Source organism: Quercus lobata, chromosome 4 (assembly GCF_001633185.2).
Source record: "Quercus lobata isolate SW786 chromosome 4, ValleyOak3.0 Primary Assembly, whole genome shotgun sequence".
In the NCBI taxonomy this organism is placed as follows: Eukaryota; Viridiplantae; Streptophyta; class Magnoliopsida; order Fagales; family Fagaceae; genus Quercus; species Quercus lobata.
In genome coordinates this window covers 43,694,136-43,838,314 of record NC_044907.1, presented here as the reverse complement: position 1 = coordinate 43,838,314, position 144,179 = coordinate 43,694,136, and the positions used below count along the sequence as shown (strand labels likewise).

General features: G+C 35.2%; 6 protein-coding genes, 1 long non-coding RNA gene and 3 pseudogenes across 22 annotated transcripts; 4 read left to right on the top strand and 6 right to left on the bottom strand.

The window, feature by feature from the left end:
* Window positions 1-13,273: 13,273 nt before the first annotated feature.
* LOC115985267 lies at window positions 13,274-29,735 on the bottom strand (annotated as a pseudogene).
* A 24,897-nt stretch (window positions 29,736-54,632) lies between these two features.
* Window positions 54,633-55,698, bottom strand: LOC115985266 (annotated as a pseudogene).
* Window positions 55,699-61,726: 6,028 nt separating this feature from the next.
* Window positions 61,727-62,261, top strand: LOC115983705. Its single transcript, XR_004090164.1, has 3 exons — window positions 61,727-61,758; window positions 61,841-61,947; window positions 62,113-62,261. It is a non-coding gene; the product is annotated as an uncharacterized LOC115983705 (long non-coding RNA).
* A 3,673-nt stretch (window positions 62,262-65,934) lies between these two features.
* Window positions 65,935-67,155, top strand: LOC115985265. Its single transcript, XM_031108229.1, has one exon. It carries the CDS (start codon window positions 65,935-65,937, stop codon window positions 67,153-67,155), a length of 1,221 nt encoding a protein of 406 aa, XP_030964089.1.
* Window positions 67,156-68,866: 1,711 nt separating this feature from the next.
* LOC115984163 lies at window positions 68,867-69,502 on the bottom strand. The gene is made up of 2 exons (XM_031107088.1): window positions 69,131-69,502; window positions 68,867-68,957 (listed from the first exon to the last, which is right to left on the bottom strand). Exons 1-2 carry the CDS (start codon window positions 69,500-69,502, stop codon window positions 68,883-68,885), a joined length of 447 nt encoding a protein of 148 aa, XP_030962948.1. The 3' UTR covers window positions 68,867-68,882.
* Window positions 69,503-75,001: 5,499 nt separating this feature from the next.
* Window positions 75,002-75,967, top strand: LOC115985264 (zinc finger MYM-type protein 1-like). Its single transcript, XM_031108227.1, has 2 exons — window positions 75,002-75,257; window positions 75,339-75,967. Exons 1-2 carry the CDS (start codon window positions 75,002-75,004, stop codon window positions 75,965-75,967), a joined length of 885 nt encoding a protein of 294 aa, XP_030964087.1.
* A 66-nt stretch (window positions 75,968-76,033) lies between these two features.
* On the top strand, window positions 76,034-77,337 carry LOC115985263. The gene is made up of 3 exons (XM_031108226.1): window positions 76,034-76,040; window positions 76,118-76,659; window positions 76,810-77,337. The coding sequence occupies exons 1-3, from the start codon at window positions 76,034-76,036 to the stop codon at window positions 77,335-77,337; spliced, it is 1,077 nt and encodes a 358-aa protein (XP_030964086.1).
* A 1,286-nt stretch (window positions 77,338-78,623) lies between these two features.
* LOC115986409 lies at window positions 78,624-95,960 on the bottom strand. Of its 16 annotated transcripts, none has more exons than XR_004090724.1 (15): window positions 95,284-95,960; window positions 94,436-94,556; window positions 93,816-93,908; window positions 92,117-92,337; window positions 90,976-91,048; window positions 90,597-90,683; window positions 87,338-87,472; window positions 86,695-86,761; window positions 83,915-86,250; window positions 83,579-83,774; window positions 83,394-83,496; window positions 83,116-83,299; window positions 82,095-82,227; window positions 79,205-79,449; window positions 78,624-79,094 (listed from the first exon to the last, which is right to left on the bottom strand). XR_004090724.1 is itself a non-coding variant. In XM_031109400.1 (12 exons), exons 8-12 carry the CDS (start codon window positions 83,674-83,676, stop codon window positions 78,816-78,818), a joined length of 858 nt encoding a protein of 285 aa, XP_030965260.1. In that variant the 5' UTR covers window positions 83,677-83,774; window positions 83,915-83,999; window positions 86,695-86,761; window positions 90,976-91,048; window positions 92,117-92,337; window positions 93,816-93,908; window positions 94,436-94,556; window positions 95,284-95,960; the 3' UTR covers window positions 78,624-78,815. The 16 variants fall into 16 exon arrangements, 2 of the variants coding, with proteins under 2 accessions (XP_030965260.1, XP_030965261.1); XR_004090727.1 differs by having other exon boundaries at window positions 83,915-83,999; XR_004090725.1 differs by lacking the exon at window positions 87,338-87,472 and having other exon boundaries at window positions 83,915-83,999; window positions 84,148-86,250.
* A 2,927-nt stretch (window positions 95,961-98,887) lies between these two features.
* On the bottom strand, window positions 98,888-106,287 carry LOC115984058 (60S ribosomal protein L7-2-like). The gene is made up of 6 exons (XM_031106937.1): window positions 106,264-106,287; window positions 105,995-106,092; window positions 105,848-105,905; window positions 99,669-99,748; window positions 99,466-99,568; window positions 98,888-99,382 (listed from the first exon to the last, which is right to left on the bottom strand). Exons 1-6 carry the CDS (start codon window positions 106,285-106,287, stop codon window positions 99,167-99,169), a joined length of 579 nt encoding a protein of 192 aa, XP_030962797.1. The 3' UTR covers window positions 98,888-99,166.
* Window positions 106,288-141,584: 35,297 nt separating this feature from the next.
* LOC115984228 lies at window positions 141,585-143,593 on the bottom strand (annotated as a pseudogene).
* Between the last annotated feature and the right edge of the window lie 586 nt (window positions 143,594-144,179).

Here is a 144,179-nt window from a genome sequence, read left to right as displayed (position 1 = left end):
ATAGGATTAATTAAGTCATTAAAGGAAGTACTATTGATTCAAAGTTAAGTGGGTAACGTAGAAAGTAATTTTTATTACAAACCCAAAGTTGGATTTGATGTTATAATAAACGAGAGAGAGAGAGAGTTAATGTAATTGGTTGGTGTGTATATATGGTTGAGGTTCTGTTTGAATATTTTTGTTTAAGATAAAGGTTTTATTGTTTGATAAGTTGGTAATAACCAATAACAACAGTTGTTTTGGTTGGTTTAGACCTCTAGTTGGTTGTGGTGTGTACTAACTTCCAGGTGTAACTAACACCAGTAAGAATGAAAGTTTGTGTTTAACGTTTTTTTTTTTTTTTTTTTTTTTTTTTTTTTTTTTTCCCTGAAAACGTTAAACTTTCGTTCTTGATACACATTTACCGGACTCATACTGGATAACTATACTAAATTAAAAATGTTTGAGCATGTGCATTTTAGAGAGAGATCTAGAGATACCTATATGTAACTTACTTTTGGGGAGTGCGCATATTGCTGCCAAAGCATCCCAAACAATTTTGGCAGAAGTAATACTCTCAAGCTGGTCATCTAACCGAGCCTGAAACCAAAAACTTGAATACTTGATCAGTCCTAAAGCCATGTCATTCTTTTCTGCTTTGGGAGGGTCATCGGTTCCTTCCACAATGTCCCAGAGCTGTCGATCAGTCAATATGGCTTTCACTTTAAGACTCCAATCCAAATAATTGTTCCCGTCATCCGCAAGAAATTCAAAAGCAACTGCAATTGCAAATACAATTATTCGATACATAAATTTTGAAGAAAACTTATTATCTTATTAAATCCTAATGAGAATATACATGTACGAAAATATCAATACTGTTTTATGTGTAACATTAAATCTTACCTATTTAGTTATTCCTTTGATCATTAGCTATAGTTAATTTAAGGTGTTACGTTAAAAATGTTTGAACATGTGCATTTTAGAGAGGGATGTAGAGATACCTATGTAACTTACTTTTGAGGAGTGCGCATATTGCTGCCAAAGTATCCCAAGCTATTTTGGCCGAACTAATCTTCTCAATCGCGTAACGAAACTCATTATGGCACTCACGCCTGATCACTTTTAGAGCCACGTCATTCTTTTTGGACCAAGCCTCAAAAGCAGCATCATCATTTTCTGGGTTGGGAGGTTCACCGGTTCCTTCCACAATGTCCCAGAGCTGTCTATGCTCCAATAATTCTTCTTTCACTACACGACTCCATTCGTTATATTTGTCCACGTCATCAAGATGTATCACTTTTAAATCTGTGAATGCATCCACTTGTTGTGAGGAGCAAATATATACAACATTGATAAAAGGAAGATTCGTTATGTATCAATGATTGTTGCTTTATTGACTTCCCTAAGCTACTTGCTTACTACTAACTAATGTAATGTTTAATTATTTTGATATATATTTTTAAATTTTTCCTGACAAAAAAAAATATTTTCTGGAAAATAAAAAGAGAATATTCTAGTATATGAATCCTAATATACTAATGGCCAAAAGACGGGAAAAAATAAAAAAAGCATTTTAATTAAACGATAATAAAGAAAGTCACTTAAAGAAAACACTATTGACTAAAATATGACTTCATTTTTATTCTCTTTTGTTTTTTTCATTAATCTTGAGTATATCTTTTTTCTTTTTTAGAAGATTTTCCCAGAGTAAATCAAGAACACAACACAAAATTCAATTTATTTAATAGAATCTCTAGCAACCTATAAAGTAGTGCGTACTTATCCACTTTAATGGCTATGGCATTAGAGAGACTGATTTTAGGGGATAGTCTTAATTTTACTAAAAAGGTCTTAGAATAATACTACAGCCACAAACTATTTTACTATATTTTTATAAAATATTGATGTGAGATATTAATATTCTGACCCTAATGAGTTGGTTTAATAATTCTTTAAAGTCTTGTAATATCCATGAGATCCTGAGTTTGAAATCTCTTGCTAATATTTTAAGGTCATCTTAAGAGATTCCTCCCTAAAATAATATGATGTTTGTTTGAAAAAAGAATAGAAATATTAGATATCATATCCAATCCTAAGTTAGAGTTCATAATTCATTATCTTAGTCAAGGATCATTATCCCAAGACCTATATTAATGAAAACAAAAGTATCATAATTGTACTAGTAATAATACTATGCAATGATACAAGTAAACTAACTTTGGCCTAACTTTGGCTTAAATCTCTCTCCCAAATTCTAACATGGTGTTAAGAGTATTTATAGTCTTCTTTGGCCTCTACTTTTTTTTTTTGCACCTTATAAATTATAATTTTCAAATCTTCTGGGCACTATTAATTTTGAGTCACAAATCAAAATACTTGAAAAGATTAGTAGTACATCTACAGAACATCAATATCACTACTATCAAAATCTAGAAACAACTCCCTCATGTGCCTTTTAGAGGTATATGCAACCCGTGAAATCAATTGCCGAATAATCATTGGAAATGCTGTCCACAACCGATGTCATCATTGTAGCTACTAGTACTGTTATTATCCAGCCATTAGCAACACTCTCATCTGTTGATCCATCAATTTGGCATTGGCACTACCATTATCTGACCATTGCAACTATTCTGCGACCATATTCCGTCATCGACCATCACTCACTATTGCAGTCAACATCTTTTACACAATTTCAATTCCACTTCAAGCATTGTTATACATATCCAATTCGGTCTAAAATGATCGGTATTAGGTTTGAGGATGGGTGTCTGACATATCAAACCCAATCTAATTCAATACCCAAATCAATTATCTTAGTTTAGATTTATCGTACTAGGACCTGTTTGTATATGTTACCCTAGATTATCTCTAGATTATTGGGATTGATACATGTACTATATAGATATAACCAGTATGTTTTCTCTACGTGACAAGTAGTGTGAACAAAGTGATAATAATTCAACTTATACTACGTTCCATTACTGCTAATTTAAGTAGCCTTAAGGTTGATCTAGGGTTTAATTTACTAAGTACTTTAGAGAATTAGGAATTCATGTTGTGTGTTACTTATAGTAAGGGAGAGAAAGAGAGCTATTTGGATGCGAATGAAACTTGGGTCTTGTAAAAGTACTTTTGTGACACTTTTTAATCTTTTTATTTTCCTAGCAATGACAGCCATGGAGACATAAGTTTAAAGCCGAAAGACTAGTAACGTAAATCTTTGTATTTCCTATGCTATTGTTTCTTTTTGTTTTCTATTTTTATTTTGCATAAACTTACTATTATTGACTACACACACAACAAATAGTTATCAAAACTTAACAATCATAGCTTTGGCTTTCTCAACAAATAAAAACAGATAATTTTGACCAAAAAAGAATCCATCAGAAATTTCATGATTTTCTTAATACATGTAAAATATAAATTCCATCCCATGCGTTTGGTATACAAATGAACAAATTTAAAAAAAAAAAAAAAAAATACAAATGAACAAGTTCATAAAGAATTTTATAGAGTTTTCATACATGTGATACAATCTGGGGCTCTTTCATGTGAGTGGGTGTTAAAAGCACAACACTAAACAACGTTAAACAAGAGACAAAGAAACGATGCCGTATCATCAGACAAGAAAAAAAGAAAAATTCACAAAGCGATGTTGTATGGAGAAAAATGGAAATTAACCTTAAAATTCAAACATTATAATTAGTAGTTTAAGTTTTCAAATTATATTTTTTACTAGCATCTCAAGTCTAAGAGACTCGATTTAAGGTCTATAAATCGAGTTTTTGGGACTTGATTTTCATGGGTTATTCACGTTTGATGTGACACTTTTTCCACATGGCATCTACCTGGAAATCGAGTCGCTAAGACTCGATTTACATCAAAAAAGAAAACAAAAAAAACCACAACGACAATAGCAAAAGAAAACCACAACGACAACAGCAACATCAATTCTTGAAAATATGTGTTCATTAGAGAAGGGCGACTGAGGTTATGCGGCGAACGGGGTCACGCGGCGACTTGGGTCGCGCTGCGACCGGAGTTGCGCGGCGACCTCGGTCGCAGTGCGACTGGAGTCGCGCAGCGACCTGGTTCGCGCTGTGACTTGGGTCACGAGCGACCTGAGTTGCGCTCGGCCTAGGTCGCGTTGTGACCTAGGTTGCACTAGACCTGGGTCACACTGCGACCTGGGTCACACGGCGACCTTGGTTTGGCGTGACCTGGGTCGGCAAGCTTGCATCTCCATTTCATTGGAGAGACATACCAACATAATGACTTTTGGGGATGTTGCATATTGCTTTCAAAGTTTCCCAAGCAATTTTGGCGGAATCAATCAGACTAATCACATGACATATCCGTTGCGGGCATGAAATTAGGATCACGTGTAAAGCCATGGCATTCTTCCTGCTCCAAGCCTTGAAAACAGCTTCATCATCTTGATTAGGACATTCGTCGATTGCTTCAACAATGTCCCAAAGATCTTGAGCAATCAAATAGGTTTTCACTTGGACACTCCAACCCAAATAATTGTCTACTTTAAGAACTTCGCTTATAGCTCCACTTGAGGATGTCCTTGTTTCCATCTTTAATCTGTCAATGTACCTACATGGTGTTAGGATCGGAGTACACTTTGGCAATCAAATCCGGTTAGAATATAGTCCAATCAGGTACAGGTTTAGAATCGGGGTAGCTAAAATTGTTGTCTGTTTCTTTTAAACATTTATAGTCTTTTATGGATCGGATCAATTCAAGATGTTATGTCATAAATTTAGTCCAAATGGTTCCAAAAATAATGTGAACACATGTTATATATAAAACATTAAAATAAAAAATAATGAAAATTAAATATCTCATAAGCATAACTAAATACATAAACTTTAAGGATAGAATATAACCTACTGGGATAAAGAGAAAATAAATAAATGAATAAATAATTGGAAGAATAAAAACTACAATAAATTTATATATATATATATATATATTTATATATAAAGGCTACTCAATATTAGTAATAAATCTAAAATTAAAAATATTTATATTAGAGAATTGCACATCAAACTATTTGTCAGTTTAGCACCCCCTCTATCTAATTAGTCCTCTCTCACTATTCCCCCTCCCCCCTCCCAAAAAAGAAAAAGAAAAAAGAAAAAAAACCATCCAAACTGACCATAAACATGTATTTACACTGCTAAATAACTCAATAAATCGTTATTCTTTTTTCTTTAGGCAGATTTAAGAGGGTGAAGATACTCGCCCAGGTTTAAAGAAATAACCGAAGTCTAATTATTAAGCCAGAGGTAAGACCATTTGGTGGGTTTGAGGTGGGGCTTGGATTAGGATTTATAGACTGGTAAAAAAAAAATAAATAAATAAAAAAGCAAGAATATAAATAAAAGGGTAAATTGCAAATTACACCCTTAAAGTTTTAGGTATTTGGATTTTACACCTAGAGTATCAGAATTTGGATTTTACTCCCTGAAATTTGGAGTTTTTTGGATTTTATATCATAATGTTTCAGAATTTGGATTTTACTCCCTGAAATTTGGAGTTTTTTGGATTTTATATCATAATGTTTCAGAATTTGGATTTTACTATTTAAATTTTAAGGGAGTTTAGATTTTACATCCCTAAAGTTTGAGGGTGTTTAAATTTAACACCTTAAAGTTTTAGAATTTTGAGATGTAAAATCCAAACACTGTTAAACTTTAGAGGGTAAAATCCAAATTCTGAAATTTTATAGTGCAAAATCTAAACACCCCTAAACTTTAGAGGTGTAATTTGCAATTTACATCATTAGTTTCTGTCAACTTCCTGATGTAGAACAAACTGCCATTGGCTTCTTTGACTCTTAAGTGCGCTTGAAATTGCGCAAGGCAAAAAAACACTAGTAGAAATCATTTGGATGATGGAGTCGGAATCACATGAAATTTGACAGGTTGAAGGAAAAAGGTCTTCTAAGCAATAGTCGTTGCTTTGTCACGAGGTACTCCATGATTTTGTTGAATTCCTCTGTTTAGCCCCTGAAAACTATGATTTCGCTGTTTTTAATAATTTTTGTTTCCTTAAAATCTTTTTTCTCAAAACTTAGAATAGAGTCTCATTTATTTTGGGACGACTCTTAAAATCAGTAGTTTATGATTTTGCATTTAACTCAATTTTATCATATTTGGTAAAATTCAGTATTTTGCCACTTGATCTCGTAATTAGTGCGAATTAGAGTTTTAGACATTTCCTAATCGTCCTAGGGTTTTACTTTCTAAGTATTTATATGTTTTGTGGCCTCCAAAGGCAAATCAGATTATTATCAATAAATACAGATGTTTTGTCAATTTCCTTCTCTGGTGAATTCTAGTTTATCATCTTCTGAACTCAAGGAACCTCTCGTAGATTTGAGGTTTAGTACCGGAAATTAACAGTTTAGTTTCTATCCATTAAAGAGAGTATTATGTGTGCTTTCTTCAGGCTTCTACTACATCACTTTCATAAGCTACATTTTTCTTTTTCTTTTTTTGGTTGCTGAGCGAGTTCCCTAAGCTACTTGCATGCTACTAACTATCGTTAATCATTTGGTACTCCTTTGAAAATGGGACATCCAAAGTATTGAGATTTAGATAGATGGCCTTATGGGTAAAGCAAGAAGAAAAATGTCGCTCGTTTAAAATGTACGAGTTTTTGGAAAGTGGTGTTTCTCCACGCAATGGTGTTTCTTCCCGGAGTTCTTTCCGATGCTTTTTAGTTGGCTATCAGTTAGGTTTTTTGTTTTGAGAAAAAAGTTAGCTTAGATATTTTAAGTTGTATTTCCTGATTGTATTAAATTCAAAAAAAGGAAGAAGAAATATAAAGTCAGCATTTTATTTTTTGGTTCTTTATTTATTTATTATTTTTTAAAACGCTATCACGTAACAACTCAAAAAATGCATCTACGCATTATATACAAAAGCTCGTAGTAATACGTCAGCACGGCTGAGCTGAGTTCCTGCTGCAAGAGGATTAGATTGATTCTGTCCGGAAATATTTACTGGCCGACCAAAAGATAAAATAGGAAAACTTATATATGGCTGAACTACCGAGGTAAACAATCCCATGACTCTCTTTTCTCTTTTTGGGACAAATTATATTTTAAAACTACACAATTTAGAAGTGGTTTCAAATTAAATCTTATACTTTTACTAGCTTCGAATTTTATCCTACATTTTAATTTAAGTCATTGAGACCTATTTAGAGCATTTGTAACAGTGAAGGTATAATGCTAAACTTTAGCTCCACAAATATTAAAATGATACTCCAGCAGTGGAGCTAAATCTATTTTTTTTTTTAGTTTTACTGCTACAGTGCACATCTATAGATAGATGTGCACTGTTCATGAGAGCAAAAAAAAAAAAAAAATATATATATATATATTATTTTATTCGGTCAGAACTTAAAATAATAAAAAGCCTCTCTCTCTCTCTCTCTCTCAGAGTCACTCCGTCACCGACCCAACATCACCGGCCTCAGTCACTCCGTCACCGGCCCAACGTCATCGACTTCAGTCAAGCCTTTGCCGACACACGATCCACGTCTCCAATCCACCGGCCCACGCCTCCCAAGCCTTCGATCCACCGCTGCCACCCATCTCTCTATTCTCTTTGTTGTGATTGAGTTTTTTTTTTTTTTAATGGGTTTGGTGGCTGTGGTGGTAGTGGTGGTTAATTTTGGCTATGGTAGTGGTGGTGGATGATTTTGGCTTTGACAGTGGGTTTTGTGGATTTTGGCTATGAGTTTTGTGGTTTATGGTTGTGGTTGTGGCAGTGGCAGTGGGTTGTGGTTGTGGTTGTGGTTTTGTTTTTGTTTTTTTTTTTTTCTCTATGTTATGTTGTGGTTGCCAAAATAGAGTGGTGGTGGTGGTGGTGGTTGTGGGTGTGGTTTGTGGGTGTGGTTGATGGTAGAGGTGGTTGTGGTTGGTGTTGTGGGTGTTTTTTGGGTAATGGGATATATTATTTTATTGTAGAGGATATATTATTTTATTATGATGTTTATATTATTTTATTGTGTTGAAAGCTAAAATAGATCCACTGTTGCAGCATGTGTATAGGTAAAATAAATAAAGTAACTTTTGGTGGAGTTAAAAAGCTAAATTTTTAGCTCCACTACTGTGGATGCTCTTACAATTAGATTTTACATTTTCTAATTTTGCGCTAAGTACTCTTTAATTTAAAATTACTTCTAGCTTAATGAAAGGTATTTATTGACTATTTAAAATTACTTCTAACCTATTTAAAATTATGGTGTAAATACATTTTTTGTCCCTATAGTTTGGTCATATTTTCTTTCTAGTCCCCACTTTTTTATTTCCCTGCATATAGTTCCTAAAATTGAAAGAGTTATTTGTCTTGCTTCAAACTGTTATCTCACTAGCGGAAATAGAGTGAGTTTAATTTAGCTTTTTGAAGCTGGACTTTTTGAAAAATGGAGTTTTCAGAAAGTGCGGTATGAAATTGGGCCTTTTTAAAAAGTTGAGTGTTTAATAAAAACTGTTAAAAAGTGCTTTTTGAAAAAACTGAGTGTTTGGCTAGCGTTTATAAAAGTGTTAGTTTGAGTGGTAAATTACCAAAAAAAAACAAAAAAACAAAATGTGTGTGTATATATATATATATAATTACTTCATATTAATAATAAATGACTCTCTTAATAAAAGATTTTGTAAAAAAATATTTGGCTTTAACATTTCTCTTTTTAAAAAATGTTATGTCTACGATATTTTCACAATATTATGAACTGTCATTAGTCAAATATATTTTATTCTTTTAATATCTTTATTGGCACCTTACCCCACACCTAACCCATTTCCCTTTTCTTTTTCTTATTTTTTTTTCTCCTTCTGTTTTTCCTCAGCCAAGAGCCAACCCTGCACCTTTTGTAACGCCCCAGTTCAATTCAAGAGTTAAAAAAAAAAGAAAAAAAAAAGAAAAAGAAAAAAAGATATTTTAAGGAGCCACACGTGTGACCCCACTTACCCCACCCCTCTCAACCACACATCTCACAAGAATCCTCACTCTCTTGTCCGGCCACGCATTTGCTTCTTTTCTTTTTCTTTTTTTTTTTCATAAGCTATCACTCTCTCATCTCCTTCCATGGCTATAGCACCACCTCCACCATCATTTTCCGGCAAGGATCACAGGAAAACTCCATAGAAAAAAAGATAAGGCTCACTCATCTTTAAAGGAGTTTATTTCAAATGGAAAAGATTCACCTATTATTTTCTGTGTTTGTCATTTCACCAAAAAACTCCTCTCTATCACTTAGAGTTTTAAGTAAAAGTGAAGGGTAATTTGGTAACTAAACCAATAACCCAATGGTAGGATTTCTCAATGCGCACAGGCTCCATTAAGAAATCGCGCATTCTCTTTGCATGAGCTACGGAAAAAGTTGCTTCTTAGCTTCCACCATAGCCATATATTACATTTAGGGTCTGTACGACATAGAACTTATTTTGCTGAAACTTAAAACTGAAAACTGAAAATACTGTAGCAAAATAATTTTTAAATGTGTGAATAGTGCTGTGGGACCCATTTTTAATGAAAAAGTTGATAAAAAGTGTAATTTGTGGGTCCATGAACAGTGCATATGTGCACTGTTCACTGCAGAAAGTTAACAATTGCGATTACTGTTCATTGAACAGTAACCGCAATACTCCAAATGAAAACGCGTGAAAAAAAAAAAAAAGAAAAGAAGGAAACGCAACGCAAACGCAAAAAACTGAATCCAAACCCAGCCTTATAGTTTCAAAAAGTGCTTTTTGGAGTGAAAAAACTGAAACAAACAGGCATATAGAATATTTGGTAGATAAAGTGCACTGTTAACCCACAGAGTGACTATGTGGTCATTCAAATAATAATAAAAATTTTCACGTATCTAACTTAAAAAATTAATCTATCAATTTTAACTAAATAAAAAAAAAACATAAATAAAAACAAAAAATTGTTAGAATTTAAATCTAGGTTCATTTTGATTAAAAACAAACAATAATGCAAACCCAGATTCAAACGTAGACACAAGTATATAAGATCACAAACACAAGAACACAAACCTAAAAAATCCAAAATCAAAACTCAAATCCAAATCAAGACATAGACACAAACATAATACAATATTCACTTCGTTCAAAATGTTCATAATTTTCCCTCATTTTCTCAGTAGCTGAATAGGAAAGAACAGAAATAAACAAAACTAGAGCTACTGGTTTTACACCAAAAACAAAAAAGCACGAGGAGAGAGATATGAGATTTATTTATTTTCGTTATGTGTTTATATGGAAAGAAAGTAAAAAAAAAAAAAGAAACAAATACAAATACACACACCAACAAAGAGAGAAGCAGATCTAGGAGGCGCATGGAGTTGGCGCCGTAACCGGTAGAAAGCACGTGAAAGTGCGTGAAGCAGATGTAGGAGGTCGGATTTCTGGGTTTTTCTTGTGGGATGCTGATTGCTGAGGACAAGGCCTGTGGAGTCGGTTTCAACAAATGAAGGCTTGAAAGGTACAAATCTAAGAAGGATAGACACGACTTCCTGGGTATCTAAGATTGATCTACCACAATAGTCCTGTCGTTTATTTCTTACGCTGATACTCTGGGCCATGAAAGGCCAATATTTGAGCCCTTTTTTATTTCAACTAACAGAATATAAGCCCAATTTATTATAACGGTTTTGCATTTGAAAGCTTCATAGTAGTTTTTTATTTTTTTGGGGTGTAAATGCACTTTTAATCCTTACGTTTTGACCCGATTTTTATTTTGGTTCCTACATTTTATTTTTACCACTTTTAGTCCCTAAACCAATTAACGCGTTCCATTTTGGCCTTTTCCGTTAGTCAACCAACGGAAATTGTTGAAATGGCTGTCGGAAGAATTAAAATATTATAAAAATGCCAAATCACTCCTGACACATCAGTATATAAATTTAAAAAATTAATTTATTAATTTTAACTGAATAATAAAAATAAAAACAGAATTAAAAACTAAAATTCACATGAATTAAGATTGTTCTTCATGTTCTTCAGATTGTTCTTCATTTTACAACTTGTTCTTCATATTCTTCCAAAATCAAACCCAGCAACCAAGAACTCAAACCCCTCACAAGAACACAAACCCAGTAACCTAAGAACTCAAACCTAGATCACTAGGACATAAATGAAAACAAGAAGAAAAAATCCAAATTCAACACCTTAGAGATCATCAAACCCAGCACCATCAGATCTACCACAAATCAAGATCATCAAATTCTTCATGTTCTTCCCCAAATTCTAACACAATCAACACCAAATTCTCAGCAAATCAAACCCAGATTAAACCCAGATCAAGAAACCAATCACTACAAACCCAGATCAACACAATCAAACCCAGATCCCACCACCAATGACCGACACAATCAAGCCACCACCACCACCCCGCCGATCAAAAACATTTCTTTATAACATGAACTTCAGCTCAAAAACCCACAAAAATTCTAGAACATGACCACCACTGCCACTGAAAAAGTCACCAAACCCACCGATCAGTTAACAAACCCACGCCAAGACGGTGGTCGAGATCGGCAAGCTCCATTGTGGCCAAGACCGAGACGAAGGCCGAGACCGGCAAGCTCCATTGTGGCCGAGATGGTGGCTGAGACGGAGGCTGAGATCGAGTTCCATTCTCTCTAAACCATCGCCGGCCCCCTTCCTTTAGATCTGCTCCAAATCGCCGGCCTCATCTCATTCTCTCCCTCTCTCTCTAAATCTAAGACTTACAAAGGCCAAATCCAAAAAGAGACACACGAAAAGAGCTGGGGGAGTCTAGACATCGCCATCGAGGCCACCTGAAGCCGTTGCCGTGGTCGCCAAGGCTGCCTGGAGCCACCGCCGTCGCCTGAGTTCACAAGAGCTGATGGGTTCGTGGGGATTGGGTTTGGTCTATCTGGGTTCACAGGTGCAATCGGTGGAAGTTTCGGTCTGGGTTCACCACTGCAATTGGAGCTAGGGAAGGATTGGCTGTGTGGTGTTCAAATCCAATAAATTAGTTTAGTTTATGTGAAGTTTGGGTTCATGTGAAGTTTTGTTTAGTTTCGGTCTGGGTTCACAGGTCTTGATGAGCTTCTGGGTTCATGTGAAGTTTAGTTTTTAATTATGTTTTTAATTTTATTATTTAGTTAAAATTAATAAATTAATATTTTAAATTTATATGCTGATGTGTCAGGAGTGATGTGGAATTTTTATAATATTTTAATTCTTCGGACAGCCACCTCAGCAATTTCCGTCGGTTGACTGACGGAGATGACCAAAATGGAACTCGTTAATTGGTTTAGAAACTAAAAGTGGTAAAAAAAAAATGTAAGGACCAAAATAGAAATCGAGTCAAAACGTAGGGACTAAAAGTGTATTTATACCTATAATTAATAAAGTAATTTTTTGAGATGGTAAAATATGATAGGATAACATTTTCAAATAAAAATGCTCTAACAAAGGGTTAGTTACAGCTTACGGAAAAGAGGATTTTGAATCACTTGTACACGTGACTTACTCCTATGACATCAGCTCCATTTTTGTCTTCTAGTGTAACTAGTAACTACTCCAACCGTTGACTGGTTCCTCAAGTTAGTAAGAAATGAGTCCAACATTTGGTTACTTCTTTTTTCTCTCTTGGTGGGCTGGATTGCCTTGGCATTTCTTGGGCTTCATGCTTGAGCGTGGCCCTCTAACCCAATTAGTTTGAATGACCCCAATGGCTTTTTGAGTGAATTTTTTAATTCCGGTAGTCCATTTTGTGTAGACAAGGGTTCTCAGGCTTTGATGGAAAAAATGTTATATTTAGGCTTCATGCTTGATCCGTGTAGTGAAGAACTCTGGGCTTTGAACCCACTTCGTGAGGCAAGAGAGGGCTTGTAAACCCGTTTTGTATAGTATCGGCTTTTGATGTCGTTTTGTGTATTGTTGAGTTGTGTTTAGGAATGTGAAGATTTTTGCACATTTATGGTCCAATTCATGTGGCTCTAAGTCTTCATTCGACTTTAAAAATATTGTAAACATAACATTATTCCTTTATTTTTGCTTTATTTCTGTTCTTTGGCTATGATATTGTGTGACATAAGAAAATGCTGAACATGAAAAAATATCTTATGGATAATGAGGTCTAGAAGAGCAATGTTTATGCATCACAAGCTGAAAGTTCGTAAGTTATCTTCCCAAACAAAAGGAAAAAAAAATCATTTCTGTCCATATGCCAATTATTTAAGATACGCTAATACATCATACATCACAATGAAAAACTTATGACTAAGAGTCGATATTTCTGTCAAAGATTCCAAATTCATAAGTTGAGTTGAACATGTCAATAAGAAGGTGAAATTGAGTCGATGTAAATAGAGCGACTAGAACACTAGCAGGGCAAATGACAGAAATGACCATCCATGATTTTCCATGTAGAATAATGAAAAGACAAGCACAGATAGTTATCATCATAGTTGCTATGGAGAAGAGATAAGGGTAGAAAGGCCAATAATCATCTTTCTAGGTAAGGATTCAAGAAAATCTTCTTCTGCATAACTTGATGTGAGGATGCCAAGAAACATCAATACTGAAGTTGAGGAAGAAAGGAGAGATAGTGCATCACATATTATGAAGAGCGTAAACACCTTGCTGTTTAAGATCATTGGCAAGCCTGTATTTGAATCGTCACCACCAGCAACGGTAATTGCTGCTGCAAATATAATGGTAATAATTAGAGCACCAACCACTGTACAAGAAGTCGCTATCTTCTTCATCCATTTTTCTCCCTTATCAACCAACTCTTTGTGGGTCTCCGTGAACAGTTCTCGAGGTGTTCGACCATCTTTTTTTTTAGATTCTATTAAAAAAGGATGGACAACGCTCTCCACCTCCTATGTTTATTAAGCAAATTCTCATGAACAAATATGGAATGATTGAGATAAAATATTATATTAGAAACGGGAAATCTAGAGGATCTAAATCTTATTAGAAACACCTTGTAATTTAGCGTTTTTTCCCTCTCATCTATATATATATATATAAAATCAAAACTTTTGAAGCTTTCACAATTTTCCACGTCAGCACAATATTTAAAAAAAAAAAAAAAAAAACATAATTTAACTTTTCTAAAACCCGATCACTGTCTCTCTCCTCCTGATAAACCCTTTCTTTTTCTTTGCCACTGTTCAAACTTTAGAGAGCTTCAATGGCTAAACAAAAAATATGTTTATAAAAAAGCCAACTATGTTGACTTAAATAACTTCCAGAAACAACGAAACTCATTCATCGCTGTCAGTATGTCACCACTGAGATAGTCCACTATATCCAAAATTACGCGAAATCCAAGGCGGGGCAATTCACAAAGGGACTAAGTGTATGAAAAAAAATTCCCATGGCTTTGGTTGGTTGCTCTCTGGATGGGTTCATGATTAGAGAGTCAAAGAGTCTGGCAGGACCAGGACGCATAAGGTTTCTTTTTTAACATTAAAAAACAATACTGCCCCTCTTCTTCGTTACGCATGTGATATGTTCTACATACATATAATTCTGTCTCTTAAAATTTTTATATGTATAGTTAACTTAATGCTCTACAAATTGATCCAAATTCCAAAGGAAATGTTGAATAACAATCAGGACAATTAGAAATTTGAGAATCTGGGTTGCTTAATTATATGATTTTGTAATTACTTTTTTTTCTTCGATGATTTCTCTTTGTGCCATGCTTTGTGTTTCTTAACAAATTCTATAAACCCTCAAATTCATTCACCAAAAAATTACTTCCAAAATCAAACAACACGAAAACAAGTTGAGGCAAATCAAAATATAACCGATCAACTATCTTTGGATGTATTCAATTTTATTCTCATTAATGAGATCTTTGAGTTCTTTTATAAAATAAAATTATAAATAAACAAAGATTTCCAGCTCAGTGATAATGTCCAAGTCATAAATTTTGCTTTTAGAAGTCACAGAACATTCTGTTTGCATTTCTTATATACGTTGTTGGTTTTGATTTTTGCTTGAGTACTTCATATGCCACCCATCTAATGTTGAAATTTGAAATTGATCATTTTGCTTTATTCTTGCCAACTTGGGATCATTGTTTGTTCAATTACAATATACTTAGTTTGTCTTTGGTGTAATATTTGAGTGGATTCATGTTACAAAATAACTTTTTCATTCCTGTTTTAGAACATGCACATCATGTGTTTGACAAAATATCTCACTCTTGCATCTTTTTAAATTAACTTCATGGTTTGTGCGAAATCTTGGTAAGTTTGTTTGTTTTATTTATTTATTTATTTTTTACACCTCTTGGTTTGAGATCATCTATATAGCATATTCTACAACTTATCTATGATTAAAGTATGAATCTTTGATACTGCAATTGTGTGGCCACTAGCGAGAAGAAACAATTACGTTAAGCCAATTTTGAAAACTTGACATTTTGGCTAGGTGCCACCAACTTAGTGTTTTTCATGACCCATTAAAAACCAAGGGATTAAAATATCAAACTGATATGCAACACCAATAAAAATATTTTAAAATTATATTTCTTTAGATCTTGACATGGAAAATGATATATTCAATATTAAAAAATATATATATATATATATATATAAAATATTTTTTAAAATTTATTTTCAATAGTTTTCCCGTGCATCGCACGGGTTAGCGACTAGTTATAAAGAAGTGAGATCAATGATTCAATTTATTCTCAGTGAAAGATTTGTAGTCTTGAATATTCTCATTTCTAAAAATAAAAATAAAAATTTATTATTGCTTGTAATATCTATAGGGAAAAACTATAAGATGCCACTCCATTATGATTTAATTCAATTTAGATTAGTTTTACTAAAAAAAAAAATTATATTGTATTGCCAATTCTTACTATGATAGTCACTTTATAAATATAAGTCTTTTATTTATTAAATTTTGATAAGGGCTGGGTTCCAAGTCTATAGATGGAAAAATATTTTATATCAAATAATACTACATTATCTATATCAAATTTAATAAATAAAAGACATGTGTGCAAAAATCACTACCCACTAACATATGTCATTCATTTGTTAGTGAGGTAATTATTTTTTACAGACATGTTTCTCACTTATTGGATTTTGATACAATATCATTTGATATCAAATAATTTTTCGTATAAGAGAGAGTTTTACACCTATATACACTTAGATTATATGTACACTTAGATTTGGTTATAATAAATTTTTTTAATTTCAGATTAAAACAAAAAATTATTATCCCCTCCCAAGGAAAAAAAAAAAAAAAAACAAGTATATTGTGTATAGCTGAGAGATTAGATCAAAATAATGCAGACTGAGTGATTTTACCTTATACCATTGTAGTTCTCTTTGCATCTGTAGAGCTGCACCTGGAACGGTACGTAGTCCAGAGGAAGAATCTAAAATCGCTGCCACACGCAATAGTTATTGTTCTTGCTATCTGCTGAAGGCAATATTGCGTTCTTTATATGACATCGGTATATGAGGCAAAATATTTTATGCTGACGATGTTGAAGAGCCCACATAAATGTGTTTCTTGATGTTTCCTTTGTTTTGCTCCACACAAGTTCAATTTTTGTGCTCAGTACAGCAATAACAAACTCAATTAACCCTTTCTGGATAGCTTTGAGTACAGCATCAAGAACACGAGCATCTGACAATTGTTAATCACTTAAACCCGGTAGCTCATTGCACACTCGGCTTAGAAGTTGAGCCGATTGGTAATGAAGCAACTTCAATTCATTAATTTGTTTGATCCCTATGTCAATGATTAAAACAAAATTTTCTAAATCTACTAGATTAGGAAAATAAATACTAAATAACAAAAAAGAAAGAGCATGCAAAAAGTTGAACACAATCAATTACTAAGATTTGAAATTACTAATTGAGTAAATGTAGCGTACCCAATATTATAAGGAGTTTCGAAACAAGCAGACAAGCTGCAAAGAGGGGGAAAAATCAGTTCATTTAAAAACAATAGAGAGCTGTACTTTATTTATTCTGCTTAATTAATTCAAAAAACAAATTTAACCTCAAAAATTAAATAATTTGATGCGGTAGCTTTATTCTCAAATGTAATATCAATAGTTTCCACTTACAAGTGTAAAAATAGCCATACCACTGAGACGTGTGGTCTAGTGGTTTTGGGTGATGCACAAGATGTGTTGAGTGTGAGGTCTAAGGTTCGAGTTCGAATATGTACTCACTTGGGTTACCTCCCTCAGTGGCTCAAGATTCACTAGTGTCCCTCGTGAAATTAGGAAGCTATGGCTCACCATGGTCCTTTTGCACCCTAGTAGAGCCTCAGACCTAGTGAGTATGTTCCTACTATAATCACGCCTAGGTAGAATTACCATGTTGGTTGCCCCCCACCCATTTTTTGTTCATATAAAAAAAAAAGTGTAAAAATAGCCATGCAGTTTAAGTGTTAGAGAATTGAGAAAACATTGGTACTTTTTTTTTTTTTGGTTGGTTTTATTTTATTTTATATTTCGTAATGTATGTTATTGTATGTCAATATTTGTATAACTCATAAATACATATTTCATTACAGTACATATTATAGCATACCATACATGTTAAGGTAAGAGAGTCTAGATAAAAACGTACCTAATCCAATATTTCTTACTTGATAATTTTCTCCATTTTTTGAGTTTCCAATACTTATGGGAATTTCATTGGTGGCATGAGTTGATGGAATGCAAATACCTTGCAGTATAATTGGTGAGTGAATTATACAGTTAGGTATTTATATAATGATAGAAAAAGTTAAAGACTTTAAACTTTTTAGCGACAAATTCTAATATTGTTACAGTCTTTTAAAAGTTCATATTTTTTAAATCACTACCATAATATTATAATAATGTCAAGAGTTTTGCAACTCAACTGACACATCTTCTTGATTTTGCAATTATTAAATTATAATATATAAAAAAAAAAACCCATAGTATCATAAGATTTATGTTTTTAATTAAACTAGACTATGGCGATTCAAAATTACAAGTTTTGATTAAATTTATCTTTGATATTCTCTAAGCAAACTCTGTCTAAATATTACCTATAATCTCTTCTACAATACTGTCTAATTTGTTTCTTTTTATTATTATTAATACTTAGTAATTAAAATATATTTATTAATACATAAATATTTCTTTGTTAACTTTTAAAGTAAACAATTAATTGAGATAATCTATAACATCAATGGTGGAGCAAGGGATGGGCAAAATTTATATAACATGTGGTACTCTAACATGCGTGTGGGTACGTGCGTATGTTAGTGTTGTACATAGACATTTGTGTGTGTGTGTGTGTGTGTGTGGAGAGAGAGAGAGAGAGAGAGAGAGAGAGAGAGAGAGAGAGAGAGAGAGAGAGAGAGAGAGAGAGAGAGAGAGAGAGAGTATTTAGGTGTTGTTTTTTAAGTTTCTCTCTTAAGATTCTGCTATGTGAATTTTTTCTCATGGATGCAAGTGTATTTTTTAAGTAGCCACATGACAGAGTTTTAAGAGGGGAACTTAAGGAACAACACGTAACTTATTGTACATAAGTTTTGTTCACATATATATATATATATATATATATATTGATTGATGCTTTAATGAAGAAAGCCACAAAATAAAATTGCATATTAATTATATTTTGTTTATATATGAAGGTATTTGTTTTTTATTTTTTCGTTTTGGCATAAATAGGCTGTTTTTATTTATTTATTTTTTTTCAAAGTAAAAAATTTCAACTTATGAGACATACCTACATGACATAATATCTTCATTAGTGGTTGAATTTTTGAATGTACAAATAAAAAAATAATTTTTCTTCCAAATTTCGTAATATTCAGAATGTCATTATTAGTGGTTGAATTTTTGAATGTCCAAATAAAAATTATTTTTTTTTCCAAATTTCACAAAATTGGAAGAAGATGATAAAAAATTAAAAACTTTTTATTTTATATTATAGATCTAGGACAGAAATAGAAAGCAGACTTGTCACTCGATGGCGAAGTTAAAAATTAATTCTAGGGGCAAGTCAAATATATACAAAAAATTTAAATCCAAAAAATCTTTCTCTCTCTCTCTCTCATATATATATATATATATATATATATGTATGTGTGTGTGTGAGAAAGTATATCTGTATTTATATCAAGTTAGTCTTTACATTGGTCCAAAAAATACTAATTATTTTTCATCTAGTCTATTTGTAAGTTGTGACCTATGAACTTTCTTTTAATCATATTAATCAGAACAAATGTTTCTTTAATCATGGTTTTTGAGTGGAGTTGTGGTATGCCTTTGTGTTAGAACCCCTTTCCCTCTCCTTGTGTGTGTGTGTGTGTTTGCTTCTCAAAAAAAAAAAAAAAAAAAAAGAACAAATGTTCTCTATACATTTTAGAACAAGATTTTTTTTGGTTAAAGAAATTTTAGATTATAAGAGTAATATTAAGAAAAAATAATGCATTAGTAGTTGACCCATACTTGTCTATTTTAGGAACATCCACACCTTAAGTTGGGAATTGAGTTTGGGCCTGAAGCGAGGTTTGGACTTTGGACTAGGATCAGTGTGGGTTATGGGATTCCGATTAGATCAGGCTACTGGACTTTTCTTGAAAATTGGGTGGGCTTTAAACAATGGGTCTCACTTTCTGGGGTGGGCTTTAAACAATGGGCCTCACTTTCGGGGGTCGGGTTTAGGCTTTCAGCCTTCAGTCCAAACCCAAATTCGCTTTTAAGCTTCCTTTTCTCGCCCGTCTCGCTTTCGCTATGTCTAGTAGGTATTGCTGTGAAGTTAGCTGCTTGTGCTTGTGGGTGTTGGAGTGGTTCTTCCATGGTATTCTTGTGTGCATGGGGGTTGCTGGGTTGTTCTGGGATGCTATCTGCTGGTGTGGTGTTCAAGTTAAAGGCGAGGTAAGGGTGTCATCACTGTGATGTGGGTTTCGAATATGATTTACTGTTAAGTATGTGTGTAAGGACGAATGTGGCCTTCTCAGAGTGCGTGGGGACTAAACTTTTTAGAGTTGGTTTTTTAGTTAATTTGTGAGAGTGCTGCTATCTAGCATGTGATGGTTCGATGGCTTTGCGCTATGTCTATGATGTTGAGTGAATGATTGTATGACTGGGAGCTTTGATCCGTGCGCAGAGGCGAAAAAGAAGAAAGTTTGACTACTGGCTAGTGATGAATCAGACACTGAAAAAGACTTGGCACTTAAAAGCTAAAGCATATTTGAAGCCTTGTTGCAATTTTGGCTGTCAGTTTTCGATGATAATGTGAATTCTCTGAATAGACCATGGTCTACGCTCATACATTCTCATCTTCTTTGTCTCATGTTTTAAACCAAACGATAACGGGTTTTAATCAAACTCACTGACTTTTCTCAATGCCTAACGGATTACAAAGCCTTGGGCGACATCTGGTTTCTACTATAGCATTTTCCTAATAGAAACTTCCTTGCCTTTACCACTTTGACTTGCTTACATGGCTATTGGCTAACCATGACAAATGACGGCACCACTGGGTTAGCTTGGCCAGCCATTCTGACATGACCCCATAATTTAAGGTAATGAATATATATATATTGGATGAATTGAGGTAATGGATCTCGTCAAATGGAGATGTTGATATCGTACGCACCATTTAATGTTCTTATCGTGTATCAAAGTAAAATTATTGCATATTCTGGAAGTACTACTATAAATGCATATTTTTCTCATTTACATGAATTATAGGTCTCACTATAAATTTAATTAATTGAACCCACAATTATGTGATAGAGAAGAATATGCATTTATGACACTCCAAAAATATTCTATATATAATTACCTTGTATCAAATAAAATTTATTTATTTATTTTTAAATCTCACTTGAACACAAATTTTGTTGTCAAGCAAAAAGATATTATTAAATCATTTAATAGTATGATTCAAATATCACCCTTGCCCATTATATCCAAAAGTTCATCATCAACTAGAAGAATTTTTATTCTCAAAAAAAAAAAAAAAAAAACCTAGAAGAATTTATCTAAAATCACCATTGACACTATGAATTCTCGACGTATAGTAAAAGGTGACTAATCATACCTAAAAATTCCATGGTTGAGGACAACTCCTAAATTGTGAATAAAATTATTTTATTCCTAAAATATTTTAGTGCTCAAGTTAGTCCTTTTGTTCCTTTTCCATTATATTGCTTACTTACCAAATTCGATCATGAAATCATCTCTCTCTCAATCTAAGAGAGAGAAAGGCATATTAGCCCACATGTGTATTTTTTGCATATAAAAAAAAATGGCATATTGTCCGTCCATTATAAAGAAATCGGAATAGGAGGACTAACTTGGTATATTTGACCTTTATCAATGCCGAACCCCCTATCCACTACGGTTGCAGTAATGGAAGCGTTGGCTTTCCGCAGGGCAGTTCAATTTGCAAAAGAAATCGGTCAGAGAGAGGTGGTTTTCAAAGGAGATTCTGCTGTGGTCACCCAAGCCATCACCCAAGGAAGTTCAAACTCTCGAGTATGGCGACATTATCAACAACATCAAGATGTTAGCTGCTAATTTTAATTTTATTCAGTTTTGTCATGTAAAACGCAACTAAAATGCAACTATAATGTAGTTGCTGGTGCACTAGCCAAAAAAGCTAAAGACTGTTCGAGGTTAACTGTTTGGTTAGAAGATGTGCCAGAGGATATCTCTCATCTTCTTTTGTTTGATGTTCCAAGTAATGCTAGTTTTCGTCGAGCCATTTTGGGTAATTCTAGTGCCACACCCAATCCCACAACTTTGTGCACAACTTTCACATGTGACAAGCCACCTAATCACCTTGGGCCCACCAACATACCACAACACTTAAAGCTTTAGTTATTTCAAATTTTCAATTATAAATTCCACCGTAACTTTACTTCTTTTCTTCATCTTCCTCCCAAAACCCATATGTGAAAAAGCTTGAGCCCCAAAACAAATTGCAGCAGCCGGAGTACTGGAACTACGGTGGTGTGAAAATGGAAAACTCACTCCAGAAAACACCATCCCATGCCAGAAAATAAAAACCCAACCTTGAGAAACATTACCTCTCCGTCGAAAAACCAAAACCCATTGCTCCTTCAATCCGCGAAAAGCATCGTTCGTCTCAGATTTGTAGTTGCTAGAGTATTGGCATGATGGCTTGTAAACGGAAATCCCATGCCAGAAAACACCATTCCAAATCAGAAAATGAAAACCCATCCTTGTAAAACATAAATTCATTGCTGAAAACAAAAACCCATTTGTTGGTTTTTAGACCCCTTAAAAACAATTGATTTAACCTAGGTAATTAGCCAAGTTGTTACTTAGTCCAATTTAACAAGTCTAGTTTATCACAATAACAAAGATCAAATCATGCAAAGCAGCGGAAAATAAATAACACAAGATATAATCACCTAGGAAATCAAACAGGTAAAAACCTGGGGAGGATTTGACCTAGTTATCCTCAAGGTAATTTTGAATCCACTATCTTGAAAGAATCGAAGTTCATACAATAAGACTTACAAGCCCTCACACTCAACTTCTTATTGCTACCAATCAGTAGAACTTACTGACACGACTACGTGCAAGCTCCAAATCCACGGACTCCTTCTTTCTTGGATTCACCACCAGATACAAGCACACCCACTTGTGTTTTCTTTAAGCTTTAATGGCAGCAACTGAGTTGATCATTAAGGTGTAGATAAATCTTCTCCTTGAAAACCCTAAGTTTGTGTAAAGGAAAGCTCCTCTAGATCTCACAAGAGATTTACACAAACCGCAATATGAGCAACCCTAAAACATGTTTAGGGTTTGCCTTTTATACTTAAGACAAATTAGAAACCCTAAAAACTTTTTAAAATAACTAGGGCTGAGTTGGAAAATCTGCAGAAAAAACATTCTGCTCGAGCTTCGATCGATCGAGCCTAAGTTTTGATCGATCGAGCCAAGCCGAAATGCATTAATCTTTTCTGCATTAAGCTTGATTCCAACTTTACATAAATGCATAACTTTGAGCAAGACTAAAATACTTCTAAACACATTGTTTTGATCATGGTTTACCAACAATACAAATTAGAGTTCTAAATGCATACAATCCTAAGTCTTTAGAACATAACAAACTCCCCATTTGGTAATCCGTGATAAAACACAACTAGAAGCTCAAAGTTTACAAAATAAAAGTCCTTTACAAAAATAATGCTCATAAAAACAAATTCAATCCTAACTACTATCCATCAGTTGCAAGTGTAGACAGCAGCTCAATTGAATCAACCTATATATTTCCTAAAACACTAAACAAAATGCATAATCGCATGTGTGGAAACAATACAAGGAAACAAGTAAACAAATTTAATTATTGATTTCAAAACAACACACAATAAAGACATATATCAATGAATAACTCATAAATATAAATCAATAAATAGTTTGAAACAAGAAACAATATAAGGTAACAAAAAAAATACTCCCCCTAACATGAATATCCCATCATTAACATGGCAAGAGCTAAAAAAATAAGATACAATGTGAAGTACCTAGATACAATCTAAACTCCACAAACTCCCACCAAAGAAAATACTCTCCCCCTGAAAACAAAACCTCTACAAAGTACTCCCTCTTTTTGTGATGGAATGCCAAAGGGCAAACAAAATCCATCATCAAAAGGGAGGTGGTCAAAACTGCGCCAACTCCACATGCAAGGCACGGATCTCATTGAGCACGTCCCTTAAAATCTATCCATGAGCCGCCTGAACGGTCAAGACATGATCCACCGTACGTTGAATGTCTGAATCATCCGAAGTAGTCGGTGGAGGAACATTAGCATCAGCAGCAGCACATGATGTCTCAGCAGCATCAGCACCTGTAGAAGAGGGAGGAGGGGGAACAACACTAGATGACGCACCCCTAGGACGCGAAGGACCAACTCTCAAGTAAGCAGCCCTCTGTCTAAGAAAGGTGGCACCTATAGGAGCAACTACATGAATAAGTTCACCAAACGGGAAACCATCTAGACCTAAAAAGAGCAAAATCCTATGAATGAAAATAGGATGAATAAGCGCATGCCCTATGGCAGAACTCCTATGAACCTCGTTCAAAGAACGAAGGAAAAAATGAGGGAAACTGATCGATGCACCAGAAACAAAAGCATACAAAAACACACATCGCTCTAGAGGGATAGTGTGGAAATGAGAAATAAGCCACAACGAATGACACGCTATCCTAAAGAAAAGATAGGCAGTCTCGATAAGCTCAGTGGACGTGATCCGAAGATCAAAACCCCACTGGATAGATGACCCAGTGATGTATGACATGACAACATCTAAAGAGGGTGACTCATCATAGGGATAGTCAGGCTCCCGAACAACCGAAACCCTAAAAGCCTCAGCCACTACGCGAGGGGTAATGGTAAACTCAACACCTCGTATCCAACTCCTAACAAGGGTGTTGGAATCATAGACGTGATAAGAGAGGTTCGAGAAGAACTCTCTAATCAGCGTGGTCAGGGTGGATGATCTATCTCTAAGAGAGGCAACCAACCTCTAGACTCAAAGTTAGCCCTAATGGCCAGATCACTCTCATCTGAAACTACAGCTCGCTCAGCCCATATCTTACGCTTACTGTTTAAAGTATCAAAGGCCTCTCTGCACTTATCATTCCTAAACACCTCATTCCTAGAGGGAGACTTAGAGGAAGTGGAAGGGATCCTATGGGCTCTAGTTTTCCTAGGCAGGGTGCTAGGATAAGGACCAAAACACAGAGCAAAGGAACAAAAACACAAAAGACAAAACCAAGGGAAAATTTTAAGTTAGCACAAAAAAATATAGAACAAAAATCTATATGATGCATGAACAATTTAAATGGCATGATGCATGTCCTAATGCAGTGCAATTAAGTCCAAAAAAAGTTCAAATTCACAAAATTGGCTTGAACATAGAGGTATTAACACAAAAACCAAAATTTGGAAAACCACTTGATCAATTTGAAAGATATTGACTAATTGATCATCTTACAAGGTAGATTTTAGAAAATAATGAACAATTACATCAATTGAACAAGCCAATTTCATCAATTTAACCCAAAATTGAACAAAATCCCCAATTCGGATCAATTTCAAACCCTAGAATTTTCAATTTTTCAAAAACCACAAAATTGATCAAATTAAACTACAAGAATCATGATAATAACATCCTAGAACAAAAACCCAATGATTAATTTCACCAAAAATGGTTTGCATCATCAAAAACCCCAAAATATGAAAAGTGCCGAAAATACCCAATGAATATGCATGAAAAATGCATGAAATCATGAAATAAAATGCAAAAGGAAGGGCAAAAAGGACTTACTGGCCTTGGGAGACAAAAACCTTGCAAAAATTTCGGAAGAAAATGACAAAAAATCCTTAGTGGAGCCTAGCCAAGTTGGAGAGAAAGAGAGGAAAGTTTGAAAAGTTTTGAAAAAGTGCCTTTGAAAAAGTCCAATCTGACTTTTAAAAAACATGATTCACGAGTTTCGATCAATCGAAAAACAGCCTCAATCGATCGAAACAGACAGAGACTTTAACAAAACAATTTTAAAAGTGTTCGATCGATGTAAATCAGTTTCGATCGATCGAAACAGACAGAGACTCTCTCTAACATTTTTAAAAATTTTCGATTGATCGAAAAATAGAATGGATCGATTGAAATGGGCAAAAGCTCACTAATTTTGAGGAAAAACACAGTTTTTTGAAAAAAAAATTTAGAATCGACTCAAAGCATTGAAATTTAAGAGCAATATGCATGAGTATGTGATGATGTGACTTTCAAAAAAAATAAGAATTTTAAGCTCAAAATTCCCAAAAATAAAATTTCTTGCATTCTCCATAAATTTTCAAGCAACAAATTAATTTTGCACAAAATTCAAAGTATTTGCAAAACTTGGTTGGTCAGACCATAAACACACACACAATAACATGTACAAAGTTTAGCAAAGAGTAACTCGTGTAGTGTGTGCAACTAGCAAAAACTTGAGATACATGTGAGGTGATATGTGAATAGCAATCAATCACAAAGTCTACAAAATTCATCAGAAAGAATTTAAAAGAGACTATCACCTAAAGAGTTACATCATATAACTCTCATATCTCCTAAATCATAAGCTTGCAATCATGTAAGTTTCTTGAATTTATGCCTCATAATATATACACCAATTTTAAGTCATGTGATTTTGGCATCAAGCCTAATAGTACACACCAATTTTAAGTATTAAGCAATTTAAACCGAGGCTTCACCTTATGTTTTTTTCGTGCATGTGCTAAACTTTCTTGAGCACAAAATCTTATGATATGCACTAAGGTGTTCATGATTGGCTAGTGAATAGTGGTGAGATGGTTATTTATGCTGAAAGTTCAAATGGCATATAAAACACCCTTGAATGTTTAGACCCCCAATTACAAAATAACCAATTCAAGTTTTATGACAAACAACTAGTGTACAGAAAATGAACACAAGCTATAAACAAAATTGGTAAACAATCTAAGCCAATTAAAATCACATCCACAGCAGAAAATAAAAGGCAAAGATTAAGGAAAGAGAGATGCAAACACAAGGACAACACACGATATGTTATCGAAGAGGAAACCGAAGCCCTCGGTGTAAAACCTCTCTGCCACCCTCTAAGCGGTCAATAATCCACTAGAAAATGCAGTTGGGATACATGAACAGTAATAGATCCTCCAAGCCTAATCTACCCAATGTACCTAAGCCCTCCAAGCTTCTTGCTCCAACGAGGTTGCGTCGAACCTTTTTCTTTTCTAGCTTACCGGATTCCGCTATAATCCATAGCATCGGCCATCCTTGACATCTTCCAATGCTTCCCAAAACTCCAAAAACACTCAACACTCTAAATGGGCGTGGGTAGTGTTTGGATAGAAATCTCCTTTCAATAGATATGACAATGAGAGAGGGAATGAAAATAGATTACAAAGATTTCTCTCTAAGAATGAGTAGCTCTCTCTACTTGGGTGGGTGTTTTTAAGAAACCTCTCTTAGGGTTTTTCTTTCTGAATGACCACACATATTTTGTGAGAATGAGGAGTATTTATACTGGTGTGAGAATAGAATGTGAGAGTCAGTTTTTCCAAAACAGGGTCGGCTAGCGACTTGACCTCGCAACTTGACTGAGTGAGTTCAAGTTGCGAGATAACTGAATGGCCAGTCTGGATTTTTGTCCTGTAGTACTCCAGCTGGCATGATTATTCAGCTTCCTTGCATGCTCTGCGCGTATGCAACTTTTGGTGGCTTGCAAGCCGCGAACCTCCCGCGAGTTCCAGCCGCAAGTTCCTGCTTCACTGCACAATCTTGAGCATTTCTTCACACTCTCTCACACACTACCCTTACATGATTCCCACCTAAATACAGGGTTTCTAAGTGCTGTATTACAAGCAAATTTGTCACGGAATAAAGCCAACACATGGTTGATTAAATTCAACCTTACATATGCCTTTCTCTAAAAGTTCAAGTCCGACAGTCAAAAACATGTGACTTCAAGATTAAGACAGAGTAATCAAAAACCATAAACATCTTTTCCACACAACATGCACTACAAAACTTCAACTAGTAAAGTGCAATAAGTAAGCTCATCAAAGCTAAATAAGGTACAAACGACATGTTATGTGAAAATAAATTGACCAACCTTGTTCTTTAAAAACCAAGAAGAATAGTACAAAATACAATTTGCTTCCTTTTTCTCCTTTTTTTTTTATTATTTTTTTTTATTTTAAAAAAACACCTAGAATGAAATGCATGAATGTTATGCAATGCAAATCCTAGAAAAAAAAAAAAAAAAAACCAAAGAACAATGGTCACAAAGGGTAGAGCAATGAAACACAAGAACCATGAAGACCAAGACTGATCAGGGACACAGAATCACACCAATTACTTGACGAAGAGTCTCAAACTTACTTCTATCAAGAGGTTTGGTGAAAATGTCGGCATTCTGATGTTCAGTAGGAATATACTTAAGACACACAATCTTTCTTTCAATAAGATCCCTAATGAAGTGATACCTAATCTCTATGTGCTTAGTCTTAGTATGTTGAACAAGGTTCTTAGATATGTCAATAGCACTAGAGTTATCACAATAAACAACCATGGTATCTTGGGATATCCTATAATTAGTTAAAACCTTTTTCATCCAAAAAAGTTGTGAGCAACAACTTCCAGCAGAAATATATTCTGCCTCGGCAGTAGACAAGGACATAGAATTTTGCTTTTTACTCATCCAAGAAACAAGATTAGCTCCAACATAAAAACACCCACAGTGGTGCTTTTTCTATCATCAGCATTAACAGCCTAATCAGAATCAGAAAAACTAGCAAGAGACAGATTAGACTTTTTGCGGTAGAATAATTCATAATTACAAGTTCCAGCAACATATTTAATTATTCTTTTGACAGCATTTAAGTGTGAAACTTTAGGATTAAATTGAAATTTAGAACAAACACCAACACTAAATGCAATATTAGGCCGACTAGCAGTCAAATACAAAAGACATCCAATTATACTTCTGTATAATGTAACATCAACAGACTCACCTGACGGATCATTTGTTAGTTTTGCATTGGCGGCCGTTGGTGTTCTGGCATGTGCAGCATTGTCCAGTTCAAATTTCTTGACTAGATTCTTTGCATATTTTGCTTGGTTGATGTAGATCCTTGAGTCCATTTGCTTCACCTGTAATCCCAATAAATAAGTTAGTTCACCAACCATACTCATTTCAAACATCGCCTTCATTTCATCTGCAAAAGAATGAGCAACTGAGTCATTAGTAGCACCAAAAACAATATCATCAACATAAATTTGAGCTACAACAAAACTGTTCATATCCTTTCTTATGAAGAGAGTAGTGTCTGTAGATCCCCTTTTGAAGCCAAGCTCAGTGAGATATGCAGTCAATCTATCATACCAAGCCCAAGGAGCTTGTTTCAAACCATATAGAGCTCTCTTCAATTTATACACATCATCCGGTCTGTGAGGGTCAACAAAGCCTTTAGGTTGTTCAACATGTACTTCTTCTTGCAACATTCCATTCAAGAAAGCACTTTTGACATCCATTTGATATAGCTTGAAATTCAGATGACTAGCTATAGTCAACAGTATTCTAATGGATTCCAATCTTGCTACCGGTGCAAAAGTCTCATCAAAATCAATCCCTTCTACTTGTGTGTAGCCTTGAGCAACAAGTCTTGATTTATTTATGATAACAGTGCCATGTTCATCTGACTTGTTCTTAAAGATCCATTTAGTTCCAATTACGTTTACACCCTTTGGTCTAGGAACTAATTCCCACACATCATTCCGAACAAATTGATGAAGTTCTTCATGCATAGAGTTTACCCAATCAGCATCTTGAAGTGCCTAATCTACCTTTTTCGGTTCAAATTGGGACAGATAGCATGAGTGTGTAATTACACTTAAGACTTTTGACCTTAATCTCATGTTATCATTCAGACTTCCCAATATGTTTGAGGAGGGATGATTAGCCTTACTCTAGAGGAAGGACCTTTAACTAGAGATATGGAGGTACCTTTCTGTTCTGATGAAGGACTAAACTCATGTGAACCTGTTGAGTCTCATGAATTGGAGTGGATGGTTCAGGAGTTGATAGCACAAAAATTGCATCATTTAACACCATTAGCTCCTCATCACTATGTTTCCCAACATAATCAATAGGAAGTGAGTCATTAACCTCCATAGGCTTATCTTGAATAGGAATAGTACTTTCTGAATGTGCTTCTAGACATACTTCATTATTGATCACAACATTTGACTATTCCATGACATTTTTGGTTCTCAGATTATACACTCTATATGCTCTACTAGTAGAGGAGTACCCTAGAAAATATCTTTTGTTACTCTTTGCATCAAATTTCTCTAGGTTCTCTCTATCATGTAGAATGTAACAATCACTACCAAATATCCTGAAATACTTAATGACTGGCTTCTTTCATCTCCAGAGTTCATAAGGAATCTTCTTGGAATCAGGTCTGTAATACACCCGGTTGAGTATATGGCAAGCAGTGTTAACTGTTTCTCCCCAGAAAGATTTTGGCAATTTTTTATTGTGCAGCATGACACGATCCATCTCCTGAACGACCCTATTTTTCCGTTCAACTATTCCATTTTGTTGTGGTGTCTTGGGTGAAGAGAACTCTTGATGTATGCCCTGTTCATTGCAAAAAGTAGCCAGCTTGGTATTCTCAAATTCTCTTCCATGGTCACTTTTGATTCTGGCTATCACAATATCTTTTTCAACCTGCAATTTCTTACACAGATGTGTCATCTTCTCAGGAGCCTCAGCTTTATCTTTCAAAAGCACAACCCAAGTATATCTGGTAAAGTCATCCACAACCACTAGAATATATTTCTTTCCTCCTAAACTCTGAACTCGAGTAGGACCCATAAGATCAATGTGCAGTAACTCCAGAGGTCTTGAAGTTTGAACATTAGCCACATGTTTAGATTTTATCTGTTTACCTATTTGACATGGTCCACATATGCACTTATCTATCTTCTCAAACTTAGGTAAACCAACAACAGCATCACATTTGAAAATCTTTTATAACTGCTTATGACTTGCATGCCCTAACCGTTGATGCCACAAATCAACTTGATCAATCTTTGCACTAAAACACTTGTTGCTTATGCTTGGTGTCAATCCATAATAGTTGTCCGTTGTCCTTACACCAACACACATACAGTCACCTCCTCCATCAAGTATCTGACATTCATACTTAGTGAAGAGAACATTCAGTCCATTGTTGCAAATCTGACTGATGCTGAGTAAATTTGCCTTCAGTCCATCAACATACCAAACATCTTCAAAGACTGGTAAGCCTGGGATGTCCACAGTTCCAACGCCTCTGATGACAGATTTGCTTCCATCTCCAAAAGTGACTGTCCCAATCTTTCCTTCAAAGAGGTTCTTGAATAATCCTTTGTTTCCTGTCATATGCCTGGAACAACTACTATCCAAATACCAAAGACAAGAATCACGTGCCTTTGAGGCGGTTAAGGCAGTATAACACAGATAATTATTACCACATATGATAAGACCACGACGTCCAAGAAAAGATTTAACAAACTCAACAAGAGACAAATACACAAAGTAAGCAAGTTGATGAATAAGCAAAAAGAATTTCCAAGAATCCATAACAAAGGGGTCAAGGATTAGTTCAGTGATCAAAAGATCAACAACAAAAGAGCAACCTACTTTGATACCACTTGTTGGTTTTTAGACCCCTTAAAAATAATTGATTTAACCTAGGTAATTAGCCAAGTTGTTACTTAGTCCAATTTAACAAGTCTAGGTTATTACAATAACAAAGATCAAATCATGCAAAGTAGCGGAAAATAAATAACACAAGATATGATCACCCAGGAAACCAATCCGGTAAAAACTTAGGGAGGATTTGACCTAGTTATCCTCAAGGTAAACTTGAATCCACTATCTTGAAAGAATCGAAGGTCATACAATAAGACTTACAAGCCCCCACGCTCGACTTTTTATTGCTACCAACAAATAGAACTTACTAACACGACCACGTGCAAGCTCCGAATCCACGAACTCCCGCTTGTGTTTTCTTTAAGTTTCAATAGTAGCAACTGAGTTGATCATCAAGGTGTAGATAAATCTTCTCCTTGAAAACCCTAAGTTTGTGTAAAGGAAAGCTCCTCTAGATCTCACAAGAGATTTACACAAACCGCAATATGAGCAACCCTAAAACGTGGCTAGGGTTTGCTTTTTATACTTAGAACAAATTAGAAACCCTAAAAACGTTTAAAACAACTAGGGTTGAGTTGGAAAATCTGCAGAAAAAACATTCTGCCCCAGTTTCGATCGATTGAGCCAGGCCGAAATGCATTAATCTTTTCTACATTAAGCTCGATTCCAACTTTACATAAATGCATAACTTTGAGCAAGACTAAAATACTTCTAAACACATTATTTTGATCATGGTTTGCCAACAATACAAATTAGAGTTCTAAATACATAAAATCCTAAGTCTTTAGAACCTAACACCATTACTTATGAACTTACAAATTTTGTTTGTGTTTTAAATTTCAGCAACGTTTGGGCAAATTGGTGCTGCTCCTATGATCTGGACTAGGCATTAACAAGCTTAAAGGAAGAAAATGGATGCATATAAACTACAAGGTTGCTTTGGTATAGAAGGAAGTCAAATAAAAAATTAAAATTTGTTCTTTGTAATTTGTGGAACATTCCTTTTGTTTGTTCTTTGTGTAAGGAGTTTAATGGCGCATTTGCTTGGGAGGAAGAAGAAGAAAAGAAGTAAAGTTACGGTGGTATTTATAATTGAAAATTTGAAATAACTAAAGCTTTAAGTGTTGTGGTATGTTGGTGGGCCCAAGGTGATGAGGTGGCTTGCCACATGTGAAAGTTGTGCACAAAGTTGTGGGATAGGGTGTGGCACCAAAATTACCAGCATTTTAGTCTAGATTCTCAAAAAAAAAAAAATAATAAAAAAAAAAAATAAAACTTGGTATATATTAGGTCATTCTACTGTACCCCAATTTTTTTAGGGGGTATCGTACCCACACAAATCCTGACCATAAATTTGGAGGAGTTTTATTCCTAACCATTCATTTTATTTTAAGGGGTTACTGGTTACTAGTAGATCATAGGTCAAATATATAAAACTAAAATAAAATTCAGATTGTTCCTTTCACTCTGTTTTTTCTTGCGTTCTCTGAGTTTCTTGCAGATTGCTTCTCCAATTCTTCTCAAAAAACCAAATTGTCTTGCATTTTTTCTGTCAATCTCCCTTAGCACCTCTTCGACTTACTATCCGGTGAAGGTTTCTTGAGATGATCAAAATCTCTTTGATATTGTTAAGGTAAAGATCAAGCGATGAAACCTAGTTTCATTGCCATTGTTTTGTATCCCTTTTTATTTGTTGGTTTTTCAAGGCTACCCATTTGAAAAGGTAGATATATGCAATTATTTCAAAGGATTAATGTTGATTTTTTTATTATATTTTATTTTTTTTGTGGGTATTGGGTATAGGGTGGGTGAGGTGGAATCTTTAATCTTCTCCATGATTTGTTATATGAGTTGATTAACAGTATCAATATTCATTTGTTATTTGTTATTTATTATTATTATTATTATTGTAAAGTTTTGCATATAAGGGTATGTGGGTTTCTAGTGTTTGTATCTGTTTGTTCTTTTGAAGTAGCATGTGTATGTGGGTTTGTGCTGCTTCATTGCTTTGCCAGATTAGACCACTTAGTGAATATCCAAAGTAATCTTTTCTTAGTTAAACTCATGAGCAAGACAGAGCTTTGTGGGTAAGTTCTTATAAATTTGATTGTGCAAGTATTTGAAATGAAATTAGGAGTAGAGGTAGACTGTGGTAATATGGAACGGTGGCATTTACTATGCATTAACTTGGCCATTTCCAAACATTCATTTGTTGGTTGGATGGTTATTCTTAATAAGCTTTCAACCAAAGCTAGAATCTTGCAATGGGGTCTTCCAAGTTCCAGTGGATGGTTTGTGTGTTTTCTACAACTCTAGAATTGAGTTTTCAGTTCTTCTTTCACCAAGAGGGTCTGGAAAATTACAATTAAATTGTTTCTAGTATCTTTTGCTAAGACTGATTGGTAGGATAGTATGAGTTATGGGGAAATAATCTTAAAGGAAAAGGCTTAAGAACAACCCTTTGCAAACTAGCTTTGTGGGATACTACTTATCATGTATGGAAGCAAAGAAATTCTATTATATTTTATGAGAAGGTATAAATTGAAGATCAACTCATTGGCATTATAAAGAAGGATGTTCAAGGGAGACTAGAGAGCAAACTATGCAGTTGTGACTCAATGCTTAATCATATCCTTTGCTATAAATGGGGACTCAAATCTGAAATGCAACCTACATTATCAAACTAGTGATTGATTTATCCTATGATAAAGAATTATTGAAAGCTTGGTATTGCTGGACATCTTGTGGTGCACTATTATTATCAAAGCTTGGTGGATCTATTGTTTCATTGCTTAATTGTAACATGTTGCAGCTATGTTAAAAAGTTGTAATAGCTTGATAATGTTAATGTATAAATTTTATTGTAGATTGTGTTTTAGGAGTGACCAATTTTAGCTTGATTTGTTGAGATCATGGCACACTGTTGAGGGGTGTAAGCTGTCATAGCCTGCTGTTTTTTGGTAGCGGATCTATTATAAACTGTTTTTCTGTAGAGGCCAGTCTTAGTTTTGCTATGGTTTCGTTGTTTTGCCTTGTATTTTGGTTGATTTCCTAGTCAATAAAAACCTCATTGATTCATCAATAAAACTGAAAATGAAGGTGGTGATGCAAGACAAGGACGGGAGAAATTGAATGATAAAAGAAGAAAAAATATCACAAAAAGGCCAAGGAATTAGAGGTCATATATGTACTGGTTATTGTTCTATTTACTTTTTATTTTTATTTTTTTGTAATAGTAGTTGTCTTCCATAGAAAATATATCATGCATACTAATGTCCTAACATTATGCAATTCCATAGTTCATACCTTACAATGAAAACTTTCCAAGGTTTCCAACAACAATCAAACATAAACAAATATGGCACAAATTATAAAATCAAACAATAAAAGTAAAAAAGTATAAGCTTCGGCTACAAAATTATTGTTTACAATATTTATAACTATGATTAGAACAAATAACCACACACCAAGAGTTATTTCAACATTAGAAATATTTTATTTATACAATTATATTTACACTTGTGATGGAATTCACTTATCCTAGTAACCACCTCAAAATTAAAAAAGTATTTTAAAAAAAGAAATTTTTTTTAAAGTTTACATTATCGCTTATTATTATTATTATTATAGAGAGAGAGAGAGAGAGAGAGAGAGAGAGAGAGAGAGAGATCATTTTTTTAGTTTTTTATTTTTTTTATTTTTTTTTATTTTTTGGTTTTGGGAGCTACTTTGGTCTTTTTTGGTGGAGGTGTAGGATATTCCAAATTTGATTTATTCCCAATTAAAAAAAAAAAAAATCTCACAAATAATTGATTAGTATTGATTTCTTTATATTTAGTTCCCAAAGAATCATATAAAATCTATAGCATTTTTTGCCAAGCATATGAACAATGATATTTTGAAACTTATAAGAAATCATTGTCATGGGTTTTATTAAAATTGATGAACAATGACAATTTGAGCTATTCATTCCAAAGAGTTACTTGGAGAGATAGCGAGTAAATAAGTGATAGACATACCAATACTCTCTATACAATCCAATATCTTTTAATCAAAATTTAAAATTTCATAATATTTTAAATACCTCAAATGCAAAGAGGGTGAGACCAAGACTAACTACGAGAGAGAATAGAGAGAAGCGAACCAATGGGAAAATTCAAAGTAGCTTTATATATAATTCAAAGTGATGTTGCAACCATCCGATGTAAGTAACAAATAAGAGAACCATCGAATTTGACAAAAATAAGGTCATATGTGAGGTTTGTATTGCCTAATGTGATGGTAGAACAGTCCAATATGTTGTAGAATACTTTCAGAAAGGAAATTCAATTGCCATCAAGCTTAAAGTTAATAGAATAGAGGGTGTAGGTCATATGCTAATAGATGATCGGCAAGGATTTTAGTTAACCATTAATGCACACGGTAAATTCATCCTTTTAAACAAAATCTTGATATTTATCTTATTTGACAAGCTCAAGAAATTTATCTTAGAAGGTATTCTGATAATTGTTGAGGGTTTTGGGGGTATTTTGGTTCTTTACAAGTTTTATGAGGTATTTGGTCATTTTATATGTTTTAAGGGTATTTCAAAATTTTTTAAGGTTTTAAAATTATTTCGGTCATTTTAAAGGTTCTATGGGCACTTCAATCGTTTTTTAGGTTTTAAGCGCACTACGATCGTTTTTTAGGTTACAAAGTCATTTCAGTCATTTTTTAGTTTTCAAGGTCATTTAGATAATTTTTTAGGTTCTTAGGATATTTTGGTCATTTTCTTTCGTTTAAGTAGTATTTTGGTCATTTTAAAGTTTTAGGGGCATTTTGGTAATTTTATATTGTAGAGGCTTTGGGGGTATTTTTGTTATATATATTCGTAAATTATTAGGTAATTTGGTGGGGTTTGGTTGTGTTGGCTACGATTATATGTGATGTTGGTACTGCTTAATGTGATGATGGAATTGTCAAATATGAGTAAAAAAAAAAAAAAACTATTGCATGTGACGAAAGTACAGTCATATGTGATGTTGGCACCATCTTATATGACCATGGAACTGTCAAATGTAAGTAGAAAATAATGGAGCCGCTAAATGTGATAAAAGTAAGATCATATGTGATGTTGGTACTACCTAATGTGACAAAAAAATAAGGGTACAACTGAATGTGACAAAAGTATAGTTAGAAGTAATGTTGATGCTATCCAATGTAATAATGGAACTATCAAATGTGAGAAAAAAATGGGGTACCACTGAATGTAACAAAAATATAGTCAGATGTGGTGTTGGTACTGCCTAATGTGGAACGTGAGAAAAAAAATAAAGGAACCACCGAATGTGACAAAAGTAAAGTCACATTTGATGTTGGTATTGCATAATATGAGGATGAAATCGTCAAATACGAGGAAAAAAAAAAAAGGAACTACTAAATGTGACAAAAGTACTGTCAAATGTGATGTTGGTACTGCTGAATGTGACAATGGAACTATCAAATATGAGAAAAACATAAGTGAACCACCAAATGTGACAAAAAAACAGTCACATGTGATGTTGGAACTATACAATGTAAGGATGAAACCGTCAAATGTAAGAAAAAAAAAACCTACTAAATGTGACAAAAGTACTGTCAAATATGATGTTGGAACTGCATAATGTGATGATAAAATCGTCAAATGTGAGAAAAAAAAAAAAGTGAACCACCGAATGTGACAAAAGAAATGTCACATGTGATATTGGAACTGCAATGTCACATGTGATATTGGAACTGCACAATGCAAGGATGGAATCATCAAATGTGATATTTTAGTAACCTGGTATAGCAAGTTGCCTATTAGTGGGTGTCGTACCCCCAAAAAAAGGGAGTACAGTAGAATTCCCCATATTAAAAAAAAAATTTAAGGTCTAAAATAGAATCTGGACTAAATATTAGGAGCAAAACATATATTTTTGCCTTTAAAATTTTTACTTTTTCAATTTTATATACAGTATAAATGGTTGAATGTCACCATAGCTTCGAATTCGGATATGAATTAATAGAGTATAGAATAGTTTGCTTCAAAAGGTAATGATTGTTGATTAGTTTTCTTATAATCTATGGATGGATACTGCTACTTTTATATCTTTTTTTTTTTTGAGATAAAAGATAGAAATACTTTTGTATCTTAATTAGACTACTTTTGCTTCAAAAGGTAAAGATCTATACTCAACTTATGGATGAGACTTGCCGGATTAGGAATTATACTATCCTTGCCCAAACTAAATAACTAAATTTGAAAATGAATAGATTAAAAAATGAGTGAAAATATGCAATGGAATTGTGATTTATTTGATTTGTATAAAAAGGAAAAAACATACAATACACACTTCTGCAAATTTTTTTTTTTGGTTAACAAACAAGGGTGTCTAGATTTCTTCAAATATCTAACTATTTTCTCGGGTGTATGTAGTCTCTTCGTTCTACATGCACTAGGTTATTACAGGGAGGAATCTTGTGGGGTGGCCCCAAAATGCAGGCAAGAGATTTTAAATTGAAGATCTTATGGATATCATGTAATACACACTTCTATATTGAAAATAATAGAAAGCACAACGTGCTGGCTAGTAAACAAAAAAAAAAAAAAAAATTGTATGTCAATTATAGATTTTCAAATAGAACCTGTGATCTCTCTTTGCATAAGTTATTTTTCAAACAAAGAAAAAATAGTAATTTTTGGCCCTATGCCAATTATTAAAAGAACACTTTACACTCTTCGGAATGAGGACCCATAACCTTCCTGGTAGAATAATGAAAATGGAAGCACAAAAGGTTATCATCATGGTTGCAATGGAGAAGATAAGGATGGAAAGGCCTATAATCATCTTTTTGGGTAAGGACTCAAAGAAATCTTCCTTTTTTTGCTCAATCCCATATCGGGGAGAGACACCTCCCACCCTTGCCTTATAAGGCTTTGATCACACACACTACAGTACACCCTTCCTTAGGCCAAAGGCTTATAAGGTAAGGGTGAGAGGCATCTCTCTCCGATGTGGGATTGAGCAAATTCATGCGGGTGGGACGTAGGTCGATCCTTGCCCATCCCAAAGCGAACAATACCTGATTGGGGGCCGAAACGAAAGTCCTCCCACAATAACGATTAGAGCACCTACCACCATACAAGAAGTTGCCGTCTCCTTCATCCATTTTTCTCCTTTATCAACCAAGTCTTTATGGCTCTCCGTAAACAGTTCTCGTGGTGTTTTACTATCTTTGTTTGTAGTTTCTAACAAGGAAGGATGGACAATGCTCTCCACCTCCCGCGTTTATTAAACAAAACCATGTAAAGAAATAGGTTAAGATAAAAATAAAATATTCTTTTCTCTTTGTGAAAAAAAAGTTATATAAATAAAATATTAAATATCTGGTAAGTTTGCGTCTTTTCTTCATATTTTAAAGAATTGAGATATAGTTTCTACTGTGAATAAAATTTTTAGAGGATTAAATAGTAAAAAGACTGAAAATGGCTGAAAGTTTATATATATGACTGTGTATAATTATTTCCCAAAGAAAACTTGATGATGCCGAAAAATCGTCAGTGAGCTACACGGCACTCACGTGCTCGAAACAATGTCTGCACAACACAAAAAGAGAAGACCTCGCAGAGAGCACCGGTGTGGTGCCGGCCAAATACCCTCCGAAGGTCAAGTTAGAACTTCTCACAACTCTAAAGTGTTAGAGAGGGTAAATTATGCGTACCTTAGCTAGTGAGGATATTGGGGCTTTTATAGTAGTAGAGGATTGACCTCTTTTTCTTGCTGTAGAAGTCTTTTCCTTATAGGAGTCTTTATGAGCGTATTTTGCGGAATCCTTTCCTTGTAGGAGTTTAACACTGAGCGTGATGTGCAAGGTATTTCCTTATATACCCATGCGTGGAAGCCAAGTCAAGGTTATGTCGGGACCGTCAGCTTTGTGCATCCCCTTCAGCTTATTCTCTTCAGCTTACTGTCTTCAACTTACTATCTCCAACTTGCTCTCTTGAGCTTCATCTTACTGCCTTCAGCTTACTCTCTTCAGTTTACGGCCTTCAGCTTACTATCTTCAGCTTACTCTCTTCAGCCTACTCTCTTCAGCTTACTGCCTTCAGCTTACTGCCTTCAGCTTACTCTCTTCAGCCTACTCTCTTCAGCTTACTGCCTTCAGCTTACAGCCTTCAGCTTACTGCCTTCAGCTTACTATCTTCAGCTTACTCTCTTCAGCTTCATCTTACTGCCTTCAGTTTACTGCCTTCAGCTTACTGCCTTCAGCTTACTGCCTTCAGCTTACTCTCTTCAGCTTATGGTCTTCAGCTTACTGCATTCAGCTTACTATCTTTAGCTTACTCTCTTCAGCCTACTCTCTTCAGCTTACTGCCTTCAGCTTACTGCCTTCAGCTTACTGCCTCGTCGAGGTCGTCAGCCTCGTTAGGGTCGTCAGCTTCGCCTACTCCCTTGCCAGGGTCGTCAGCCTCGTTAAGGTCGTCAGCTTTGCCTACTCCCTTGTCGGGGTCGTCAGCCTCGTTAGGGTCGTCAGCTTCGTCTACTCCCTTGTTAGGGTCGTCAGCTTCGTCAGGGTCGTCAGCTTCGCCTACCCCCTCGTCGGGGTCGTCAGCTTCGCCTACTCCCTCGTTGAGGTCGTCAGCCTCGTCAGAGTCGTCAGCTTCGCCTACCCCCTCGTCGGGGTCGTCAGCTTCGCCAACTCCCTCGTCGAGGTCGTCAGCCTCGTTAAGGTCGTCAGTTTCGTCTACTCCCTTGTTAGGGTCGTCAGATTCGTCGGGGTCGTCAGCCTCGTCAGGGTCGTCAGCTTTGCCTACCCCCTCGTCGGGGTCGTCAGCTTCGCCAACTCCCTCGTCGAGGTCGTCAGCCTCGTTAGGGTCGTCAGCTTCGCCTACTCCCTTCAGCTTAGTAGTGTCAGCTTTCCATTTATGACAAGTGAGGCCGACGGGTCTATTTTGAACGTCGCTTCATGATACTATATTCATGAATATTCACATTCACAATTTTACCCTTATCAAAACTGAAGTATAATTTAATTTTACAAAGGTAGCAGCCAAAATTTCATTCAACCAACAGCAAAAGCGGAAACAAAGTAATATAGACACTGAAAAGTTTGAAACAGGGTAAACAGAGCAAACTCGGAAACAGAGTAATATAAAAGTACAAGTACAAGTACAAATACACAACAATACATAAGTGCACAAGTACAAAAAAATTATATTCGTAATTATTTTTAAATTAATTTGTCTTATCTACCATGAAAATATATTTAACATCCTAAATAACTTGAAAATTCCAAGAATTTGATTTTAACAAAATGTGTAATATTAGAGATACAACAAAATGTTACAACAGTTTCACTAATTAAAATTTTTTGGTATACTAATTTAAAACTGTTGTAAAATTGTTGTGACATTTCGTTGTGTCCTTAGCATTATCCACAAAAATAATCTTGACCCTCCAACTATAATCATTAACCTCTTAAAAGAATAAAATAAAATCTCAAAAAGCTACAATAAAATTAGCCTAAATAACAGCAAAAATAGCCCAAACAACAACATGATTAGGCCTAAAAACAACACATGAACAAAATATTCAAACAAAAACCTCTTTCAAAAACAAAAAATAAAAGACCATTATCATTTAAATTCTAACTCACTCAATTCAACTTCAACTCATTCCAAAAAAAAAAAAAAAAATTCAATTCAATTTTTCTTTTTCTAAAAGAACGGTATCAAGATAGATACATTTCCACAGTGATATATAAATGGCCTTAGCCCACCTATACTCATTGTAGGCAACACTCAATCAGTGGCCTTGTTTGGTTTAAAAAAATGGTCACTCATCACTCAGTTTTCATCACCCATCACTCATCACTCATCACTTAAAACACTCCACCTCGTTTGGCACCATCACTCACTTGTCATCACTCAATATTTTTCAACTATTTGTGTGTCCCATACCTATACCTTGTGCAACTTTTACTTTTTTTTTCCCTTCAACCCTTAGTACCCAAACTCATCGAACCCAGTGAGAGAAAAAAAAAAACAAAAACAAAAACAAAAACAACAACTCACCCAACCCAGTGAAAAAAAAAAAAAAAAAAAAAAAAAAAAAAAAAAAAAAAAAAAGAAGAGAAGAAGAAACCGAAAGAAGAAAGAAGAAAAAAAAAAAAGAAGAAGAAGAAGACCGAACCTGAAAAAAAAAAAAAGAGAGTCAACTGAAAAAAAAAAAAAAAAAAGGAAGAAGAAGAAGACCGAACCTAGGAGAAGAAAGGAATAAAAAAAAAGAGAGTCAAAGGTCAAAAGGTGCATTGTGGGTCCCTCCATGTGTGTTTAATTACAAAAATGTCATTGAGTTATGAGTTATGGAAATTGAAAACAGCTAAAATGTGTTTTCAGTTTTCATAACTTACAACTCAAAAATCAGATAATTGAGTGATGGAAACTGAGTCACAGATCATGAGTCATGGAGTCTAAACAAGTGCTCTTCCATGGGCCCCACCAGTTTTGGATCATGAGTTAAGAAAACAAGATGATATCACTCAAAACTCTCTTCATCCAAACATCACAAATGACTATGTCTTGGCAGGTATGAGATTGAGAATTGTATGATTGTACTAATCATTTTAAGTTTTTCTTTAATGTCATGGGTAATACCCTGGATCAACTTAGTTTTTTGAAAAGATGATGTTTGTTTACAATATTGATATTAGATGTCAAACACAGTGGATTCAAACTGAAATGAATGGTACTATAGCTTCTTCTTTTTTAAGTTCCTAGATGGTGTTTGACATGCTGGCCCAAATGTGTCTAGCATGGGTAAACAGCGAAGCTAAACATCAGGGTGGGATTTTAGTAACTATCACTTCACTGGAGATGTTCATTTCTTGACTTTAGTTTTTGGATGTCCCAAGTTTCACATATTGGTTATTATTCTCTTCTTGCCAAGTCTTCTTATCTTGAACATGATGCAAAATTCATATTTAGCAAAGTCAGTAATGTTGTTAGACTAATTACTCCCAGAACTTAGAATTCATCACAGTTCCTATAATGATGAGCATCTTGTTAATGTTAGAGTAATGATTAAATTCACCTTTTTTTACCAGCTTAAGTTTTGGGAACAATAGAGTCAATGGTTATGACTTTTGAGTTCAAACGTTGTCTCTACTCTACCTTCAGTTTTAAAAAAATTCCATTTTTTGGACTCCATTTTTGAGGGGGAGTCTGGGCTCACAAGTGAGTGGGAAGTGTCAGAAAAATGGTTCAAGGATAAAATTTACAATTTCCTATCAACATAATCTTTTGGGACAAGTGATACTTTTACATATATATATATATATATATATAACTTTTGGGACAAGTGATACTTTATCAATGTTGGATGTGAAATTTATGGAAGCTACCTCTCTCTAACATGGCAATGAATGAAGTTTTGTTCCTATTTTAGAATTGGATTCTTCGTTCCTTCAATTTTCAAGAAACAAGAAGTTAATTTCTCCAATTAGCATATTTTACAATATTGTTACTATTACTCTTTTAACAAATTTACCCTTAATTGTTATCAAGAATGAGTATACATTTATATTGATCTCAGCACTAACATGGTGCTGTGTTCACAAGCTGATTCAACTTTTCTTCCATGTGGATGTCTAGTAGGATAATTTATCCAAGACTTGTATAAGAACTTTTTGTATTTCTTGCAGAAGGTAAATGTATACTTTATGTATTAGTACAAAAGGTGATGAAAATGTCACACACACATGCACATGTATGTGTGTATATATATATGTATATAAAATAGAACAGCTCCCATGTTAGCCCTAGAATTTTTTTTTTTTATATTTATATATTATTATCATCATTCATGGCATTATTTGCATTTAAGAATGTAATGCATCAATAAGCAAGTCAGTGTCAGTTTCTACCATACAGAGTCTATAATTCATCAGTGTCAATAAATAGGGCTCATTAATCATTGTGTCAAATTTCTGTACTGTATTCAATTTAAATGTAATATCTGATAATCCATTGTATGTTAAGATTTTGCGTTAGAACTATAAAATTAATTCTCTTTTTGACTTTTACCCCTTTGTTAATCTGATATTGTTTTGACTATTTCTGAATAGTATATAGTATGGTTCTGCATAGGCACAGTGTTTTGTGTGGGGAAAAAAAAGATTTTCAAAGGTGCTTTGTCATGTACCTGCAGAAGAATATTAGAAGCATCTTACTTCAACAGTCTTTGTCTTTATGGAAGTCATTCATGTGCTGGAAAGATTTTATTTGTTTGGAAGTATCGTTTTTCTTTTTAATGATGTTTGGCAGCAAGTTTTTCTCCAGTCCATGTGGTTTGCAATTTTAGATGATCTTGATTTAGTTGGCCTTCCAGAGTATACCATGCTTTACCTTTAGTATGCAAAGAAATTAACTTCATGTTCTACAAGAACAAATGTCAAGATTTACCAAACTAGTTTGAACATCAATAGGCAATATTTGTTCCTACAGAATTTCAAGGCTCTGTTCTGTTCTGTTCTGTTCTGTTTCTGAGTTCTGCGTTCTGTGATGTTTTTGTGATGGTTTTGTGATGTTTTTCGTTTTAGTGACCTTTGGCTTGCAAAAGCCTTGCAATGAAGCTCACTATTTCTTCATCCTTTATTTTCCAATAATGCACTCATGAGAAAGACATCAGCTTGGTTTTCTTTTTTCACTTTAAAAGTCATCTTTGTCTATTGTTTTCACAATTAAGTCTGTGAATTTTACACTCAACTTTTGAATGCCTCCATTACTATTCACACTGCACTCAGAAACTAGTCACTTTCTTCCCAAAAAAAAAAAATAAATAAATAAATCTTCCAAAACAAAACTTATAAAACTACCAAGGAATAACACACCGTAAAAAAGAACTAATTAACACTTCCAAAGTTGATATAATTCCTTTAGTATAGAAATATCAATAGCTCATGCTTTAGCAGTCTAATCAACTAGTTGTAATGTCTATTATTTGTTTTATAACCAATGCTTATACTATTTTCTGTTTATTATTTTTTCTTGGTTTTGTAGCATTTGATATCTTAACACTTTCAAGGCTCTGAATTTTAAGCTCGACTTCATACAGGTCATTGTTCAATAGCTGTAAAGCAGTCTCAAGGTATACAAAATGTAAGGTTGAATTTAATCAACCATTTTATTGGCTTTATTCTGTGCCAAATTTGCTTGTATTTCAGCATTTAGTAACCCTGTATTTAGGTGGGTTTGATGTAAGGGTAGTGAGTGAGATAGAGTGTTGATTGCTCAAGACTATGCAAGAAAACAGAGACTCGCGGCTTGCTCTCGCGGGTAGCTCGCGGCTTTAAGCCGCCAAATACAGCACACGTGCCAAGCGTGCTAGAAGGTGAACAGTCATGCTAGCTGGAGCACTACAGGACAAAATAGGACAACTGGGCATACGGTTATCTCGCGACTGGGTCTCGCGACTTGACTGCGAGCCACCCCTGTTTTGTAAAACCTGACGTTTCACATTCCTCTCTGACTCTAGTATAAATACCCCTTATACCCACAAATGTATGAGAGCTTCCAGAGAGAATTTTGAGAGAGAAACTCTAAAGAAAAACAAGATTAATTCACCAACAATCTATACATTAGAGTCTCTTCAAATTCCTCAACTCTCTTTCTCTCCATTGTCAAATTCTTGAGAAGCATTTTACCAAAACCTTGTTCTCACCATATTCATCACTGTGAGAGGGTTGTTTGGTTTGCTGGGAAGCAGTTAGGAAGGAACCAATCTACATTAGTTGATGCTATGGTCTAGTAGCGAAATCCGAGAAGCTAGAAAAGAAAAAGGTTCGGCGCAACCTCGTTGGAGCAAGAAGCTTGGAGGGCTTAAGTGCACTGGGTAGATTAGGCTCGAAGGGTCTATTGCTGTCCTTGTATCCCAACTACATTTTCTAGTGGATTGTTTACCACTTGGAGGGCGGCGGAGAGGTTTTACGCCGAGGGCTTCAGTTTCCTTTTTGATAACACATTGCGTGTTGTCTTTGTGTTTGCATCTTTCTTCCCTTTTATCTTTGCCTTTTATTATCTGCTGTGGGTTGTGATTTTAATTTGGCTTAGATAGTTTATCCAATTCCATATTATAGCTTATGTTCATTTTCCGCACACTAGTTGTTTGACATAAAGCTTGAATTGGTTAATTTATAAATTAGGGGTCTAAATGTTCAAGGGTGTTTATACACATATTTGAACTTTCAATTGGTATCAGAGCGGGTACACCTCTAGTGGTTTCATTACCATTGTGTGATCCTTGACTCCCTTTTGAGATGGATCGGTCTCAATCTTTAAACGCACCTCCATATTTTGATGGTAGTAATTATGCTTTTTGGAAGGTTCGCATGAGAGCTTTTCTGTGTTCTATTGATGAATCTGTTTGGGATGCGGTTGAGATAGGTTGGACCAGGCCTGAGGAAGCCAAATCCACATGGGATAAGGCAGCACTTGCTGCATCTAATGCTAACAGTAAAGCACTCAATGCTATTTTCTGTGGTGTGTCCCCAGATGAATTTCACAGGATCTCTCACATTACCGTTGCTAAAGAAGCATGGGAGATATTGGAGACCACTTATGAAAGCACGAAGAAGGTAAAAAACACCAAGTTGCAGATGCTAACTACTCGGTTTGAGGAGTTGAAAATAAGTGAGGATGAGTCCTTTGACTCTTTCTATAGCAAGCTGAATGAGGTGATTGTAAACAAGTTCAATTTGTGAGAGAAAATGGAGGACTCTAAAATTGTAAGGAAGATCCTTCGATCATTGTCGGAAAGTTTTCGTGCTAATGTGACAACGATTGAAGAAAGCAAGGACCTTGATGACATCAAAGTCCAGGAGCTGGTTGGTTCTCTTTAGACCTATGAGATGTCGCTGCCCAATCAACGCAAGAGTAAATCTCTTGCTCTTAAGACCATTAATGAGAAGGTGGAAGATCATGACTCATCGGGAGAAGATGTGGTTGACAAAGATGTTGCTTACCTTGTAAAAAATTTCAGAAAATTCTTGAAATTCAAAAATAATGGCAAATTTGGTGATAAAGGAAAATTCCAAAGTTCAGGAAGGGAGAAAAGGGAATTCAAAAAGAAAGATGGAAAAGAATCCCAACCTACACAAGGTGTCACTTGTTTCGAATGTAACGGATATGGACACTTTAAGAAAGAATGTCCGAATTATTTGAAATCAAAAGGCAAAGTGTATGCCACGACATTGAGTGACTCGGATTCATCTGACTCAAAATCTGAAGAAAACTGTGATGGAGAGGGGAACTACTCAGCTTTTATGACTATTGCTCATGTTGAGTCTTCAGACGAGTTGAATCTGCTTGTACAAGACCTTGGAGAACATAGTGATGAAGAATCAATGAGAATTGTTGAAGAATTAGATGCTGAAAAAGATGAAAGCACAGCCAACCTTCAAGAGAATTATAACTCACTCCTGGAGAAGTCGGGTGAGTACACAAGGGTGGCCAAGGCAGCTGTGAGAAAAATGAAGAAGGCAGAGGAGGATTATAAAAGTCTCCTAATCCGATATAGGGAGGCCAAATGTGAGATAGAAACACTGAATGGTGAGCTGTCAGAAGCTTACACAAAAGTGAGATTTCTTGAGTAAGAGGTTGTGCAAGCAAATGCCAAAATTGAGAGGGTCACCACCAAGAAACTAGATGATGTTATTTTATCGCAAAAGTGCTTTTCAGACAAATCCGGATTGGGATATACCGGAGGAAGTAGCTCATCTGGAAATGTCACTAAAGAAGTGAAGTTTATAAAGGCCAAAGAATCAGCTGATGTTGGTCCTACTGCTGAGAAGCTCAAGATAGAGGAGAAGAGAAATGTGGGGAACGAACGGTTGTTGAATTCCGGTAATCAATCTGTGGGCAGGTCTGAATCTCGTGCCAAGTCTCGTCCACGACCACAAAGAGGTCCTAGATCAACTTATGTGTGTCATCATTGCGGACTTCAAGGGCATATTCGACCAAATTGCCAAAAGCTGAGAGTAAAGAATAATGCAACTCCTCAAAGGTCACGAGGACCTAGAAATAATAGAAGAAATTGGACAGGTGAACAATCGAGAGATCAAAATGGTGATCCCGGAATGATGAACGTGATGAAGATGATTGGTGCATTCACCACCTACTTGGAAAGCTTCTCACGAAGGTTTGAAAGCCCTAACTCCTATACCCAATCCTATAAGGAAATCACCCTAAACGCAAGTGACATGTGGGTGAAAAAAGGTACTCATGCATAAGCATTACAACATGTCCATGCATTAATACTTCCTATGCTTTGTGACAATGGTTGATTGATTGCTTGTTGCTTATGTTGATGGTTGTGTGTTTGTCTATTTGTGCATATTTTTGGTTTTTGTTTTTTTGTTTTTGATCAATCCTTTTCTTCTTGTGTCAAAAATCCAAAAATTACATAAAAATCAGAAAATCAAAAAGTTTGATTGACATTGTTGAGTTTATGTCTAAAAACTTGTTTTGCCTTGTACCTTTGTGCTAATGGCTTTGTGCATTTTTGAGCATAGCTTGTTTCATTGCACTCATATCACTGTGGGAGAAATCTTGAAATCTATGTGATTGTTGTAAATAGATCTTCAAACTTGTCATGAATGATTAGTGAATGGTTATGATGATCTTGAGACATGTATAGACTTGTGTCTATATATCTTCCCACTCTTTATTTTTCGCTAAAAAGAGCTCACCAAATGTAAATCTCCAAATGAAAAGAGATATTGAGCTGCAAAAGCCTGTCGCACATTCTAATGTTTGACTAAGAAAAAGGGTAAGCGACCTAAAATTCAAGTGAATGTTTATTCAAAAAGCTAAAGGCTATCTCATCAAGGTGAAGTATCTAATATCACTTTCACAATGAGAGGTGATTGTCTCAAAAAGGATCAAAAAGATCAAATGTTATGATTGAAAGTGAAGTCAAATGTAAAGCTCCAAGATACGTTATCAAGTTTTGTGAGAGGTCATATATACATATTTCTATAATTGAGATAGTTCACATGATCTAGTGCTAATTGTGTATGCCTTGGTTGAATTGATCATTGAAACTTTACATTAGACTAAGGACTATCTCATTGTTGATATCCACACACAACACACCAGTTTATGTTTGATAAATGCCATAATCATTTATGTGATTGTACTTGATGAAATGTGTTTTCACATGCTCAATCTTTGTTAATTCAAGCACAAATTTTTTTTGAGTGTTTTAGGTGTTTTTGGAAAGTATTTTGTTCTCAAAATTTGAAAATTTCAAAAATTCAGTTTTGCCCTGTTTTGGTGACTCAGTCGCGGGTTAGTCAAGTCGCGAGCCTCAGTCGTATCGTCGCGGGTCATTTTTGGCGACTTGTTTGCGAGTGGAAGGTCCAGTCGCGAGGGTTACTCAGAGATTTTCACGGCTCAGCTCGCAACTCTTTCGCGGGTAGACCTTCCAGTCGCGAAAAACACTTGGAAAAATTTTTCAAATTTTTGTCTTTGAGTGTTTTGGCGGCTTGAATTGGCGACTTTGTGGTGACTCACTTCAGTCACGAAAAACGCGTGTTTGGCAAAAATAGGGGCAGTTTTTAAATCTTTTTCAGTTTTCCCTCGAACTTTTATGACTGTTCATCTTCTTTCTCAACTGTCTCCTTCCCAAACACTCCGTGCACCCATTTTTCAAACTCCATTGTTGCCTCTTTTCAGCTAAAAAATTTTCAAGTAACAGGTATGGGTTTTCTGTCTTGAACTCTATTTTACTTGTTTTTGTGTTTTTCCCTCTGGATTGTTCGCATTTGTTTATGATTTTGAGATGGGTTTGTGTTTCGTCAGTTACTCTTTGTCCATGCTTAGCCTGTGCAAACTATTGATTTAGTTTGAGCTTTATTTTGTTGTTGGTTTTGTTCTTCATCATGTGCTTAACTAGGGTTTGTTTATTGGTAACTCATCTTGTTTGATCTTATGTTGTTATGTTGTTTCATAATGTTCCTATTTTGAATGTGTGGTTCACTGTGCTGAATGTGCCAGTTCTATTGTGTGCATTTATTGGGAGCATCTGTGAGTTTTACTATACTGATTATGAGTCATGTCATTCTCATCACATTGTCTTTAGGATATTTTCTCCTCTGCATTCTCCCTGTTGTTCTTGTGTTTCCTCTTTTAGGCTTGTTCATCCATGTGGTTGATTTAAGTAGCATAATGTTTAAGTGTTCAAGTTCATCTTTGTGGCTGTAATTTCTTTATTAATTACATGGTACTGATTAGTTCTACACATGTATTGTTCTATGTTGTTGTGCCTTTTTCTGATTGCTCACAGATGGCACCTTCATCCCCAAAGAAGAAAACACCTGCAAAGAAGGCAGATAAGAAAACGAAAATGGACCCTAATTTGTTCAGGTCTGTTTCTCACTTTGAGAGATACAAGGACTTCTTCTTGAAAGCAGGAATTATTCAAGAAAGATTTGTAGATTTGGAGGATTTAAGAAACAGCTTTATCCCTAGCTGTTTTGAAGGGAAAGGATGGGAAAGGCTTCTGAGTGATCTCCCTGTAGTGTGTGAACCCCTGATTAGGGAGTTTTATTCAAATGCTGTGATAAGGGAGGATGATTTAAGCTGCTGGATTAGAGGTAAAGAATTCACTTTGGATGCACATGACATTGATGATGTGCTAGGGCTTGAAGGATTAGAAGATCAGGAGTTTGTCAATTACAAAGATAGGATTGTGTCTATTGAAACTGTTCAACAAAGGATAGGTGGACAGAGAGAAGGGAAATGTCTGAATACCACAGCTTTTCCAGTGGACATGAGGTGTCTAAGAATAATCATGATGTTTAACCTATATCCCATAAAGAAGTTGACTACAATCAACTGTGCAAGAGCAATATTTCTGATGGATCTCAAAGAAAAGACATTCATTGACATCAGTTCCCACATATATGACACTATTGTGGATGAGACTAGAACAACTTCTAGGCCAAAACTGATCTTTCCTAGTTTGCTGATGAGGATCTTTAGAAAGAAGGGTGTTCCAATCCCTCAAGACAGCAGTCCCATGTCCACACCCTCTGCAATTAATAGGCTTACCTGCAAAAGGATAAGTGTTCGGCTTCCAGGTGAAGAAGATGAAGGTGATGAAGGAGAGGGTGTCCCAATGGAGACTGAGGCAGAGGCAGCAGGGCATGCATCAACCTCAACACCCAGAAGGAGTGGCAAAAGGACTAGAGCATCAACTCCAGATGCTTTTCAAGTCATTCTGGAACGACTTGATGGGATCAAAGGAGTCCAGACTGAGCACTCTGAGAGGATGAGAGCCATGTAGGACCAGATTGATATTTTGTCTGCAAAAATTGACAGCTTCACCACCCAGTATAGACAGTGACCCTTTGGCCATTCCGGTCAAAAAGGGGGAGATGATACCAATGTTCTTTCTGTTGTTGATGAGATTGTTGATGAGAAGCAGAAAAGCAGCTCTTAAGGGGGAATAATGTGTTGAGGGGGAGTTGTCAAAATCAGAGACATTGTTTATATATGCTTATGTTTTGGGCATTTAATATTTATATGGGTTTGATACACTGTGGTTTTTGGTGTATTCTTGTTTCTAACTCATATCTTATAATCTTGGTTTAATCTTTTATATACATTGTTGATGTTATTCAGAATATATTGTGGTTTGTACCCATGTGCTTATGTAAGCTTTTAGGGTTATGTTTTTATGCATAATTTGTAGGCTTTATGGTTTGTACCTTACTTATTGCAGCCTTTTATGCTATGTTGAAATCAGTACTTTAATCTAAATGTCTTGCATTTTGTTTTAAGTACTGTCACTCTTGTGCCCTTGTAGGATTGTTCCTAGATGCATATACTTAGTGTATTATGCATTGGTTGAGTGTTGGGCATACAAGTATCTTGCTTTGTTCTTGTTAACTTGTATGTTCAAGTGTTCATTCCAAGTGTGAATGAGCACTGTGAACTCTACCTTGTGGTGTTCACTTGGTTGATCAAGTCATGATTTGATTCTTCACTTCATCTTTGCTTGATCACCTTTAGCTTGTTTCATATGCATTTCATGCTTTTCTGCATACAATGATCATGGTGTATTGTTGTGTTTCAGGAGTTTCATGATCTTATGATTCAAGTGCTACACAGCTTCTAGAGTTAGGTGTGAGTGAGTTTTGTTCAACTGTTCTTAACTCACATGTTAAGTCTAGAGTCTGTTTTAGGGTTTTGTCACGGAATAGCCAAAGGGGGAGATTGTAAGGTTGAATTTAATCAACCATTTTATTGGCTTTATTCCGTGCCAAATTTGCTTGTATTTCAGCATTTAGTAACCCTGTATTTAGGTGGGTTTGATGTAAGGGTAGTGAGTGAGATAGAGTGTTGATTGCTCAAGAGTGTGCAAGAAAACAGAGACTCGCGGCTTGCTCTCGCGGGTAGCTCGCGGCTTCAAGCCGCCAAATGTAGCACACGTGCCAAGCGTGCCAGAAGGTGAACAGTCATGCTAGCTGGAGCACTACAGGACAAAACAGGACAACTGGGCTTACGGTTATCTCGCAACTGGGTCTCGCGACTTAGTCAAGTCGCGAGGCCAAGCCGCGAGCCACCCCTGTTTTGTAAAACCTGACGTTTCACATTCCTCTCTAACTCCAGTATAAATACCCCTTATACCCACAAATGTATAAGAGCTTCCAGAGAGAATTTTGAGAGAGAAACTCTAAAGAAAAACAAGATTGATTCACCAACAATCTATACATTAGAGTCTCTTCAAATTCCTCAACTCTCTTCCTCTCCATTGTCAAATTCTTGAGAGGCATTTTACCAAAACCTTGTTCTCACCATATTCATCACTGTGAGAGGGTTGTTTGGTTTGCTGGGAAGCAGTTAGGAAGGAATCAATCTACATTGGTTGATGCTATGGTCTAGTAGCAGAATCTGGGAAGTTAGAAAAGAAAAAGGTTCGGCGCAACCTCGTTGGAGCAAGAAAATTGGAGGGCTTAGGTGCACTAGGTAGATTAGGCTTGGAGGGTCTATTGCTATCCTTGTATCCCAACTACATTTTCTAGTGGATTGTTTACCGCTTGGAGGGCGGCGGAAAGGTTTTACGCCGAGGGCTTCGGTTTCCTTTTCGATAACACATCGCGTGTTGTCTTTGTGTTTGCATCTTCCTTCCCTTTTATCTTTGCCTTTTATTATCTGCTGTAGGTTGTGATTTTAATTTGGCTTAGATAGTTTATCCAATTCCATATTATAGCTTATGTTCATTTTCCGCACACTAGTTGTTTGACATAAAGCTTGAATTTGTTAATTTGTAAATTGGGGGTCTAAACGTTCAATGGTGTTTATACACATATTTGAACTTTCACAAAATGATGGATTTGCTAAACGACTCATTTGATTCCCAGCACCAGTGAGTTTCTATATTTTCCCCTCTAGATGTGAATCTACAATTTTTAGAAATCTTGGATGAAATCGTGAAAGCATATGCTTAGGATTGTTAATTTATTGGTAGCACCATAGTTTGAGCCTAGTACTAATAAAGGTTCAATAAAATTTAACAACTTGTTTTTAGCCTACATATTATAGTATCACATTTGTATTTGTACATGCAATTAAAGTTGGTAACATATGCAGGGACGCAGACTTCGACCTGAGCGACGACATTTTACTTGCATCATATCTAATCGGGTGTGTATGTCTAGCTTATGTGGAGACCTATATGACCAAAGTACCATTGCATATGAATATACAAACAGGGTATGAATGGGTACAATATATATTAACTGGAAATAAGAAGAAATGTCGAAGACGGTTTAGAATTTCAAGCCATGCGTTTGGACAATTGTATAATACACTGTGTCAGTATGGATATAACAATACCAGAAGAGTTTGCTTGGAAGAGTCTTTGGCAATGACATTGGTGGTACTTGGTCATGCTGAGGATAACAGAATGGTGCAGGATAGATTTCAGCACTCGGGTGAGACAATGCATTGACACGTGGCCACGGTGGTTACATTGTTAGCCACCGTTATGGCAGCAGACATTATCAAGCCTATTGATCGTACATTTCGGGACGTGCCAGAACATATTCAGCATTCATATCGATATTGACCACATTTCAAGGTACTTTGTGAATTTGGTATCTTGACTTGATTTTATTCAAATTATCTTTATGGTCATACTACGTATTTCATTTCACATGGTATTTTTGTGGCAATGGTTAGGGTTGCATTGGTGCGATTAATGGGGTCCACGTCCTTGTGGTTGTACCAGTTGATGAGCAACACCTGTGGCAAGAAGGGGATCACCACAACAAATTGCATGTGACTTTGACATGAAGTTCACATTCGCATGTGTTGGATGGGAAGGGTTAGCGCATGACACGAGGAATTTTTTAAGCTGCCTCAATAATGAGAGTTACAACTTCCCAAAAGCTCCATCTGATTTGTAAATATGCAGTTTAATTACAGCATTAAAGTATGTATTAATGTAGTGAAAACGTTAATGTAATAAACATGTTCATTTGCAGGAAAGTATTATCTGGTTGATTCAGGGTACCCTATTAGGAAAGGGTTCCTTGAACCATATAAGGGGGAGAGGTACCACATCCCTAAATTTCAGCCTTGTGAAATGCTGCATCGTCCAGAGGAGAGATTTAATTATCTCCATTCATCACCCCGTTCGGTCATAGAATGAACTTTTGGAGTTTGGAATAATAAATGGAAAATTTTGAGAAATATGCCACCCTTTCATATACGCACTCAAGGTCGCATCATTGTTGCTACAATGGTTCTTCATAATTTCGTTAGAGCACATGAGATAAACAATGACGTTGAACATTCCAGATCTACAGGGGGCACATTTGGACATAGTGAGAGTGGTCATTAGGATGCCGTGGCACATGCAATCTCAATCTTGGACGAACCTGAGATGAAATAGGTTCATGACAATATCACAGCATCGATATGTGCAGACGATAACTGATTATGGTGACTATTATTTTTGTCACAATAAAAATTTAATGTGGTTGAAAATACCATTAACATTATGGAAATTTTTTTGTGGGGACCATAACTGATGGTTCACAAACTTCAATATTGTAATACCATTTGTTGTTGTATTGTTGGTAAGCAGAACTGAGGGCTCACAAAACTTGATTGTAATACCTTTAATTTATGCATTTGTATATATTTGTTACATGTGAAACTCATGGGTATTGCAACAGTAGATGTCAAAGTTATAGGGGACTTCTAAATAGACTCCAATCTTATCTGAACAAGAGATAAACAATACTAGAAAACATAAAACCCGTTTGTATACAGGAGAGAGTATATCTTCAACGTAATTAAGATTGTACTCTTTCTACTACTTTGCAACCTAGCTTTGGGTCAGAGACAATACCACTCTCTCTAACATTACAGAGCAAAGCATCACGCCTGGTTAAAACTACATGAAAAAAGCCATCAACTTCCTTTGTAAGAAGATCTAGTCCTTGTGAAAGTCCCTATGCTTTCCTTGCCAAATCTGAAACGGAATTTTGGAATGCTTCCACTTCAATAGGGTCCACACCATCTTGGATCATGGGATACAATTTCTTTACACTTGTATCAACTGCTTCAAGCTCTTTCAAAACTGTAAATCTTCCACTTGAATATAAATTTCTAATTTCGCTATTAATGCTAGTTTATAAACCGGTAAAAGCTTGAGCCCACATGTATTTGTCATCACCATTCAAATCAAACAACTTTCTTGCAGAACCAAAGAAGGCTGAAGCAAAGACACTGCAGATAAATACAGTCTCCACCTTAACCCCATACATAGCACGCATTAAAACCTTCCCTTTGGCTGAGTACTTTACATAATTGGGAAGATTGAGTGATTCCACAAGCTTGTTCAAAATGGTGGAATAGTTTTCAACTCGAGGGTTCTTTGAACTAATATGCTGTCTCCATGGAATAGTTTTCAACTCTAGGGTTCTTGATAAACTGCTTTGAAGAGCTGGAATCCAAATTGTGCAGCACACACTGAAGCAAGAGATGGCCCTAGTTCAACCTTGAGATTTCAGAGTTAAAAGCATTGTATATGTCAAGCAAATTCACATTGATGTCCAAGTATGCATCTATCCATTTCTCATCCCAGTTGTACACCGGGAGTTCAAGCTCAGCTATGAGGTTTTTTATGTCATTATGAGTTTCACAAAGCGAGGGCATCGCTAATTTTATCCATGACAAGCTAAGGACTCCATCCTTGTCCTCTGGGTTAAGCTTTCTTAGCCTCCCTGCCAAGGTTTCCTCAAAATTGTTCAATAGTAAAAGAAGCCTTTTAGACAAATTGGAACCCTTGGGTGATATCATTTGGAAAGGATTTCCAAAATGGAAGAAGGGATGGGGTAAGTCATGTGGACGACTCATGTCAATGAATTAACTGCACAAGAAAGTTAAAACGGGCAGGGATGACATTAAAAAAAGCATCAGAAAAACCATAAGACAAAGCACCAATTTCCTGCACCATATGAAAATAATTAATACAATTCAGAATTTTTGCATGCAGTATAAACAATTCCTTGAGACAATAGCAGGAAAGTAATCATTTCGGCAAAGATGTTTCTACCAAAACACCTACCTATGGATAATAACTAGAACCAAACAAAATACTCAATGAATTCCATTTCCATTTTGTGGATACTAGTGCAATTATCATTCTGAACTAAGTAGAGATTTTATTTTTCAGATTTTAATAACCCACCATCAGGAAACAACAACAACAACCTTGCCATCTCAAAATTTCTAGGTCGACTATGAAACCTAAACAAACTAGCCAAGATCCGCCACATGTAATCATTAGTTGCTGAAAATTTAGATCTTGCACATTTCTTTTTTCTTCTCAGCAATATAATCAAGCTAGAGACTAACCCAAAAGAAATAATCCCTTGACTTCCTTCAAATCATATTCATACAACAGATCTAGATCCCATAATTTCCATTTTCACAGGGGTAGTCTGATGAACCCAGCTTTCAAGAGCAAAACCAAAACCAAAAAATTGAAAGAGAAGGCTACCCTTCTCTTCTCCTACGTTTGTTACAAATTTACAGAAAATAATGTTTAAAAAAAAAAATGAAGATCCAAAACCCAAACCCTCTTCTTGCAAAACAAATTATACATCAACAACAAAAGGTTTCAACTTTCAACCATAAATCGCTTGCATCCAAACATATACCATCATAAATTAAAACAGAATCTATATAATCATCCAAAACAAAGAGACAGAAAATCAAAATTAAGAATAAACACATACCCAAAAAATAATAACTCACCTAACATTTAGATCTATGAATCAGAACCCAGATTAGGCCAATCTGACCCAAAAATTTCCTCTGGATGTTAAAAAAAAAAATTCAGCTAACAAACTTAGGTGCTATTTATTTCTTGACACCTGAGAATTCTTTGGGATTGTGTAATTCATAACCTCACAAGTTTCAAGAGCTTTGTGGGGAAGAAGGAATGGGGTAGGTGGGTGTAGGCTCAGTGGCGGCTCTAGAATTATTTTCTAGGGTGTGCAATGAGAAACATAAATTATATAAAATCTAAAACAAAAATGAAGTTGAATATATTGGTATTTTAAAAAAAAGAAAACCCAAATGCAAGAAGTTTTACGATTACCTTCTTTGAGGTTTCACATATTGAAATCGTTACATGATATCTTCATTATCAATTCTATCAGTTACATTTTTTTCAATGTACATAGCCAAACAATTATTCATCCACTGATCTCCCATTTGATCGATTGATTTCAAATTTTTTAAGATCTAAATGAGCTTTTTATATGGTTTAAGAATTAAGATTAACAAATTTATAATTTTGTTGTTGGGTTTATTTTTTTATTTTTTATTTATTTTATAAATTAGATCAAATTAGTTTGTTATTGGACTTTTATGTGTGTTTAAAAAGGCAAGATATTGTTAAGGGCATCAGATACAAACTTATTTCAATTGTATTTAACAAAATTTTAGAGTTAGGGTGTTCAAATTTTTATTTAAGGGGTCAAAAAAAAAAAAATTACATTATAATATATATTTTTTGGGCTAGTTCAAGGGGTTCATTTGAACCCCCTGAGCTTAATGTGGAGTCGCCCCTAGGCTATGAGTCATGTGACCCCTGTTCTGAGCTCTTCGCAGGCATCGGACCGATGTAGGTCTTCCTTTTAGATTTCTCTAGTAGGCGTGGAACTCTCTGAAGGCACAGGCGTTAGCTAGGGTATGATGAGGAGTGAATAGACAAAAAAAAAAGGGTCGAACTTTGGTATTTATTTGCTATAGTACCCGTATCAAAAAATATCATCCGCATTTTTTCACTTATTTGCAATAAGTTTTCAATTTCAACAAAATAAGTTCTATCCAAATGGACCCACAATGTCAAGTGGTAGTGTTCATTTTATTTAGTTATTAAGTGGCGTGATAGTCTTTAATTAAAATAAAAAGAGATTCTAGTTAAAAAAGTACTAAAAGTAAGCCAAACCCATTAAAAAAAGGGCTTCACAACACCTAACAGTCTTAGGTATCTGTCCAGAGTTGCTTACTTGACTGAATGGTGAGAAAGTTGTCTGGTCTTGTTGATGATTGCAATGTGTTGTTGCTGCGTCTGCCTCAGGTTAAATTGACACATTGCTTCAGGGAAAGCAAACTTCCCCCCCCCCCCCCGGGGCGCTGTATCTCAGCTGCTGTATAATGATAAGACGGGCGTTTATCGTCCCAGACTCTGTAATGTTGCTGCTGTTGGCAGTGTTTCTTAGTTAATGTTAATTCCTTGGTTACCAATATATATATATATATATATATATATATAGGATGACGTTTTGATGGTTACATTGCTGGTCACATCCGGAATTCTGGATAGGGTTTTCCTTGAGCAATGTTACGGATAATTTTTTATTATAATTTTTTGACACAGTGCACATGGATTTTATGGGCAAATACTTAACGATACTTTTGTTGCTTTGTATAAATCCACCGCGTTTATTATTTTGCAATTATTACTTGTCTGGCTGGTCCTAGAGACGGAACCATGTGAATGTATTCTCAAAATATATAAGATGTACCCCAAAATACTATTTTTGGCCTCCCTCTTCCAAAAATATTTTCAAATTGACCTAATAGACCCAAAAATAAAAACTACCTACTTTCCCCGATTGCCCCCATGAATAAAAAAACCTCTGATCAAAACAAACCCAATTATACCAAGAATAATAAGAATAACCTCTAAATTAAAAACAAAATAGAACATAAAACCAGTCTAAACAAATCCAAAAAGTATACACAATATAATCACAAATTTGAAATAACAAAACAGAAATCACAAATCCCCAATGTTACCCATTAAAACATTTCCCCCTCTGTCTCACTCTCTAGCTCTCATTCTTAAATGCTTCCACACACCAATCCTAACCAGCTGCATGGTTTGATTCGTCTGCACCTTTGGCTTGGCGCATCTCCACCTCTCTAATCTAGTCCACTGTTTACACTCACACACAAGTTGATTTGGTTAAGGTAGGACTCGTGGATCTCTCTTCTCTTATCTCTCTCATGTTTTGGTGTGGTGTGACTTTAGTTAAGACCTTGGAAATGTGATTGTGAATATATTTTCTTTGTTTCACTATTTGTTTGGTTTATTTCCAAACACGTGTTTTGGTCAAGTGCGAGTTGTGGGTTGTGATCGTGTGATTTGGAACCGATATATTATTAACATTATTTTATTGTCTTGTGGGGGCATGGAAGCATGACGTAGAATGTGCTAGAATATTGAATAGCACCGTACATGTTAATAATTGAAAGTTCAAATATGTGTATAAACACCCTTGAACGTTTAGACCCCCAAATAACAACTTAACCAATTTAAGCATTATGTCAAACAACTAGTGTGCGGAAACTTAACATAAGCTATAATATGGAATTGGTAAAAACTATCTAAGCCAAAATAAAATCACAACTCACAGCAGATAATAAAAAGGCAAAGATAAAGAGGAAGGAAGATACAAACACAAAGACAACACGCGATGTGTTATTGAAGAGGAAACCAAAGCCCTCGACGTAAAACCTCTCCGCAGCCCTCCAAGCGGTAAACAATCCACTAGAAAATGTAGTTGGGATACATGGACACCAATAAACCCTCCAAGCCTAATCTACCCAGTGCACCTAAGCCCTCCAAGCTTCTTGCTCCAACGAGGTTGCGCCGAACCTTTTTCTTTTCTAGCTTCCCGGATTCCGCTACTAGACCGTAGCATCAACCAATGAAGATTGGTTCCTTCCTAACTGCTTCCCAGAAATCCAAACAGCTCTCTCACAGTGAAGAATATGGTGAGAACAAGGTTTGGTAAAATGCCTCTCAAGGATTTGACAATGGAGAGGAAGAGAGTTGAGGAATTTGAAGAGACTTTAATGTATAGATTGTGGGTGAATCAATCTTGTTTTTCTTTAGGGTTTCTCTCTCAAAATTCTCTCTGGAAGCTCTCTTACATTTGTGGGTAAAAGGGGTATTTACACTGGAGTGGGAGAGGAATGTGAAACGTCAGGATTTACAAAACAGGGGTGGCTCGCGGCTTGACTAAGTCGCGAGATCCAGTCGCGAGATAACCGTATGGCCAGTTGTCCTGTTTTGTCCTGTAGTGCTCCAGCTAGCATGACTGTTCACCTTCCGGCATGCTTGGCACATGTGCTGCGTCTGGCGGCTTGCAGCCGCGAGTCACCCGCGAGGCCAAGCCGCGAGTCTTTGTTTTCTTGCACACTCTTGAGCAAACTTCATTCTATCTCACTCACTACCCTTACATCAAACCCACCTAAATACAGGGTTACTAAATGCTGAAATACAAGCAAATTTGGCACGGAATAAAGCCAATTAGATGGTTGAATAAATTCAACCTTACAATAATGATCTGTGACCGTTGATTGGAGTGAAAAATTAATTTGTTTGATTTGTCAATTAATGATTAAAAAGGAGTGAAAAATTGAGGCCACTAATTTTACATTAAGGACAAATTATTGTAAATTTACAATTCAGGAAATACATAGTGTTGGTGTCCTAAATTTGAAAATCCTCAAACAAAATTTCAAAAAATCACCACCGATGAAAGTGGTATTAGTTTATTGTAACATGATCTTTAATTGCACCAACAAATATTAGATTGTAATGTTAATTAAGGTGATAAAGTTTGAAAATTCCTCAAACTTTTTTGGGTTTATAATTTGGCCCCCCTAAGTTCGAATCCTAGTTCCGTCCTTGGCTAGTCCTAGTGTGTTACTGCATTTTTGCTAAGTACCACCAAAAAAAAAAAAAAAAAGCAATAACAACCGGTAATAATTTCTTTTGATAATTCAGCAAATAGTTGGAGTACAGAGATTTAAATTCAGAATGTCTCTATTGTAAAAACTTGATTTCTCCTACCCATTTTCTTAAAAAACTGGAGAAGAATGAAATAAATTTAGTAAATAGAAGAATATATATATATATATATATATATATATATATATATATATATAATCACATTAAAATGGAGGGTTGATAAGAATACAAAGATTCTTATGAAATTGAAGTAGTTCTTCGAGGGAACTAGGCCTCCTTAGAATTAAGATATAAGAACAGAGAAAGAGAAACTAAGAGATAGAAGAGGAAGAGAGCAATTTTCTTAACATTTCTGATATGCCTCTTTGCAATGAGCTAAAGCTTCTTACCGTACAATTTCCTTCCCAGATACAATCTGTTACAACAATTATTAACTAACTAATTTATCCTAACTGTCAAGCTTAATACAATGCCAGCTCAGCAGCCAACGCTAACCACTGTAACAAACTACCAGCACTTATCAATTCAGGAGAACAGCTACTATCAACGCACTACTCCTGTTTAGAATTCAAGGGAACCTATTTCACGGTTAAAATTTATTTTATAAATTTGACAGTATACTGAATATCATATTATTTAAAATTTTAAATGAACTAACATTGGATAAATTTTAAATTTGTAATATTTAATCTAAATCGTTAAATTAATCAATTTCAAAATAAAGATTACATTTGGCGTTTATTTGATTTTTTGTGTGATTTACATAGAATTTTTTAAGATCTTTGACTTCTTAAAAATACCGTGTCCATTAATTGTGGTTCTTACAGCATGCCAGAATGGTGTGTCTTCAATCATGCGGTGGAGGATGCTCTTTGTAAGTGACCTTCTCATGGGTAAGGTAAATGTATGCATGGCAAGTGAATGCTGTAAGTGCATGTGCGAACACGAATGTTAAGACATTGGTCACATCATGCATTTTATGATGTTGAGTGAAGTAGTGTTGAAAGTATGGAACCAGATCAAGATGGCGGAATCTCCAAGTTCATGTAGGAGAATGATAAATTAGGTAAGGAATTATCGACAACACATCTGAGAAAACCTTACGTGTGCATTTGAAGGCTTTGGTGAGCTTGTTGAAGGTATGTTTGCATTTCCATGCTCATAAATGACGTGTTTCATTAGTAAGGTTATACCCGTGCTGATGCACTGCTTCCTCAACAGTTAAAATTATAATGGACAAAATTTCCAAAAGGTCCAAAAGTTATGCATTTATAGAGTACACTACAGAGGAGGCTGCTAGTGCAGCACCCAAAGAGATGAATGGCAAGGTAAGTTTTCTTCCATTACGAATCTTCCTTGTATTTTTCTTGTGCTTAATGTTCAAGCGCAGGTTTGTTTTCCTTAAGCTTGGGTTCATAATTGTAGATAAAACAAATATGACACTCTGAGTAAGAGAAAGGGTAATCTCTCTATTTTGTTCCTGGTTCTTGCAGATTATTAATGGCTGGATGATAGTTGTTGATGTTGCCAAGACTAATCCACCAAGATACAGCAGGGGTCGCCCCAGATAGGAATTTTGAGAAGAGAACGATTACTGATCCACTGTCTTCAAGGTCAAGCAAGATATTCAGGCTACAGCTCACAAGGGGTTGGACTATTCTCATACTGCCACCTAAATTTTGTTCAAGGTCAAGCAAGAGGCAAGAGCCTTTATCAGCTCCAGATCTTCAAGTAAAGACGTAGTCGTTCACATTGAGTTTTTTAGTCATTAATATATTATGGAGACTCTCTCATATATATATATATATATAGGCAGAAACTTGTAGTCTGAAATTCTATTATGTTGCGTACTCTTAGAAGGGGGAAATGAAATGCCCTTTACTCGAAGACGAGGAATACACTGGTCTTGATTTTTACTAAAGCATTGATGTAAATATTTTTTTAATCCTGCAACATTGAAATTTGGGAAGATGATATTCCACACTAAAATTGAAGGGAAAAAAAATATTTTAAAACATACATAATTAAAAATAGGGTTAATTTTACTCCCATTCCTTGAGTTTGGGGAGACGATACTCTACTCCAAATTTGAAGGGAAAAAACACTTCCTTTTTTTACATTCGTTTGATCAATTTTTGTTAAATTAATATTAAAAATGCTATGTACTAACTCACCCTTTGCTTAAGACCATGTTTCCAAAATTATCCTCCATTTAAAAATTAAAATCTTTGTTTTAGAATTTAAATTAAAGTACATTTTAAAATTTTAAGTATGACTTTTGTTTTTGTTTTTTTTTTTTTTTTTCTCAATAGGTTATGGAGAGATTTGCCGTAGTAGGTGTTTTGGTACTTAATAAATATCGCATTTTTATTTTAAATTTACCAATTATATTTTTACTAACCATGATTAAACTTTTGTAAAGAGTTTCTTAAGAAAATTTAAAATATTTTATTACTAATATAAATAAAAGGGGTGTTAATTTCTTCAAATTTGAAGAGAGTGGAGTGTAATTACCCAAAAAATAATTATATCAATATTTGAATTTATTGGACTTTATATATATATATATAATATTTGCCTAATCATGCATGTTTAAATATTTTGTGGGGAACAAAGTTTCTCTCCAAATTAGTTTGAAGAGAAACTCTTCAAACTTTTCATATATATTTATATATATATATATATATATATATATATTGTGAATTTTAAAAATTTAACCGTTTAATTTCATGTCCCTTATACTATTAACATGCATATAAAATTTTGTTTAAATTAGATGCTAATTATTATTTGATCAATAAATTTTTTTGTTATGCACAATTTTAGATCACAGAAACTTGAAATTTTAACATTTGTTTATAACATAGCAATTGATCTTTAATCTTCAAAATTTAAAGTTTGTTATAGATATTTTGTAAGCATGAAGGATATAATAAAAACATTCAATCCAACGGTTATATTTTAAAAATTTACACTCAATATAAAGATATATGAGAAGTTTGAAGGCTTTCTCTGGCAAAAATAGGAAACTAATTTCGTTTTCCAAACAATATAATTAGTAGGCCACTTTTTCAAACTATATTACTTACTAGCATCTCAAGCCTAAAAGGCTCGATTTTGGGCTTATAAACAGAGCCTCAGAGGCTCGGTTTTCTTGTTCTGAGGCATCCTGATGTGGCACTTTTTCCACGTGGAAATCAAGTCTTATAGACTTGATTTTCATACCGAGTCTTAGAGACTCGATTTCTGTGGTCAAGGATTCCACGTAGATGCGACATGGAAATCGAGTCTTAGAGACTCGGTTTGCTAAAAGTGAAATTGAGTCTCAAAAACTCGATTTTTAAATTGTGGTCAAAATGTAGGACATGTGGCTGATCATGTCTGGGTCCCTATAGATCTTTTTTTTTTTTTTTTGTCTAGGTCTCTCAGGTCACACATTCAGAGGCTCGGTTTGTCTTCCCCTCTCTCACTCCCTCTTTCTCATACAATCCCAACGCTTAATCAGTTCTTCCCTCTCTCACTCCCCCTTTCACTCTCATACAATCCCAGCACTCACATTGCACATCCTCATGTCATGTAAGGGTCTCACTCTCTAGTTGGTTGTTTAGTGTATATAGTGTTAGTGTATATAGTGTTAAGATATATTTGTATCATGGGTATGTATCATGACTTTTGTTGTTTGGTTTTGATATTTGTCTTTAGTTTTTTTTTTTTTTTTTTGCTTGAGTATGAAATTATAATCATTGACTGTATTTGTTAAGTTTTTATCATGAGTATGTATCATGAATTTCTTTTGTTGTTTGGTTTGATATTTTTCTTTATTTTTTTTTTTTTTGCTTGAGTATGAAAATCATTGAGTATTGTTAGGTTTGATATTTGGGTCTACTCTATTTTCCTAATACTCTGGTTACTTTCAAGCCAATAGCCCAATTTCTACCAACTATTTTGACAAGACCATAAAATTGTTACTTTCTCAAAAAAAAATAATAATAATAATAATAATAAAAAAATAAAATTGTTTGTTTATGTAACCAATGTCGTCTGTAATTTTTTTTTTTGAGACAACCAATGCATATAAATTACTACTAGAGGGTTTTTATTTAACCAAAAATAAATAAATAAAATACTACTAGAGGTTTTCGTCAAAGCAATGCCTTTTTACCAAATAATAATTAAAAAGAATTTCGGAAAGAAGGAAAAAGAAACGATTGGTGCCGAAGGTGATGTTTTATGCTTCCACAATATTGCAAGCCACGAACTTTAATCAAATACCCACAATGTTGCAACTTGCAAGTCACAAACCTTAATCAAACAATAAATCTAGGATAAAACACACAAACGATCCTAAGGTTTAGGCTAGCTAATACTAAGTATTATTAAGACTTTTTAAAAATATCAAATTTTCTCCCTAAGGCTCTATTTGGTTAAAGGATGAAAAATATTAAAAAGATGAAAAAAAATAGATGGATGAAAAACTCAATTATTTAGTTGAGAATAAAAACAGAAAATGTAGTTTATAAATTTATCATGGGTATGTATCATGAATTTCTTTTGTTGTTTGGTTTGATATTTTTCTTTTGTTTTTTTTTTTTTTTTTTTTTTTTTTTGCTTTAGTATGAAAATCATTGAGTATTGTTAGGTTTTTATCATGGGTATGTATCATGAATTTCTTTTGTTGTTTGGTTTGATATTTTTATATATATATTTTTTTTTTTTTGGTTTTTGTTTTTGTTTTTTTTGTTTTTTTTTTTGCTTTAGTTTGAAATCATTGAGTATTTTTAGGTTTTTATCATGGGTATGAATCATGAATTTCTTTTGTTGCTTGGTTTGATATTTGTCTTTAATTTTTTTTGCTTGAGTATGAAATAATGATTAATATATTTAAGATGTATTCTTGGTATATTTGTATTGTTAGGTTTTTAATGATTGTATTGTTGTTTGGTTTGATATTTTATTTATATTTTTGTTAGAGCTAATTTGAAATTTTGTAATGGGGTGAGTTTTGTCTTTAGTTTTTTTTTTGTTTGAGTATGAAATAATAATGATTGTGTGTTTGTATGTGATATGGGGTGAGTATATGCAAATGTGGGGTGACAACTTGTAATTTTTGAACTTTGAGTAGATAGAAAAGGTTTTGCAATTGATGTTAAATGAAAGAGATAAAAATATGTCACTAACATATTATTACACTTGACTCTAATAGGTTCACAATCTCTGAAGAATATTGATATAAATGTATACTACGATGGACCCCTTGTCAATCCGGAGAGATTAACGGATTCCCATTTAGAGGGCCGGGTATCAAATGCTACTACATGATGATACGCCGTAAGTTGAAGACGTTAAATGATTTGAAGAAGAAAATAATGGAAGAATTGAATTTGAACCCTGCTTGTTATGACATACAAATTATTTATCGTTACCCACAAGAAGTCCTTCATGAACGGATAAATTACAGGTATATGGCGATCAAAGAAGACAAACATGTAAAGATCATATTTAATAGGATCCATAAAATGCCCCAAGTAAATGCTGTTAAGTTGTACGTAAGTTCGGAGCCGCTTGCAGAAGCTGATACTGACGAGGTGCAACAAACAACTACATCTTTACAATTTACAGCTTCAAATGATGGATGCACTACAATGGGAGGCTATAAAATGGGAAGTTATATGCTTCCATCTCAAGATTATGTTACCAATACCGGTGAAACACTTCAACCTCAAGAGACACATTTAGGGGAGGAAGACAAAGACGAAGATCATGCTGCAAATAATGGTGAAAATCTTGATGATATGGATGAGTACGAAAAGAGGATTGAGCGAGGCGATTTTGACAGGGATGTGGATGACCATGAACTCATTCCCAATTTTGAAGAGGAAAATATGGAGTACCAGGGTGAAGGTGATGCAGATGATGATATTGGCATCCAGCATGATACAAATACGACCACTGCCTACACACCTCCTGCCGAGTCATTCTACGCAAATATTTGGGAAAATATGGTTGATCCTTCATGTCTTCAAATACCATTTGTTTCTACTTGGGAAAATGGGATGCATTTTAGTAAAGGGTTGACTTTTGCAAATAAAGAGGCGGTAAAGCGTGCATTGATAATATACGTAGCAAAGGATAATAGAAATTTTATTATTCGAAGGTCAACCAAAACTAAATTATGCGCCGCATGCATTGACACCAACTGCAAGTGGTACATTGGGGCATTCATGAAGGCTAAACTTAATGGTTTGTGGATGGTCACGTCTTATGTGGGTCCACACAATTGTATACCCTTTGGCCTACGAAGAGACGGTAAAATGATGGATTCTAATTTTGTTGCATTACAAATTGTGGGAAAATTGCGACAAAATCACACTACTCATATTGATGAGCTCTGGGAGATCATACGTACTAAGTATAATCATGAGCTTTCTTACTATAAGGTATGGGATGCAAAACAAAAGGTAATTGTTAAGATATTTAGGGATTGGGAGGAGTCTTACCAAAGGTTACGAAAGTTGTTGATGGCATACTTGGATTAGGATTCGGGTACCCAGTACAACTATTTCACCATACCTAGGGAACCTGACGCTATGTATTTTGGGCATTCGCTCCATGCATTGCTACACTCAGATATTGCAGGCTAGTGATCAGTATTGATGAGACTCATTTGTATGGTAAATATCGAGAGTTGTTAATGATTGCAATGGCAACTGATGCTAACCAAAAAGTTTTGCCTCTCACCTTTGCTGTTGTGGACTAGTTGGGGGTGGTTTTTAAAGTGTCTCAGGAGTTCGATAAAGCATGTGATACCTGATGAGGGCATTTGCATTATTCTAACCGACATAAAGGTATCAAATGTGCCATTGTAGAATGGCCTAGAGGTGATGACGGAACCTTACAAGTATTTCACCGATATTGCCTTTGATATGTTGCTAGCAACTTCAACACACACTTTGATGACCCGACTCTCAAGGCATTGGCCTTGAAAGTTGGATATACGACTCATGAACCTAAATTTGAGTCCAAAATGCAAACCATTAAGGATGTCAAGATTAATGCACTGAGGAGTGTAGACCCTAATGATCCTCGTATTGCACGCTATATGCCATACACATATCTAATGAGTGAGGATCTGGACAAATGGACCCAATCACATGATGGTGGAAGACGTTACGTGGCAATGACAGCCAATATCTCTGAGTGCTTTAATGGGGTACTTAAAGGTGCCGCAGTTTGCCCATTGCTGCAATGGTTGAGTTCACTTGGTGCAAACTTGTTGCATATTTCCACGATCGACATAAAGAAATTACTTTTGATCTCTCTCAAGGTAAGGTGTGGAGTGAATATGCAATGGGGATCTATACCAAAAATACGGATAAAATTGCAGGACACACTCTGAGGAATTTTAATCATGAAGCACTACAAAAAAAATGACCTATTGCGATGGGCCAAAAAATGCCGCTAAAGCACTAAAAACCGCCGCTATAGGTCCATCTGACCTTTAGCGGCGGGTGATCCTACCACCTTTGCGGAGCCGCTATAGGTCTATTGCAGCGGTAAAAAAATGCGCCGCTATAGATACAACTTTTAGCGGCGGTTTTGGTTTATTGCGGCGGGCATAAAACCGCCGCCATATGATGATAAAATTCATGTAAATTGACTTTTAGCGGTGGGATATGCCCGCCGCTATTGGTGTCCACCTTTAGTGGCAGGATATGTCCGCCGCTATAGGCAATTTAGCAAAATGGGCTAATTGCCCCTTTAGCGGCGGGCTATAAGCGCCGCTATAGGGTTTTATTTAAAACGTAAAAATGTGCACCTATTGCGGCGCTTTTTGACCACCGCTATAGGCTTTTTTTTTTTTTTTCCTTCCCAGTGGGCTTTAAAACTACTATTTTCATAAAAAATGTTGTTTAAACCTGTTACAAATATATTGTTTAGATCTGTTTAAAACCTGTAATAGTTTTAGCTCTACTAACATAATACCATAAATGTAATTAATTAACAACACTACAAATGTCTCCAAATTAATGTAATATTAATATAGAAATATCGATTATCAAATACATAACGTTGTCTATAACCACCATCATAAGCTTAACAAAAAAAGATGTGGTCCTAAGTATAAAACAACCGCTCAAATTAAGCTAATACTATAATCAAATTTCTAAAGTGTTTAAAAATATCCTTCAACACTTGCAAAAAATGCGATTGTTCTTCCGTAGTTCTTTGTACACAAAAAAGTTCTCGAACCCCAAGATAAAACTTATAAGCTGCTTGGTTGATAGGATGCGGCTGACGATTTTTGGAGAGCTAAAGATTGTTGAGCCAAAGGAACATCCTACATACAAAATATGATTACTCAATAAGTGTGCATAAATGGAATAGGATGACAAGAAAATATTGCCAAGGCAAAAAATGGGAATAAGTTAAATGAAGAAATTTATATGCACTCACAACAACAACGAAGTGCTTACAAAGAGAAAAAAATTGACTAAGTCTTTGTTAATATACCTGATTGCATTGGGAAGAACTTTGTTGCATTTGTTGAAACATGCAAGCCATTCTTTGCTTCATTTCTTCGAATTGACTAAGTCTTTCCTTCATTTCGTCAAAACTAGCAAGTTTATCCTCAATAGTAGCCAAGGAAGCCTTCAGTTGTGCAACTTCGTTGTCCCTTGCTTGACTTGAGTGTATTTCAATGTCTGTGAGAGCACTCTTGCTACTTCGACCACTTGGGCTTGAACCAAATCCTAACCCACGAATACAACCTTTGCGCTCCTTACCCATCACTTTGGCAAACACATCATCTGTTGACCATGCAATACTACCACTTGTGTCAGATGACTGCAAATGATTCGAAGAATCATCCAACAAATCCTTCATTTTGTCCTGATATTTGGGTTTGAACAAAACAGAAAAAGTTAGAAATCATATATTTAAAATGACCCCACAACATATATATACATATATATAAGATGAGGCAAGCAACCACCAATATGTACCAGTAACCCTCAAGAGAAAATTGATAATCTACAGGCAACTCACCACATGAACCTCTCCAAAAAAACAAAAGAAGTCTTAAACATCCACTGGGTATGCTGCAATATAACAAAGGAACTAAACATAGAGGCCTCAACTCAGTAAGAATAACATTTCCACAATGAAATGGAGTTTGCTATGTAATCCAACAATCAAATGGCCCCACAATAAAAACTAATGTGTATTGGCTAACATCAATTTGAAATATATCAATTTAAGATTGGAGTTTCTTGTTAGAAAAACATCATCATATGCCAAGTCACTAATGTGCACTGCTACATCTAAGCTTAGATCTTGTCATTTGTTCCTGGACGTGGTTACATCCTAGATGATCCATCTCAGGCTAGTATGATGGTTGGAAAGTAATTCAGAATCCCCTCAAATCATAAGTCTAGTCCTATAAATGTAACTATCTTACAAGTTGAAAAGACTAGAAGAAGAATGTGATTATAATTCCAGGGCTTAAGAAGAAATTTTCGATACAGAGTGAGGGGCAGTGAAATTCACAGCCAATCCAAATCCTTAAAAAAGGAGGAGGGTTTTGGAAGGTTGACGCCAACATAACATTTGGTCACTTCATTACAAATGAAGAGTGATGGGCAATCAACTTTATGCCAGGAATTACTAATGCAACTTTCATACCATGAATACTAAGGAGAAGCAATGAAATATGAAAGGTTTCATGCCACAATATTGTTCCCAAACAACACTAACTTCTCCATCCAATCTACATTTTATACCTCAACATCTCTCTCTAAGTCAATAACTAATTTAAAATTCATCCATTCCCATTACATTATTTTGTGTATTTGTATTTAGGAATTGGAAAAAGACTTTCCTAAAACTATATCATATGAGATACCTTGAGTCATTTGTGGAATTCTTGAAAGTTTTATACCTAAGTCACAACCACCAAGAAATATAAGGGTGCACACATAATGGGCTATAATAAACATATGTTGAAATGCAAGTTTTAGCTATAATAAACATATGTTGAAATGCAAGGTTGACATTAAAACTTGATCTCTGAAATTAAAGTTACACCTTTCATGAAATCATTCTTTAAAAGAAAAAAAAGGGGGGTGTCATATTAATCCCATCATTTCAATCATGAAGGTGAAACATTGATAATAGTATATACTTACCCTTCTTTAATTCAATGACAAAAGAAGGGTATTTATAATCAGGGGTGGAGGGAGGGGGGGGGGGGGGCGAGGGGGGGCACCTACCCCCCTGAACTTTTAAAATTTTTTAACTAATATGACCTGAAATACCATCTTTGCCCCACTACACAAAAAACACAAAAAAAAAAAAAAAAAAAAATCCCAATTAAGTAAATTCACGTTACCTTTCCAGCTTTCCTAGTAGCAGTTGACTTCTACTCCTAATGGTGGTGCAATTCTATATATAAAATCAATGGGCCCCACTTAGTAAAATTTTTTTTTTATTTTTTATTAGAAACTCTGGAATTTTCATTAGAATGAAACAGCATTCATGCTTGATACATCTCTTGAGACTTGCATAGCTATAACGGGTGGGATATCCTCAACCCATACAAGACTATCTAAAACTGTAATGGCATTTTTTGCCATGAGATGGGCAGCCACGTTCCCACTACGGCGAACATGGACTGCATACCAAGTATTGAAGCACCTAAGGTTTTGCTTGGTTCCTTCAATCACCTTTTGGATCGACCAAGGTGGGGGAGTATTGCTTAAGAGGGCTGAGATTACTGTCGATGAGTCACTTTCAAACACAACATCCTTCAACCCCAGGTCCCACACAAGTTGAATCCCCACCTGCATTGCCATAGCTTTAGTTTCCAAGGCCTTAAGAGGAAGCGTCAGCCTTTTACCCATTGCCCCCTTTAGCTGCCCCTCTACATTCCTAATCACTACACCCATACCACAGCAGCCCCTCTCCTTACAAACAGCCCCGTCCACATTGGCTTTATACCAGCCCTGTTTTGGCGGTTTCCAAGAGGGAGTAAATGGTCTAGATGACTTACACCGGGGGGGGGGGGGATTTGCATAATGAAACTCCTTCACATATTCCTCCATATCACGGCAAACTCTATGAGCGGTTTTGCACTGTCCCCCAAACCTGACCGTATTCCTTTGATTCCATAATCCCCATGCCGTGGCCACAAACAGCTCCCAGTCAATATCGGGTTTTCTGTTCCTAACCTCCCACACAACCTCCAAAAACTCCTCCGTTGAGTAAGGCAAGAGAGGTAGCTTGAGTCTTGATTCTCCCCAAACATCAACAGCAAATTTACATCCCCATAGAACGTGTTCAACAAATTCACATTGCCCGAAATAGTCACACCCCACCTCAATATCAACACCCCTTGATTTTAACCGGTGTTTTGTTGGAAGGATATTCCTACATGAGCGCCACATGAACTGTTTCAGTTTGTTTGGGCAGTTTAGGCTCCACACCAGCCTCCATAATGCACACATACGCGTGTTGTCTGAAGTACTTCCCCTATCCGCTTTGTGGTTTTGGGTTTTTAGCCACTTTTGAGCTACCCTATAGGCACTTTTCATTGAGAATATGCCGTTTAAGGTCCATGCCCATATCACAGAATCCTCTACAGGCCGAGGACTTACTGTCATTCCCAGAATCACATCTGCTTCATGAGGCAAGAAAACTCTCCTCACCTTATCTATGTCCCAAGATCTTGTCTCTTTGTCAATGAGACATGCAACCATATCAGATTCAAGAGGGACTTTAGGGCTTACCACCAAGAAAGAATCCGGAGTAGGGATCCATCTATCCTCCCATATCTTCACATTCTCTCCATCACCCACAACCCATCTAGCACCATTCACTACAATATCCTTAGCAGCCATTAGACTTCGCCACACATATGAGGGTATACGGCCTAATTAGGCTTCCTTGAACGTCGAATCAGCAAAGTACTTAGCTTTAAGCACCTTGTGGACTAAGGTATTTGGGTTTTGTTGAATTCGCCACCCTTACTTGGCAAGTAGAGCAAGATTAAACGCTTTGAGATCTCTGAAGCCCATACCCCCTTCCTCTTTGGATGTACAAAGCTTTTCCCATGCAATCCACGCCAACTTCCTTTCTTTTTCTTTTTGCCCCCACCAAAATTTGCTCATCATGGCATTAAAATCCCTACACAATGTGTCTGGTAGTTTAAAGCAACTCATGGTATAGGTAGGAGTTGCTTGAGCTACCGCTTTGATAAGAATCTCTCTACCTACATTTGAGAGCAAACGACCCTTCCATCTGGCTATTTTTCTTCCAACTTAATCTTTGATACGACTAAATGCCTTCCTTTTTCCTTTCCCCACAAGCGGAGGCAGCCCAAGTTACTTCTCATGATGCTGAATAATCTGGGCCCCAAATAATTGTTTCACTTGGGCCTGGACATCCCGGCTTGTATTTTTGCTGAAAAAATAATGAGGTCTTTTCCTTATTCAACTTCTGCCCCGATTCAGCCTCATATTCTTCCAAAACATTAAGAACCCTTTTACCCTCCTCTACTGTCGCTCTACAGAAGATTATGATGTCATCAGCAAAGAAAAGGTGGGAAATTTATGGTGCCCCCCTCCTAACTGAGACCCCCCTGATGTTGCCCTCAATCTATTCCTTTTTCAACCTGGCAGATAGCCCCTTAGTGCACAACAAAAATAAATAGGGAGATATTGGATCACCCTGTCTGAGCCCCCGTGATGGAATAATCTTGCCTTTTGCCTTCCCATTTATTAGGACCGAGTAAGAGACTGCAGAAATGCACATCATCATAAGGGATATCCATCTCTCATGGAAGCCCAACTTCCTCATTATCATCTCCAAGAATTGTCATTCCACTCTGTCATAAGCCTTGCTCATATCGAGCTTCAAGGCCATCAGAGCTTCCCTACCTTTCTTCCTCCCATCAATGCAGTGCATTGTCTCGAAAGCCACTAGCACATTATCAGTTATGAGACGGCCCAGGACAAATGCACTTTGGGACTCATCAATAACCTTAGTAAGAATCCTTTTCAAGCGATTAGCAAGAACCTTAGATACGATTTTGTAAATAACGTTACACAAACTAATAGGTCTATACTCAGAAATTTTACGGGGAGCTTTAGTTTTAGGAATAAGACAAATATAGGTTTCATTCACACCACAAGGCATAACACCAGTATTGAGGATTTCCAGCACATAGTCAATCACATTAGCACCAACAACATCCCAATATTTCTGGTAGAAAATAGGAGACATACCATCTGGGCCTGGAGCCTTTGTTGGATGCATTTAGTGAAGAGCATTCCACACTTCAGAAGCACAGAACTCAGCACACATAGCAGAATTCATATCTGGAGTAACTTTAGGAGTAATGGTACGAACACATGCATCGAAGCTTGAAGGGTTGTTTGACCTGAAGATAGTTTCAAAATAATCTAGGATAATACCCTCCATTGCACCTGGATCCTCTTGCCATGTGCCATTAGAATCCACAAGACCCGTTATGCTATTCCTCCGATGTCTTTGGTTGGCTGTAGCATGAATAAATTTCGTGTTGCGATCACCCCACTTCATCCACAAAGCCCTTGATCTCTGGGCCCACATCACCTCCTCCCTCGACAAAGCTTCATTAATCTCCTTCTTCAGATTTTGAATCTCATCCACTCTATCATGGAGGCTATTTAAGGCTTCAAGGTGTTGGAGCCGCTCCCTTTTCTGCTTTATAGCATGCCCCACTTAGTAAACTTGATAGACTAGACAAAGCTACCTGTAGAATTTTTTTAATGCTCTACCAAGCCGCCTGTAGAAGTCTATTATTAAATGAATTCACCTTATTCAATAAAACTGTGGGTCCCACTTGGTATTGATTAAAAAAAAATAATAATAATAACAACTTTGCTACCCCTACACGGAATAGGAATCAGAACTAGCATAGAACTCTTAAAAAAAAAAAGTATATATAATGCAAACAGAGCATGGCCTCCCATCAAAAAGAAAAAAATTTCTTTTCAAACCAGTCTCTTTCTTTGGATCTCAGAGTTTTTGTGCAGTTTTTAAAAGCATTCAAGTTGGGTTTTTAAGTCACACATTCAAATATTCATAGGTATGTATCTTCTTAATACTTTTGCTTTAATTTATTTGTTTATTTAGTTTTTTAAAGAATTAAATTATATGTTTAAACTGTTTATATTTAGATGAATTGATTTGATGACTTTTAACCATAAATTTATAATTCAAATTATATATTTAAACTATTTGTATTTATAATGATCTCTTAATTTTATTATTCTTAATCATAAATTGTAATTTTTTTTCTTTATTTTAATGATATGACATATATATTTGTAGTTAATTGAGATTATGGAGAATCCTGATCATAATAATGAGTTCGGATCAAATCCTAAACGAACTCGTATCGAAGTGGATGTTGCAAATCTTCCCTCGGATTGTGGTTTAAGAATAAAAATTTCTAACTATCATCCTAATGAAAGAGATCAAATTAGAAGGCATTATCTACAAAATAAAGCTTGTCAACCAGTTAACCATGATTTTCCACAAAGTCAATTTGGCAAAACAAAGCGTCGATTTAATCCAGTGTGGTTCAAAGAATTTCATGGTTGGTAGGAATATAGCATTACCAAAGATGCTGCATATTGTCTATATTGTTATCTATTTCGACTTGATACTGGTGATCAAGGAGGGGGAGACTCATTTGTTACTAAGGGATTCAGAAATTGGAAAAAAAAGGAGAAATTACAGAATCACGTTGGGGATCACAACAATGAACATAATATAGCTCAAAGAAAATGTGAAGCTTTGTTAAACCAGAGACAAAGTATTCAAACAGTTATAAACAAGCAATCAGATGTTGAGAAAAGGGAATATCGGACTCGTTTGAATGCATCAGTGGATTGTATTTGTTTTCTACAACGACAAGGATTAGCATTTCGTGGCCATGATGAATCTAAAGACTCTAATAATCAAGGAAATTTTCTTGAATTATTACGGTTTCTTGCAAATCACAATGAAGAGATTGATCAGGCAGTTCTTGAAAACACTCCTAAAAATCATCAAATGATCTCTCCTGATATCCAAAAAGAAATAGCAAATGCTGCAACCGTTAAGACAATAAATGCTATTATTAAAGATATTGGAGACTCATTATTTGCTATTATAGTTGATGAATCACGTGATATGTCTACTAAAGAACAAATGGCAATTGCTTTGCGCTATGTGGACAAATTAGGACATGTGAATGAGCGCTTTTTAAGCATTACACATGTTAATAATACATCAGCAGTGACACTAAAGAGTGCAATTGAGTAAGTATTTAATAAACATAGCTTAAGCATTAGTAGATTGCGGGGACAAGGCTATGATGGGGCAAGCAACATGCGAGGTGAGTTAAATGAACTAAAAACTCTTATTTTGAAAGATAATCCTTCTGCCTATTATGTCCATTGCTTTGCACATCAGCTTCAACTAACATTAGTTGCAGTAGCAAAAAATCACATCCAAATTGCAACCTTTTTAACTTGGATGCAAAGGTATTCAATATTGTTGGAGCATCATGTAAACGTCGTGACATTCTTCGCGAAAAACGTAATGCTGAAGTTATAGAAGCACTAAAAAATAATGAAATTTCAACTGGTCGTGGCTTGAATCAAGAAATGAGTCTAAAAAGACCTAGAGATACATGTTGGAGTTCTCATTATGGTGCACTTGTTAATCTTATTCACATGTTTTCTTCTATAATTTATGTGACTGAAACTATTATAGAAGATGGTTTAGATTCTGATCAGAAAGCAGAAGCAAATATCTTAATTGGTTTACTCCAGACATTTGAATTCGTATTTGATTTACATTTGATGAAAGGTGTGCTTGGCATAAGTAATGAGTTGTCACAGGCATTACAACAAAAAGATCAAGATATTGTGAATGCTATGAAGTTGGTTGACATTTCAAAGCAACATTTACAAGCCATGAGAGATGATGGGTGGAACACTTTGCTAGAAGAGGTTTCTACATTTTGTACAAAAAATAATATTGATGTTCCTGATATGGATGATTTATATCAACCTCGACCACGACGAAAAGCTCAAAACATGAAAAATTCACATCATTATTAAGTGGAGCTTTTTTATACTGTTATAGATATGCAACTTCAGGAACTTAATAGTCGTTTTGAAAATTCTGAATTATTACTTTGTGTTGCGTGTTTGAACCCAGATAACTTATTTTCAGCATTCAACAAGGAGAAATTGATTCGGCTTGCTCAGTTTTATCCAAGTGATTTTTCAACAGTTCAAGTTTCTTTCTTGGATAACCAACTTGAGACATACATCCATGACATGCGGTCCACTGAAGAGTTTTCAGTACTTAAAGGAATTGGACAGCTTGCTGAAAAGATGGTAGAAATGAATAAGAATGTTTTATATCCATTGGTTTACTCATCAGTGACTTTGACATTGATCTTACCAGTTGCAACAGCTACTGTTGAAAGAGCTTTTTTAGCAATGAACATAATTAAAAATCGATTATGCAATCAAATAAGAGATCAGTGGATGAATGATTGCTTAGTCACATATATTGAGAAAGATATATTCAAAACTATTGATTGTGAAGAAATCATGCAACGGTTTCAAAATATGAAAAATCATCGAGGGCAAATGAGTAAGCTAGATGTGAAAAAATAAATTAATGTTTACATTTTATGTTAGATTATGTATGACAATTACATTATCATAGAGTTGTTTACTTATTTTATTATTAATATTGATTAATTTTTTTACTTCCAATCTTGTCTTTTAATCTTGGCCCCCCCTGATCTAAATTCCTGGCTCCGCCACTTTTTATAATGGTACAATAAAAACACATCTGGCAATAGCCACGGCATAATTAGCTTTGAGCTTACTTCTCTCTTTATAATTCCAAAGCTAGACACAAACTACTGGTCTACACTACTAAGAACCATCAAATTTTACCATCAATCATTAATAACAATTATCATTGAATTCCTATTTTGTTTACCCCCAACTACAATGGAGAAATTACTCACCATTTTCGCTTTCACTACAGGATTAATTGCAGATCCATCTTTACGAGTATGTAGTATTGGATATAATACTGCACGCTCTATAGGACGTCCATCCGTTTTTGCCCACATTATGAATAACATATTTATGTAGTAATAAATATTGGTTCCACATAAACCTTAGGAGAAGTCAAAATCATTTAAAAAATAGTCATAATACTTATTATCTTTTTTGCAGCGTGCACAGCAAAACTACAAGAACCAACAGTATGTAAGTCATCTTGTTTAGAACGACGCTCCTTTCTTATCTGACTCTTAACTACATTCAACAAAATTATATGTTTATATACAGTATATTTTGAGTATCTAAAGCTACTTTTAGCTAAAGCCAAAACACAAACAATATTTACAGTATTTTACTAATTTATTAGAGTTGCACACAAAAAACTGCAATGTATTGGACACAAGATACACAGAAAGGTCACTATAAAATTACCATAAATAAAAACTTTTAGCGCATCTATTTATACATTGTACATTAAAAGTGGCAGGAAATATGAAATTTGCTTGATAAATAAGATTACTCAAAGTTGACATATGCTTGGCACAAAAAGATCACTCATTTATAGAGTCATATGCTTAGGTTAATGATAATACAAAGATTTATCATAATCATAAGTTTCTCACATAAAATAAAATCAAGTATCATTCATTAAATTCCAATATGTCATTTCAACTTTGCATAACATAAAACAATGAATAAAACAATGAATCTCTAGTCTACCTTTCATGTGCATAAAATATGATGTTCACACACTACATTGTCAAGCTTCTTCATCACAAAGCAAGCATGGCAAACAAAATTAAATGCTTAATCATTTTTGTAAATACACTAAAACCAAACTGCAAATCTTCGAAAATATAACAATGGTGAAGCCATAAAAGGAGTTTAGCATAAAACAACTACAAGTCATCTAATTCAATACTAACAAACTATACACCATCAAAGAGCTTTGTTGAATCTTTTCTTATGAAATATGAAACACAACTTCTCATATATACTAGTTTCACAAAAAGTCCACAAAACTAACAAATCCTATCTGAAAGCAATCCAATATTATTCTCTCAATTTCTCAATAATCATTCTCCTTTTGATATGATCCATGATGGAAAAGAGAAAAAAAATAAACATACCATTGCATCATCAGTATACCAATGCTCAACAAGTATTTCCCAATCTTGTGTTATGCATCCCGGGGGTATGTTGTTCTTTACCCGTGCTTTGTTTCTTGAATGAGGTATATAATGTTGTTTCTTTAGCCTAGACTTATGATCCCTCCAAGCCTTCCCAATTTTTTGTAAAGTAAATGTTTTCAGAGCCGCACATGCAATAGGATCAACAGGGACACTGTATTTTCGCTACAATCAAATAATTAAGTTATCAAATTACAAATATTTTCATGCTAAAATACTTATGTAAAACCTAGTACAAAATGTCATAATTACAAATATTATAACTTCTTTAATACCTCTACAAGACACCAACACTCTTCTTTAAATTCTTCTGCTACGTCCTTCCAATTAAGAAATCTAATCAAGCACATGTGAGGTTTCCGCACAATCGTACCCAAGAAACCAGTGAAAGTCCTCGCCCCATCATCAACCAGCTGATGCATACTATTTAGCGGCAACTTAATTTCTTCTTCATCGGGAAGATCCCAAATATTCAAGTACTTGCTTGGTCCGCGAGTGACACGTACAGGTGGCTGCACATCTAAATTTTGAAGGAGATAATATCAACCAATGTCAAACAACAAGGCATGCAAAGCTAAGGTTGAGTCTAAATATTCTATTAAACAAGTGGTCATTATACGCTAGAGAAAAAAAAATATTAGAAACATGCTGAATTATACTTATACTACACTCATATTACTTGTATAGTACTCATATGTTTGCCTATATAAAGACACTTCTTTTTACATTTTTATTCATATCAATATACCAAGAATTCCTTCTTGAATCCAAACACAACATAAACATCATAACATCAAAAGTTTTGATGGGATTCAGTGTATTAGTATTGGTATGATCACACCCTTGTAACGTCAACTTTAGCAATTTTAACTTAAGTGATTAAATGACAAAGAACTATGGGGGGGGGGGGGGTGGGTTTACACCGGTAATTCTTGAGAAAATTATTTTATTAATTGCATATAGATTTTTTTATATAGAATCAATTGCATATAGAATTAGAGCTTAATATCTTTTACCATCATGTCCAAATCATTGGTATAATGAAAAGTAAAAAAAGAAAATCAACTAGCACTTAGCTGAAAATTTTGAAATTCAAAGCTCATTGCTTTTTTTCTTTCTTCTTTCATCATTAGTTAATTAGTCTTGATTATATAATATATAGTTAGTAATTTATTTTTTGAATAAGAACTAAATTCATATCATATATACAAACTACAATATACATAGTGGATTTTTAGACTATACTTTGTTGTGGTAATTTTTTTTTTTTTTTTTTTTTTTTGAGAAACATGTTGTGGTAAATATGCAATTCAAAATTGAAATTCATTATCAGGTTGGATCAATTGGGTCCCAGACAATTATCAAACAATAAAATCAAAAGAAAGTTCAAAATTTTGGGTTTGCTCCAAATGACAATCATTTTGGGTTCACTCAAAAGAAAAGGCAAAATCAAGTGCTTCTTAAGGTTGAAAATTTATCATTTAGCACATGATAAATTTCTACAACACCCATATTAAAGTCTTTTCTTCATTTATTAAACTTTCTAAATGTAATTTTTTTTTCTAACTATGATATCCAAAATAGTATAATGGTCTTTTCCCACTTAAATAAGGGAAAATATTCTAGTGGAAATTCTCAACCTATCACAGACTTTCCATTTGACATTCTGTGTGACAGATAAACTCATAAAAAGTACAAAATGTTGAAAATCATGCTAATTAGTGCTAAAAAAGGGAGGTATAGCCAAACCAAAATTTTTCAATTTTGAGAAGAGAAAAAAGACGCCCATTGAATGAAAGAATATTGGGTATGCTAATCCTTTAGATTTATAAGACATGTTTCCTTCTGGCTACAGCCTACATGTCATGATTTAGACTAGTCCTGTGTACAAAAGTATTGGATCAAAGTTAAGTCTCAAAATGAATGGGGCCTTTTTGGGCAGGAATAGAAGAGCCTAGTTATAGGCTTATAGGTATAACTCATTAATTAGTATGAAAATCAGGCAAATAAACTACAATTTAAGGGGCACTTAAATTTTTTAAAATTAAAATTGTTGATAGTGCATAATACAAATTGTGTGTGTATTTTAAATTGCAATAACTTTTTGTTAATTACCCTATTAAAAAATTATAAAAAGTACCATGTCCTCAACTTGCTCCAAAAAAATAGATAGAATAACATCAAGGAATCCAGGGACCAAGATTCATATATCATCCCAAAGGAAATAAAAGCATACAACTAGTATAAAACTCCTTTGTTACGCAAGAAGTGAAAAAAGATAGGACGGATTTATTAATTAATAAATAAAAATAAAAGATAATTAAGAAGAGCAATGAACAAGAAAAGAAGAAGAATAACTGATAGGGACAAAATAAAATATTTGAAAAAGGGTGATTAAATTAAAATTATATAGCTTCTATTTTGCCTTAACTTTAATTATTTCATCCTAACAATTTTGTGTGAAATTAATTTCTCTATGAATAAGAAAAAGAAAAAAAGGACTTAAAGTGGATAAATGGTGATCAAGTATAAACAAATGTCATTGTCATTTGTTGAATTGGGGCCTATTATAAGGAAAAAAAAAAGTTATTATTATTTTAGTTTATTCAAAAATTAATCAAGCCTAAACTCAAAATTGAAATTCATTTAGCTATGCTTCAAGAGGCCAAGAACAAGTTGAATTCAACTGATCAAAAATCAATTACTTATGCTAATTTATATACCTAGTCAATTTGCATGTTTTAGATTGGTAAAAGGATGACAAAACTGTGGATATAAAATTATTATTAATTAAAATGGTCCAAACTAAAATATAAAAAAGGAAAGGCACTCACATAAATGGGCGCTACCCTAATCTAATTAAGGGTACTAGACATACTCTTAGCTATTAACACGTTTATGGTGTGAAGCAGATTTATCATAGCCATACCCTTAGCTATTAACATGTTTATGGTGTGAGTCAAATAGCCTTTCTTTTAAGGCTGCATGATGCAGGATCTCAGAATTAACATTCTAAGGAGAATCATAGAATTTTGGAGTAGGTAATGGTTGAGAGGATACCAACTTACATGCCCATTTGTTTCATAAAATTTCATATAAGGATTCACAACTTACATGCCCATATCTTGTGTATAAATGGTAAATTATCGAGTAAAAAACCCATACCTTGTGTAGAAGCTTCATGCGTTTCTTGGTCCCCCACTTCATCCACATCTTGTGAAGAAGCTCTTTCCACTATTACACTCTTGGAACGAGTGCGCAACTTTGTCTTTCGCCTTCCCATTTCAAGTGTCAAAGTCTAAAATAAGCAAGTATATAATTAGCACAATGACAATTAATGGTATAAGTAATTGCAACACTAAAACTTCTCATAAAGCAAATCTATATAAGACTACCCAAATATCTCTCTTATTTCAGTAGCATATACCACAAATTTCAGCATCTAATAATCAGATTAGAGAACATAAAAGGGAAACTAAAGAAACAATTACACCATCGAAATACTCAAAATAAGATAAGGTTTCATAAATAAATTTTCATGCAATTTTACAAGCATGGAAACCAAGACCTAAAATATAATGAGTGATACAAAAGTATTAACTAGAGTTATCACCACTAAAGTCATCATCACTAGACTCATCATCAATGGACCCATCATCATTAGACTAATAAAAATCATCACTAAGCTCTTCATCATCGATAAAGTCTTGTTCAAGCAATTCATCCTCACTAATCAATGGTGTATCATAAATGGTTCCTTCTTCATTAACTCGAGCCCAAGCATGGTTGTCATTTGCAGCATCACATGCATCATCAGTAGTTACATTATAAGGGACATTCTCCATATACGTATCCACTTCTTCATCATCATCTACAGCTTCAATACCAACATCAAACACCTCCCTAGGTTTTGTTTTGACCACCACCATCCAATCTTTATGTCTCACATCCTTCATGTAAAACACTTGTGAAGCTTGGGGTACTAATACATAAGGTTCGTCAATCAATCGATCACCTGTGTGTATCAATCTTGAAAAATTAAAAAGGGGAAATCCAAAGTCATCTTTTTTGCATCATCTCCCACTAATAACGTCAGCCCATTGACATTTGAATAATACATATCGATACTTGTCAGAATAATTCAACTCAATAATATCGATTAGTACACTATAATAAGTAGCACCACCTTCAGTAACAACACAAACTCCACTATTTTGAGTTTTTCTAGCTATCTCAGAATCTTTGGTGCGAAACTTCAAACCATTTATGACATAACGCTTAAACCATTTTGCTTCATTATCTGGATATTGAGAAAACCATCTAACTTTATCAGAGAGTTCCTTTCTCTCAGAGGCATCCATTGACATCACCTATCACAGAGAAAGGCTTTTATTAAAAGAATACTATCTAAAGTGTTACAACCGAAAATAGTTATATATATATATATATATATGTTTTACTTACATATTCCCTAAACCAACTGCAGAATTCCTCTATGTGCTGCTTTTGAATAACATCATCAATCACATTAAAAGGCAAACCAGCCTTGATCTCCGCCATGTGTATACTGCGTAGACAAATATGTTAGTGTTAATCTAGAGTATTGTATTGGAATGTAGTTAAAGGATACGCAAGGACATATAACTTACTCGCGAAATGGGGTTATTTCTTCACAATTGAATAGCACATAACGATGTACTCGGATCCGTGAATTTGAATCTAGTGTAATACTCACCACCGCACCCATGGATTTCTCAACATTCCTTACAGGCCAATTGAATGCAGTTTCAACAAATTTAAAATAACGTGAGCAGAATGTTAAACATTCCTCTGCTATATACCCTTCTGCAATAAAGCATTCTGGATAAGTTTTATTATGCATGCAAGACTTAAGTTTTGATAAGTACCTATTGGAAAACCTAAGATCAATAACGGAAAATTGGTAAGTTAAACAAAACCAAATAGACCAAGTTAATTTATGTTACCTCTCAATGGAATACATCCAACAATAATGAACTGGGCCAACAACTTTAGCTTCGCTAGTCAAATGCATGACTAGATGTACCATCACTGTAAAGAAAGAGAGAGGGAATATCATTTCCAACTCGCACAATGTCACTGCAATGCTCTTCTTAAGAGCCCCAAGTTCCTCCACATTTAGTACTTTAGAACATATCTCCCTAAAGAAACAAGATAAGTCAATTAAACTCCTACTCACTTCAGAGGGCAAAGATCCGCGTATTGCTATTGGAAAAAGTTGTTGCATTAAGATGTGATTATCGTGGCTCTTCATCCCACTAATCTTGCGTTCTTTGAGTTTTAACGCAACGTGAGATGTTTGAATAATATCCATCTGGCACTTTTACATCTTTTAAAACTTGCAGAAAACTATCTTTTTCACTAGCATTCATATGGTAACAAACATGTGGCATACATATCTGATCATTCCCAACCTTTTCCAAGTGAAGTCCAATTCTTATACCCATATTCTTTAAATCTAGGCATGCCTTCAAATTATCCTTTGTCTTGCCATCCAAATTCAACAATGTGCCAATTATATTATCGACTACATTCTTTTCAATGTGCATCACGTCAAGATTGTGGCGCAACACATGGTCCTCCCAATACGGCAAGGTAAAAAATATACTTCTCTTCTTCCACACAATTAATGCTTCCTCCCCTCTTTTTCTTTTATTGGTCAAATTAACCTTTTTCTTCCCAAACACATGATCGACTACAACATCCGTTTGTAACATGATTTCCCCTCTGGATACTATAATAGGAGCTGATCTCATATCAACATGCCCATCAAATGAATTTTTTTGCTTACGGAATTTATGATCCCTATCCAAGAATCGCCTATGTCCAATGTAACTAAATTTCCTTCCATATCTTAACCAACAAGACCGACTATCATAATTACAAGAAGGACATGCAAGAAAACCTTTGGTACTCCAACCCGAGATATCAACATATGCAGGAAAATCATTTATGGTCCACAATAGTGCAACATGCATTTGGAAAGATTTTTTGGAAGACACATCAAATGTTTCTACTCCAACATCTCATAACTCCTTTAGTTCTTCTACTAGGGGTTGTAAGTACACATCTATATCGTTCCCGGGTGAGGTTGGACCAGGAATCAATAATGATAGCATAAAATAAGACTTTTTCATGCACATCCATGGAGGGAGATTGTATGGGATCAAAATGACAGGTCATGTACTATAAGTAGTACTCATATTTCCATACGGATTGAATCCATCGGTTACTAATCCAAGCCTTACATTACGAGCCTCAGATGAGAACTCTATGTACTTAGAGTTAAATGATTTCCAAGCCTCAGAATTAACAGGATGCCTCATTAACCCGTCATTCACACGACCATTGACATGCCACTTCATATGATTGGCTGTTTCAAGAGACATAAATAGTCGCTTCAATCTTGGCTTTAAGGGGAACCACCATAGGATCTTTGCAGCTTTCTTTTTTCTTCTCTTGGAGGAAGCATTAGTACTTTGTTGACCTTTAAACTCATCACTTTCCCATCTTGAAAGGTTACAGTTTGGACAAGCTTCAAGGTTGGCATTGTCCTTCAGTATAAAATACAATCTTTAGGACAAGCATGAATCTTCTTATAGCTCAAGCCCAGATTCTTAATAATCTTCTTAGCCTCATAACAATCTTTTGGCAACTTAGCATTTGAAGGAACAAAATCAAGCAAAAATTGTAGCAACATGGTAAATGATTTGTTGGTCCAACCATTAAAACACTTCATGTGGTACAAATGTACAATGGCTGACAATTTGCTAAAATGTTTACAAGCTTCATAACAAGGTTGATTAGCATCTTCAAGCAATTTCATAAACCAAACTGCATCTTCATTAGGACCTTCTGCAGGACCTTCTGTGGGTTGGTGCACACTAGAGACTTCTTCCGTTGGCCCAGATACCATATCTTGTATGGGGAACATGTCATGCAACATGTCACAAAGATCAGCATACTCTATCGGGTTTTCTTGGACATGACTATTAGGAATTTCAGTAGAAGTTTTTGCAGACGATGATTTCCCATTAAAAATCCAAGGATTATAACCCCTACAAATCTCTTTTGACACTAAGTGAGCCTGTACAACATCTATAGGCCACGAATTTGTATGCAGGCATTTCTTACACGGACATGAAATCGTTTCATCCATGTGTGCATGGTTAGATGCAAAATTCAGATACTGTTGGACTCCATCTAAATATTCTTGTGACCTTTTATTGGTAATTTTCATCCAACTCTTATCCATTGCTATAAACTGGTTTACAAGAAATACCTATAATGTGATTTCATGAAAACACAAACCAAGAGTTAACACACATTTCATTTACACAATTTCACTTTAATTTAAGAAACAAATCATCTTTAGTCATTCACTTTTAGCTATGTTCCTAATCAAACAATGAATTTAAATGCATAGAGAAATTATCAATACATTTGGTAACTATAACATCATTACTAGCAATATTTTTTAAGAATTGACATCTCTTTAAATATGCAATTCCATTTCAGCATTCCACGTGTGAAAAAGATAGAGAGAAGCCCTTAAAATGAATTAATCAAATAAAAACAACTCAACAGCAATCATCAAATATTACACAAAACAGTCAACACTCCCAATATCAGCTAAAACCACCTTATTACTCTATGCAAACCACCTGCTTGTCCCAATTCAACAATTCACCACAAACACAGAGAGAGAGAGAGAGAGAGAGAGTACCTTAAGTCTTTCACCAACTTCACTTGCTTTGATTACACGAACTTATAGTGCCTCTTCTTTTTGTAATCTGCCAACAAGAAAATAATATATATAAACCTAAGTTAATTCTCAGACTTGACAAACAAGAGTATTAAAACCCCATAAATTTTCAACGCCTTCATTACTGTTGACTTTTGTTGGTGCTTTCTCAAAACAAAAAACAAAAAGTTAAATTTAACAACTTGAGACCAAAAAAAAAATCATCAAAGCCAACAAGCTTATATATTATAATCATTAAAGCCAACAAGCCAATAAAACAAACAAACAAACCTAACATACACGTATTTAGATTCTAAATTTGTTCACTAGTGCTAAACAATATTCCAGAAGCACAAACTTATATACATGTACGTACCACTGGGCCAAGACCTCTAATAACTTAAAAAAATAAGAAAAAAAACAGGCTCTTTAACAGTTATAATAGCATTCTTGTTCTTGCACGTGCTAACCTAATCCCTGAAGGATAAATTTTTTTATATTATTGAAAAAAAAATGAAGAAAGTAATGATAGTGACAGTTTTCTCTAACTGATGTAATTGCTCTAACTGCCATACAATAAATCAGCTAAAAACAAGGCAATACACAGCATATCAACTGTACGAACCTTTTACAATTACTGCAATGTTCTCTCTTTATTCTGATATTCCACTTGCAAAATGTTCGCTAATATCAAAATTTGCCATGGGCCTGTGGCAGTGGCTATAAATATCATCCAAAGGTCCCAAATGCGAACTAAACCCTATGACCACAATTAAATCCCATAACTGTCATACACTAGAGGATCACAAAAATCCCAATCACACCACCACCATCCAAATAAATAAATAAATATAAATTGTATGTCAAAGTATAATCTACCAAAAACCTTCAGTTTTTGCGACCTGTCATGTTCATAGTTTTAGTGCTGTGAGTTGTGGCATGTTCATGGTATATATTATTGAAAGGTTAACGAGAGAAGTATGCAATTACAGGAAAGTCCATTTTTTTCATGGAATTAAATAATTATAAGGCAAATCATATTGTTACACAAATTAAAGAGGATAAAAAAAAAAGTGCAAATAACCCTATCATCATAATATAATGGTCCGTCATATTATGATGATAGTATTATTTGCACAAACAATAGTGAAAAAAACAATGCAGTGGTGGTCTATAAAAGTGAGAAGATATGCACGGGAGTTTGCCACCAAAGGAGCACAAAAGTGAAACCATCATAGCACCACCAATGGCTATATGGTGCGATCCTTCCTGTATGAACTGTTTAACCATGATTGATTGTCTTATCGTAAAAGTGTGTGTATATATAGAAATGTACGTATTTATGGGGGTGTCTTTATATAGTAATAGAATTATAGAGAATAGCCTAATAGGACAGTTAATACAGCACTAGTACACAGATACACCATAAGAAAATAAAAATAAAAATAAAAAAAGTAGTACACAGATACTTTAATTGTACAGTGATAGTATATAGGAATAGTAAAATGTGCTCACAAGGTGTACGGAGATTTGTAGAAGCTATAGAAGTTGTATCTGTGTGCAATTTGACTAGTTACTGCATATTTTGGACAGTTTCTACACACAAATTGGACTTTTCCATAACGATTTATGATGTGCTACCCGACCCAACTTTGTTATTCACATGCTGGTCAGGTCATTTCATAAATTTTTTTTCGAAAACATGAAAAAAAAAAGTTCAATTGGGTAGAGAATATCTGCTAGCCTCTAGGTAGTATCAGTTAAAAGAGGAAGTTAGAAGAGAACAAAAATTAGTGTAAATTTTACATGTGGTCGAAGAACCTTATGGTACTATTTTGTTGCACATATCAAACCCACTTTGGAGTTGGTAATATTATGAACTCAATGATCATATGCTAAACCAAAAAGAAACCAAATATATTCTCTTATTCTAACAGCCGATAGGAATATATATATATATATATATATATATATATATAAAAGCCGTGTACAGCCAAACTAAGATAAAACCCAAAAGAAAAATGGAACTCTATAATTGGCCAATGCCAACTATGTTTTATAAGTACCTCCAAACATAAAATATTATAACTATAGGCCAAAATAGATAAACAAATATATGAAACCTACTGTACGATACCACATTGAATTGTGTGATTTTATAATCATGCAGAGACAATTAATGATTCCCAGAATATTGTTAAAACTATGTACCAAGAGTCCAAGTATGAGCTAGCTTAATCAATCAATGAATTAATAAATTCAAGTTTAGCAAACTGTATAGCACAAAAGAGTATAATATATATAACTCCGAGAATAATGTTTGGACCAACTAGTACGAATCGACGTGTGATAATTAGACATTATAGCTAGCATGGAAATGCATGACCTAGCTAACTCTGTGTACTAGGCACATGGCAACTCAGCCATCACGTTCTTCTTGGTTTTGATCATTGAGTTCATAGTTATAGCACAAGGACTTTATCTAAAAACTAGTCGGTGGTCCAACCTAGGCCCAAATTAAAAAATAAATAAATATATGGAGACGGGTCCAAGAAGGTAACAGAGTTGAAAACAATTGTGGGCTGGGCTGGGCTGGGCTATGCTGTAGTACTTATCAAATTGGACAAAGTCGTGTTGATGTATCCAAATTCTAAAGTGGGCTATAACAATCTGACGCATGCCCACACGTATTTACTATTTAGGGTTTTACCCAGAAAACAAGTCAGGGTCTTCTTCATTGTGTATATATATATATATAAACCCCAGAACCACTTCTTCCTCCTTCACCTGTTTATTTTAGGGTTTTATTCTCTCATTGGCCGCAGACTCAGCTCAGACCTTTCGCCATGGGGAGGAGTATGTATCTATGTCCTTGAGGTTTCTGAAACTTCTAGCTTGTTAGTACATGTTATAAATAAACTTCCATGACCTAGCATGGAAATTGACTAACTATATAACTGCTCACAATGAACCACTTAAATAAGTTGTGAAAATAGGTATGTTCATAGTATATATTATTGAAAATTTAATGCTCATTGCAAATACAATTTTTTTTAAAATAAAATAAAAATTGAGAAAGAGAGCATAACCATTGAAAAAGTTCATTGGTTACCTCTGCCCAACTAGATACCGGTTATATCTATGTAATGGGGTTACAAGTTTCTATGGAAAATATTTTTAAATTTGTATTTTTAATCTTAGGATATTTACATTTAAGATGATAGGAAGAAGGGGGTGTATTTTTACTATCTAATAAGGGTTGTATCTATGTAATGGGTTTAAAGGAATCTATGGAATGAACACAACCAGTTGCCATGTAACTTTAAATTTGTTTTCATCAATTGCTCGATAATGTGTGACAAATTCTGAATGATGGATGATTGAGTAAAATTCTAATCAATGCAAAAAGACAACTCAATTTATCAATAGGCCTCAAATGAAGAGACTTTGACTTCAACTCCTCCCCATGCTTACAAAATCAATTCTCACCTCCTGATGCTTATAAAATTATTAGCATACTTTGCTCTAAATAAAAATATAATACTAAAGTTTTAAAAAATTTAGAATACCCAACAAGCTATACCCAAATGGCATTACAATTAACAAGTCTACTTAGCATTGATTTAACCGGCAGCAGATAAAGTTAAATTTTGTCTTTGAAACCACATAATATCATCTGAAGCAATAGTAGAGCTCATGGCACAGTAACTATGATTAGCAATACAAACTAACTATTAGGACAAACACAATCCATCATAATCTATGATCATTGATAGACCCACCACCATTATCCAACAATCATGATAACTAACTAATAACAAAGTGGTGGTAAAAAGAGCATCTTAGTGGTCAGAATTCTCATTAAAACAGAAGAGTAATCTGACCCCAACCACAGTAGAGGAAGAGGAAATCAATAACAGAGTAGAGGCTAGCTACACTCATTCTGGATCAGGTGAACCACCAGGGACCAGCTGCATTCCAACAAAAGTATTAGAAAGGGAATTTAGATATTTAAAACATATATTTCCCATTTTTCACATTATGGCTCCATTTAAATTTAATCAAAATAGGCAAATAAGCAGCTACATAAAGGCTTGCAGAAAGTAGTTTAAAAAACATAGGGTTTACACTTTAAGATGAAATGTTTGGGATGTTGAAATTCATTCTTTGTATCAATGATAGAGGAAATACATTCTGCAAACTTGAAAACTAAACTAAACTACTCAAGCATAATGAATAAAAAAACCATTGTATCTCACTTACAATGGCAATGTCGTTTCCATTTAGTAAAATCTGATCAAGCTTTGTTATCCGTCTCCCTTCAGCAGTGATGTCACTGAGAGATTGCAAGAAAAAGAATTACAAATAATGAGGCAAGAAGAAACTATCACAAGTTGGAAAATTCTCAACCTCAATAACTTTGCAATATGAACTTTATGGAAGCTAGTGATATGGTTGTCAAATTGCCAACTTGGTTAAGATAAAGTTGTCAGGAGCAAGGAATGCTTATAAAGAAATATGTATGGCATTCTTTCACTTTTGATACACAAACATTGACTTGCATTACAGACCTAGACTTGATGGAGAGGAAGATATGCAGATATATAAAATATTATTCTCCAAACACTTAAACCACCCTTAAACACACCCTGATTGTTCTACCATTTAACATGATTCCTCTCACTACATTGCACCAAGCTAAGTTTAGTCCAAGTTCAAAAGGGTCAAAACAACCCAAGATTAGAATAGAGAGCATAACTGCAGCAATAGTATTTAAAGGCATAATGGCAATAATGTAGATTGCAACCAAGACCAAAATATCTTTTCTCAATGCCAACAATTGTGTGTTTACAACAGACAAGCTATCCAAGTCCAACACCATGTTCCTTAATCAAAAACACCCCCCACCACTGCACGACACGCTTTTACCACCTAAAAAACGTAAAGGCATGATGGCAATTATGAAAATGCAACCAGACCAAATCCTTTTCTAAATGTCAACAACTCACAATTGTGTGTTTATATCAGACACGCTAGCTAGCTAGCTTGTAGTAACTTGTTGCTCAATCTAAAAAAAAAAAAAACACACCCTCCAATTCATTAATTAAAAAAAATGGAATCCAAGGAAAATTTCACTTTAATTAACAATAATTAATGAGTAAGCAGACTTTTTTTCATTAAAATCTATCATTAAGAACACTATCTGGGCCCCACCAGGCACCCATAGCATCAAATGCTATGTTGACAATCAAGTGTTACTCGCACAAATTACCCCAGGAATCTAGAATATTAGATTCATTCTAGACTTTCACAATAGTACAGTACAGATTGAATACTCTATCCATTAATAATAAAAATTAAAGAAGGGCCAAACAAAAAAAAAATTAATGAGAATAAGCCTGACCTTGTTCATCTTTCAGTTGTTGTAACTTGTGAAGCTCACTCTTTTTAGATGTGTCAAAGATGTCGAACCTGCAAGAATGTAAAACAGGCAAAGAACAGAGGACATACTAGTAGTATCAGACAGAATATAATAATGATGCCCACACACACCTGATAGTGAAGGGTCAGATGCTCAACAAGAGAACTCACAGCTTCCCTTGATTTTGCACAAAACCTAACAACCTGAAATCTCCCCCCCCCCCCCCCCCCCCCCAAAAAAAACCACCAAAAAAAAAAGAATAAAATGTAAGGTAAAATAAATTTAAAAAATAAAAATAAAAGCAAAGACTAACATAGCAAGCACTGATTTTAAATGAAGCATCATTATGAATTAAAATTGAGCCCCTACCACCATCGAATTTTGACAACAACAATCCTAACAGATATTTTGACTGCTAACAGTTCCAAAACTTTATTCAATTCAACAATTTCAGACAACAATTTTCAAGACAAGCATACCTACAAAATACACTTGAAAGCAATAGAAAGCTCCATCACGCAAAATTTAATTAAAGATGCCTCTACTCAATTATATATTGATAATGTCATTTAAAAAATTCAGATCATTTGAAGAATTTTTCACACATGTAGAAGACACTCTGAATAAAATTGTAATATGATAATGACCAGATATAAGTAGTTAGTTTCTTCAAGTAAATGGAAATTATTTTATTTCTTCTTTTTGAGAAAATATAATGGAAATATGGTGTTAGCCAAAATAATAATAATGATGAGGGCATTGAGGAGAGGCAGAGGAGTCTAGAGAATACAAAAGAACAAATTTATTTATAGAGTCAACAACAAAAAGAAATAAGGAAGGGAACTGTTATGAGTGAATCCCCCTGCATAATTGGGTCTTGTTATATGCTAAATTCCAAGCTTCACTCAAACAACTAACTTGGTAGTGCTTGGATTTCATTCATGTGATATCTGTCATAAGATAAGAATAGTATGGGAGAAAGAGAGGGGGAAGGAGAGGCAGGTTTACTTTAGATTATAACATCTTGTGGTTGTAGAGAGTACAATAATCAATTTAAGTTTCAATTTATTTTATAAGACTTTAACCAAACAGTTAAAAGAACAATTATCCTTCATTGCCTAGAATTAAATCTTCAAGGATCCAGGGTCAAATAAATTTATTTATAGAGAATTCCTAGTCTAATTTACTTCCAAGGGAACTAGTCTAATTTACTTCAGCCTCAAACTGAAGCCTGTTTGGGTATCATCCAAAAAGTGCAACGGACTCACACACCAAAAGGGTGTCACCAAAACAAGCCCCTTACACTTAATACACTAATCACCCATCAACCTAGCTCAAAACAAGATTACACATGCAAACTCCCAATACATAACAAGATGGAAAAATCACTGATAATCCAAAATCCAGACCAATTAAAATTTTTTTCCTTTGAAAAGGTAATTCTTCAATTGAATCAACCAATCTACCAACTGCAATGGACTCCCACACCAAAAAAAAGGTTTGACCCAAACAACACCCTTACACTTCACTAATTACCCATCAATCAAACTCAAAAGACAAGCCAATCAAAAGTATCCCAATACATACAATACCAAAACAAAGAAACAAAGTAAAAACTCAAACACCCACATAACAAAAATGAGCAAAATCATTGCTAGTTCAACTTAAAACCAATCGCAACCTGGTGGAAAGTGACCGGTTCCAATTGACTCTCTTGATGGGGGCTGCCAAACTCACCCGGTTCCAGTTCCGCCGACTCGAATCAGGTTGCTTCCTGAAAAAGCACAAAACAAAAACACCCAAAAAGCAAAATGCTTTCAGAAAACACAAACAAACAGCCAATGTTTTCACAAAGCAAAAAACAAATAAAGATAAGAACTTGAATCAAGATTGAAGGGGAACAAAATTTACAGAATCTATAAAGCATGTTTGTCTGTCCTGTTTTCAGACAGAGGACAAGAACACACAAGAATGATGGGTTTGAATGCCAACAAATAAACAATGTATTCATTGATCAAATAATCATTCCCTAATAAAAATTAATTCCTAAATTTTGTCTCTCAAATGGGTTTATTAATTTCAGGTTAATAATCTCAAACTTGTTCAGATTGAAAAATATAAATAAATAAAACCTTAGAAAAAAAAAAAAAAAACCCAAAATAATTGTTCTCTATTAAAACTAATTTTCCTTTTTCTTTTTCTTTTTCTCTCTTAAAAGGGTTTATTAATTTCAGGTTTTTTTGCTAACCCTAAAAATAAAAAATAAAAAATTTCTCAAAAAACAAACAGAAATAAAAATACCTTTGTTATGGGTTTGAGAGGAGATGGGGAGAAGTCAGAAGCCTTGGTTTTGATGTGCTTGGCCTTGGACTTCACAAGATTGGCAGCAACTTTGAGTTCCCTACAGGGGCATGATGATAGCCTATATTGTCAAAAGAATGATGTAATGAATGACTAATTCTCTTTTAAGGTCTACAGCAATCAATCTGTACCAATACATCAAAAAACAACCACAATAAATTTTTATGTACAGATCACCAGTTACATAACAATTGTCAGCTTGGTGGAGGTACATAACATACACCACTGGTTCCATTTCAAATATTTTGAGCTAAGTCCATATTGGATGCTTCAACCCAAACGACAATAAGAAAAAAAAAGGGAAAATAACACACACATAGTCCAAAACAGTTCCTTTTCTGTTTTGTTTGAATACAAGAGTACCATAACAATTGCTACAAACTAAACAATACCACTTAAATTGATGCTCATAATAAAAAATAGAGACCAAATACAAAAATCTTGTATTCAAACAAAATCTTCTAATAACAAAATCTACGACTTTTACCAATGAATCCCATAATCTGTAAAAAGCACTAATAAATACAAAACCCCATCTCTCACACTCAACACCAATAACAAAATTCAAAGCCCCATTATAGAAAGTTTCAATCTTTATATACCAAGGACCAAAAAAACGAAATACCCAGATGGCAAAACCGATCAAATCAAGCATTAGAACAAGAATTACACAAACACAATCACAAATTAGGCCAAAATAATCAAAACCCATCAACGTTTTGGACATTCAAAACAAACCCAGATAATATTTTCAACACAAAGGAAGAGTTAAAAAAAGAGGGGCTGACCTTTCGCTTTTAGGTCATCTGAGTCGCCATTATCGAAGGAAAAGGTGGAGGATTCTGAGCTTTGAGCGCGAGGTGGCTGATGCTCTACAATTCGAAAACCCTTTGGGTTTTTTCGGAGGCAGTAAATGACATCACATAAGAAGCACCTGAGTTTGACTGCTTAAAAAGACTTTGTAAACGGATGGTACCGATGAGCGTGGGTGTGAAGAAGAAGACTGTGACCTCCAAAGCTACAGCTACATGCTTTCCAGAGCGGTACACGATTTCGTCGACGGAGGTTTGGTCAGATGATGGTTGTTTTGTAGTGGTGGTAAGGGATTTTTTATTCTTTTTTAGTTTATTGGCTAGTGGTGGGTTGATTTTGGGTTGGGGTTTACGGTGGTGGCAGGTGGGTGGGTGATAGTGGCTGGTGGTGACTGTGGGTTTGCTAGGTTGGGTTTGCTGGGGTAGGTTGGCTAGTGGTGACTGTGGGTTTACATTGGTTTGTTTTTGCTTGTGATTTGGTGGTTGGGGGTTGGGTGGTGGTGATGGCTGTGGTTGTGGGTGGTGGTGGCTGTGGCTGTGGGTTTGTGGGTAGTGGTAGAGACAAGACAGTGAGGAGCTTTTCAAAGTGTCTGAGAGAGAGAGAGAGAGAGTCTGTGCAGGAGACTAGCTAAAAACGAAAAGGCGCTAAAACTGAAAAGGGGAAAAAAAAAAAAAAAAAAGAAGGAAAATTTAGGTATGAAGGGGGGGGGGGGGAGAATGTAAGGGTCGGGTCATTGACAACCGCTATCTCCAAGCTTTGGGCTGCTAAAACGTGCCTATTACGGCGGGTCATTGGCCCGCCGTAATAGTATGCCGCAATAACTAGAACTATTGCGATAGGTCAACAGGCCCACCACAATAGATCTCATGTGCAGCGACAGGCCCAAAACTCGCCGCAATAGGTGACATGTAGCGGCAGGTTTCGCACCCGCCGTAATAGGTCGGTTTTTTTGTAGTGAAGCTGGTGTATATCAAGTGGTTACTCCATACAACGACCATAGAGGTGGAGGGAGAAACCACAGTCATGAAGTTCACGTATTTACTAGAACATGTGATTGTGGAAAGTGGCAAAACATTAAGATCTCTTGTTCACGTGTAATTAAAGTTCTTCAAGGTCTACACCTCAATGCGACCAGCTATATTAACCCATGTTACAGTTTGCACAATGTCATTCACACATATGCACATCAATTTGTGGTGCCAAAGTCAAAGTCATTGTGGAGGGACGTTCGCGGACCACGGTGGGTCCCACAGCTGTTGCGGGCCAAAGGTCATCCTGTGAAGTCAAGAATAAAATGAAATGGATGGGGTACGGTGAGAATGGGGAAGCCGGAGGGAAGATCCGGACTTGAGGGAGATTCAACCGAGGCAGCGATGCGGAGTGTGTCATGAAGAGGGGTATAACCACAGAAGATGGGGCTTCGACAAGCAGTTCCTATGGGGCTTCGATAAGTGGTATTGCTACAAACTAAGCAAGTGCTGTCATTGTTTTTATATAATATGCTCAGAATTTCATTTGGTTTTTGTTCTTCGTATTTGGGAACTAACAACCGTATTTTAATGTTTTCAGGCGAGCGGAGACTCGATTTTGGAATGGCATTGTATGTGGGACTTGTGGTTATCTTCGGTATGGATAAGTGCTAGGCGACTATGTAGACTATGTTGTATCAGTATGGACAAGTGTTAAACGACTATGTAGACTATGTTGTATCAACTTAGTTGTTATTTTATTTATTGTTGAATGTTGTTGTAATTGAACTATTTGCTATCCATTGTACTTGTTACATTAGTTGCATTGTGCAGCTTTTGCCTATAATGCCAGCAATGATATTACTTTGGCATTAGTAGCTACTACTTTGGCAAGTTCAACCACTGGGGCCTTGTTTGAAGCGATGATAGCTAGAAATCTTTTTTGTGTGCTAAGAGGGCAACTATAATGCCCATGAACAGTAACTGTTTTAATCTAGTTTTTTGCATTTGATGTACTCTCCCTTTGATTGGTATCATATGCTTGTATCTAGTTGTTTACTACTGCCTATGTGATGTGTTATGGATCTAGGGGATGGATGCAGGGGAAGGAAAAAAAAATTTTGGTTTACTGCTGCAGGTGGGGGGAAGGGGGGGGGGGAATCCTAGAGGAAATCGAGTCTAAGAAACTCGAGTTCCATTTGGGTGGCATATTCATAAATAAACTACTAGCACAAATCGAGTTTCAAAGGCTCAATTTATGCTGGACTTATTTACAAAAAAGCCACTGAAATTGAAATCAAGTTTCAGAGACTCAATTTCTAGTTGGAATTTTTCCAGTGGCATTGGTCATAAATAGTTTTGAAGTCTCGGCCTGGCATACTTGCTATTGGTGAAGTCAAGTACTGAATGGAAATAGAGCTTCAAAGGCTCGATTTATATTGAAACTTGAGTATGTGATACTCAAGTTCCACTAGAATCTTTTTTTTTTTTTTTTTTTTTTACAATTTCAGAACTAATTTCAGAACTCAAGTAACAAAACTATGAAATTAACTTGTACCTATCTATCTTTAAACTTCAATGTTTGATTTGAAACTTCTGGAATTAAAGAGTTTAGTTTAAAATTTTTAAAATTGTAAGATTTATTTTGACTCGTTACCACCTTAAATCATAGGATTGAAAATACAATTTATTAAAAATAAAACCAACCAAACTACCCAGACAGTTGGGACATGCATTTATTACCTGGCAGATCACACAAGCTTAGAAACTAGAATAACAATTACGAATATCTGAACATATTGTACATAAATAAACACTAAGGCCCCAACACATGAGAACAGACACACAAGGAGAGATGTGTAAGTGTTCAATCATTAATAAAAGTCTATACAAGTTGAAAGCAATTATCTAATGGCTATATTTCAAGCCTTGGAAAAATGTTACACTCCAACAAGCTCACCTCACTACACTGCTTTATGTCTTTTGTTGCAACATAATTAAATTTACAAAATTTTATAAATAAAATAAAGGAGTCAGCTACTATAAGACTACATTGGTTCCACTCCTTTCCTCACTTTTCGCTCACATCTCACAAAGCCAAAGTCGCTTGAAATGCTCTATTGTCAATCAACCTTAGTAGCCATAACCTGATAAAAACAAAACAGAAAACAAAGGCATGTAGTTTAGTTTAGTATCTATTGTCATCAAGCATATACGTGCAACTTGCAGGATGCTACGTGAATTGGTTACAAACATAAGAAGGAAAGGCAAAGAGCAACAATAAAGGTTACCCATTCAAAGCCAGCTAGGATTCCTATGGAAGTGAGGACGTTACAGCCATTGCTAAACAAGCTTTGCTCTATGACTAACCTGGTATGAAATTAATTTTTGTTTCCTGCACACAAAAGAATAGAATTATCTATAGGAGTGATGCAGTGTGCAAGACACATTGTTTTCCAAAAACATTTTCTAGAAAACAACTTATAGAAAATAAGTCTTATTTTTGTTAAGGTTTTCTGTTGACTAAAAATAGTTTTCCATTAACTAATTTTTTTTATGCTACCAAACATCGGAAAATCTAAAAATCTATTTTTATAAAAGGTTTTCCATCAATACAAACAGATAATAGTATTCATGAAATCAATAGGTCATAAATAATTTCTTACAAAATTTATCAAAATGCACCATGCATTCGGGGGGATATCAGCTAGTCAAAACAAAGATAGACACCATTAACTAGTTCTAATCTTTAACAAATAATATAAAATTATCTCTAAATTCATACAGGACTTTAGAAAAACTGGTGTTCAGATTACTTCCAGAATCCAGTAACAAAAAAAAAAAAAAAAAAAAAACCTCACTCCTCCAACTAACAAAAAAGTGCAGTTGTTTAATTCATTCTTCTGATTAGCTCATTGATGAAATTCTCCTGATTTCCAACATCGCCTCCCTCAACATAGTGGTTTCTCTTCTTCTTTAGGCCACCCAGGGGTGCCTTTAGCTTAAATGGCCACAGGAAGTTGTTTGCCTGCTTGAAGTGAGGTCCAACTGTCATTATCTCATGGATGAGATCTTCTGTGCAGATAATGCCGTATTTACCCAGAGCCTGTGAAAACATCATAGCATATAAGCAACAAGTTCAAGCAAGAACTTCCCTTTATAAAACAACAGTAGCTTGGAATTACAAACCTGTTCAACGATGGCGTTATCAATCAAAGCAGTTCTCTGTTGGTTCAACTTTCCATATCCTCTCTTATAGATAAGTTCCCTCACACTCTTCAAGTTGGGATATCTATAAACATGCATGTCTAGTTAGTGAGAGACGATGTAAATTTTGGACTACAGATGTTTATGTAAGGCAAATGACCAGAGGCAGAGATAAAAGTACGCACCCATAAGTCACATAAGGCTCAACCCTCTGGAGCATATTCACTGTGGCCTTGTTCACTTTCAAAAATACACCATTGAAGATCTGTTTTAGAGAAAATTAAAAAATAAAGACGAACGAAATTAGCAGTCTTGTTTATTTTATACGTTTAATCAACTAGGCATTTTGTTAAACGACATAGACAAAAATACATCAACCTAATACAACTTGAAGACATAACCATCATTATTAAATCAGCACTCAAGCAAACTAGGAAACAGTAATCACATTTGCCATGATTGGTAACACTGGTTAAATAATTTCACTAATTTCCCTAATCATTGAAATTCATCATTTCAGTCAAACATATTAATAGTGAAAGATCATCATATACTTCTGGTCCTAAATTACTGAAGATGTGTTACCACTAATACCAAACATGTTCCATTTGTATGTCCACAGCCACCATGTCCCAGCATTCATAATAAAAGAATCAGGCATAGTTCAGATTAGCTTATCATAACACTCACAACAAACAGTATTAGGCAGTTAAGAAGAAAGGATCAGAGAATAAGAAGAAAGAAAAGAAGAGCTAAACGACACAACAGATAAGCTACAAGTTTACTTAGATCAGTAGCTAAACGACATGTAATTTTAATTGTTAATTTAATTCAGATTGTATCACACGTGTGTTGTAACTAATCTTTACACGTGCTGTAGCTAATTCCTTTATATTTTGGTCAGTTAGTTAGGCTCTGCTTTGGGTGTTTAGGTTCAGAGGTGTATATAAGCATAGATTGTGTACAGGTTCATTTATTACATCAATTAGAGAAAGTTTCTCATCTTTTCTCTCAATTTCTTTCTCTGTGTTCATACATCTTTTCCTTTCCTTCGTCTCTATTTTGTTACATGGTATCAGAGCTCGAGCCTTCTTCAATGGCGTCGAATACTCAGGCTACTCAAATTGGTTCATCTTCCTCTTCTCAGCGAGAACTGACTCCGATGGAGGATCCACGAAGTCCATTTTTCTTGCATCATGGTGAAACACTAGGTGCGATTCTGGTTACTTAACCATTAACAGAGGATAACTATCCTATGTGGTCCAGAGCAATGAGAATGGCTTTGGATGCCAAAAGCAAACTTGGATTCGTTGATGGTACTGTTAATGCATCAATGGCTATCACACCATTAGAGAAGCAAGCCTGGTCCAAATGCAATTCAATGATCTCCTCTTGGATCTTGAATTCAGTTTCTCCTCACCTTACTGCTAGTGTGATTTACAGAGACATTGCATTCGAAGTGTGGAATACTCTCAAGAAACAATTCTCTCAAGCAAATGGACCAAGGATCTCTCAGCTTCAGAAACAAATCTCAACTATGATGCAAGGTTTTGCTACGGTAACGGGTTTCTTCACTGATCTTCAAGTTGCCTAGGATCAACTATTGAATTTCAGGCCTTCACCTTGTTGCTCATGTGGAAAGTGCACCTGTGGTGTGAATTATAAAATCACAACCTTCCAGCATCAAGATTCCCTCATGCAGTTCTTAAATGGCTTGAATGATTCTTATTCTCAAGTCAGAACACAAATACTAATGATGGAGCCTAGTCCTTCCATTGATAAGGCATTTTCTTTAGTGATTCAAGAGGAAAGACAAAGGTATTCAAGATTTACTATTGCTCCTTCGGTTGAATCAACTGCTCTTGCAGTCAAGAATCAAGGATTCAATCAAGGAATTTCATATCCAGGACATAACAAGAACACCAAAGGAATCAAAGCAAAAGGGAAGCCTGTGTGTAGTCATTGTGGAAAGCTTGGTCATGTTATGGAAAAATGCTAAAAATTGGTAGGATTTCCTCCAGGTTACAAGCAAAAAGGCAGAGTGGCTATGGCCAATCAAGTCTTGATTGAAGATGATCAAGGCAATTTTGGTAATCAACAGGTCAATTCCTTTCCTTTCACTTCAAAGCAGTATCAACAACTAATCTCAATGCTCAGCTCTCATCATGCATCCACATCTGGTGCTGCTAATGATGCATTACACTCAGCCAATTCTGCTCTTTCAGGTAATGTGTGTAACACTTGGTCAAATTTTGTTTCCTTAGATTTGCATCATTCAGTTTTTACTGTTAATCCTGTCAATAAAACTGCTTATGGTGCTGATGTATGGATCCTTGATACCGGAGACACAGACCACATAGTTCATTCCTTATCTTTGTTTACACATATCACTAGCTCCATTTCCACATTTGTTCAATTACCTAATGGTGAAAAGGTCACTGTTACACATATAGGTACAATTCAGGTTACTTCAACCTTGAAACTTGAAAATGTACTCTGTGTTCCCTCTTTCACTTTCAACCTGATTTCTGTCAGCCAATTAACCAAAAAACTTTCATGTTGCTTTGTTTTTCTATCAAATTTGTGCTTTATACAGGACCTTACTTGTTGGAAAACGATTGGAGTGGGTGAATTACATGACAATCTGTATTTGCTGCACACTGCATCATCTTGCAAATCTGTTTCAGAAGATTTTTCAATTCTTGAGTCTGTTTTTAAATCTTTTGTTAACTCTGTGTCTGATTCTATGTCAATTCCTAGTGTTACCAAGCCTTATCTTCGGCATATGAGGTTAGGGCATGCCTCTGATAATAAATTTCATGCTTTACACAGTTATATCTCTAATGTACAAACTTTTCATAGTAATAAAAATTGTGTTCTTTGTCCAATTGCAAAACAGAAAAGACTTCCATTTCCATCTTTTAATCATATTTCAAATAATGCTTTTGATTTGATCCATTGTGATGTTTAGGGACCATTTGCCAAGCTCACTCATTATGGTTTCAAATACTTTCTTACCATTGTGGATGATGCCACAAGATGCATTTGAGTTTATCTTATGAAATCAAAGGCTGACACTAGACCTTTGCTGATTTCATTCTATAACATGATAAATACACAATTTCATGCCAATATTAAGATCATTAGAACTGACAATGCCCTTGATTTTTTCTTAAAAGACTTTTATGCAAATAAGGGAATTATTCACCAACATTCATGTGTTGCCACTCCACAACAAAACTCAGTTGTGGAGAGGAAACACCAGTACATTTTAAGCATTGCAAGGGCATTGAAATTTCAATCTAATGTTCCTATTTCCTATTGGGGTGAATGTGTGTTGACTGCTGTCCATATCATCAATAGATTACCTTCCAAAATCCTGAACCAGAAAACTCCTTTTGAAAAACTTTATGGCAAACCTCCTACCTTTGCTTATTTAAAAGTTTTTGGTTGCCTTTGTTTTGCCTCCACTTTATCCCATAACAGATCAAAATTTGATCCTAGATCATCTCCTTGTGTTTTTCTTGGTTACCCATTTGGAGTTAAAGGTTACAAATTACTTGATTTAACTACCAAAAGGTCTTTTGTATCAAGGGATGTCCATTTTCTTGAGACTGTGTTTCCTTTCATTTCACCTTCCCATTCTTTTTCTCCTCACACAAATATTCCTTTATCTCACCTTTTCCCTTCAGTAGCTCAACCACCTGCCTCCTTATTTGATTTTCCCACCTCTAGTACTCCTACTTATGTCCCACAGGTTCCTATTTCTGATAATCTTTCCAATCATGATGTTCCTTCTAATCCCATTTCTCTTTTAGATAGTTTACCTACTGAGAGTTCAGTTTCAGCCTCTGCAGATTTGCTTGTTGCAAATTCTGCAGATTCTTCAACTTCTAATCCCTCTCAATCTATCCAACCTGTCATTCCTTCCACTCTTCGATCTTCTGTTCCCTTAAGAAAGTCTTCCCGGATATCTAAACCACCTGCATACTTATCTGACTTCAAATGCAGCACAGTTGTCAATGATTATCTCCCTTCTCTTTCTGCCAACAAGTTTGGAACACCCTTTCCCTTGTCTAATTACCTTACTTCCTCCAATTATGCACATTTCTGCTCTCTCATATCTGCCATCCCTGAACCTACATCTTACCATGAGGCAGTCAAAGATCATAATTGGCAGGATGCTATGGCATCTGAAATTGCTGCTTTGGAAGCAAATCAGACCTGGTCCATTACACCTTTACCTCTTCATAAAAGGGCCATTGGGTGTAAATGGGTCTATAGAGTTAAATATAATGCTGATGGCTCTTTGGACAGATACAAAGCTAGGCTTGTTGCCAAGGGTTTCACTCAACAAGCTGGTTTAGACTTCACTGTTACTTTTTCTCCTGTTGCTAAACTCACTACTGTCAAAACTTTGCTTGCAATTTCTGCTGTGAGAGGTTGGCATTTAGTTCAACTTGATGTGAACAATGCTTTTCTTAATGGTGATCTCCATGAAAAAGTATATATGCAATTACCTCAGGGATTTCACAGCAAGGGGGAGAACCTAGTTTGCAAGCTTAACAAATCTTTGTATGGTCTCAAGCAGGCATCAAGCCAGTGGTACTCCAAGTTCTCTACAACCATTTTAAAATATGGTTTCAAGCAATCAAAATCTGATTACTCCTTATTCACTAAGAAGTTTAATCAGACTTTCATAGCATTGCTTGTTTATGTTGATGACATTCTAATTGCAAGTAATGATGTTCAAGCAGTTGAAGATCTCAAAACTTCTTTGAATCATGAATTTAAGTTGAAAGATCTTGGTAATTTGAAATACTTTCTTGGTCTTGAGGTTGCTAGATCAGAAAAAGGAATTTCATTATGCCAAAGGAAGTATGCATTAGGGGTTCTTAAAGATGCTAGTATGACAGGTTGTAAACCCTGCAAAGTGCCAATGGAACAGAACTAAAAGCTAAGCAAGTATCAAGGAGATTTGTTGGCTGACCCTGGTTTTTATAGGAGATTAGTTGGAAGGCTGCTTTATCTGACCATAACAAGACTGGATATCACCTATTCAGTTCATAAACTAAGCCAATTCATGGCTAAGCCTAGAAAGCCACATCTTGATGCAGCCTACAAGGTATTGCAGTACATTAAAGGATGTCCTGGTTAAGGCATTCTCCTGTCATCAAAGTCAGATTTACATTTGAAGGCTTACACGGATGCAGATTGGGCCTCTTGTGTAGATACTAGAAGATCCACTACTGGATTTTGTGTGTTCTTAGGAGACTCATTGGTTTCATGGAAATCTAAGAAACAATCTATAGTTTCTAGATCCTCAGCTGAAGCTGAGTATAAGGCAATGCCCTTGACTGTTTGTGAAATGACTTGGCTGCTGGCTCTGTTGAAAGATTTGGAAGTTGATCATCCACAACCTAGCATGCTCTTATGTGATAATCAGGCAACAATTTATATTGGTGAGAACCCTATCTTCCATGAGCGTACAAAACACATAGAAGTAGACTATCATTTGGTTAGAGATAAGGTGCATGAAAAGGTGATTCATTTGTTCTTTACTCCTACACATACACAGCTAGCAGACCTGTTTACCAAGGCATTGTGCAGTCAACAACTGAAGTTCTTAATTTCCAAGATGAATATTAAACATACATAGTTCTGAGTCTCATCTTGAGGGGGAGTATCAGGCAGTTAAGAAGAAAGGATCAGAGAATAAGAAGAAAGAAAAGAAGAGCTAAACAACACAACAGATAAGCTACAAGTTTACTTAGACCAGTAGCTAAACGACATGTAGTTTTAATTATTAATTTAATTCAGATTGTATCACATGTGTGTTGTAACTAATCTCTACACGTGCTGTAACTAATTCCCTTATATTTTGGTCAGTTAGTTAGGCTCTGCTTTGGGTGTTTAGGTTCAGAGGTGTATATAAGCATAGATTGTGTATAGGTTCATTTATTACATTAATTAGAGAAAGTTTCTCATCTTTTCTCTCAATTTCTTTCTCTGTGTTCATACATCTTTTCCTTTCCTTCGTCTTTATTTTGTTACATAGGGCTTCAAGTTTCAAACTATTCAGCAGTAACCCTACTAGAAATAGTGTGTACTTAATGCTTATATAACGTTCTAAAAGGTCAAAATAAAAAAAGGTGCTTACACCCAAAAACCTTGACACTAGATGTTTAAGCTTTGCCTCAAAGATTTCTAGGCTATGACCCAAGAAGCTTAAACTTTAATAGCTTAAAAAACGAGTACTTTTAGAACCTGCCTTAGCCTTCAAAAGGATATATTTACCGTCATGACAACTACAATAACCAGATGCCATTTTATAGTACCATAACGGGTGAGTTTCATGTGATACCTGTCTCAAACGCAAGAGCTGCAAGATCTTTCTAGTCGTTGGGTGCATGGCATTGATACTGTAAGTTCCAAATTCCAAAAAATATAAGAACCTGGTGATCTACCATAAAGATTCATGTAACGGAATAATCAAAACAGGAAAACTTACGCACGAATGCGAATGATAAACAGGAGCTTCGCCTTCGGGTCAACATAAAACCCACCTTTCAACTTTGCCTCACGCTTCAACCTAATCAGCTCCTTCTCCTGAATAGCCCAAATAGATATAATCAATAATTAAGGAATCAAGACAGCTAACCATAAAATCAGGGCCGGGTATTGAAGTGGTTCAACTCTCCAGTGACCATATGTCGATATACTCACATCATAACCCACACCGCCAGAAAAAATCATTAATTGGCTAGAAAAGTTACTTACAAAGTTCATCTTTTGGAGGTTCATATGGAGGCAGGTTTTCAAGTTCTGCTTCAGCAGCAGCAAGATTCTCTTTAGCTTTAATGATTCTTTGTTGACAAGATTCTTCTTGCTTCCTCAGGTCTTCCATTTCTTTATAATTTTTCCTTGTACTTGCACCCCCTATAGAAAATGTAAATGAATGTTGAAGGCAACAGAAGAAATACAATTGTGTGACAAAATATTAAAGAGACCAAAAAACTGAAAGAAAGATAGGGAGCTGTAAGTATCAAAGGGCTTTCATTTGACATAAGTGCAGGAGGCAGACATAATCCTTATTTCTTGTTAGACTTCTTCAGCATCTGCGTCAACCCCTTTCTGAAAAGCAATCACATAGAAATACATGAGTTTACTATAAAAATGTAAACGTGACTGAAATAACTAATGCAATTGAGCAGAATTGTCCCATCCCTTTCTGCCAACTTTCAAAACTAACTATGCCATAGTTCAAAAGTTACAGCTGTTGTGGGTTTGCCAGTAACACCAAATACACCCTTCATCCAATGAGCTTATATCCACAGAGCGTTCCTTCATGATCTTATCATGGTAAATTTTGCTCCCAATCTTAGTAATTTGTTCCTCCACTTCTTCTAGTGTTTGGTCAACATTGAGCTGAAGTTCCCCTTTCCTGATGACAGTTATAAAAGCTCATTTTTGTCTGCACAAAATATGCTTTCACATGTTCAGTTTCCATCAATAATCCTTTAGTTCTTATTGTACTTATATTTACACAAACATAAAATATACACACAGAGAGAGAGTGAGAAACCTTGAAAGGCTCATTATCTGTTCTAAAACTAATGCCTGGAACATACTTCAACCAAACAGGAAACCCCCAAGACCAAAAATAAAAAAGTGAGTAAAGAACTGAATTTGAGAGCACAAACCCATCATCAAGAAAAAAGTAAATTTTTCATTACCCAAAATATTTCATGAAGATTCCAAAACACATAGGTATCTATAGCATCTAAACCACCATATTTGGCTTTCTGTATTAGACTTTCCCAGATCTGCATTGTATTTGTATCAACATTGTTCATTAAAAGAAGTGCCAGCAAAATTTCACATATCAACTACATTGTATTAGAGAGTGAAATTGGGAAAGTAAAGCAAACTCATATACTACCTGAGGGGTGCTTCTAGGGTAGTGTATAGAGCCAGAAAAGATAATTCTCCTCTGGCCATTAATGATAGGTGCCTTCCTATCATGACACTGCACTGTGTCAGCTGAAGACTCAAAAACAAAACCATAGAGAGTAAAAACCAGTTGGAAGCTGTGTTAGCTTCCATTACCTTCATGATTTAAGGAAGTTTGTGGCTTCCCAAGTTACTTACAAAGTTTTTTGGTCTCTTTAATATTTTGTCACACAATTCTATTTCTTCTGTTGCCTTCAACATTCATTTACATTTTCTATAGGGGGTGCAAGTACGAGGAAAAATTATAAAGAAATAGAAGACCTGAGGAAGCAAGAAGAATCTTGTCAACAAAGAATCATTAAAGCTAAAGAGAATCTTGCTGCTGCTGAAGCAGAACTTGAAAACTTGCCTACTTGTGAACCTCCAAAAGATGAACTTTGTAATTAACTTTTCTAGCCAATTATTGATTTTTTCTGGCGATGTGGGTTATGATGTGAGTACATCGACATATGGTCGCTGGAGAGTTAAACCACTTTCAATACCCGGCCCTGATTTTGTGGTTAACTGTCTTGATGTATCTTGAAAAAGTTATGGTCTCTCTTTTTTGCTATCATCAAATGTATTGGTGTACCTATCAAATTTAAAAAAATAGAAAATAAATAAAAAAAATGGATTGTATTGGTGCAAGTATAATCTACTAAAATTTTAATGAGTAAACTAACACTTTACTATTGTAAACACTTTGTACTTTTCTTATCAATAAAACCTTTTATTAGCTATCAAAAAAAATATATTAAGCATTACACATCTGGTGAACAAAAGATAAGTCATCATACTCAATGGGTTCCTTACGGTCACTTAAGGTTTTTGCAGCTTTATCCAACTTCTTCTTTGCATCCTTTTCATGCTCCTTAGCTTCCACATATTCAGCCTTCTTCATGTCATACTTCAGTCAAGGTAATTTCTTTCATGGACTCAACCTGCAGCATGACAGAAAAATCACATTTATTTACTTGAGCAGGTTGGGGCTTTTTTTTTTTTTTTTTTTGATAAGGCAGGTTGGGGCTTTTGATTCCACTGTTAAGTGAAACTGCAATAGTATCTTTAATAAAATAAATTCTATCGTTCTATGCATTGAATTTTATTTTAAAATTTTCATATTATAATTTTATATTGTAGTAGTATTTTTTTTATTATAAATTTCTACTAGAAAATAGCAATTTGGACATGAAAAACTTAAAGAAAAATAAGAGAGAGAGAGAGAGAGAGAGAGAAGAATAAAAATAATAATTTGATCTCAAATAACATCTCTAAATAATTTTTTGCTATTAATATAGATGAAAATCTCACAAATGAGCAAGAAATTTATCAAAAGAGTTAGAAGATAATGAAATTATACAATATAAAACATAGCACTGGAAACAATTGGAACAATGTTCAAACATGTAATATAATAATTCTTGATGATATAAAGATTAGATATTTTTTATAATGCATGTGTAGAATTTCACCACCAATATTTAATCTAACAATTAGATTATCTAAAAAAGAAGAAATTTTTCAAAATTACAATAGATAAAATCCTACTCAAAACCAAATACATCACAAAAAGATTAAGCGGATTACACACATTAACAACTGAAAAAATGATGTCAGCAAAATTTAAATACTAACACTTAAATAATAATTTTGTATGTAAAAAAGCATTAACAATGGATTTTAAATAAAAATATAGATATATAAATAAAAAATTGAATAAATATTATTTAATGGATATTTGAATATAAAATGGTCCTACTTAAAGTTGTTGCTTTTCAGATTATATCAACTCGGTCCTGTCATTAGGATCATGCAAAGCGCACTTCATTGTTCATAGTGTTACATTTCACCTATTGTGTTGATAACGATATACAAATTTGCCTTCATTTTAGCATTTATGCATCAATTCAAAGCATCAAGATTTGGGAAAAAATATGTATCATCTCCTAGTTATTTACAAATTAGCAGACATACCATTTAAAACAGAGCGCCGAAGCTCCACCTGATCAGGTTGAGACATGTTCATGACATTCATGCAGTTTCCATTGATTATATATGCTGCCTGTTTGTCAGAAATAAACTTTATTGTTGACAATCATTTTCTTGGTGTACATAACAATCAATTTCAAAAACATGTACATTTCCATTGATAGATTTTATTTTTAATAAGTTTGGCCTCAAGGAGAGGGGGGAAAGGGAGATTTGATTGAACTAGTGACATCCACTTCATGAGGCGTGATCCCGAATAGTGCTACCCTTTGGCATTTCCATTGACATGTTATTACAGCTTCCAATCATAATAGAAATATATATTAAAAAAATAAAGACAATTAACAAGAAATGAACAGCTGCATTCCATCAACAAAAATTTTAGCACCTCGGTTTCTGGGTTACAGAGTTATTGTTCAACACTCAGCATATTTTTCTCTGCAATAGCTAGGTTGTCAAGTAAACCTATTTCACTCTTTCCAATCATTTTTAATAGGGCCTAGGTCTTTGTATGAAAAGGTAGGGGGATTAGGGTGGGAATAATCATAAGATGCATTAGAACTGTAAGGACTGAGTTCTCAAATCTTGTAAAAGAAGATGCACTTGGTCGAAATCATTTCAGTTTCATTTCCAGACATTAATGAAAGGTCAACTTCTGGACCATACAACAAAAGCCTATGTAAAATATTCAAGCCAGACCATACACCAAAGCAACACATTGGATTTGGCTTGGTATCTTGTAATTTGTTATCTCAATAATTAAGAGCAATGAAAAGATTTTTACTGACCGTAAATCATCTTAGTTAATGCAGGATAAGCCTAATCCATGACTGCATGTGGTATTTCAAACAGCAGAACAAACTCAAGGGAAGTTAGAATAGGACAATGGGGAAGAAAATAAGCACCCAAACTAACCCAGGAAAAGATGCTACTCAATGAATATTGATATTGATAGGTGTTCTGCAAGACACCACCCCACCCCCGCCCCTATCCCCAGCGGGTGCCAAAGAAAAAGCCCAGTTAGAATTATTACAATCCAACAATTATTACATCAAAATTATTACAATCCAAGAAACTTTTCCAACAATTATAGACTGACCTCTTTCAAAGAATCAATAAAGCTCCATTTTACACTATCTTCACCTTCACACGGGACTAATATATTTGATGGGTATCCTCTAAAATGCACCTGAAGAAAGAAGACACTGTAAGGAATTAACCTGAAATCCCAACCTGTGAGAAACAAAAAAAATAGAGAAAGCACGCGTCAAAGAAAAAAAAATCATACGCACAAGACAGTATTTACGTGGTTCGGCAATTTGCCTACGTCTACGGAGTTGTAGAAATTTCACTATTATCTAAGCCTCAGTAAATCTCCCTTTAAAAATCACGCAATATTATTCGGGTCGAGTCGGGTTGTTGAACCGGATCAAACAAAACTAGGCTTCTCAAAGCTCAATAGATACAAAAATAGAAATTTCACATAAAAAATGCTGCATAGGGAGATGGATATATAAAAAAAATTAAAAATTAAAAAAAAAGAAAAAGAACCATGTTATTCCATCATCCGAAACATGCAGTCTTTCAAGAAATATTCCTTGACTTGTATAAGAAACATAATTAATAGATTTTCCGTTGCCATTATCATGTCAAATTCGTCTTGACATGGCAGTTTATATGGTCCAATTTCATCTACTTTAATAAATAAAGGAAACTGATGCATGTAACTTTATTTGTATCAACACATATTTGCATGGTTTTTCCTTAAAATCCTAAAATGAATTTCTCACTTCAAGGTTTTTCTTAAGGTTAAATTGTATAGGGGAAGTGAATGAGCCCCAATACCCAGTGCATGAGGCTCCCCAATTCTGTGGGGTCTGAGAGAGGCAATTGGCAGGAACTTGTCCCCATTTTTGAAGAGGGTGACTGAATCCCAGAATTTCAAATTGCATAAATATAGAAATATTTTGTTGTTCACAGAAATGGGGAAATCTGGTTCCATATTATATATAGGAAAGCAGCTTCTGAAATAACATTATGTGTCCCACTATATGAATTCACAACTATTTTTGGTTGTTTTGGACCGAAATTTGTTTCATAATTTACTTTTTCATTCTTAACCTACCAGGTATAATTCAATTTGAAATGACATAAAGCAAATTTAAACAATGACCAGTAAATCAAAGCAGTTACATAGAAATAAGCAATTGCTCAGACTTCAAAGACAAGTTCAGACTCTTTTTTGTCCTTAATGAGCCTTATCTCATATTTCAATGGCAATTCAAATTATGAAAATACCAAAGCCATCAACAAACCGTTAGATTCCAAGGTCTTTCTGGTTCAGCACATAGAAGGTCAAAAAGAACTCCTGTTGGTATATACCTACAAAATGGAGACAAATTCAATCAACAAAATTTTTAAACCTGCGAGACAATGAAAGAAAATACAACTTATATATAGGATCAAATAAGTATGGTACTAACACAAGATGCTAGTATCAGCTGTCTCGCATACATATAAGTATATGAAAATCGTGTCGATATATATAGTAAAAATACATATCTTCTGTATATAAGGCAGAGCATACATCTCTATTTTTCTTTTGTTCATTAAATTACACATTTTTCAGCATCTTTGTTCTTGTTTTTTTATTGATATACTCACATGCACCTGGTGGATCTCGAACTCTCGACTTCACCCTCCACCTTTCTACTAGAAGTTATAAGGTGAGGAGGTGGCTACATTAACACTAGTATATCATATCAAAAAGTTTTCAGATTCATTAGAAATACATAAATACAGACACCCCATTTGTTTTACAGCACATGAAAGCAATAAATGGTAGCAAGAACAAGGACTAGTAGCTGTTATAGTTAACCCATTTAACGGTTTTTAACCGTAATAATAACTTTCTGTACAATATTCAATGGTGAATATTAAAAATATCAACCAAAAAAATATTACAGTATTAGCTACCCAGTACTATATAATGTAAATGCTAATTTACACATGCCCAATTATTGTGAACCCACGACCTGAAGCTCCACCCATTTTGAGGAAAAGCCTTTTCAGTAAAAAAAGATTAGAAACCTATTGGAAATAAGTCATGCCATGGAAAACAATATACACACTAGCCATTTACAAATTTAATTGTATCAAGTAACCAACCTCAGTATTAATCCTTGCTTTGGATGTGGCTTCATCCTTAAGCAACTCCTTCAATACCTGCACAGAGTTCACTAACCATTAGCATCACAAGTTGAAAATCTCTATACACTGCCAATAACCAAAAAAGCTCAAAACATAGTCACTTGCCTAAGGAAATGGAGATTCCACAAAGTACCTATTCTTCTTTACCACGAGCATCACTTTGCCATAATTGGCGGTGGAAGCATGTATGAAATCAATCATTTCCTTAGGCAGCTTTGTCTTTGACAATTTATTCAAAACAGCTATGATAGTTTCAGTTTCAAGACCAACAGACTCCGCGGCATACAACAAATGAGGGGTCAGGTTGTACTCATGCATTGACTCGGGCCTATAAATCAAAGTTCACACACACAACACTGCTATAATCTGACAAATATAGACCCATATAAAAAAAAATACTCAATACATAAAAGAAAGAAATGATGTGTTATACTCAAAATTTGATACCTGCAAGCGAGTTCAGCTATAGCAATGAGAAAATCATCCGCGCAACCCCACAAAGGCCTATTAGCGTGATCCAGTTTGAACTCTAATTTGGTAAAGTCTCTCTTTTTCTCACCTTGAATCAATCAAATTGAATTCAAATCAATGAAAAGAAGGAAAAATAAATAAAAATAAAAACCCAACAAAATAAAAATCATTATAGTTTATACAAAGAACAATGATGATACCATCACGGTTATCATCCTCAAGTTCTTCGCCATAATATGTTAAACCCACAACCTCACCATCCACTTCACTCTTACAAAGGAATAAGCTATTGGATGAGTTACCTTTTTTGAACCTTAAGCTGTCTTGTATAATGAGGAGGAGATCTTGCATGTCCTTCGTCAGATGCCTCAGATCCAGCTTTGTGTTCATGTTTGTGCCCCCTTGTCCCACAAGAAGGTCCCTTTGATATGCATTTTGGCCGACCTTCTGCCACTACAGGTAAACCAACAGACTATTTAGCCTGAACATGGGGTGGGTCGATGCCTGAAGAATGGCTAGTAGACGTACTGTGGGAGGTTGTCTCCTGCTACATGTCAAAAGGGGTTGGATCAATACCCAGGTCAAAAGATGGAATGGGTGACGGCTCAGGAAATGATCGTTGAGTGGGTGGACGGATGTCAGACCCAGGAGATGGATGTGGGGTGGGTGGACGGATGGTGGGGCTAGGGGGTGGATATGGGATGGGTGAAGGGATGGTGGGACTAGGGGATGAATGTGGGGTGGGTGGAGGGATGGTGGGGCTAGGGGATGGATGTGGGATGAGGTGGAGGGCTGGTGGGGCTTGGAGATGGGTGTAGGATGGGTGAAGGGATGGTGGGGCTAAGGGATGGATCTGGGGTGGATGGAGAGGGATCGGGGGTAGGGATAATCTAAGGGGTAGCAACAGGCGGACGTTCGGCAGGAGCTGTGCTCGTGCTTGGGCTCTCAGTAGTGCTTGGCCTCTGAGTAGCCACTACTGCAAGAGTAGCTGCGTCCTCATTCGGGGATTCAGGGTCCGGAGGTTGTATACGGCCAATCTTCTGCACTGCCTTCAGCACATTAGTAATGTCCTTGTGGTCCTCCGTGCCCACTGGGTGACGGCTCAACAAACGGATGTATCCTTCAATCTGCACATGGAAAAACCAAGTATATTAGTAATGCAATACCAAAGCAACAATGCCAATCAATAATAAAATAAATGTTGGTTCTAAATTGGTTCTGCTAGTAATAATTGCAAACTATAGGGAGGCCAAGTTTTACCTTTGACTAAATTTAAAACACCCATTTTATATTAAAGATGTAGCTAGTAGATAGCGTAGACAAAAATGCTAATTAAAAATTCAAATGAGCAGAAAATTAAAAATAATAAAAACAGGAAATATGACCTTAAAGCGTCTCAAATTAGATTTTTAAATCAACAAAGTTCTCTATAAGAAATCTTAAGCAGACAACAGCTTTAAAAGGGAGGTTTGATGCTAAGCAAACATTGGACCACATATATCATGTTTTATAAACTGTGGTTTCATGCTAAGAAGTACGGTAAGAATAAAGAAGTTACCATTATAATCAATCTAGCACCGGGGACATCGATGAACCTCCGAGTTACCCTTTTGAACCAACCGAAGTACTAATGCTATAAAGGCATATCACCAAGCACTGCTTCACAATGCTGTTGAAGGCGATCACCCCACTCCGTGATATGCACAACGTGTTTCCGCATCCAGTCAACACCAATCTTCCTCCTCAAATCAATTTTATGAAGCACTGTGTCAATGTCAACATGGGGGGGGGGATTTCTTGGATCATTCCAAATTGACAAACTACACGATCTGGTGTATGTTTCTCTACTAGGTGGAAACATACAAGTGGCACCATTGACGCCCACACGGCCCTCCCTGCAAGGCACAACAGCAGAAGGTCCTCTAATTTAGCTTCATACGGCTGCCACACCACCTACAACAGCCCAAAAATAAGTACACAACACATTAAGCAACTATGTTTATATTTCAAAGTTCACCAAACATATATCTTGTTCCTAAACATGTCAAACAAGGCATTTTCATAACTGACCTGGAAACATTGAAGCTATTTGCTGGCGATACCTGTCCCTGAAGATGTGGGCAGGCCTGTTTTTCTTGTTTGGGACCCACAACCACCTACAATCAAGAACAAGGGATCAATATCTACAACTTTCCTACTGAGATAATTCCAATGTTAAAACTATAATGTAATCAAATATAACTTCTAAGATAATCTTATAGATATTTACTCAATTAATAATATCACTAGAATAAGAAACAGTCCTTATAAAAAACAAAGCACATACAAGCCACATGATAGTCACAAAATTAGAGTATATTAACGTAATCATCTATATTGAACCTTCATTTAAAATTTTTTTATGTTGACATAAATAATTCCTAGAAACCTTTAAAATAAACAAATAAAATCAAGTTACATGATTGTGGGCTTAGGTAATGATCACATAATGTATATGACGTGTATGAGGTAAAGACTTACTTCAGGGACAGTGGACCACGCACTGGAGGACCATAAGCACCCACTGGCAGGCCTCGCTCAACTGCTAGGCACAAATAGGGGAACCTGGCCCATGCCCAATATTGGACCAACAGTAAGCACCCACCGATCTGACTGGTGTCCTTATTGCTTGCCCTGCATAACTTTCGGTACAACCATGCAAGGTAAGCGCTTCCCCAACTGTACCTTTGTGGGTTGCGAAGGTCTTCCAACTGCTGTACCCACATTAGATGCATCCTATCGTCAGATTTGTTCATGAATATTGTGTCCCCTAGTAGCGCTAGGATGTAGCATCGTGCGTACTTATGCAGCCGATCTTTTTCAGCATTAGGCAGCAATGGAGCAGCAACTTGCTGCAAAAGCCGGTTGATAAGAATCCTTTGGCTAGTAAGTTGCTTATACTGCTCTTGATTTACAGGTTGAAAGCTAAGGAATTCCTGGCACACATTCGCCCAAATTTTCTGCGTGCTCCCTGTTATAGCATCACCATCAACAGGAAGCCCAAGAAGAACCTCCACATCCTGCAATGTGATGGTGACCTCACCATGTGGCATGTGGAAGGTGTGAGTCTCGAGCCACCATTGCTCCACTAAGGCCGTTATCAGGCCATGGTCAATCTCTCTATCCGGGACCCTGAGGAGTCCCTCCAAACCAAGTGCCTTAATGATATCAACGACTCGATCGTCCACCATTGGCTCTCAATTGGAGAACTCTGAACTACAGGTATGGCAGGTAAGCGACCCTGGATTCTGCACAGAACAAAACCATGGATTAATATATGACGGCAAGTGCGTGTACATTGTATGAATTAAATGCGTATACATTGGTTAAATCTGTAGTGGTGTGTTTTACCTGCCACTTCCAAATAGCTTCAGACCGATGGGTGGGCTGCTGTGTCAACACCGACCTATCAATGGGTCTAGGCTGTGCATGGTCAATTTGTCTAGCATTTGCAATAGCCATACTGCACAATAATGATAAGCAGTTAGCATGTAATAGACATTATTGAAAACAAAAACAAAAACAATCTTTTTTTTATTGACACTGGTGTTTCGTAGTTGTATAATTATCTCTCTTCTATTGAAACATAAAACTATTATATCAAAGTTATGTAACACTTTCAAGACAAACTTTATGTAACTAAGCAAAACAATGTAACATGCAAAAGCCTTCTAAGTAGCAAGCTTGTAATTGTGTCGCATCTACATCAATTAACACATCACATAAAAGAACTATAACTTAAACCAGGATACAATCCAACTAAAAGATAATTCATACTAGCAGTTAACATATTCTAACATTTTAAGCAAGTAGGCCTTATCTGATTATTGCTGTCATTTACCGAAATCCAAACATATGAAGGCTGGCTAGCCTTTTTTTTTTACTAAGATAAATCAGTGAGTTATGTACAGGTATTTTTGACTAATGGATAAGATTTAGGTATACTTACATCGATAAATAAGCAGCCATATCTTATAGGTCATGTAATTGAACTCTATTATAAGCTTGGCATGAAAGGGTCTCCCTAAATTTCTAGGTCGGGAGTAACAGCTTAAGAAAATTATGAGCAGTGTCCTCAACCAATATTATAGCAATACCACAGGGAACAACATCAACCTTCTTTAAACACTATCTACTGTGAACAATGCAACTGCCACAATTAAGTGGTCCTAGATGGCTCACACTTGAGAAAAAAGCAATCAAAAGAATTAAGCATGTCACCAAATATTCTAAGGTGAGCCAAAATAATATTTTCATTTAGTTTTATGTGCTCGGGTAAAAAAGAATTTATTGCACCTCATTGTACAGTCTCTCCATATCCTCAATATATGCAAAAATTGCACATGGTTACTAAAATACAGGTTCCAACTTCTGTACATGATATCTTATTCTTTGTAATTCTTTAGGCTTCTTTGTGTTCATTATGGATATGAAAGTAGTCATTTTTCAATGAAAAAGCTTTACTTTATATATATATATATATATATAAACTTATGATCATCCATTTTGTTAGTGCTTTAGCATATGGAACCTTCCAAGCTGTCCTGTTTCTTTTGTGTAATATGTGAATCAATATGGTGGTTATAGTTTGACGTGTTATCATTGATTTATAAATTATGTTGTACATATATTCAATTAGTATTTTTATGTACAACCCCCATCATATTTCTGTTGAAGACTTCCTGGACAATGGGTTGTTATTGCTTGATCAAGATATCCAAGAGAGGGTTAATAAGGCTTCTTTAAATGGGAATGTGTTGCGTTCTGTGTGTGTGATCGAGGGGTCAAGGTAATTTTTCTATTCACTCTAAGAAAGATACGGACAATTTTATCTAAATTACTTTTTAATAGATGTTTGAAGGTGTGGAGTAGAATATATGCATCTTAATGGAATCATTGTAGAAACACTTGCCACTTTTGTTGAATTTCCTAGGATAATGATCTAAGGAGGTGTTCTGAGTGACGGTGAAAAGTGTCATGATGGGGGAAACAGACCAGAGAGTCGCTGGTTCACTAGTAGTATTCTTGATGGTAATCGACTCTGCAGCGGTTTCTCCTACGACTATTGATTACGGGTTTCCCCCTGACATAGGAAATGGGACAGAAATAACAACAGAACCCTCTTGATCTGGGTTGTAACTACACACAGATTGATCGTCCCCAAAATCAAGAAATCCAATTTCTCCTTTGTCTCCAACAGTAGAGAATTCCTCATCCCACTTACCACCAAAGTCACCCATCACCAAGTAGAGACTAAAATAAACAAACTGTCAGTTTCAATAATTACAAACCTACAAGAAAGGAAACAACCCCATAAACAAACAGTGCCCAATTTTTATCCCCCAATTACTCAAGCTACATTGAAAGTATAAAAAAACAATCAAAATTCAGAAAGATCAAGGATAACATAAAAGATCTCAAATACCTAATAAACTCAAAATCAGAAGCACCATAACCTAAAGAGAATCAAGTAGTACTAGATTGCAATAAAGCATAGTAATGATGGGTAGAGCCACAAAGAGAGTAAAACAAACAGTCATCATTCTGATTGGCATTCCTTACTTTAAGGTTCAATGGACCAAACATCAATGCCCAAATCCCATATAAGAATCAAAATCCCCCACAATAACGTTGTCCACAACAAAAGCACATACAGACATATTAGAAATTTTATAGAAAACAATAGGCAAATGCAGACTATGGTTAAGGAGACAAACCGTGGAAGAATCAAAGAGAGACGCTTCTGATGACAGAGACAAGGACAAAGAGAACCCAACTTTGAACAAAGCTCAGCCTCTTCAAGTAGGCTATGACAAAACAAAAAGTGCTCTCTCAATGCAAATTAACAGTGAAAAATGCAATGACCCTTTTACTTTAGTAACCAGAAGAACCCCAAAACAGAAACAAAATCATATAACCTTCTTGTAGAAGTATTTTGATGTGACTTTCATTATATTCCAAAAAAAAAAAAAAAAAAAAATCTAAAAAAAAAAAGGTAAAGATATAAACTTGATGGCATTGGCTTATTATTTTCATACCTTTGGGTGAAAAATACAGTATCTTGGCAAAGCATTCACAAGAAGGGTATGATTGGGTAATCAAAATGGAACCCAGTTTACCCATTTATCATTAAAAGGTGAAAACTGAAAACTGAAAAGTGAAACTGCTCTCTCTGTAGGGAAGTGTGTGTAAGACTGGTCTGTACTGAAAACTGAAAAGTGAGATTGCTCTGTTCTGTAGAGGGAATGAGAAGTGAGATTGCTCTGTTCTATAGTTATTTTTTTTCATTCGTAGATGTGAAGTTGGAATTCAAGAGCTTCCTAAGGATTCTCCATTGGGAAGACTGAGAGGAACTGACAATGTGGTAAGTTCTGTGTTTTTTCTTGTCACTGTTTAATCCTTTACTGGTTAGCTAATGAAGGTAAGTATAATTTTGAAAACACATTATAGCACATCAGAAGATACTGCGTCTACAACCAGGATGTCTTTATGAAATAGCTCATACCTAGTCAAATCTTTGACACTCATTTCACATCTTATTCAGCCTACGTTCTGAAGTTCTTTTAGCTACATATGGCCCTGGTTACGTGTGTTAAGTCATAACATATAAAGACTAATTTTCATTTGATGTAAATGCAGTTGGAGATATACAGTAGATGTTACAAGTTCACTTACTTTCACATCTTATTGTCTCAATTATAAGCTCACTTACTTATTCTTTATTAAATATAGGAAGTGGGTTCAAGTCATTACGAACATTTTGATCAGGGTACTTTGGTGCAGCCATCAAGCTCCAACCCGGTAATACTACAGGAGTCATTAGACAATAAAGAAGCATTAAGGGCTGCATAAAGAACAAATGGGACAACAATTGAGGACTAAGTATAAGACCTGAGCTACTATCAAGCCAGATTGTTTTAGCAATCTTCATCTGTTAGAAAAATGTTGGACATGGATAGAATCATGCATTTCTTCAGTCAAACTCTTCATTCTCAAAAATGGGAGCCTCGGAATTCTTCAGCAGGGGCAGTTTACGGCAAGGAGATTCATGATGACCACGTTTGTTCAATTTTGTTGTGGAGGTGCTTAACAGAATGATAAAAAGAATAGTTACAAGAGGGCATTTGTTGGGGTTTACCAAAGATAGGAGCAATGGAGACACTTTAACGATATATTATTTATTATTTATAAATGATTGGATTATATTCTGTGGTGAAGATATGGAGAAATTAGAATGTGAGGGCATCCTGTTACTTTTTTTAAGCAATGGCAGGGTTGAGGATGAATTTGACTAAGAGTGAGTTAGTATTGACAGAGATGATATCTACAATGGAAGGTTAACATTGGCTATGGGATTCAAACTCATTACCTAAGACTTATTTGGGCTTTTAAGATCTCACGTTTTTTAGGATCTCACGTTAAGGCCACAGTTTGTGTGGAATGGCATTAGTGAGAAAATGGAGAGGTGTTTAGCAAGGTGGAAAAGATTATACCTCTCAAAAGGGGACAAATTACTCTAGCAAAAAGTGCTTCGTCCAAGTTGCCTACTTATTTTTATGTCTCTTTTCACTCTGCCAATAAATGTAGCTAGTAGACCAGTTGAAATTACAGTGGAGTTTCTCTAGGGGGGGAAGGGGGAGGAGGAAAAAAAAAAACATCCTGTAGAATTGGAAAATTTCTACTACCCCATTATGTGCAGGGGGGTTGGGTATCAAGTCGTCTACTTTCAATCAAGCATCATTAGGAAAGTGGTTATAGAGATTCACTCAAGAGAAGAAGCATTTTTGGAGGAAATTGATGGGAGCGAAATATGGGAAATGTGTAAAGAGATGTTCATCATAGCCTATTCAACACTCATATGGGTTTGAATTTTTGGAGGCAATTAAAGCTGGATGAGACTCATTCATTAGATTAGTTGGATATATTGTTGGCAATAGTAAAAGGATAAGGTTCTGGTGTGATTCTTGGTGTGCAGATAGGGACCTAGCAACTTTATTTCCATAGCTATTTCAGTTAGCTATTCATAAAAGATGATATGGTCTCGGATTTCATGGAGACACATGATGGGGAAGTCACTGAATCCTCTTTTTTTGAGGGAGCCGGAAGCATTTGCAATTTTTTTTTTAATCGCGTTATACAACCTGGATCCAAGAGGCCACAGGTGTTAAGAGGTGCTGCCTGTACAAATATACCATAAAAGGCTTTTTGGAGGGTAAAGAGAAGGTAGCTTCTTTTGAGTGGAGTGCAACACGCGGGAAATTTTTTACAATGGATAATCTTATTAGAAGAGGTATGGTGTTGGAAAATATGTGTATTATGTGTAACACTAGTAAAATACGTGGATCATTTGCTATCGCATTGTCCAGTAGCATTGGAGTTATGGAATTTTATATTTGTAGCTTTGGGTGATACCAACGATGGCAGAATATTGCTTCAGCATCGGCGTTGAAATTCCAAGACCTTTCAAGAAAAGAGTTTGGAACATTACACCTGGTGCTTAACATGGAATGCGTGGAGGGACAGGAATGGGAGTAGATATTGAAGAGTAAGAACCATATAAAGAGATTTCAATCTCAGTTTGTAGGATCTTTATTGTATTGGCTATTCTTGGATGCATCATGCAAGTAGACCAACTGTTTATGATTTTTTTGATACATTGCATTTGTAATTTTTAGCATGGAAACTTTGGGTATGCATCCTTTACCGATGGTTCCATCAATATTTCCCTCATAATTTAATGAAATTTTTATTACCTATCAAAAAATATTCTAGTTTTTGAAAGTGACAATCAAGGCAAAAATGAAGCACAAGCACTAGTTTGGTGTCATATGATACTTGTAACAACCCCGCCCCAACTGTGTAGATAATGTCCGCTTTGGGGCCCATACCCCTCATGGTTTTGTTCTCCTCCAAAGCACACAGCAGTGGGGGAAAAGGCCTCTACACATTAAAGAGAGGTCATTCCTTATAAACATATTTTCATGTACTTCCCTAGGCAATGTGTGATTCCATGGAATGCAAGACCCCCCTTTTTGGGTCACTACAATCCACCCCCTTACGGGCACACGCATCCTCGCATGTGGGGCCCACACTTCCAGCTAGGGCATAGCTCTGATACCATCTATAACGACTACGCCCCAACTATGTAGATATTGTCCGCTTTGGGGCCTCATACCCCTCACAGTTTTGTTCTCCCCCAAAGCACACAACAGTGGGGGAAAAGGCCTCTACATATTAAAGGAAAGTCACTCGTTATAAGCACATCTCCATGTGCTTCCTTAGGCGATGTGGGATTCCATGGAATGCAAGACCCCTTTTTGGGTCACTACAATCCACGCCTCTTACGAGCACACACGTCCTTTCGTGTGGGGCCCACACTTCCAGCTAGGGCATGGCTCTGATACCATTTGTAACGACCCAAGGAAAAGTGCTAGCCACATTTGCGCTATACCTCAAAAGGACTAGTCACAATTGAGGCTTCTTGTAGTTGTTAATAAAGCCCAAATCTACCCAGTAAATACCCGATGTAGGACTCATCACACAACCACACACATCACACAATCAATCAAATTGGGCATCACAATCCTCCCACTTAAATCCCTGACATCCCTACTGCTGTGTGTTTTGGGGGAGAACAAAACCGTGAGGGGTATGAGGCCTCAAAGGGGACAATATCTATACAGTTGGGGTGAGGTCGTTATAGATGGTATCAAAGCCATGCCCTTGCCGGAAGTGTGGGCCCCACACGCGAGGATGCATGTGCCAGTAAGGAGGTGGATTGTAGTGACCCAAAAAGAGGGGTCTTGCATTCCATGGAATCCCACATCGCCTAGGGAAGCACATGAGAATGTGTTTATAAGGAATGACCTCCTTTCAATATATAGAGGCCTTTTCCCCAGTGCAACCTAGGGAAGAATAAAACCATGAGGGGTCTGGGCTTCAAAGTGGACAATATTTACACAGTTGGAGCGGGTCATTACAGATGGTATCAGAGTCACGCCCTAGCCAGAAGTGTGGACCCCACACGCGAGGACGCGTGTGCCCGTAAGGGGGTGGATTTTAGTGGCTCAAAAAGGGGGGTCTTGCATTCCATGGAATTTCATATCGCCTAGGGAAGCACATGAAAATGTGTTTATAAGGAATGACCTCCCTTCAATGTGTAGAGGCATTTTCTCCCACTGCTGTATTCTTTGGGGGAGAACAAAACCGTAAGGGGTATGAGGCCCTAAAACGGACAATATCTACACAGTTGGGGCGAGGTCATTACTGATGGTATCAGAGTCGGCTCGGTAACCCTGTTTGGGCTCGGAGACACTATCCCACAAAGTGGGCCCTAACGAGGACATCAGGGATTTAAGTGGGGGAGATTGTGTTGCCCAAATTTGATTGATTGTGTGATGTTTGTGGATGTGTGTTGAGTCCTACATCGGGTATTTACTGTGTTGAACTAGGCTTTATTAACAACTGCAAGAAGTCTCAATTGTGACTAGTCCTTTTGAGGTATAGCGCAGATGTGGCTAGCGCTTTTCCTTGGGTCGTTACATATGGTATCAGAGCCGACCCGGTAACCCCGTGTAGGCTCGGAGACACTACCCCACAAAGTGGGCCCTAACGAGGACGTTAGAGATTTAAGTGGGAGAGATTGTGATACTCCAATTTGATTGATTGTGTGATGTGTCTGGGTGTGTGTTGAGTCCCACATCGGATATTTATTGGATTGAATTGGGTTTTATTAACAACTGCAAGGAGCCTTAATTGTGACTAGTCCTTTTGAGGTATAACACAAATGTGGCTAGCGCTTTTTCTTGGGTCGTTACATAAATTGTGATGCCTCAATTTGATTGATTGTGTGATGTGTGTGGGTGTGTAATAAGTCCCACATCGGGTATTTACTGGGTTGAATTGGGCTTTATTAACAACTACAAGGAGCCTCAATTGTGACTAGTCCTTTTGAGGTATAGTGCAAATGTGGCTAGCGCTTTTCCTTGGGTCGTTACAATACTGACTACTGTATCATTGGGTTAAAAAGTTCTCTCTAAAATGAGAGTACGTAGTGAGGACCAAAGGCTCCTTTTTGTGAAATGTATCATGTAGTCATAAGTTGTAACCTATGAGGACCTCTAAATTCGTTGTGCTTGGCAGATTTTCTCATGGATTTTGGTTAGTGTGTGTAACAATCAGAATTTGGTCTTTTGTTAAAGCAAAATTTTTCATAATTTCAACAAGAGAAGCCACTATCAACTATATTTGGTCTTTTGTTAAAGCAATTTTCATAGTTTTTTGTGATAATCTAAATGATTCTTAAATGAATTATTTGAATAAGACGGCAGATAAGATTTTTTGTTAGATAAAGCTGATTTAAGTTCCAAATTATTTGAATTTAATATTTGGTGGGGGACTAATTAAGAAAAGAAAAAAAAATTATTTGATGTCAAGTAGAAGTAGACAACACTCTTTTCTTCAACTTGCCATGAAGAAGACTTTTAGTGATCGGCTCTTAGCCACTTTTACCATTAACTATTGTTCCAAGCGGTCAATTTCCATGTTGAAAGAACTCCATTTGAACATGTTTTACAAATTTACAAGACTAATGTGCACAGTTTCCTATACAGATTATGTACAGCTTGTGATTAAAAATTATGTTAATTTCTATAGACTAAATTTTGAGACCTAGCTTGAATTGTGTGAAATATTACATCCATTTGTTTCAAATGAATCAAGTATCAAAGAAATTGGACTAGTATTGAATGTTATATGAGTTTTTCATTCTGACTCTTAATCTATCTTTGACGGAATTGAGTTTAATGGCTTCTACAAATTTTAATTAATCATTGAGAAATGAGACTGAACTGAAATTTATAGAGTATGAACTAATCATATGTATGGTTGTTCATATTAAGTTTTATGCCAATTGGAGACTTTTAAGTAAGTTAAATTAAGTTCACAAGTAGACTGATTTACATTAACTTGAACCTGTAAGAGTAATGAAATACTAAGAAATTAGAGACTTAAAACTTGGTTTTGGATTATTATATTAGATTTTCATTTGATGTCACTATCCATTGATATGTGTTTTAATACTTGAGCAAATTTATTATGGCTTGATTCAATGGTTTAATACCTAAAAGAAACACATGTACTTCAGTATCCCAACAAGTATATAAATATATATATATATATATATATATATAAATATATATATATATATATATATATCTCCAATTTCTCCATTCTTAGTAACAATTTACCATAACTGACCAAATCAAACTTAGATCAAAGTAAATTTTTATCAACAAAGCACTAAAATTAAATCCTCAGCAAATATAAACAAACCCAGAAACATAATCCTATTCCACAGCAGATATAAACAAACCCAAAAACCCAGAAACATAATCCGATCTCAAAAAACAATAAAACTTCGATCTTTTTTAACAGTTCTATTAGAAATTCAAAATAGAAAAAAACAAATTGAAACCAAAGTTTCTTTGATTTTTCCCACTGTTTCTTGGCAACCAAACGGTGAAACACACTTTGAAGCGACTCACCTTTTTTTTTTTTTTTTTTAGTTTTGAGAGACCATGGAGACTGAAGGATCTCAAAGCTCTGTGAGTGAGAGTGGAGACTTTATCAAAGCTCTGTACACCTCGCTGTGGCTTTAACAAATCTTTCAGCAAAGGTGATGAATGTGAAATAGACTGAGTGAGAGAAGAGGGTGAGTGAGAGTGGAGATGGTGAGTGAGAGAGGCGCTGAAGTGTGAGAGTGTGAGTGAGAGAGAGAGTGAGTGAGAGTGGAGACTGGTCTATGTGAGACTGTGAGTGAGGCGTTAATTTTGAAATAATCCCTATTTGAAATTGAGTCTTAGAGACTCAGTTTCCCGGTCTTCCACGTGGTTCAACCACGTCACAGCCAGATAGACACATGGACGCCACGTGGTAAATCGAGTCTCTAAGACTCGATTTCCAGGTAGACCTTAGGCCAGGTCAGATTTGATTAAAACATGAAAACCGAGCCTCAAAGACTTGATTTATAGGCCCAAAATCGAGTCTTTGAAACTTAAGATGCTAGTAAATAATATAGTTTGAGAATCGGGCCTACTAACTAAATAGTTGGGAAATCATGGTTAATTTCTCATTTTGGCCGCTTTCTCTCCATACTAGTTTGAAGAGAAATTTTGTTCTTTTGTGGAGGGTTGAGGTTAACTCCATGGTCCTTTAATACAGAAATATATAGAATTAACTTAAGAGAAGTGCTACATCCAAAACATTTTCACAATATTTTCGTAACAAATTATAGATGGTTAGTTGTTATTGGTTCAAATTTGAACTTACCACTGAAATTACTTTTTTGTCCCAACAATAACAACTAATAAAAACCAGTTACTTAGAATTTATTGTGAAAATATTATGAACATAATATTTCTCTTAATTTTTTTTTTTTGAGAAAATAATATTTCTCTTAACTTATAGGGGATTTTGGAATATTATAATAAATGCATTATTAGAATGGATTAAGAATATGTTGGGCAGCTGAATAGTTGTGTTAATAATACTATGCACGTGTTATGAAAAAAATCATAATAATACTATGCACATCACAGGTTCCCGCTTCTTTCCTTTTTAGGCGGTATGTTTTAAAGTTTGTTTAATTTTAGTATTTTATATTTAGTTCTTGGCGCACCCTTTGGTTGATTTCGTTTGAGTGTGACAATCAAAATGTGGTCCTTAAAATTAGATAGGTTTTTTTTTTTCTTTTTTTTTTTAAGAAAAAAAAAAAAAAGAAGACAGAGGAGTAGATATAAGTTAGTAAATAATAACAATAGTCTAAAAAGAAATAAGAACTAAGCAACAGTTAATGATTTTCTATTAAAAATTTAATGAATAAATTCATTCCAAATTACATAAATTTGATAAATAAAAACTATGATCATTAAAAAAAAAAAAACCATTGAAAAATATGACTGTTGAAATTTTTGAAAACATTGAATAAAGGGAGAATAAAAAAATATTAAAACAAAGAATAAAAGAAGATTAAAGAATGAATGAAAAAAATAATATTTTAATATAATAAAGAAAAGATAGAGAATCTGTTGGAAAGTGAATCTGAAAAAGTAAGGTTATGTTGGGTAACATTTTTTGTTTTCTATTTTCAAAAACTTGTTTTTGGGAATATAAAGAAAAAAAAACAATTTTCTTGTATTTTTGAAATAAAAAACATGTTTGGTTAGTTAAAAGGAAAAAAAAATATTAAAATATGTTGTTACTAGAATTTAAACTCTAATACTAACTCATTAAATGAGATAGGTTTATTAAATTAAATGTGTATTTTCATTGAATTTTGAAAACTAGAAACTGAAAACAGCCTTTTGAATATTTTTAGTTTCGTTCACAAATTGAGTTTTGAGAACAGTTTTTGTTTTTTGTCCATTTTGGATTGCCAAACATGTTTTTTAGTTTTAAAAATAGAAAATTGTTTTTGAAAATAGAAAATAAGAGGAAAAAACAGTTACCAAACATACCCAAAGTTGCTAAAAGGTAAAAGTTACTGTTCACTCTCCAAATAGTACAAAAATTAGGAGAAACTATTTGAGATTCTCTTAGAATTGATTGGGTGTGGTTGTGCTTATTCTTAAATATGTGATAAGATAATGTGGCATATTGAGATTGAGGGGTAAAACATGAGTTTTACATTACATCCTTACAGAATTTAATCTCTTATGTTTTCCCTTGTTTTGGTTTTAAATTCAACAACTACTATTCTTTCCTTATATAATTGAAAAAAGAATCCAAATTTGATAAGGATGGGGTGTAAAACCTATGTTTTACATTATCCAATAAGAGATTGTCACTTAGCATTTTACTTAAAATTCAATACATCCTATCATACATAATAACATCTCAATAAACTCCAAATTTGGTTGGATTTATATATGGGTATTAGAATTGATTGGGTGTGGTTGTGATTATTCTTAAATATGTAATAAGATGATGTGGCATGTTGGGATTAGAGGGATAAAACATGGGGTTTACATTACATCCTTACAGAATTTAATCTCTTCAAAAAAATCTAAGGTAAATTACAAAGTTGGTCCCTATCATTTCCACCATATTTCAATTTAGTGCTTAATGTTTTAAATGTGTTAGTTTAGTTTCTAACCTTTTAGGATTGTCAGTATGGTTCCAGCTATTAAGTGATGGATGGAAAAAGCTTACATGACTAATAGACATAATTAAAATATTAATTTTTTTTCCATCTAGACTACCACTTATTCTTTAATTAAAAATAAAAAATTCAGCCAACTAAATCACAAAAATGCACTTAAGACTAAGAATTGGGATTTGAATCCCTAGTCCCAACTGTGAGACAAAAACAAAGAGGGGGAGGGTAGGAAAATGATTGAAGAACTTGAGATGCCTAGCCAACAGCAGTAGTCTAGGCTTTTTATTTTTTATTTTATCTATTATTCCATTGCCTGCTAAGCTAAGAAAACATTGGAGATGAAATGTATTTTCTTTTGTTTTAGTAGTGTGGTTTTGAAGACAATTATGGGCTGGTGTTTAATTTTGTGTTCTTTATTTTTGTTGTTTATGCCGAGCCCTCTCAAACAAAGGATGGAAATTGGGATCCAAAGAATTGGACATCCTAGCATTATTAAAAATGTCTGAATCTCTTTTGCCATATTCATTGCAGACCATCTTTGCCAAAGCACATAACTTGTACAAAATGGAATGGTATTTGGGTTGAAGTTATGATTCTAAATGTCTCGTCTAAAGAGCTTGTGAAAGTGAATAGAAATACATAACAAATTTTAAAAAGAGGAAAGAAGAGTTTTTGATATGTGTTTATATATACCCACCTGGAGGAGTTTGAGCAAAAAATTCAAAAGCAATCTCAACTTCCATAGCCAAATCATTCTTCAAGAAAAACAAAAATCAATCGCAATAATTTCATTGAATTTCTAGTGAGCCAAACATGAAGTTAGTAAGCATAAGAGAGAGAGACTTGGTGCCGCTGGAAAAGAGAACTTGAGGATGAGGGAGAGGAGGGATTTTTTTTTTCAAAATAACACCAATTTCCAAACAATTTTGTTAGTTAGCATTGTTTACAAACTATTTAGGAAACTAATATCACATACTCGAGTTCCACAAAAGACAAACCCAACAAGCTTAAGAAAGTAGAGTCAGACCAAAACATTAGAAAACCTAATCACAAACCCAAGCTACGTTGATGCTCGTCACCACTCCGGTGGAGGAGAAGAACATGTTGTAGTTTTGGAGAAGAAGAAGAGCTGGAGGAAAAGATCCAATCCCATCAGTTTTTGGGTTTTTGATTGGGTTTTGTTCTTAGGGCTTGGAAGGATTAGTTTTCATTTTGGGTTTTGTTCTTGGAGCTTGAAAGTTTGAGAAAGGAGAGTGGAAGAAGAAGCACATGTTGGATATTTGAGAAAGGAGAAGAGCAGTGGGATGGCAAGAGTAGAAAGATGGAGAAAGAAAAAAAAGAATGAAGGAAGAAGGAAAGCAAAGCACAGGAAAAAATTGCAACTAGGTGGAAAAACAAAGAAATCGAGTCTCTTAGACTCAAGTTCTAAGAGTAAAATCAAGTTTCTTGAGGTCGAGATGTTAGTTTCCTAAATAGTTTGGAAATATTGCTAACTAACAAAATTGTTTAGGAATTGGTATTAGTTTGCAATTTTTTCCAGAGAGGAGATGGAGATGAGTTTGTTTGGTGGTGATATTTCACGTGTCTCAGTTTTAAATTAGTTTTTTTTTTTTTTTAATCTAATGTAGCAATACAGTTGGTAGTTGATATGACATAATTTTTTTATTTTTTTTTATTATTCCATTTGACACATTAACTTTTTCCATCCAAATGATAGCGTCAGGGACTAAATTGACATGGCATTGCAAATGTTAAGGACCAAATTAACTCAATTGAAAGGTTAGACACCAATTTGAAATATGGTGTAAAGAAAAGAGACCAACTTTGTAATTTACCCAAAAATCTAAAAGAATTATAGGTATATAACATCTAGAACTTCTTTCTAATTTTATATAAAAAAATAAAAAATAAAACTTTTTCCTAAAGATAGCATTTAATTAATGCAACAATAACATAAACATAAAAAAAAATATTATTGTCCTTGTAAACATATTCTTCTTTCTCCAAATATATACCTTAGAGAATAAAAAATAATACTATCTATATGTGAATTTATTAGGCTTTTTACAAATTAATTTATTTAATACACACACACACATATATACATACAAGATGCTTCCAAAGCCGCCTCTGGAGCCATTAGGAGCTAAGTAAAGTCCACATTTGAGTTGATTTTATTTATGTTCTCCTTTGTTTTGGTTTCAACTTCAACAACTACTCCTTTCTTATATAATTAAAAACAATCTAAAAATGTTATTAGGACCAATTGACTATGGCCCCAAAATATAGGGACCAAAATGGTATTTTTACCTTTAAAAATTTAAGGCTTAACTTGGTACTTCTAACATTATAGGATTTTATTTGGACTGCCCCAGAATTATAGGGTATAAAAGTTAAATTTACCATAGCAAAATAGAATAGAAATTGTTGTAGTACTTGTAATAGGATGTACGAAACTCCTACTACCTAAATAAACACATATCTAAAAAAACACATTGCATTAGTACTCCCGCACCAAAGGTCTTCCTTAGTTGATGGCTTGATATGATTGTTTTTCAAAATGATTTGAACTAAAATTCATTTATATATATATATATATATATATATATATATATATATATATAAAGGTTAGAAGAATGCAAATCCCAAATACATAAAAACACACAATGTTCTTCTAAAGTCTAAACTATTAAAAGGAAAATTTATTATTTTACCCTATCAAAAATAATCAAATCACAAGCATTAAATGCATCCTTTCTTACCTTTCCCAACCCTAGATGACCCAACGTAGGTAAACAAAAGCAAGATAATGAAATGAGTCACAATTAGCATTAGACCCTAGTAATTTGAAACCTATGATACAATGACAATCTAAGAATAAAAAATCAACACATTGTAAAAACTAAAAGAGATAAATAACACACATTACAGTGTAGCGCACGACATTGACTCCTAGTTCTTTGAATTATGTCCCATTACTCAGAATAAAGGGTACATGTTCATATGGAACAGAGTAAGCAGATGCTCACCATCATGGATTGAATTCCCAGAGTATAAATATAAACATAAATAAGAAAATATTGTTGTACTCATAAACATATTTTTATTTTTACAAACACAAACCTTACAAAAGATATAAAATAAATTAATTCTATCAGACTTCATTAGGATTTTTACAAATTAATTTATTGATTATATAGTCATTTTAATATTTTCCACTAAACATCTATGATTTAATTTAAAAATGGAATTACAATCAAGCATATGGGCATTAAAAACCATTATGGTTAATTTTGTAGTTATCTTTTTAGACAATTAATCTTGGCTAAATTAATCCCACTAAGTTTTGTTTAGTCATAGTTGTCACTTATCACTTTCTTTTAGTTCTTATGGGTGGTTTTGTAATACAATAGAAGAAATTGAACCTCTAGGATTAGAAGTTTTGAGAAAATATATAAATTTATCAATTTGGGCTATTGGTCCTATACTTCCTCAAGCCATGATTTCATCTCCCACTAAATCTATGATACATGTATTATCGGCCAAAAAAAAAAAAAAAAAAAAAAAAAAAAAAAAAAAAAAAAGCTTGGTCTTCGATAGAACAAAGCATAGAATGGCTAAACTAGCACTAGGAGGTTTCGGTTGTAAAACACAATTGGTGCTTCCCAAATGATCATGGAACTTGCTATTGCTTTGGAAGAGAGTGGAATGCCATTCATTTGGATCATTAGGCCACCTATTGGTTTTGACATAAATGGTGAATTCAGAGCATAATTGTTACCAGAAGGATTTGAAAACTGATAAGGAAAAGCAAATGGGGCTTGCTAGTGAATAACTGGGTGCCCTAGTTAGAAATTCTGTCCCACAAAGCGATTGGAGCATTTCTTAGCCATTGTTGGGTGGAATTCCGTGATTGATAACCTAAGCCAGAGAGTGCCAAGCATATGTTGGCCATTGGCTAGAGGAAAGGCACATGGGGAATAACATCTCCTGATTTTTATTGCCATGAAATTAATTTGTCATCTTCATCTAGGATTTAGACTAGAAACAAAGTGACATATAACATAAGCTTCATTTAGAATAGCTCATTTTCATGGCTTTGTCTTTCTTTAAAAAAAGAAAAAAGCTATGTTAAAAGTACAACTCTTCTTCCGTAATACTTATTAATATACACTCCATACAAACAATGTATATTTGGGAACAGCTTATTTAGCTAAAACTGAAAACTTTTTACTAAAAGTACTATAGATAAAGCTAAAAACTAGTTGAAATAGTACAGTAAGACCCATGAATAATACCAAAAAGTGCAATGTGGCCCATAAATAGTAGCAAAAATAAGCTAATTACCAAAAAAAAAACTCATTTTTCAGCTAATGCTAAATACAATCACAATGTCCACATTTATTGATATCCACATATGTGACAGAGTCAAGAATTTGTGTGTGGAAGGGGGGGGGGGGTTAAAAAAAGTGTGATAGTAAGTTTGATTTTTTCTTCTTTTTGTTTATACCATTTTCTTATCATATATTGTAGATTTGAAACCAAGATGCAAATGAAATATTTTGTAACTCAATATATGTATAATAAAAACTAGAGGTAATTACACTCCCCTCCTTTAAGGTGTTGGGAAATGACACTTCACCTTAAACCTCAAGGGGGGAAAACTCCCTTTTTGACACCCATTTGATCAAACTCTATTAAATTAATGTTAACAATTTTGGGTACTAACATATCATTTGCTTAAGGGTAGGTTTCCAAAATTATCCTCTGTTTCAAAATTAAAATCCATGATACATCTGACATCAATGTGTTTGGTTATCTCATGATACATCTGATTTTTAGTCAAATGTATGGTGCTTTGACTATCACAAAATACAACAGAATCATCTTGTTGTAAACCCAGATCACCAACCAAACCCTTCAACCAAATAGCTACTTTCACTGCCTCCATCGCTGCCATATACTCTGTCTCTGTAGTAGACAAAACAATTGTCGACTGTAGTGTCGCCTCCCAACTAATAGCACAACCAAATGTGAAGACATAACCTGTCAGAAATCTCTTATCCAAATCACCAGTAAAATCAGAATCAACATATCCAATAACACTGCCACTATCAATAGAAGCCCTGTCATATACCAAACCAATGTTTGCAGTACCTCTCAAATATCGAAGAATCCATTTCACAGCTTGCCAATGTTCTTTACTAGGATTAGCCATATATCTACTAACCACACTAACTGCATGTGAAATATCTGGATGAGTGCATACCATAGCATATATTATGCTACCCACTGCACTAGAATAAGGGACATGAGACATGTACTCCTTTTCCTCCTTAGACTTTGGTGACAAAACCGCTGAAAGCTTAAAATGTGCTGCTAATGGAGTACTCACTAGCTTAGATTGTTGCATATCGAAACGTTCAAGTACTTTCTCAATATGCTTCTTTTGTGACAGAAATAACTTGCCAGCTTGTCAGTCTCTATGAATCTCCATTCCCAAAATCTTCTTAGCTGCACCCAAATCTTTCATCTCAAATTCACCACTAAGCAAAGTCTTTAGCTTGTTTACCTCTACCAGATTCTTAGCTGCAATGAGCATATCATCAACATATAGCAACAAGTAGACAAAAGAACCATCTGAGAGCTTCCTATGATACACACAACTATCATTGTCACTTCTTGAGTAACCATGCCCAATCATGAAAGTATCAAACCGCTTATACCACTGCCTTGGAGATTGCTTCAAACCGTATAATGATTTTTTCAACAAACAAACATGGTCTTCCTTTCCTTGGATCACAAAAAAGCTGTCTTGACATCAATTTGTTCTAATTCCAAGTCAAACGATGCAACCATAGCAAGCATCACACGAATAGAGCTATGTCTCACAACAGGAGAGAACACTTCATTGAAGTCTATACCTTCTCTTTGACTATAGCCCTTTGCAACCAATTGTGCCTTGAACCTCGGTGCTTCAACCCCTGTAGTTCCTTCCTTTTTCTTGAAGACCCACTTGCAACCAACAATCTTCTAGCCTTTAGGTGGTTTCACTAGCTTCCAAGTCTAATCCTTATGAAGAGACTCAATCTCCTCGCTCATAGCAATACTCCACTGAGCCGAATTCTCACTAGAGACAGCTTCATGATAATTGGAAGGTTCATGATACTCAATAACCTCAGCCACAGACAATGCATAAGCAACCAAATCTGCCTCAGCAAACCTCTATGGTGGTCTAATCTGTCTCCTCTCTCTACCAGTGGCTATACTATACTGCTATTGTTGCTGTGATGCATCCACTTCATTAGTAGAATCATGTACCTTATCTTGAATAGGCTGAACTGAAGTGCTATTATGCACTTTATCCAAAGCTTCAATCTCAAGCTCCACCTGCTTACTGACATCGTGGTCTTTGACTATCTCAATACTCTCTTTTGACTGGTCAACAATTGCAAACTTATCAAATTTCATATCTCCGCTGATAATTAACCATGGGGATCCTAAATCCATACACCACAACCTATAACCTTTTATCCCCAATGCATAGCCTAGGAATATGCACCTATTTGCCCTTCGCTCAAGTTTACCATCATTCACATGAGCAAAAATAAGACAACCAAACACTCTCAAAATAGAGTAATCAGCAAGAGTATCAAACCATACCTCAAAAGGAGTCTTAAATTCAATGACAGTTGATGGAGAGCTATTTACCAAATAGCAGGTCATATTTATTGCTTCATCCCAAAAGTACTTAGACAAACCAAATTTTGAGAGCATACAATGAGCCCTCTCAAAAGAGTTTTGTTTATACGTTCTACAACCCCAATTGTTGTGGTGTTCCTCTAACGGTGCGGTGTCTCACTACGCCTTCATTTTTACAGAACTCATCAAATTCACCTGAGCAATATTCCAAACCATTATCTGTCCTAAAATGTTTAATCTTTTTACTGGTCTGCTTCTCAATAAGCGTCTTCCATTGCTTGAAGGTGACAAAAGTATCACTCTTATTTTTCAGAAAATACACCCAAACCTTCCTTGAATAGTCATCAATGAAAGTCAACAAATATCGGTAACCACCCTTGGAACAGACAGGAGAAGGACCCCAAAGATCGGAATGGATATAATCTACTATGCCCTTAGTCCTGTGATTAGCTATACTGAACTTGACCCTGCACTACTTTCCAAAGACACAATGTTCACAAAAGTCCATCTTTCCAATTTTCTGACCATTCAACAAACCTCGTTTGCTTAATATTGACATGCTTGCCTCACTCATATGCCCCAATCTCATATGCCATAAATAAGTATTATCTGAGTCTGAATATGAGGATGAAGATATTGCTGTAGAACCTACAATTGTGCTTCCTTGTAGCATATAGAGACCATTCCCCAATATTCCCTTGATGAAAACCAGAGCACCCTTACTGATTGTCAAAACTCCACCTTCACCGGTGTATTTATACCCTTGAGAATCGAATATACCTAAATACAAAAGATTTTTCTTTAGATTTGGCATGTGATGGACATCAGACGAATTCCTAACAACACCATCATACATCTTAATTCTCACAGTTCCTATCCCCACAACCTTACAGGTCATATTATTTCCCATCAAAACTTCACCACCACTAATTGATTGATAGGTAGTAAACCAATCTCTTTTGGGAGTCATATGATAGGAGCAAGTTGAATCAAGAACCCAAGCATCACCGGAGCAACCAGTAGATACTGATAGAACTATGTCGTCATCCATAGAATTAACCTCCGCAACACTAGCTACATTACTAGTATTTGAAGTATTGTCTTTCTCCTTTTTCTCTTTGAGTAGCGTGCATTCTTTTTTCCAATGTCCTTCCCTTTTACAGTAGTGACACTTACCAAATCTAGACTTTGATCTAGATTTTTCTCTATTACTACTAGACCTATTTTCATTGGATCTACTTCTAGCAATAGGACCATCAGCCTGATTATCGCCCCAATTTTCAGAAACCTTCTTCTTCAACTCCTTAGAATTCAATGCAGCTTTGACATCATCAATTGAGATGGAATCTCTTCCAGAACCATATAACATGGTATCAACAAAGTGATCAAAAGGAGGTAATGAGCATAATAAAATTAAGGCTTGATCTTCATCTTCTACTTTGCACTCAATATTTTTCAAATCAATAACAATTCTATTAAATTCATTAAGATGATCAGAAATAGGTGTACCTTCTTTCATTCGAATTGTGTATAATCACTGCTTCATATATAAGCGATATGTAAGAGACTTGGTCATGTATCGACTTTCCAACTTGAGCCACAATCCCGTAGCTGTATCTTCATTTACAATTTCTCTTAGAACCTCATCTGCAAGAGACAATTGAATTGCACTATGTGCCCGTTCCAAGAGATTTTCTTTTTCCTCATCTGATAACGATGCTGGCAAAGCATCTTTGCCCTTCAGTGCTTTCCACAATCCTTACTGCACTAGCAAAGCACGCATCTACACACACCATAAACTGAAATCATTCTTCCCGTTGAATTTGTCAATCTCAAATTTTGCTGTCGATGAAACCTTTGTCGCCATACCAAAAAACCCAAGTGAAACAATAACACAACAAAATAGATCTGATGAACAATCTCAACGTGAAACAAAGAACCCAAGGCTCTGATACCAATTTGTTGTAAAAGCAGAAACTTTAATACCAATTTGTTGAGAATAGCAAAAGCATGAATATCTATTTGTTGTGTGTGTATCCAAATAATAGTGGGTTTATGCAAAATAGAAATAGAATGACAAAAGAAACAATCACACAGGAATACAATGATTTACGTGGTTCGACTTTTGGCCTACGTCCACGGGCGGCGTCGAGGAGAAAGTTTCACTAACAAAAGAAAGAGATTACAAAGATGGTACCAAAACACTCTCACAAAACCCAAACTCCAAATACACCCAAAAGAGCTCTCAATCACCAGAAGCACATGACTAGAGAAAACCTAAATTTCTCTCTCAAAACAAAGCACGGCTTAGAACTCTAAATAATATGCGGCTGCCTTTGATCACTTACTTCATCAATTGCCGTATAACAAATATACTTATACAAAGTATAAGTCGGCTAGGGTAAATAATGAGAGCATATCACAAAGTCTGGCAAACACATAGTCCTATTAGTTCTAGGACTTGGTCAACTCCTTTGACCAAATTAAAAGCCACGTAACAACATCACTTATAAGGGATGCCAGAAACTAATGTAAACTAGACACTTACACAAACAGCTATGTCTGAACCTGAAAATCCTTCTGTTTTGTAAGCTAAATGCTCAAAATCACTTTTAGTTAAGTTATGAGGAGTGTCTCCAAGATGGACCTGATTAAATAAAAAACCTGTTGAGGATATTAAACAAATCATAAGCTCCAAAACAATCAATTACTACGGCTCTACCAAAACCACAGTACCTTAAACATGTGCTGCCTTGCCTTCAAATCTGGGAAAGGGATGTATATTCGCTTATCAAAACGCCTACGGATGGCTTGTATTTAATTTTCCTTAGTCTCAACCCCAAAGCAATGAAGGTCATAAAACTCTTTTTAGCTATAACTTAGGTCCAATGGATCAGAGTTTTCTTACCTGATCCAAAGCATATGGAGTATTCATGGCGGCAAGAACCAGAACTTTCTGATCATCGCTGCCTACACCCTAAAATGTGTTAAAGAAAATTTCCATTTGAAGATTGACAGTAGAAAAACCAAAGGCAACAATCAGTGTTTAATGTAGTTAAGAACTAATGCAGGTTAAAGATAATAGTAGTAGGGAATAAGACGTAAGAGATGTGGGCTTAAGATGATGCACCAAGAATGCAAGAACATAGAGTAGGAAGGGATCTATGTCTTCAATCCAGGTCAGACTATACACTCCAGACTCGGCTATTGAGAGTTCAAATTGGAGAATTATCTGGTGGCAGGAATTTGATCACTAGCCATTGCAACAGTTTGCATATTTCACTACCATAAGATGGATTAGTGTGAAAACAGGGAAGAGATCCTATGGCCAGATTTTGGGTGAGCATGAGGAAAATGTGAAATGGAACCTGCTTTTCATATGGGCCATGGCCTAAAAAACTCGGCAATAACTAAGAGAATGCTTGATAGTCAACTGACACAGGTACAACCTACCTTTGTAACAAAATTAACTACATCACAATAAGGCCCATGCACCAATCTCAAAGTAGAAGAAAAATGTAGACAGATAGAGAAACTTTATATGACTTCTACAATCTTTTCCTAAAGTAACAGACAGATAGCTTAGCAACTGAAACAATAACTGGATCACTCATGGAAAGTAAAAGAGAGAGAAAATGCAGGACAAAAAACATAAGATAAGGATGACAGTTGTATAAGGATGTAGTTAAGAACCTGCTTTGAATATTGCATATCACCTCCTAAAGTATAAGGATGACAGTTGTATTAGTATAAGATAAGCTTGGAACAAAGCTCTTATCCACTTCCAGTGAACACAAAATACCTGCATCTGTACAAGAAGTTCTATTTTGATATGTCAAGATGCTTCACTCTCATTGCCTTCACCTTGCTGGCCACATAAGGGGTCTGTTTGGATTGAGCTTATTTTTGCTGAAACTGAAAACTGAAACTGAAAATACTATAGAAAAATATTTTTTAAATATATGAATAGTGCCGTGGGACCAATTTTTAATGAAAAAGTTGTTGAAAAGTGAAATTTGTGGGTCCGTGAATAGTGCACGAATCACTGTTCATCATAGAAAAGTCAACATTTGCGGTTACTATTCATGCAACAGTGCATGAACAATAGCCGCATCACTCTGAAACGCGTGAAAAAAAAAAAAAAAAAGAAGAAGAAGGAAGAAGGACGCATTTATTGCATTTACTGTAGCGTGAGTCCCATGCCCAAAACGCAAACGCTGAACGCAGTAAAATGTCCAAACCAAACCGGCACAAGGAATCAATTTCGTCAATGAAAATAATGGAAGGAGCATTTCACAAGCCATTTGGAAAAGATTTGAGACTAGCCTTTTGCTTTCACCCATCCATTTTGAAACAAGGTTTGATGACGAAACACTGTGTATTGACAGCATCTAGCACTTGTCATGTGTTGGCAACATTCCATTAATATAAAGAAAAAAAAAATCTACATCCATGGGCATACAACTGGAAGTGTAAATCATACATCATACATGCATTTGGAAATTCAAATTCACTTGAATGACATGACAATTACAATAAAAATCAAGTGAAGCAGTCAACCCCAGCCATATAAGAAGTAGACGAAAAAAACTATATAAAAAAAAAAATTATTAAGAACTGCAACCAAACTGAAACTCAAATATCTTAAGTTAGGTATAAGCAAGAATTTTTGATCCATTAAATCCACATTTCATAATTTTTTTCTGTCATCTCACTTAGTGGACATCAGTATCCTGACTTGTTGCCTCTTAACAATGTTCTTATGATACTATTTGACAAACAGGAGAAGTCACAGTTGACAGCACAATGAGGTAATTGGCATTGATTGCAAACTTCTTTGCTGCCTTTCTACCAAGTCATTAAAAGACTGAGAAAAAGGAACAACATATGAAGAGAGCATCCTCATATGCTTACATTCACTCTCCAAGGTATAAATTACACATTCTTGCATGGTTTGTGTGCATCTTGCAAGTTTCAGTGGAGATCGCATCATGGTCCACTAACAAAGTTCTTCAAAATCTTCCATTCTAATATGCTCATTTGGAACAAAAGTTCAAATTTCCTGCTTTACAAATAAGCCTAACCAAGCCCCTTGTAACTATAATTCACTAATGAAAGCATGGAAAGCAAGGATCATCACTAAGATATGGGCATTAGTGCACAAAAGAAACATATCAACAGAAAATTGATGAGAATAAGAATGACATGTTGACCATGCACAAATGAAACCTAACCAAGTTTGTAGGCTTCTTGCATTTTATTTTATTCATAAATAACATCTCTTGTCAAATTTCTTTGCAAGAGAAACGAAATCTCCGAGCTTGATACATTTCCTTCATTGTTTTTTTTTCCCCATCATAGAAGACCAAATGGAAAAATGGGAACTAGTGTAGAAATTCAACAATAAAATGGTTGATCAGCTGCTAGGGATAAAAGGTTTATATTATCCTAGGAAGCAACAGTATTACAATACTTGCATGGTCATATTTCTAAGTAGGTAATATAGCAATCTCTCATATAATCTAAACATTTAGACTAAGTTACCTAGAAAGTTGATCATACTAGAACATAGAAGATGTATGGGAACACATTACATGACCTACCCTAGAACATGGAATGATGACACTTATACTCAACGCACATGTTTCATTAGAAGTTACAATATGACAAGGCTGTCCTCAAGTTAAACCCCGATAATTTTTAGCCTAGTTCTCTCCAGAAACTCTATAATGCATATAGGATTTTCGTATTACTTAAACTATCCTCTTTCAAAAAGAAAAGGGAGAAAAAAAGGAGGAAACTTTTGGATTGTGAAAATTTGCATATTAGAACAAAGGTGTACCGCGTTTTAGATTATCCTGGATTGTAGTGAGCAAGTGTAGTAGACTAGTAGTGTATTATGGTAATCTTTCATCAATAAGAAACCTATATATCTAGCATCCTCTCAATACCATGAAAAATTTAAAATCCAGACCTATAGTTTGGTAAACAAATAAAGATATTGTGTCCTTCATAGCATTTGAATGAGCATATTGGAGTTTTCCTAAAATATTTCATAGTAATTAAGGTGAACTCATTTATTATCGTAAAATAAACTAATAACTACATTTAAAGGAATTGATTCGTGTATCCAAATGTAATCTAACATAAAGGAAGGATATCATTTTCTTGGAAATCTAAAGGATTCCAATTAATTAGTGCGGATCTTGCTACTCTCTTGTAAAGTCATCATGAATATTTGCCTGTCAAGGGCCATAAAACCAGGTACCTTTTCAGTTATTCTACTTCCAAACATTCAACGCTTACATCTCAATGTATTGCACAATTTAAACCATGAAACTGGTATTGTAAAATATTATTAAAAATAAGCATAAGAGATCAAATGGTTCTTAGATATATATATATATATATATATATATTATAAAAAAAAAAGAAAAAAAAAAAAGAGAGTTATGCGGCAAAACTCAAAGAAGGAGAAGAAGAACAAAGATCGATGATCACATAGATTTCAAATATACAACTCACAATTTAGTGTCATTGGAAACAAGTATAGCCTTAGTTCTAAAATCTGCTATTGTAGTTCAATAACTTGCCATCTATAGTTGTTTTATCTGCTATTTTAGTCTAGTTACTTGCTATGTATTGGTCAAATTTTTACCTAAAGAAAGTTGAATATGCTTCTGTTGCCACTGCCTTTGCTATATAGGACTTCCCAGTTCCAGGTGGAGCATATAATAGAAAAGCCCTCCATGGTTTTCTCTTCCCTGAAAAAGAGATCAAATGATTCTTTTATTATCAAGACGTACCATATGTGACATGATTTTTATATTAGTGGCTCCAGAAGGAAAAACTGCAGAAAATGGCCTGGAAGCCAGTTCATGAATCTTTCAGATTTAAGCATTAAATGATAATGTCTCTTTGACTCTTCTTAATGCAGACAATGTGTGAGGATTGTTGTACAGTATGCTCTGTTACATGCAACTAATTTGAGTGAAGTTCTCCTATGTCATAAAAAAAAAGAGTAAATGTGCCAAAGAGCATTTTGCTTTTTATTAATACCAAATAGAATGTTTATCCTCCATTGCCATAAATTCTACTGTCAAGCAAACAGATATAATCATTTTTTAATTCACAGCCAGGTGCAAGGGATGGTCTAAATCTAAGCTCATGGCCAAGTAGTGTGCCTCACATATTGAAGCAATGTAAACCCCTCAAACTTTAGAATGAAACTTGATATGCAAAAGGTTTTCAAATGGGTCTTAAAAATTATTAAAGTTGATATTATTACCTGATATGTATCTTTACAATTGGAAGATACACCGTCCAAAATCTAAAAAATCATTCAAGCAATGGCAACAATAACTCTTAAAATATCCTTTCTACCTTCTCTAAACTCAGCTGATTCTTTCATGTTCAGAATTAGGCTGATACTCTGGGCCATCAAAGGCCAATATTTGAGCCTTTTTGAATTCAACTGACAGAACATAAGCCCAATTAACTATAAGAATTTTGCTTTGTTGTTTGACATGAGCTGTTTGTTGTACAACTGTACTGCAACATGTCTTCTTCATACATATTTTCAGTTGTTTCTGGTGGGATTTATTTGTACAGCTTCCATTGCAAAAGCAGAGCTCAAAAGTTGGAAATTCTGAGTAATACAATTGGAGCATACAATCTCCACAACTGATAAACTTGAATTTATTGTACCAGTGGCATATTTTTGAATATTCATAAGTTATCAAGTGTCACCATAAACCAAATCAAGCTTATTCACATTGAAAGCATGCCAAGATTCAACAAGAAAACTGAAAGCAAATAACCCAAAACTTAAAAATAATGATTGAGGAACTAACCAGTAAAAAAATTGGGGAAACTTCACAGGCAGTATTACAGCCTCTTGCAATGCCTGTTTGGCACTCTCAAGCCCGGCCACGTCACTCCACTTCACGTTTGGTTTCTCCCTTATTATCACAGAATCAAGGCCAGCCCTAAGCTTTGCTTGCTCCGGATCCTCCGCATCTTTCCCCACTCCTCCCTTCAACTTTGTCTTTGGTTGGCTAACAACTGTTGCATCACCACTGGGGGCAGGCCCACTTCCCCCATTATTAAGAATGGCCCTTATCTCCTCTGCCCTCTTCAAATATTCCATAATTTTTGAGTAATCACTTCCTTAATCTTTGGATTCTTCTCATACTTCAAATGAGTCCTAAAGTACTCTAATGCATTCATATAGAGCGGAAATGCTTTGCTATAGTTTCCAACATCATCCTCCTGAACTGCCTGCTTCACATACTTTATCGCGTGCTCCTTAAAATTGCTATACATCTTTTACTTACAATAAATGCATAGAAATCAAAGCCACAAAAAAGAATACTCAAACTAGTTTCAAACCACCACTCCTTCCCCCTAGAACCCAAAATCCAATACTAAGTTTGACACTCCAATGATTTCTTTTTGGTAATGATATTGTACACAGTTAAACTACTCTATCACAATTCTTAAACTTGAATTCTCAGATAAGCAACTTATCCACACCCTTAGAACTTGCAACCAAAATCCCAATACTTAGTAACACCTCAGAATTTATATTAATATTTCTGATACTTCAAAATATAACCAAACCTGAAAGTAAAATAAAATAAACAATTCAAATTCAAATCAATCAAAAATAAATAAAAATTAAATAGCCCAGAACTCAAATTTCATTGTTTCATATATTTATGATAAGCCATTTACAATTCCAGATTTTTTTTTTTTTTTTTTTTTTTTTTTTTTTTTTTTTTTTTTTTCTGTAAATTGAATTTGCAATCAAACCCTGAAATCTGGCTCAAGGATTTTTTTAGAAAATAACTATAAAATTCAAACAATATCATTAGTTAGGAAATGTTTCAAACTAATTTGGTTTCTAACAATTCGAGTTCAGAGGGGTCGTTTTTTGGGTTATAAAATTGAGTATATTTTACTCGAGTTTCCTATTTTGCCAACAGCTGAGGTGGGTCCACGTAGGCCAGAAATCAAGTTCATTGGACTCGTTTTGTAAGATTAGAAACCGAGTTCATTGAACTCGGTTTTGAGGCCATTAAAACGAGTTCATTGAACTCAATTTTCATACATATAAATTGAGTTCAATGAACTC

Bases quoted from the DNA above. Each gene is read 5' to 3' on its own strand.
- LOC115985265 (XM_031108229.1), top strand. From the start codon at position 65,935: ATGATGATACGCCGTAAGTTGAAGACGTTAAATGATTTGAAGAAGAAA.
- LOC115984163 (XM_031107088.1), bottom strand. From the start codon at position 69,502: ATGAAGGATTTGTTGGATGATTCTTCGAATCATTTGCAGTCATCTGAC. The intron at 68,958-69,130 runs GTATATTAACAA...TTTTGTATGTAG, and splicing joins GTTCTTCCCAATGCAATCAG to GATGTTCCTTTGGCTCAACA.
- LOC115985264 (XM_031108227.1), top strand. From the start codon at position 75,002: ATGGAGAATCCTGATCATAATAATGAGTTCGGATCAAATCCTAAACGA. The intron at 75,258-75,338 runs GTTGGTAGGAAT...CTGGTGATCAAG, and splicing joins GTGGTTCAAAGAATTTCATG to GAGGGGGAGACTCATTTGTT.
- LOC115985263 (XM_031108226.1), top strand. The intron at 76,660-76,809 runs GTTTCTACATTT...ATGCAACTTCAG, and splicing joins GGAACACTTTGCTAGAAGAG to GAACTTAATAGTCGTTTTGA.
- LOC115986409 (XM_031109400.1), bottom strand. From the start codon at position 83,676: ATGGGTGCGGTGGTGAGTATTACACTAGATTCAAATTCACGGATCCGA. The intron at 83,497-83,578 runs GTAAGTTATATG...TTGTCTACGCAG, and splicing joins GAAATAACCCCATTTCGCGA to TATACACATGGCGGAGATCA. The intron at 79,095-79,204 runs GTATTAAAGAAG...ATTTGATTGTAG, and splicing joins AGTGTTGGTGTCTTGTAGAG to CGAAAATACAGTGTCCCTGT.
- LOC115984058 (XM_031106937.1), bottom strand. From the start codon at position 106,287: ATGAACCTCCAAAAGATGAACTTT. The intron at 106,093-106,263 runs GTAAGTAACTTT...TGGGCTATTCAG, and splicing joins ACCTCCAAAAGATGAACTTT to GAGAAGGAGCTGATTAGGTT. The intron at 105,906-105,994 runs GTAAGTTTTCCT...TGGAACTTACAG, and splicing joins TTTATCATTCGCATTCGTGC to TATCAATGCCATGCACCCAA.